The 134219-nt window shown below is 38.8% G+C and overlaps 1 protein-coding gene and 1 long non-coding RNA gene across 5 annotated transcripts; one reads left to right on the top strand and one right to left on the bottom strand.

Moving 5' to 3' along the window:
• Window positions 1-15699: 15699 nt before the first annotated feature.
• On the bottom strand, window positions 15700-87195 carry ZBTB44 (zinc finger and BTB domain containing 44). Of its 4 annotated transcripts, XM_070489915.1 has the most exons (7): window positions 86693-86740; window positions 58204-58371; window positions 41047-42120; window positions 25317-25401; window positions 22461-22624; window positions 20520-20820; window positions 15700-18027 (listed from the first exon to the last, which is right to left on the bottom strand). In XM_070489915.1, the coding sequence occupies exons 3-7, from the start codon at window positions 42062-42064 to the stop codon at window positions 17745-17747; spliced, it is 1851 nt and encodes a 616-aa protein (XP_070346016.1). In that variant the 5' UTR covers window positions 42065-42120; window positions 58204-58371; window positions 86693-86740; the 3' UTR covers window positions 15700-17744. The 4 variants fall into 4 exon arrangements, with proteins under 4 accessions (XP_070346016.1, XP_014714009.1, XP_044607575.1 ...); XM_014858523.3 differs by lacking the exon at window positions 58204-58371 and having other exon boundaries at window positions 20737-20820; window positions 86693-86920; XM_044751640.2 differs by lacking the exon at window positions 58204-58371 and having other exon boundaries at window positions 86693-86915.
• On the top strand, window positions 86276-113266 carry LOC106842160 (uncharacterized). The gene is made up of 3 exons (XR_011495604.1): window positions 86276-86422; window positions 111498-111578; window positions 112701-113266. It is a non-coding gene; the product is annotated as an uncharacterized lncRNA (long non-coding RNA).
• Window positions 113267-134219: the final 20953 nt, after the last annotated feature.

The following is a 134219-nucleotide window of genomic DNA, read 5'->3' as shown; positions in this document are numbered from 1 at the left end:
GATTCTCCAGGTAGCGCTGGAAAGTGGTGCTGATCACTTTTGTGGTCTGATGTGCCTGCCGTGATGACACCATTTTGAAGAAACTCTAATTTAGAATTTCACTTAGTTTCTCATCCTTTTCCTGGTTGCCTCCTATTCTCCTCAGAGGGGTGTATCCTCCAGGATCCGCCAGCCTGCGTGGGCAGCTTGGAGCCGTGGGTTTATCCCGAGCTTTCCCCTCACCTCCAATTGTTTCCTAAAGGGCGCTGTCCAGGGTGGTTCCGGGCGGAGGTGGCCTCAATCCCATTGTCTGTCTGTTCCGTTGTCTCAGAATCTCCCGACAGGAGGGCTGCCCGGGTGTGAAGTGAACGTTCCCTTTGCCTTGGCGCTCTGCTCTCCCACTGCCGATTCCTTCACCCCTTCACCGTGGAGCTTATCAGAGTTTTCCTCGCCCACGCCCCTGTGATCAGAACGCGGTCTCTGCCAGGCCCCTCCTCTGGAACTTCGAGTGGACTTGTTTAACTCAAAAAGGAAATTCTTCCATCCTGAGCCTGTGCTCTTTTTCCAAAGAGCCACAGGAACACAGGGTGTGGGTGGGGAGGGGGCAGGCTGGGGCCACCAGGTCCGGGAGAGAAGGGCAGAGAAGCCGCTCTCATTTAGTCACAGAATTACGTTCAGAGAACAGTTCCCAAAATAAATAGGGCATCGGATACCTCTTTGAATTTCATAATCTGAGTACTGTCCAAATACCTAATAGGACAGGGAAAATGTATAGAAACAGATTAGAAAAAATTTGAAATGTATATTTGAAACACTTGAGTGCTTATTTATATAAGCCAGAGGAAAAGAAGTCATTCATTAATTCAACAAGCTTTTGCCGAGGGCCACTCTGTGTCATTTGTGGCTGGGGAAAAGGGCAGTTGATGTGTGATGTGGGGCTGCTTCAGGTTCCTCTGGCCCCGGCCTAGGCGGACACTTAGGAAGCAGGACCTGAGCACGTCCAGGGCCTGGGGCTGTAGGTGTGAGGTCAGGGCTGGCTACCTGCCTGGGCCAGTGCAGGCGAAGGGGGCCTGTGCCTGGTGCCTTTTCAGGCTGTGCCAGGACTTTCCCATGATCCTCCAGTTGCTCAGTGGGAAGTATTTCCTGGGATAACAGCTGTGTGAGGGTCCCTTTTAGAACTGGAAAGAATATCACCATCAATCTCATTGTTGGCAAGGGTCTGAAACATCACGTAAGCCAACCCGCAGCCGAGCACTCTGCCTCCCCTCCTTAAGGATGTGAGAGCACAGACAGACTCCTAATGACGAGGACCTCACCGCACCTGCACACATCTCTGTACACCTGCCCTGCCAAATGGTGTTACAGTTATCTTGACATCTGTCTCTCCTACTGAGTATCTGCACTGGATAGGATCTGGCAGATCATCTGCTCCAGGAATTAAAAGAAGTGTCAGTAACAACTCGTGGCATGCGCTGAGTGCCTTACTTACATCATCTCATTGCATCCTAATCAGGGTCCTACGAGGTAGATTTTATCATCCCCATTTACAGGAGAGAAACCGAGGCCCGAGATGGCACTGTATCTTGCTCAGGTTTCCTTAGTAAGAGGCAAGATGCGAACCCCGTTGCTGGACTCCAAAACCAGTGCAGTTAGGCCTGTCCCAACTTCTGGGAGCAAGGTGCACTCCACCTGAAGCTGTGAGGTGCGGACCCAGGACCTCTCTTGCCAGGTAATAAACTCACTGGCTGAGGCACGTGTGGAAAAGGCCAAAAGGAACTTTCACGAGCTGAGCTCTGAAATGGCTCCTTCAGCATTTCAAAATCTTTCCCAGGCCCATTTCCTTGGCCACCCCCAGCAGCCCCTGGGCATTTCCCTCTCTCAGGGGCCAAACCATCTGCTTTCTCTTATTCCTCTGCCTGGGGCCAGTGTGGTCTGGAGGGAGACAATGTTTCCTTGAGGTCTTGGCTGTGGGCAGCAGAACAATGTGTTCTGACTTGTGATTCAGAAGGATCAACCTCTGCCCCTCACCTTCCTCCCTTGAGCCATTCATTTCTGCTAAAGGCTGTTTGGCCTTGGGAGAAGCTTCAGTAAAGGAAACAGAGGCCAAAAGCGATGGGGGTACTCAGCCTGGAGCACTGACTGGAAAAGGAGGGTTGATAACAATCCTGCTGGGGCCTGGGAGCGTGTACTGGGTCCCTCTGAGCCCAGAGAAATCCCTGTTGCTCAGATTTTCCAGTCTCAAAGAAGACCCACAAATTGAGCCTGTGTGGAGCATGGAGATATTTCTGGATCACCACTGACAACGATTTTCACTGGGACCAGGGAGAATGTAGCAACCAGAGCTGAAAAGACAATTTCATTTTGTTCTGGTTCAAAGGCTTTTGAAAAATAAATGAGTGGTTAACAGTTTGAACTGTCTCATTGGGTGTTTATTTTAAACAAAAGTCTTTTAATTTGGTTTAAAAAAATATTTTGTAAGTTTGGGTTAAGGGCAAAGAAAGATTTTGAGTCCTTGCCCTGGGACTCATCTAGGTGAGAGCAGTAGGGGGCGCTCATACACCGTGTTTCATCAGACCGTGGCTGAAGCCGCAGCAGTAGCAGTCCAGAAGGAAGTTCTAGGCAGCCCACCTCTCTCCACAACCCCCTCCTACCCAATTTATGGAACGCCTTGGCGAAGCACAAAGGTAGAGCCCCTGTGTTCCCATGGGGGGGAAACACCCGGTCTGGCCCTGTGGTGAAGGCGGCTCGCCAGTGGCTGTGCTGCCTGGCCTCCTCCCAACCCCTGACCTCAAGGTGTGAATACTCTAGGCAATGGCAGATTGCCAGTTGTTTTCGGCACACCGTGGGAGAACTCACTGTACTGTGGACAGGCTGGCAGGCGCTTCTAAGTCCCACAAGTATTTCCTGAACTCCTGAACCAGATGGCCGACCTCTGTACGTGGAGCAGGCCTCATTTATGTGAACTTGGAGCGTGTTAAGGGTTGGAATCACGCAAGAGTCCCTGGCAAATTCCGAGGCTGGACAGGTTTATGGGGGAGCTGAGGAAATCTGGGATCAGGGTCACTGCCATGGGGAACCGAACATACTCTTTTGTCTCTTCTTAGGGGTTTGGAGGGCCCCAAGCAGCTCTTCACATCACCTTTCCACAGCTGGATTTCATCCCATTTCATGTCTCTGGAAACATTTCACATCTCTAAGGCTTTCTTCTCCACGGTGAAATCCCGTTCGCCTCGTTAGGCTTTCTTCACTGCTGTGATGTTCGAGTTTTTCAGTCATGTTCACACCAAGTCCGAGGGCAGCTGAGGGAGAGCTGGCCTCTGTGAACAGCTCATCATTAGGTGTCTCTTCATTATCAGGAGGAAAAATGACAGAGGTAGGAAGTGTGTGGAGGTTCATATTATACTTGTTTTTTTTTAAATTAACTGTGACCTCAAGAGATTGCCATTACTATGGACCCATTTCCAGTGTGTACATTCACACCTCCTCGTTTATTCATTCAAAGGATATATACTGACTTCTTACCATGTGCTGGGCCTGTCCTAGGCAGTAGGGGTACAGTGAGGATCCCAAAAGAACTCAGGAGGAAAGTGAGGTTTAGGGGAAGTTGAATGACTTGCTCATGTGCTGGACTCCGAGTTTCCTGACTCTACACACAGTGCTCTCCCATCCTGTGCCATTTACCACAGGAAGGAAGAAAAGAACCTTAGAAAGGCAGGGAGTAGAACTGAGTGTTTCTTGAAAGACTTCATCAAAGCCCACTACTAAAAGATGAGTTTGTGGCTCTGGAAAACTAAGCATATTGTTACCACACGTACCTGTTACCCTAGATTATCTTTCTCTTAGACTAAGTCTGAATTACAGTCAGCCTTGACCTCCCCAGATACTTTTCATTTTTCTTGGGATTAGTGAGCCTCTTCTAGTTTGTGCTTATTCCTGCGACTGCCTTACAGATGACTTCTGGGAAGCGAGGACCAAACTTTCCTGTCAACATTGAAAACAGGTTATACAAATTCTTACTTAGCATATTTAGACATGGCCTCTTGGAATGATGCGTGGGGAGAACCGGGGAGGAGGCCCATGTTCCAAGGTTTAGGAACTCAGGTGCTGAGCATTGCACTGCTGGCTTGGCCCAGATGAGGTATCTGGTTCCCACTGGAGACTGGGGGTTGCTGGGCAAGACTGAGCTGCTCAGTTTTTCCTTTGCTCTTGGCTCTGCTCATCCCCTCCACCCTCTCCCCCAACCTACGCTTTATGGTGAGAGAGGAACTGGAAAGTCCGCTGATGCATGTAAAAGCTGGGATAAACCAGTGCCTGCGAGTAAAAGGGCCCTAGTGGGAAGGGAATCAGCACACTGGGAAAAATCCTTCCACACCTGGTGCCTGGAAATAGAGGCAAATACGGAGCTAGCATTTTTGTTTGGCTCTGAAATGGTGGTTGTTGCTGACAGCAAGGAGTGGGAGAAGGGAGTGTCAGGCTCGGGTGATAGCACACCCATTTCCACGGAGCAGGAAATGGCTTTTGGTCCCATGCACTTCAGGGATGGAGGCTCTGGGCCCCACAGCCCCACAACGGAGGGTCTGGGAGGTGTCCTGGAGATCAGGCACTTGGGCAGGCATGACCAATGGTTATCGCAGCGCTCCAATGACATGGGGAACAGTGGAGCTACAAATGTACCCCCTGACTGAAATAGAGATGCCCTCCTTTCTTCAGGTATCCCTACTTGTCATTGAGATAAGTTATATATATACGTGTGTGTGTGTGTGTGTGTGTTTTCTAGGGCACTTGTTACAATATGCAAGGCAAAATTAGAACTAACTTTTCCTCAAAGCAGATCTGTGCCAGTCTCTTTCTCCTAGAGCCACATGGAAATCCCGGCCATGTCTGACAGTAGATTTGAATTCTCATAGGTGTCATATACTGGTACGTGGGAGGCCTGGGATGCTGTGGACCCCAGCTCTGGACAGAAATTATGCACAAAGGTAGGTGGCACACCTTGGAGACCATGGGATAAGTCAGTGCTTCGTTTTTCCATGCAAACGCACATTTACCCCATTTAATTCTCACCCTTTAAATAGGCCTTCCTTGCTGCACCTCTTCAAAAGGTACTTCATACAGTTTTCCAGAGCAGTTATGCATATCTCCTCACCTGTTAGGAAGTTCTTGGAAGAGAAACTGTCCTATAGAAGCCGCGTCACATTTCCTGGGTGACTGTCGCGTAGCTGCTGACGGAGGTCATCTGCCTGTGTGTGCATGTCTAGGCTCTGCACATGTGGAGCATGTGTGTGGTGGGTCCCCTGTAGGAAAGGATGTGTCCAGGCATTTGACATATGCAGAGCTCTTTTAAATGGCATCTTAAAGTCACATAGAAGATGAAAATGAGCATGAGCTCAGCTATATAAAAACATCAAACCCACAACTGCCGCCAGTGCCTGGCCCTTAAGCTGCTCTAACTCAGAACAACCTGCCCCTTGTCCTGTGTTGGGGAGATAGGCTTCCTCTGAGTTTGTCCAGAAGACAGATATTAAACCTGGAAACAAACCTCTTTCTGTTTCACTTTTTTTATTATTTTCTTTTTCTGGGAAAGATTTTCCTTGAGCTAACGTCGTTGAAAATCTTCCTCTTTTTCTCTCCTCCCCATAGCCCCAGGACATAGTTATATATCCTAGTTGTAAGTCCTTCTAGTTTTTCTATGTGAGCCGCCACTGTAGCATGGCTACTGACAGGGAAGTGGTCAAGTTTTGCGCCCAGGAACCAAACCCAGGTCACCAAAGCAGTGTGTGCTGAACTTGAACCACTAGGCTATCAGGACTGGCTCATCTGTTTCACTCTGGCATTGCCTGTTCTGCTTTGGCTTCTTCCCACAGAGGCCTCAAAACAAAATACCTCTGGGCGGGGGTCCTGGCTCCCTGCTATTGAGAATGCCGGCAGGCGCAGGTCTCCCCAGGGCCCTTGCACTTGCTGCGCCCTCTGCCAGCAGTACTCTTCCCCTCACTTCCTTTGGACCTTTATCTACGTGTCATTCTCTCACCTTGGCCATCCTACCCACCACCACTCATCCGCCCACTGACACACTCCATTTATCTTGTTGTCAGTCATACCCCTGTCCCAATCCTTTCCCTGCCCACGAATAGAAACTCCATCAGGGTAAGATTCCTGCTCTTTCCGTGCTGTATTTGCAGTGCTTACAACAGTGTCTGGTGTAGCAGACACTCGATGTTGATTGAAGGGAAGCAGGGGAAACAATGCTAAGTAGTGGAGTGAATTAGGACATGAGAAATGTCTTTGGAACTTTCAACCCCACCAACCTGGTTTGGCAGTAGCTGAGTTCTGCTAGAAAGGGCCACCCAGCTAAAAAATTTGCTTGACTCTTCCTAGGGAAAAAAACTCTCCCCTCAGCCTAAATCTGAGCTCAACTCTGAAACCTGCCTAATTTTTACCCTATTTTCTCTAGAACACAGAGTTCCCTCTCAAAAACAAAGAGAGGTTGCGTAAGTATCTGACAAAGTCAAATCAGTAGTACCGATAGGCCTTGGAATAGAGCAGGTGGTACCCACTGTTCAGAGATGAGCCTTGGTCTTCAGACCGCAGGCCCACCTCTCACCAAGCCCCTCCACAACTCTTACACACTCCCCTCCTCTGGTTCCACTCCCCTTACCTGCTTTCGGGCTCTTCCCTGAACTACTGAAGTAATTCTTAAGTGATCCCTCTTAAGTCTGTACGCCTTCCCTCTAATCTATTTTATGCTTGTTCTTAATCTTTCTAGAGCAAGCTCTGATTTTGTTCCTCTGCCTGAAAACGTGTGACGGTTCTCTATTTCCTACCAGATTCAGATCAAATTCTCAAGGTCTTCTCTGATCTGGTCCCAGTCTACTTTGTAACATTTTCTTCCATTCTTCGCCTTCAGGGATCCTGTAATGCTCAGCAAATTAAACTACTTTCACTCCCTGGTCTCTACATCTGAGTCTCAGAGTTTTCCTCAGTAGTCTGCCTTCCTCTCATTTCTGCCTGTACCAGTCCTCGACCTCTTTTCCAGGAAGATTCAGCTCAAAGCTTGCCTCCTCCACGTACCTTCCCTGTTCCCTTCAGCCAGGTCTCTCCCTCCTTCAAATTTGCGAAGCACATTATTTGGTGTTTCTCTCATGGCAATCAGTTATTTCTATACTAGTTTTATTTGCATAATTCTTCTTTACTTTAGAAACCATAATCTCCCAAGGTCAGAGACTTCATTCATTCAGCCAACCCTGGGCTGGGGACACCTTGGTACAAGAGACAGTTGTGGTCCTTGTCCTAACGGAACTTAACCCAATGGAGTTTAGTCCAACTGATTTTAATTAGTGAATTACCATTGTAATAAAAATACAGGATGTTATGTGAACACAACCACCCAGTGTGGGAGGCTCTAGGAAAGCATCTTTAAGAAGTGATACTCAGGTATGGACTTGATGGAAGAGTAAACCAGATGAAAACAGGAAAATGGCAAAACCAGTGATTTGGGGAAATTTTGGCTAGGCTGATGGCAGTTGTTCTGAGGATTAGATTGAAAGTTAATACTCATAATCCCCTATAGCCTTGTATTTCAGACCCTCAATTAAAGATGAGTAAGATTTTGATATATATGGTGAAGAGTTGAGGCAAATCATCAGGTCACATGATGAAAATACTTCTAGGTGTTCTGCCCAAAATTTCCTTGGTAAGTCCTCTGAGCATTCTGGTAAATTGAGTTTATGACCATTTCTTGGCAACACTCATTTACTCATTCAACATTTTTTGAGTTCTATGTGTCGGGTACTACAGGGGATACAGAGATAAAAGACGCAGTCCCTGACAGCAAGCATTCAGTCAGGTGAGGGAGACATATTAGTAGCAAGGCTTACGAAGTGGTTACTATACACTAGGTGCTGGTCTAAGTATCTGACATATAATTTGTTTAATTCTCACAACTACCTCATGAGGCAGATTTACACGGCAGTGTGATTGAGAAGTGGTTTGGTGGAACTAAACAAAATCTGCCACGGAATAGACAGGAGGGACCCTTCACCCTAAACTGCTATGTGAGGTAGGCAGCAGGTGGGAGTGACGACTGAGGGGTGGGTTCCTAGAGGAGGTGAAGCCTGATCTGTGTCCTCAAAGTCTAACTGCAATGAGCCAGGCAGAGCAGGCTGGGGAGAGTATCCCAGGGAGAGAGGGGAAGATTTTAAGTAGGGCTGTGGCCTGATTAGAAAGAGGACTCTAGTAGCAATGTAAAGGATGGACTCAAGGAGGCCCAACTGGAGAGAGGGAAGAACAGTTAGGAGGCTGTTTATGTTAGCTCAGAAACAACAAAGGCTCGAATTAAGCTAGCAGCAATAGGGATGGAGAAAATGATGGGAAATGTTATGGGGGGGGGTGAGCGTGGGGCGGGGGTGGGGGGGGAGCGATAACTGAGTGGAGGTATTAAGTAGGTAAGAGCACATAAGGAAAAAACTGACCAGTCCACTTTAGAACAAGGTCATATGCAATTCTTTTCACATTATAAGAAAAAGTTAACCTCTGACTCTCCTTTAAGAGAACCAGATCCTGGCACGAAAGACATAAAAACATTCATCTGCATAATTTAATTCACATATTCCATCAGCATTACCTTCCCTTAAGGGTCTCCCAAAATGCTGGTGCCCACGCAAAAAGAATCACAATTGCTAGAACTGGCAGGATAGAAGTTCCTGGCTTCCGTTCCAATCATTGTGTACTGCGCCCACACAGATGCAGGCTCTACCCACTCAAGACCCCAGAGGTTCCAGCCCCGTTAGTGGCCTGGACATTTCAGAGTGGATCTAACGCCCTCCTAGAATTGGCAGGAAGGGCACTATCTAACTATGGGGACCATAGATTTGTTATTACTTTCCCTGCTATCTCTCTGGGTTTTTAAAGAGCAAATCACTAAAAGTGCTGGCATTTTATAAACTATGAAACATATTGAAAAGGAATTTTTACTAATCTTGTTGGTAGACTCATTTGCTTTCAATAAAGAATTCTGTTCCTGGACAAAAGTTATCACGTACACAGGTCCTACCATATGTATTATTGATGCTTGGATCGCCAGAGAGCATACCTGCCTTAACCCAATTTAAAACAGACTGCAAGAATTTTATTTGGTTGTCATCTTTTCTTCTTATGTTTGAATGCAACTCTCCCCACAGAGGTCTCTAGACAGCAAGAATCATGAGAGGCAATTCACTTGAGGCTAGCCCTTTACTGGGGGGTCTGTGTGTATGTGCTGCTGAGCCTGTCTAACTTTTCAGGTCTCTGTTCAATGAGACCTGCTCATTCACTAAATGACCTCCATCCAAGGCCACCAGAAATGTCAGCTGTGGAAAAAATTAGGCAGGGATAGAAGGAAGAGTGTGGGATTATGTGTGGAAGTCCTGCAAAATGATTCTAATGCCAACCCTGCCCATAGCCTCTGCAATGCCCTGTTCACTGGTCTATAAGGGTAATATAGAAATCTCAAATTTTTTTGGTAGGAAAATTCAAGTAAACCAATCAGAGTTTACAAAAACAACAAACAGCTTTCCCTTTGTCCCTAAGGCTGTTCAAACTCTAGTTCTAAATCAGTCTGCTGATGAGGAATTTCTCTCTAGATTGAATATGCCCTATCTTAGTCTTTCCATCTGTATAAAAGTTTATCCATATAAAAAATGATTTACATTAAACTTTGGGATTTGATGTTTATAAGCAAGTTCCCCCCACTTAAACTCTTGGTATATTCGTATATTTTATTCTTAATTTTCTCAGTTTAGTGCTTAGAGCAAACATTTCTGTTCAAAAGAGAAGGCCCAAACCATTTATTTCAACTCTATCAGTTGAGGAGATACACACCTTCGGTTAATATCTCTAGTATCATTTTTCTGGTATGTGATTTAATATGCAGATCAAACTGTAGGATATAATTATTTTAAATTCTACATTCTGCATTTACGTATGTCATCTGTGGCTGAGGCTACTGAGGACCCAACACAGTTTGCTGACCTTGAATGGTTTGGTGAACCATTGTTAAAACCACTCAATACATTCACTGAATGAAGAGGATGCTTCTTAAGGTTTACCCTCTTCCTCTCCGAACTTTGTTCTAAACTCATCCTGGTAGCTTGGGGTCAATGAAATAATTTTCTTTGCCTGTTATTCTACAGACTAGTTATTGTCAAAATCCACATAAAGATGAATCTAAAGTTACAAAGCCCTTCCTTGAGGTTCTCATAGACTCATTACCATATGCAATGAGCTGCTTTCCCCAGGTAAGTATCTATTTTCTACTCCCTGGTTGTAAGATATTATTGAAATGTCACCAATAGCTCTCTGATCAATAAAGCATAACTTCAGAAAGATTCAGAGCAACTTCTAAAGATGCAACTCACCACTCAGGAAGGAGATGTGCACAGGAACCTGGTTCAACAGCTCTAGGATTTGATGCCCGTCTCTAACCAGCCTCCTTTAGACCCGTTCCAATCTTAGGGATGGCGTTTGTGGAATCTTTGTACTCTCAGCTCTCATCTCACTTGCCCAGGAAGCTGACATGTGCTGTCGAACGTAACACTCTCTAGTCTGGACACACTCAATGGAGGTTTACTTAAGTCATGCATTATTCTGATGACTTCTTATCCACTGGACCTCAAACACCACCATGAATTTTTCCTTCCAGCCAACAACAAATAACAACAGCAGGAAGTTTTACTCCACAAAGCATTAATAAGATATTTTAATGAGGAAAAAAACCCAAATCTTAGTCTTACGTTTCTATTCAAAGACACTCAAAACTAGTTTTTCCCTGCCCATCCCTTCTAACTGCAACTTAATATGTGACCATGTAATAAAGGCCAGTCTAAAGATTTTTTTTAAAAAGTTTAAACTTTTTAAAAAAGATTAAACAACCAGGCTAGCAAAAAGGTACTCAATACATACTTTTCTTATATCAAACAAGCTAATATTTCAGTACAATGTAACTATACAGAATATATACAATACACATATGTTCACAAAGCAAACACTATAGGCTCAGAACAGATTCGAAAAAACATGATATTCACATTGATTACAATAACTCTAAAAATGATTGTAACGTTGAAACGGCACTTAGTTTACAAAAAAGTCACAAAAATATATAGATATATATATGTAATCACCAAGAACTATGGTTCCTGTAAAATACTAATAGCCAGATACTATTATATAAAATCTGAAGTTCTGACATTGTATACATTTTTAGGAACTAAAATCCAAAACCATTTTTGTTATTGTTGAAAGTCAAACATGCCAAATAACTTAGCTATGGCCACCGTCACCAAGTGAAGCCATACTTGAATGAGATGACAACTGGATACAAAGCTGGTGAATTGGGGACTGGCACAGTTAGAGTTGTACTGGTTCTAGGAGAGGGACAGAAGACACAGAAACACTCATCTACATAAGTTAATTCACATTTCTTCCCCAGCATTACCCTCCTCCCTTAAGGGTTTCACAAAATGCCAGTGCCCAAAAAGAATCATAAAGCCATAACTAGCAAGGTAAAAAAGTTTCCCCCAAACTTCCTTGATGTTGAGCTGTGGGCAAATATTACAGCATGCATCAGCTCAACAAAGCAGTCATCACCCATCTGGAGGACTGTGGTGCACAGCTTCCTCCTAGGCTGGTGGTACTAGAAAGTACTCCGTTTTTTAAATGGAGCCAGATTTATATGTTAGCTCTGTAAAACACCGAGCTACTATAGCAGCAAGTATGAAATAACAGAAAGAAAAACATTTTATTTAAAAATTCATTTCTGTTACATCAAAACAACTTTCTTCCTTCACATCTGTCTCCTTTAACCAGACATCAATTTCTTCTATCAATGAATTATGGTCTGTTATCTCAATGTGACTTTCTCATTATGCTGCTGTGGAAAAAGACAAGTCCTAATCCTGGAAAGTTTAACTTTACTCTTAAAAATGGGAATACAGAAATTTTAAAGTAAAAAAAAAAGTCTATTCTAAAAGTATCTCTCACAAATATATATATTTAAATATTAAAATAGGCTACCTAGGATTTTTATAAAATGGCTTTTGAAAAGATAGTAGAGGCACAAATAAGCCATATACTATTCTCCAATTAGACATAAGGTGCCACAAGGGTGCCCTACAAAGAGGCAGGCAATCTCTCTTTGATGCAACAGGAGGCAACAGTAACAAGAGAAAAATCAAACATATTATTGGGACTTGGATCAAAACCAAATTTTACTCTATTAGGGACTGTTGTTTTTTAAAAAATATCTTGAAATATAAGCATTAGAAGCCATCACACTGTACAAAGAAGAAAATGAATCAAGTTTATGATCTTACTCCTTCCAAATACCTGATGGCATTCATTTCAGGCACCTGAAAGATGAAAAGCAGTGCAACTTTCAATAATTTACTGGACTACTCTCAGTATGAGAGACTTTACGTAACATCTGTCAACTTGAAAATTAAATTGATAACTGAAATAAAAGAAAGCTCTGAGATTAAAACACACTTATAACCTAATCAAAGAAAAGGTTCTCTCTAGACAATAGGTGTTTCTAGGAACTGCACCAAAGGCTTCCCATCTTTAAATGAACACAGCTTCCACTAACACCAGGAGAAACGATGTGTGTTATGAGGAGATGACCCACTTCCTCTTAAAGGGAAGATTTATCCTTCCTCAGCAGGCGATGTACTTTGGTAACCTGAACATTCATTTACAGGATGACTTTTTAACTTATTTAATTGAATAATGAAATATGGAAAGGGTTAGATCAGCATTTGGGAAAACAAGCAGAATTTCATAAAAGTCATAACACTGTAGCCCCTCAAACCATGAAGCATCGATTTTATCAAAAAGTCATCACAATTGAGCCCACAGCTTTAAGCTTAATCAGAAAACTAGTAAATTTAAAAGAGAAAGGCAATAATCAAAGAATGTGATTTTATAAACCAGGCACTTCAAACTGAAATAAAAAATTTTGAAGTTTTTAAAAATTAAAAAAAAAATTTTTTTTTCTTCAATCAGTGGTCTGAACTCTTCACTTCTCTGTAAACTAGTATGTACACAGAAGCCGTGGTATAGTTGGAACTGGCCTGGGTCCTGTGCAGAGGGAGCTCACTCAACTGAAGCAGCACGAGCACTTTAAGACGTGATCACTTTTTGGACACTGCCAAAGTGAGGTTCCAATGACAGTGCCTGACATCTCTGCAGACACTATTTGTAAAGACATGGAACTAGTTTTTTTCTGTCATAAAAATATAATCACTACAATGTAGTGGAAACATTTAACTGTATTAGTTTAGTATGAGGTAAAAAAAAAAAAAAAGTACAACTCTGATGTCACTAATAGTCTTCAGCCCATAATCTCACATAGGCTTAACTCCTTATTAACCAATCGCAACATATTTATAATCTAAAATCGAAATATCCAGAGTGTGTCCCTTAGCTGAACCCAGAAATTGGTTCAATTCCACTTCATTGTTTAATCTGAACCATTATTGCTTTTGGCAAATTTGTCTTGCTGAGGACTTTCCAAATAAAAATATCCTACGTCATCACATACTGTCAAGCAAAAATGACACTGAAAGATAAAAACGGGTATAGGCCAAATAAGGAATAACTTAAATTTTGATGATTTTAGCTTAAAGCCTGTAGGAGTGTGCTTAGCTGAATATTCCTCATAGATGTGTTTACTATAACAGACCTTCCCCTCACTTCTGTTCCACTGATTCAGAAGAGAAAATCTAGACTCTAGGCATTCTTCTCTCAGTAACTTTTAAAATCTAAATATATTATAAATAAAATATGTCAATGACTTAGAGTGAAAACCACATTTATTACCTTTTAGCAACTTTGGGTCATTTCCAAATGTGAACTTTATTAATTTTTTTCCTCCAATTAATATTACCATCTAGAGAACTATTTATTCTTCCTCACATACACTGAAATGTGTATTTCAGAGTTATAACTTCACATTTTGCAGATGAGTGAAAATAGACTAAATGCCACAGGAAGTTTCTAATTCTTTTCTTCATGAAGTCCTCAAATCTCAAACTCCTTTCAGTTAAAATACCACAATTTTAGGATTATTCATTCATCAAGTAATAAGAGTAACTCTCTCCATGTGGTATACTCGTACAGAACAGCCATTACATTATACAGTAATGTATTTTTCAGGGACTACAAAGCTAAGAGACTAAAACATGATCTGAGAATCTTCAAAATAAAGCCACATTTAAAATAGATAATTTGCCTCCATTTAGATTAAGATAAGGACAGGATAAAATAAAAAGAAATAAAATAAGAGACTGAAAGAGTTAATACAGCTTCCAAAGCCTCCACTTATACAGAGGGAGAGTCTGGCTCAGTAGTTAGAAGGTAACAGAGTTACCAATAATATGTACATTAGATGTGCTGACCAGTCCATTCCATTTGGTAAAATATCTTAAGAAAATGGAAGTTTTTTTGTTCGTTTTAAAACCAATGGGCAAGCGTCATAATATGGAACCAAATTACTGTAAGCCAGAATGATTGCTGAAATATTAGAATGTAAGACTGAATGAAACTATTTAAACATTTTGGTATCATTTGTCTCACTGAAATTGAGAACTTTAAAAAGTGGCATTGTAACTAAATGCGTAACTAACTATATGAAATAAAAATCAAAAAGATTACTCGAAATTCAAATTAAGAAAAATCCATTTAAATATACTTGTGGGTGATAACCTCCATCTGCATCCATTTATAGAAAACTTAAAATTCAAAAAAATAAAAACCAGTATTAATCTGTTTGTTTCTGAATTAGGATAATCACTGAGATGCTAAATGCTTCCACCGTTAGAATACACCCTTAAAAATGAAAAAATGACTGCAGGAGCTGTACCATCCAGGACCATGGCAAACATCTTTGCTCATTTCTAAAGTTATGTCCCACCTGTTTGGTAGCTTAAAAACTGAAAGCAAATGCTTTTCTTGTATAAAATACTTGGTTTTAAAAGGCAATTTATCCTGCATCCTGAAATTTAAGCCCTTTAAATATCACAAAATTACCCTTTTGGCCCTTAGGAAAGGCAGCTGTACCTAAGTATTCAAACCTGGAAATTTTTACGTTCAGTTACACCAGTAATTTCTAATGGATGGGATGCTGTAACTGGCATTCATCTCTTTGCAATGTTTTCCATATATTCTGGTAAAAATTATACATCCATGTATCCTTCTCTTAAACGAATTTTAAATAAAACTAAATAACACTATATACAATTATATCCCTTGCAGCTTAGTTTCCTAAAACAGATTCATAAGCTAAATACCCTTAAATTGTGTATCAAGAAAAATGTAGAGTCTTAATGAAATAGAAAAAAGACAGCCTTGTTTATATCACTTTATGTCAAATACTAGTTACCTGTATTGATAAAATTTGGGGAATAGACAACTAACCAAGTATGCATTTTCACAGTACATTCAAATTTTTCATAAAACTTGGAAATCTGTGCAATTTATAATTACCAATGAAAATCTAAAGTTTCCATTTGGGAAACAATGGCCAGTGGTGGTAATCCTACACTCTGAGAACACAGAATACCTCAGAGCTGTCAAAACTGTACAGGCTCTCTTCACGTAGTGTTCTCAGGATAGGGGATATGTCACAACATTTTCAACCAACAAATCCCCAAACGATTCACACACATTTCTTTTCTTTATGCCTATTTCTTTCCTTCTTTTTTTTTCTTACTTACTCACTTTTAAAAAAAATAACTCTTAGAACTGAAGGCAACAATTGATTCCTGGTCGTAATTTTACCTATTCTTTGTCTTGCCCATATTAAGATTTTAACACTAACTTTGAGATTTACCTACTGGTAGGCATAACAGTTTTCAAAGAATATATATGACATCAAAAATAAAAATTTCTGACCTTTCCAGTTGAGACACAGCAGTACTAAGTATCACAGTCTGCTGCAGAAACTAATTCAACCCTATGAGTAAGGAAGCATAAATGATGGAAACCCATCATTAACCTGGGTATCTTGATCTTTATGAAGGTGAGACACCTATGTTTGAGAGCCAAGGGGGAAAAACAGGTTCACAACTGAGAGAAGAGATGGAAACAAGTTAAAGATAGAATATGGAAAGAGACAGAAAGAACTTTAACTTAAAAAAATCTTCAGTGAGTTTACTTTCCCTTCCTTTACATTCATGGGGAGAAATCAACTACAGAATTAGCCAATTAAAAAAAATGAAACAATTAAATCACTATAACTTAAAAATATATTTTTTTTATTAAGATCTAGCACTCAGACAAAATTCAGATCTTGTGTTTTGAATAAGAAATCACACTTTGCTTCTTTTTTCTAATCTAATCAGGTGCTTTTATAATTATTAAACTTTGGGCATATACATAGAAAAAAAGTTACTCAAAAGTTCATTGTTCATGGACTCATGAATATTTAAGATCAAGGTCAGTGATGCTTTAATGGTAGCAAATGAAAAGGATACTCCAGTCTAGAGTATCATATAAATTCCAACTTATATATAAACCAGGAAGTTTCATTTTTTTAGCAGCAAAAGAGGTGATATTCATTAATTTAAGGTTTTTGGCCTTAATTTTTTTCCCAAACAAATTTATGAGTCACAAGTCATCATTTTATAGCCTCTTCTTATCTTTTACATTATTGCTTACATTGTGTAAAAACTATACTAACTTGGCAATGTCTAAAAATATTTCAGAACAAGGACAATGTCTCACTGTTGTATGGAATTTTGTAAACAATTTTAGCTGGGTTAAGAATGTAGCCTTAACAGAGAATTCTTTATTTTCTCCAAAACAGTACAATAAAAATATCCCGAACAATACATAAACCTATATATAAAATATATAATATCTCCAATATTTTTCCTTTGTACGGCATCACTCCAGTATGTTCAAGAGAAAGACTGCTGATGGGGCAAGAGGAAAACTGATGTACACAATGACCTAATTAGCCAAGCATTAATATTCAAAGACCAGGTAAACAATTTTACTCAGAAAAGCAGTATATTAAAGAGTTCCTATGAAGCTGGGATTTACATACTACATTCTCCATTCCTGGTCATTTCATACACAGCTTGACTATTCTCAGTCATGGTTCTTTGTCTTCTATCACAGAAGACAGAAAGATTATTCGGAGGAGCAGTATTATAAAGGTACAGGGAAAGCCTATGCAAATTTTCACCATGAAAAATCATAATAGAAATGACAAAGCATAAAAAATAAAAAAAGAGTATGTTGGATTTCAGAAGTATTCACCCAATAAATTTTAAGAAAGCTTACCATAAATACTTGCAAAAACAACAGGCTTTACAAAATAGTGTACACTGTCCTGTGTATAGGAGTAAACATCTATGCAGGCCAGTTGTCATTGTTTAGTAATTTGTTTCATCTCAGGAAGGTCAATAATCATCTGATTTCTTCTTTAACTAATGATCTGCTGTCAGCCTATTTTCAACAGTGGAAGAAGAAAGTGATGGATGTTTTAAGTCAACTGGCGCTCTTTAAGTCTCATAGTTTCTACTGTATTTCAACATCACATTATTGTGTACTTACAAAAGCAATCTCTGAGTCATGAAAAAAATAAAACATCAGTTGCAGGGCTTACAAAGTAAAAAGAGAAATTCTTTCCCAAACCCTTTTTTGTTTAAAAAATTAAATTAAATTTAAATGTACAAGACCAAGCACAGGCACTTTCCAAAAACCAAAAATGAAGCCCAACCATGAAATTACTCAATAGTTATAGAAGACAGCTCTGATTTTGGGGGGTCATCTCTGGCTGGCTCAGCACAAGCACTGGTCTTTGGCTGCTCTGGCATTTCTTCCTCTTTTCCTGCCAGCCCACCAAGAGCCCCCAAGGGAAAGGTGCTTTCGCAATTCTGGGTCGAGGAGACCTGTGAAATTACAGGCATTTGAACAGAGGAGTTGCTTTCAAAACTGTGTTCTCCAAGATCATACTGAACAAGGGTCTCTTCCTGCTCCTGGTTTAAGTAGTCCGGTACTAGGAAATCACTAGATAAGAGGCAAAGGATGAAAAAGGGAGTTAATTTTCAAACCAGTAACAAATAAGACATAATAAAAAGACCTTATTTGTAAAATAAGATTGGGATTTTTCATTTCTCTAATTCTTTTTTTTTTTTTTTATTTTTTTTTTTATTTTTTATTTTTTTTTTACGTTTTTTTTTTTTATTTATTTTTTTATTAATGTTATGATAGATTACAACCTTTTGAGATTTCAGTTGTACATTTCATTTCTCTAATTCTTGAACGAAGATTTTTGAATGAAGATTATAACTCAGGAATTTTCAACTTGTAAACTTTCCTAAATATGAACCAAAGGCATCCATCAGAACCGAAGTATCTCAACTCTCCCTACCACCAACTGATGAGATGAACTGTCACTTTCAGCGTCACTCTGAAAGACTGACAAATACGATTAGCATGCCCACTTAAGGAAAGATCATTTGAATAACTTATGCTTAATCTTTCTTGGATTATACACTAATTAAGAGGTATATAAACTTAGCTGTTTAGTACTTCCTGGATATAAATTAGCTAAGAAAATAAATCCTTATGCATAAATGATCTTATACATTATCTATTATATAGAGAAATGTAAAACAAAAATTTATGTGTAACTTATTAGATTTGCTATATGAAAAGAGTTAATAAATTATCTTGAATCAGAATTTGGAAATGAATGCCATGAAACTGGTCACACGTTAGTCCTCAGAAAGAATTTACTGATATTGGAAATATTTAATATTCTATTAAATAAGTATTTAATTACTGGGTGTGGACAAGAAAACACACCAAAATTTTCACAACAGTGGAAATTATCTCTGAGTGGTGAGATCAAGAAAGACTTTTAATTTCTTATATTTTATACTTTTCCATATTTACTAAGTTTTCTACTATAAGCATTTTTTGTAGTTAAAACAATAAGCACTATGAAGCAAGTCTTACCTTAGATGCTTTAACTCTATTGTTGAACTAAAAAAGTTCATTATACTAGGAATGTCAATAACTAATACACTTAATAAGGTAATTTTATAATTTGATTGTCCACTATTAATAAAAAAATTAAAATCTGCTCATCTGCAGAGCAATTTACAATGTCCTATGTTATCCTTTCTAAAGAGTCTTCAGGTGTCAGACAAGAGCAGTAGAGGATAGAGGGCCCTGTATAGGGAAGAGACCGACAACAGGAGTCAACTGGGATCCTATTTTAGTCCTGAACAAACAATGTTTGATACGATACATCTAATCTAGGTTTAGTGATATGACAACCAGACGCTTAGCCATAAATGACGACATTAAACAAAATGAATGTCTGGTTTGAAGAGAAAAACAAAATATACACAGGAACAATTTGAATTTTTTTGGCGGGGAAAGATTCGCCTGAGCAAACATCTGTTGCCAATCTTCTTCTTTTCTCCTCCCCAAAGCCCCCATGCAGGGTTGTATATCCTAGGTGTAAATTCTTCTAGTCTTCTATGTGAGCTGCTGCCACAGCATGGCAACTGATAGACAGATGGTGTGGTTCTGTGAACGAGACACGAACCTGTGCAGCTGAAGTGGAGAGAGTACAGAACTTTAACCACTAGGCCATCAGGGCTGGCTCAGGAATCATTTGACATTTATCGAAAAATAAGATTTAAAAAAAAAGGTGGGTTAAAATGCAAAAATTTAGAAAGATTTCATAAGAAACTAAGGACTCATATAGATGTACAATTCTGATAAAGTATTAAAAAAAGACAACAGAATTTTACATGTAGAGGAGACCTTAGAAATCACCTTCAAGGCTTACATTTGATCTCTAAGTTTCAAGCTTCCTCATCTGTAAAGTGACACGTGTAATCCTAACAGCAGTTACTGGCTGAGTTAGAACGAGAATCTGATTTCCTTGGATATCCTATAAATCAGAAAGGGAACTCTATTATAAACTACTAACATTAAAAGCACTGAGCTCTAAACTGAAAGAAAAAAAGAAAACCTCACTTGATCCAAATAATCATATCCATTAGAATTGCTATTGAAGTTTCTCTCTTATTAGTAAATGTATATTCTTTTATATAGAATTCAAAAAAAAATGAGAGAAGTGGTGAAGAATTTTATTAATATCCAAAGGGTGTGAAGTAATCTAATATCACTAAATATCATCTGGCATGGTAAATTTTCCAGTAAGGTCTATTTTTAAGATCCACTACAGAATTAATTTAACCTCATATTATTAAAACAAACAAACAAACAAGAGGGTAAGTAGTCTACTTCTGTAGAAAAAGATTTCTAATACCAACTATAAAAATATTTATAATTGTACATACTTAGAAGATTCAACAAAAGTTTATCAGATCAAGAGATCAGAGTATGGATAGTGGGAATTTAAAAGGAATGTGACTGATTAGCTGGCAATCTGATAAAAACGCGGCAGGCTGCCCTGAAAGCAGGAGAAGAGAGTTCAGAAAGCAGTTTTCCTGGTTTGGCTTCGTTGTGCACCTCACCTGCTCTGGAAGTAGTTTGCTAGCTCTGACGCTTCATGGTTCAGACTCCTCAGGTGCACGATTAAATTCCCAGAGTTGGTGAACATGGCGCCACATGTTTTGCACTCGTAAATCCGAGGCTTGCGGATAATGTGCCGGGAAACCCTCATGTGGTGTTTATATTCCCCGAAGGAAGTGAAAGTGGCACTACATATCTGGCACCGGAAACAGCGTTTACCTTCATGCTTTAGGCGATGCATCTTTAGCGAGTAAGCCCTGGTGAACTTTTTCCCACAGCGGTCACACTGAAATGGTTTAATTCCTGTAAAATAAAGGAAAACAAAATATTATCTAAAAACAAAATAAACTAAAAGCTAATAAACCACACACATTTCTGAACATTCTGAATTTTGTAGCAATAGATAATATGAAGAGATAAAAATCACCAGCAAAAAATATTCCAATTCAATATCTCAGAAAAGGTAGAGAACATTTGAAAAGTCACTAGTGCTTTAAGAAAAGAAAGGCACGGGGAGGAGGGGGAAACTAGGTTATATATACCCAAGTTGATTTTTCTTTTTTGCTGAGGAAGATTCACCCTGAGCTAACATCTGTTACCAATCTTCCTCTTTTTACTTGAAGAAGATTTGTCCTGAGCTAAGATTTGTGCCAAGCCTCCTCTATCTTGTATGTGGGTTGCTACCATAGCATGGCCACCGATAAGTGGTGTAGGTCTGCCTGTGCCTGGGAACTGAACCTGGGCCACTGAAGCGGAGTGAACTGAACTTAACCACTAGGCCATAGGGCCAGCTCCCTAAGTTGATTTTTGAATACTGTCCTAAATCATCTATTTTACAGACTTTGAAACACAATTAAGCACAGTATTTAAACAGAACCCAAATCCCCATATAACACATTTACTATTTCATTTCACTAGTGAGGTTTACATTGAAAAGATGTGAAAATGATTAGTACCTACTCTTCATTCCCTATCTCAGAGAGAAATGAGAAGAAAAAAGGAAAATTCTAAGATTCCTGAACATAATTAATGATCATGATAGAATTAGCACTTGATAAACTGAGTTTTCAGGGATTTGATTTGTAGTAGTCCTAGAAAAAATATGTAGAAATTAATAATGTGAACTATAAAGTATATTAATGGTTTCCTCAAACTCATTTTCATAGCTTTGGTAAAAAAAAAAAAAACCTTCAAAATACAATCTGTTGATTTAACAAAGTCGTAGGGAACTGGTGTTAGCACAGGGACTATCAGACCTCTGTACAGGAGAGGAAAGTGAGATGGTTCCTGCTGAGAACAGAGCAAACTGCCTGCTCAGCAGAGGTCCCTGTTCAACCCACAAGAATTGTGTTGCCTTTAGGTGATCAGTGAACTTAAGTTTCAAATCTGTTTTATACATCATTTATCCCAAATCTCTTTTACACTAAAAAAAAAAAAATACTACAAAGCTGACTACAAAGCTGACTAATCAGGGCACAGAGAAATTTAGGATTGCAGAACTAAAATTAAATTATTGTTAGTAAATTTTTAAAAATACTTTTATTTGGAAATAATTTCAAACTTACAGAGAAGTTACAAGAATAGTACAAAGACCACCAATATATGCCCTTTTAACCCCATTTGCTTTACCATCTGTATTTGTACTTTTCTCACATATATGCACACACCTAATATATCCAATATCTTTTAAATTTACATACTTTACACGCCCCCCAAGTCTTAATCAGAATACTTATGCTGTGGTGGCAAATGTGTTTAGCAAACAGCTTTGTGACACTGCACCACTTCAGCAACAGATGTAGGCTTATCTGTTCTCATTTGACTTGCCAGAGATACCTTTTTTTTTTAAACTCGAAAACACCTGTTTACTATTTTTAACTGGGATTCCCAAATAAAATGTTTTAGAGTACTCATTTATGCAACAATAGGGAAAACGACATTACCTGAGTGGATGAGCATGTGCTGTTTCAGGTTCTGAATACGGGTGAATCGCACCCCACAAGTTGGACACTGAAAAGGTCTATCTGGACCATTTGGACTTGGTCGTTCTGTACTGCTGGTAGAGGGAGCAATGTAGAGTTGATAGGGATACTGAACATTTTCCAATCTAAAAAACAGACCAAAGAAGGCAACCAGGCTCTGAAGTTTAAGTTGAATAAATATTTCTGCATAACTTTAAATAAACAAAAGAAAAAACAAAGACTTCTTGAAACAGTTTAACTGTTAGATCACAAGTTCCATTTACAATTATATGAAAACAATGTTCCTGTCCAGCATGGTCAGCATCTTAAGAAAAGACATATGGCCACAGAACATAGAAACGACTTTCCCTTAGGGATCCTTAATCTCTCTAACCCTTTCCTTCCTATCACTGCTCTAATTTAGGCCCTCACCAACACAAGGCTGAATTCATAACTCCCACTCTTTACCCTGCATCCTTCTAATCCATCCTTCTTAGTTTCACAGCGATCTCTCTGATTAAATCAGCCACATGTTTAAAATCCTGTGATGGTTCACTGTTATCTTCAGAATAAAGTCTAAACTCCTTTGTAAGGCATACAAGGCTCCTTGTGATCTGGGTTCTGTGTACTTTACCACCTCATTTCTTGTCATACTCCCTAAACATATCCTCTACCAGGCAGTTCCTAATAGTTCTCTCTCAATGCTATGCTTTTGCACATTTAACTTGGCTACCTTCTTTGCCTAGATAATGCCTACTCATTTTATGAAATGTAGCTAAGAAGTCACCTCATCCTCCTGGAAGCCTTCTTTGATTTATCAGTGGCTTAGGTAGGTAGCCTCCTATCCAGAGCAACAGAACCCTCTGCAGATCACTCATGATTATCTGTCTACCTGTCTATCTTCAACCTCTCTCCATTCCCCAAAATTGGTTTGATGTCTGAGGGCAAGCACTGCACATTTCATGTCTACATCCCCACCATTTAGCACAGTATTTAGTATAGAACAGACAACTAATGTTTAAAATTAAAGAATTTAGGCACATTTGTTTGTTTATACCTTCACTAACTTATTTTTAAATGACTCTGGTTCATAATCTGCTCTACCAGGTTTAGCTATTCAAGAACAATAAACTTTAAGTTCTTTGAACCCTTCAATTTTTCAACAAATAGAGTTTTAAAGTCTGTCCTGGACACTCTATGAGGAGTTCATTCAGTGGAGTCTATATTCAGCTGTCAGAAACAGACAATAAATACTCAAGAAAATTATCAGAACAGACAATTAAAATAGGGTGATCCAATTGGTGCTGTTTTATTTTAGAGAGGTGATCAGGAAAAGTTTCCTTGAGAAATGACATTTAGACAGTGATCTGGAGGCCAAGAAGGAAAATGTGAAAATCAGGATAAAGTATTTCAGGCAGAATAAAGGCCCTAAAGTGGCAGAAAGACCCGAAAGCAGGGATACGGAATATTCTAGAAACTGAAAGAAGGTCAATATGGCTAGAAGGTAGCAAACAAGGAAAATGTCTGAAGGGAGTTACACAGAAGTCATATCATGTAGGGCTTTAAAAGGCATAGCAAGGAGTTTAGATTTTAAGAATGAATCTATTGGAGAATTTTAAGAATCTACTGCTTTAAAACAGCAACATAATTTGACAATTAAAACAAAGATCATTCTGGCCACCATGTGGCTAATGACTGGCATAGGGGGAGGATGAAATCAAGGGCCAGCTGAAGGCTACTGCAGTAGGCAAGGCAAAAGATGGTGGTAACCTGGGGCTGGCTCCGTGGCCGAGTGGTTAAGTTCGCGCACTCCGCTGCAGGCGGCCCAGTGTTTCGTCGGTTCGAATCCTGGGCGCGGACATGGCACTGCTCGTCAGACCACGCTGAGGCAGCGTCCCACATGCCACAACTAGAGGAACCCACAACGAAGAATACACAACTATGTACCGGGGGGCTTTGGGGACAAAAAGGAAAAAATAAAATCTTTAAAAAAAAAAAAAAAAAAAAAAAAAGATGGTGGTAACCTGAGCTCGGGTGACTGTAGTAGAGATGGATGAAAAGTAGACTGATGAGGGCATATTTTGCAGGTACAGTTGACAGAATTTGCCTAAAGATTAAATATGGGGAAGGGGAATGCAGAGTGGTGAGGGAAAGAAAGATCAAGAATAATTGCCAGAGATACAGCTTGAGAAATTAGGGGGATGCTGCTGCTGCTTACTGAGGTGGGAAAGACTGGAAGAACAGGCTTTGAAGGGAGTTAGAAGTCTAGATTCTGTCTTGGCCATGTTAAGTCTGAAATGCCCCTTATACATCCTTGTGGAAGTATCAAGCAGGGAGGCTCAATCTGACGATAATGACTTGGGAATTATGGGTACACAGATGAGGGTTTGGCAAACTTTTTCTGTAGCAGATAAGACAGTAAATATTTTTGGCTTTGCACACCACATGATCTCTAATTCAACCACTCTGTTCTGCCATCCTCAGGCAATATGTAATCAAATGAGCACGGCTGTGTTCCAATAAAATTCGACTTACAAATAAAGGTGGTGGACTGGAATTGGCCTGCAGTGCATAGTTTGTCAACCCCTGATACAGACACTATTTAAAGTAATGGGACTAGTTTCAGAAATGTCAAAAAACCTTGCATAGGTGGTCTAATTTAGACGTGATGATGCTACCTCATTACTCTGAAGTATACTAAATATATTAAATATACATATAAAATATACTAAAGTGAGGTCCTGATAAACTTCTTATATAATTCCTAGATAAAATGCTTGAATTCAGAGTTGCAAGCACAGCCCTTACAAGGAAACTACACACTCTCTTAATACTAACCGATCATCATCTTCTGCATGAGCATTAGTGCTAGAAGTGCTTTGAAGTGTAGGTAACCCTTCGGTGACGCCTTCATCTACTGAGCCTGTGAATAAAAGAAAGAAAAGAGGACAGCTGTTAACACTTTAGTATAAATAAGCCAAGATACAAGTTGCAAGCTGTATCTCTAAGCCTCTAAACACAGATTATCTAATGCATATATCCTGAATTACTAATCAAAAGTAGTAGTGTTCTATTTCACTTTTAATTAAATGTTTATGTGATTTAAAAAGAAATCACATATAAGATAATTGCCTTATATTACTACCTAAATTCCTTTAGGAGTATTTCTTTGATTTAAGTTTCAGAAACAAGTAGAGCAGTTCAAATGTAAACTAAACAAAAATTCACATACGATTAAATGTATAACAACTACTTAAGGAAACAGTGACCATTTTTATTTTTTAAAACTTATTTTATTGTGACATACAACTTATTGTACACACAAGTATTTAACTTTACATAGAATTAAAAAGATAGCTATAAAGTGAACACCTGTGCAACCTCCACACAAGTCCCACTAAAACACTGCCAGCATCCTAGAAGGCCCCATTTACTCTTCCCTGATCACAAACCTCTCCTGCCAAGAGATACTCATTATCCTGTCTTTTATGGTTATCATTTCCTTTTTTCCTTATCCCACCTTTAAAAGTAATTTTATCTCAAATCCATGTGCTCATAGATGAGGGACTGGTTCTTGCTGAAACATGGCCACATACTGTCTAGGGCTGCTTTCACACTGCAGTGGCCGAGTGGAGTGGTGGTGGTTGCCACAGAGACCATGTGGCAGTTAAGTCTAAGCTATTTACTACCATGCATGCCCTTTAGGGAAAAGTCCATACCCACATTATAAACAGTACAGTGTTGCCTGGTTGTAAAGTTTATATAAATTGAATCACAATCCACGTATTCTGTGTCTTCCCTCTTTCCTTCAATATTGTGGACTCATCCATATTGTTACATGTAAGTGAAGTTTAAATATTGTTGCATAATATTCCATAATCTATCCATTTCACTCTTGATGGACAGTTTCAGGCTACTGTAAAAAATGCTGTGAATATTCTTGTACAACTAACTTAGTGCATACATGCATGCTTTTTTCCTAGGGTACCTACACTTAGGAATAAAATTGCTGAGTCATAGTATACGTGTATCTGACTTTATTAGAAAATGCTAAACTCTTTTCCAAGTGATTGTATGTTACTACCCACAATATATGAGAGATTTGTTGCTCCACAGCCTCACCAACTTGGTATTGTTGGATTTTTAAAATTTTGCCAATCTGGTGGGTGTGTAGCAATATTTAATTGTGGTTTGAGTTTCATTTTCCTTATTACTAATGAGATTGAGCACCTTTTCATTTATTTATTGAAACCCCTCCTTTTGTGAAATGCCAGTTCAAGTCTTATTATCTTTTTTTTTGGTGAGGAAGATTGGCCCTGAGCTAACATTTGTTGCCAATCTTCCTCTTTTTTTTTTTTTCCCCAAAGCCCCAGTACATAGTTGTATATCCTAGTTGTAAGTCCTTCTAGTTCTCCAATGTGGGATGCTGCCATAGTGGGGCTTGTAGTTCTGTGCCCAGGATCTGAACAGGCGAACCCCTGGGCCACCGAAGCAGTGTGTGTGAACTCAACCACTATGCCACTGGGCCAGCCCCCCAAGCTGTCTGCTTTTTATTCTAAGAGTTCTTTTCATATTTTGGATACAAGCCCTTTGTCAGTGATACGTTACAAATATACTTCCCTCTTCCATGGCTTGCCTTTTTACTCTTTTTATGACCAAACGTTTTACATTTTAATTGAATTTATTAATCCTTTCCTTTCTGGGTATAGCTTTTTGGTATTGTTTTAAGAAATTCTTCTCTATCTTAAATTGTCTTATAGAAAGATCTAAGTTTTGCCTCTGACATTTAGGTCTTTTCTTTAATCCCCCTGGAGCTGATTTTGTGATAGAACACATTTATTGAAAAGTCTGACTTTTCTTCTCTGCTCTGTAGTGCCACCTCTGTCATATATCAAGTGTACATAAATGCTTGGGTCTGTTTCCAGGTTCTCTACTGGTTCCATCTGCTTGTTTGTACCTGTATTAATGCCAACCTTTAGTTACCATAGCTTTATGACCTTGATACCAGATAAAGCAAGTGCTCTCATACCTTGTTCATTTGCTTCCTGAACATCTTGGCTATTCTTGGCCCTTTGCATCCCCATCCCTGCCCCCCTCCCCATTAGTTTGGAAATCACTCGATCTTATCCTATTCTTTTTTACTCGTTAAAAACTAGATACATACTTACCTTATCAAAGTCTAAAAGTCAAACCAAACCTTTACTTCCTCCTGGATAATATGAGTCCTAGAGTACTTTAACTCCATTTCCCACACACACTCTTTCTGCAACTTACAGATTGTTGTCTGATATTTTACTTGTTTTGATAAAGCCCCACATTACTTTCATACAAGCAATGTTCACATTTGTTCACATATTTACATCTTTCTTGTTCTTCATTCCTTCTTGTATGTAAGACCTTCCATCTGTGCTCACTTTACTCCTGCTTGAAGTCCAATTTTAAGAATTTTCTTTAGTGATGATGTATTATGTTTTTGTTTCTTTGAAAATGCCTTTATTTCACCTTCATTCTTGAAAGATATTTTCATTGTGTGTAGACATCTAGATTTGGAGATATTTTCTTTCAGCACACTGAAGATGTCATTCTACTGCTTTCTGATGTTATTAAAAAGTCAGATATTCTTCTGAAAGTAATGTCATTTTTTTAATCTTCTGAATTTTCTCTATAATGTGTCTAGGACTGTGTTTCTTATTATTCCTTATTATTCCATTTGCTCTTCTCCTTTTAGGACTTCCACCAAAACCTATGTTTGTATCGTCCATAACCTTTATCCTTTTCTCCACTGTAGTCTCTACCATTGTCTCTGTAATGGTTAATTTTCTGTGTCAATTTAACTGGGCTAAAGGATGCCCATTATTTCTGAGTGCATGTGTGAGGGTGGTTCCGGAAGAGATTAGCATTTGAATTGGTAGACTGAGTAATAAAGATCCTCCTCACCAAAGTAGGTGGGTATCATCCAATTCAGTGGACTCCCGAATAGAACAAAAAGGTGGAAGAAAGGTGAATTTGTTCTCTCTGCTTGAGCTGGGATATCCATCTTCTCCTGCCCTTGAACATCAGTGCTCCCAGTTCTTGGGCCTTTGTACTTGGACTTATACTATCAGCCCCCCAGTTCTTGGCCTTGGGTTTGGACCAGAACTACCACTACCAGCTTTCCTAGGCCTCCAGCTGGCAGATGGCAGTTTGTGGGACTTCTCATCCTCCATAATCATGTGAGTGACTCTCTTCTAATAAATCTCTATATATCTCTATCTATCCCCTTGATTCTGTTTTCAGGGGAACCTAATATAGTCTCTCTCTGTGCAGCACTCAGGTGATTTCTTCTAACTTATCTTCTAATTCACCAATTCTTTTTTGCTAAGTCCAATCAGCTGCCAAAATGTTGACCTAGTTTCTAAATTTTGGTTATCTTTTTGTTTTCTAGAAATCCTATTTGTTTTTTTCTCAAATCTGTTACATCACTTTTTACAGTTTACTGTTCTCTGCATTTATTGTTCAAGCTTATTTCACTAAACATAGTAAGCATATTTGTTTTATATCTGTGTGTGAAAACTATGCCAATTGGTTATGCCAGTTGATTTCTCCTGCATGTTCTTTTTTCTTCCTGTTGGTTCTCTCTCTGCTGTCTGTGTGCCTGGTTGTTTCTGACAGTGGTTATTGCCCTTGAAAATGATTTGCAGGGGACTGTTTTGCTGAGGTTACGATGAATATGCCCTCTTCCAAAGAAGCTTTCTGTTTGCTTCTGCTAGGTTCCTGGAGGGCACTACCTAAACCATATTCACTGTTTGAGATTCCTTGGCCTACTGTGCAAGGAATAATCAGGATGTTAACCTGCAAGAGGGTTGGCTGGTGGCCACAACTTCTCAGGGATGTGTTTTCTCCTTTTTCCTTTTCATCTTCAAGTCTGCTCACTGCCAATGTGGCTGTTTCTATAGACCTCTAGAGTCTGGAGGAAGGGGAGCAGGTTTAGTTCTAGTGGTACAGTCCTTTGAGGTCCCTACTTAATGTGTGGACCAACTTCTCTAAGACTTCACAACTTTCACATGTTCTGGGCCTTGACTTCTGTTTCTCTTGCTCTTGGAGTTGATGAAGCAAAGCCCATTTGTGTTTTGGAAAATGTCTTATGGAAAAACTGGTTTTAGTGCTCTGGTATCTACTTACCTCTCTGCATAAGGCTTCCTCCCTAAATTTAACCCGGCAGTTCCCTATCTTTTCAAGTACTTTTAAGGTGACTTTTTAAAAATCATATTGTTGTTTTTAGTGGGAGGGTAGAGACAAACAATCTAGCCTATTCTCACCAGGTACTGAACTTTGCCAATGTCTTTACTGTATGCAAATCAGCTGTGCTGCACCAAATGAATAAATCTGAGCCACTGAAGTTGTGAACAGTAAGCAAGCTTTTGGTTGTAATATTTTAATGAAAGCTAAAATGTACTTAAAATTCAACAGTTTGCACAACATCATATACATATGAACATTTAATAAATAACACCTGTTAATAGACCCATAGGATGAAATTTCCTCCTGACAAAAATTTAGAATCCTATACTTCAGTTTTCCCCTTTGCAACACTTGAATCAGCCGACATTATTAGGGAATAAATACATTTTCCACTTAAGTAAAATTTTCCAAAAAACTAACCTAATCGCTTTTAAAGGTAACCAAACTTATTTTATTAAATCATTTGTGCTAGAAAATTTGTGACAGGGTTACATTTTGCCTTGACTTCTTAAATCAGAAATATTAATTTCTTTTTTGTTTCTTAATGACTCACGGCATCATCAAGAACACCAATTAGTCTACTATATTCTAATACACTGATAGAGGTTTTTGAAAGGAGACAGGACTGTGTGTGTTTGTATTCGTCTCCAACTGCACCCTCATTCTTCCTGGCCCCCTATCTCACCCTTACTGGTGTGTATTTAGCACTTCTGTACATGCCTTTTCTTGTTCTCTTTCCCTTACTATCAAAAGACATTTATGCTTTTCCTGTATATGCCTACTTATCCAACTTATTCCTGATCCTTCTTATTTGTTTTTAATCCAATGTGGGTTGGGAGACCAGATAATGCTGCATTTTGTCTAAGAAAGAACTGTTCACTTGTCAGTATCTTCCCATTCTCACTTTTTTACTTAAAGAAAGGCAAATAAACACTAACATTTCAATGTGTCCTGGGATAAAAACTGAAAAAGTCCCAATATTTGGACCTGGTCACCACGGACAGAAAAAAAATCTACTTTATAGCAGTATTCTGCAGTTATTCAGAATGCAGGCAACATTAAAGTTTATAGGCAAAGACTTGCAAAAAAGGCCTGGAGGTGTGATTAGGGAGGACCAGGAAGATTGATCTAACTGACATTTGCTCCTCACCATCAGGCAAGCTATACTACTTCTAGCAGGGGGCAGAGTCTTGCTGTGGTGGAAATAAAAACCACTCTGCTTTATACTGAAACTAGTATTATCAAGTTTCTTTAAAAAGACAACAAATAAAAAGTGTTGGCAAGGATGGAGAAAAGGGAACCCTCGTGCACTGTTGGTAGGAGTGTAAATTGGTGCAGCCACTATGGAAAACAGCATGGAGGTTCCTCAAAAAATTAAAAATAGAACTACCCTATAATCCAGCAATTCCACTTCTGGGTATTTACCAGAAGAAAACAAAAAACACTAACTTGAAGAGACATATACACTCGTATGCTCATTACAGCATTATTTACAATAGCCAAGATATGGAAGCAATGTGTCCATTGAGAGATGAATGAATAAAGATGAATGAATAAAGACAGACAGACAGACAGACAGACACACACACACACACACACACACACACACACACACACACACACTGGAATATTACTCACCCATAAAAAAGAATGAAATCTTGTCATTTCTATCAACATGAATGGACCTAAAGGGTATTATGCTAAGTGAAATAAGTCAGATAGGAAAAGACAAATACCATACGACTTGACTTATATGTGGAACCTAAAAAAACAAAACAAATAAAACAGAAACAGACTCACAGATACAGAATAAACTGGTGGTCGCCTGAGGGGAAGGTGGGTGGGGGTTGGATGAAACAGGTGAAGAGGATTAAGAGGTACAAACTTCCAGTTATAAAACAAATAAGTCATGGGGATGTAATATATAGCATAGGGAATACAGTCAATAATATTGTAATAACTTTGTAGGGTGACAGATGGTTACTAGACATTGTGGTGATCATTTCATAATGTATATAAATGTCAAATCACTGTGTTCTACATCTGCAACTAACACAAAACTGTATCAACTATACTTCAGTAAAAAAACCCTGATATAAAATAAAGCAGACTTAATAAAAAGCTAGTCAAAAAGAACTAAAATGGAGTTTAAGAAGCATCTAGTAGATGGTCCCCTTTTTTTTTTTTGAGGAAGATTAGCCCTGAGCTAACATCTGCTGCCAATCTTCCTTTTTTTTTTTTTTGCTGAGGAAGACTGGCCCTGAGCTAACATCTGTGCCCATCTTCCTCTACTTTTTATATGTGGGAAGCCTAACACAGCATGGTCTGCCAAGTGGTACCATGTCTGCACCTGGGATCTGAACCAGCGAACCCTGGGCCATTGAAGTGGAATGTGCACACTTAACCGCTGAGCCACTGGGCTGTCTCCCGGATGGTCCCTCTTAAAACAAATACATTTCCACATTTTAAAACAGCATATAGTCCTTGGCCTCTAGATCCCTAATTTGATGGACAGTGAGCATGGAAGGTAAAACAAAGGGCACTCGCTTCTCATCCATGGCTATTTTAACTGCACTGAAAGCTAAAAATAAAAACCACTCCAAGCTAAATTGAGTTAAAACATTAACACAGTGTATCACTTTTGTAACTATCAGCAAAAAACAATCATAAACTTTTTCCTGAGACAATGTTTTTTGCCAATGATAACACAAGTAATTATATGAATTGGAATTTTAATTGAACTAACTTAATATCAGGATATGCAAGCAATATTAATTTTCTGAGGCGACAGTGATGTTTCTTAAATTATTAAAATGAAGTTTCCTTTCTACATTATGGGGATTCTGCTCTCAGTGGTAATGAGGGCTAAGAATTCTAAACAGAACTCTCTCACCTTATGAAACAGCAAAGCTGATACAAGACAATCAACTTTATATAGGGAAGGTTACCTTATCAAGAGAGAATCTAGACACAACTAGAAGGGCCCACAACTAGAATATACAGCTATGTGCTGGCGGGATTTGGGGAGAAAAAGCAGAAGGAAAAAAAAAAAAAAAAAAAAAGAGAGTCTACTCTCTTTCACCAATAAGGAGTGCTGTAGGATAGCTTCTGTTGCATCAAACTGACTCCTGTTTTCTGTTATTGTTTAAGTACTCAAGACACAAAAACCCTTTTGGTGGTGACAAATAATTACCATACCCATCCACTACTGAGCATTTAGCACGTGCCAGCCACTGTTCTAAACATTTTAAATACAGCATCTCATTTCATACTTAAGAGAAAAGCAGTCCCTAGCATTCAGGAACTGGCCTGACACTGATGTGTAGGAGTGGGCCTGGTGTTCACAGCTAGGCCCTGGTGTTTTACTGTTGGACATAAACAATCTCACAGAATACCAACATCAGGTCACACTGGTCTGATACAAAACACCTAATTTCGTTTAAGCACTTACAAAAACAAGGTCACTGCACAACCACAAAAATATCAAATATCCCCCTCTCTAGGTAACGTCAGTCACTGCTGCTTTGGGGTCACTTTAGTCTGCATCACTAGGTATTCATTAAGATACGCAATCACAGAATTATCCCTGCTTTCTGACATCACCAGTTCTAAGCAAATCCCATTTCCTTGAATTCTCCCCGAAACCACCTAACACAAGCCCAAATTCTCTCATAAGTTCTTTCTAAAACCCTCTTACTAAGAAGCCCTAAAGACCCCATGGTGTATGATCTCCCATCTTGCAAACAAGCAATAAACTCAACTTGTTCAATTAAAGGTATGCTCCTGGTGGTCTCTGGCAACAGGGCATTGGCAGAAATGGAGGACCCACTGAGATTCAGCTGAAGTTCTTTTCCTTGCACTGGGAACCTTGATAAGAGAGTGTACATCTAAAATCCCTTTTGAGGTGCAATCTGCCCTTGGCTGGTAGGTAAGTTCATGCTGAACTGGGCTCAAATATTTCACTGAAGCTCTTCAGTGTTAGATTTATTTTGTTTTCCTAGAAAAAGGTCTTTTGGGAATACTTTGGTTATCCAATCAGATTTGTCATTGTTCCCTGGTGAAACTGTTTTCTAGCCTTCTAACACCCGCTCCTATGATCTGTCTGTCTAGTGTGTTGACTCTTATATACAAGAGGAATAGACTATGACGAGAGGATAGCCATCTGAACTGGCCCTAGAGGCTGAGTTCAGAAGTTCTCTGACTGGCAAAAATATTTCAAAACTTTACAAGGTATGACAAAGGTGAACCTTGAAAATATTATGGAATGACAGAAATCAGTCAGAAAAGACCACATATTGCATGAAATATCCACAATAGGCAAATCTACAAAGACAGTATATTAGTGGTTGCCTAGGGCTAGGGTTCAGACTAGGAGGGAACAGGCAGTCATCGCTAAGGGGTACAAGTTTTCCTTTTGGGGTGATGAAAATGTTATAAACTTAGATTGTGGGGATGGTCACACAACTCTGTGAATATACTAAAAACCACTAAACTATACACTTTAAATGGATAAATTTTATGATACGTAAGTTGTATTTCAATGAAGATGTTTGTTTAAAAAAAAACCTTATAAGGACTTTGTCAACTTTGTGTCCCGAAGAACTGCTTTACCTAGTTTCATAGGCCCAGAATCAGGAGGCTTTGTCTGGTATCTGATGGATGACAACTGGGCTCCTGCCAAGCCCAGGAAATCAAGCTACACAAGCATTACTCTTACAGACCGTTGCAGTCTTCATGGTTGTGTCAATCTACACCTATACCTCTTCCAGGCCAAACATCTGCTTCCTTCATGTTTTCTCTTTTTGCAGGGAAGGATTCACACTAAACATCTGTTGCCAATCTTCCTCTCTGTTCTCTCCCCAAAGCTCCAGTGCATGGGTTGTATATCCTAGCTCTAAGTCCTTCTAGTTCTTCTATGTGAGTCACTGCCACAGCATGGCAACTGACAGGCAGGTGGTGTGCTTCTGTGACCGGGCAATGAACCTGGGCTGCTGAAACAGTGAGAGTACCAAACTTTAACCACTAGGCCATCAGGGCTGGCTCTTCTTCCATGTTTTCTTACTGTAACACTAACTTGTATACATCTCTCAAGTGACTCAATTTTACCAAGGACAATTTGGCCACTGGCAAACTGGCAAGTGGACATTTTATGGGGAGCTTCTGACATGCACAAGATCATTTATTTAAGGTGCATCAATACTATACTAACATTGGAGTGGGGATTTTAAGAGGTACTGCCATGGAGCTTTGCAATGTGTGGCCTTCCTGTCAATGACATAATCTTAGTAGACAAGGATAGGAACCAAGTAGACCTCTGAATGAGCTATGAGTTTGTTTGGTTATTGTTTACTTTTAAAGTGGATTGAGGCTTTCTCATGCTAAGGAGCTGTGTTCTAATTGTGGGAAAAAAGTTCCTAGATTCTGTATTCCTGACTAAGGAAATTCCAATTTATTTCTCTGGTAACAGGACCTCATATTTCACTAATATGTTATTAAAGGACTCCATAAGCTTTATCTTTACTTATCTATTTTACGCTATGTTACCTTTTACAGACTCTATACTGTCCTTATCCACAAACTTCAAGAAAAATAAACAGATGGAATTCTAAAACTCTAATTATCAAGATGCTTAAAAATCCTCAAACTTCCTCAGCCTCAAGTACAGCTAAGACGCTTGATGGCAATAACATAAATCCTTTCTAGGACCCACAAGTTAACTCCTTATGAGCTAATAATGGGCTGCCTTTTAAACGTGGGAATTTTAATTTAAATCCTAAGTTCTACCCTATTACCAGCTGATACGATTGAATATTACAGGAGATTCATATAATGCCTCCAGATTTATCACAAACAGATATGAGCTGCATTTTGAAAACACTCACCAAAGCAGCTTCTGAATGATCTAAAGTCTGGAGTTTTGGTCTTCTGGAAAAGATGCCGTCAAAGAAAACTTGCAGTTGATTATCAATGGAAAGCACCTGACCAGATAGTGTTAACAACTGACTCAGCAGTAAAACTTCAAGGTGTTGTTCATTGGATTCATGTTTCCCAACTTAAATGACATACATTACATCCTTCTGACTACTGTGTACCGATTCCTTCTGAGGGAATCTCCAGAAGATACTGACATCAAAAGCGGACAGCTTCTATCCAAGATGATGAAGTCAGATTTTCTGATTCTTCAGTACTCCTTTCTGTCCCTTTACCACTCATCACACTAATTTTTCCTATTACAATTAATATGATCTCTCATCTTCATCCTATTGTTTTAGATCCTTAAGATCTCCTTCTGCCACTTAAGGAAAAACAAAACTCTTGTTATATTTTTTTTCCAGATCAGAGCTACCACTCTGAATTTAACAGATCACTGGGTCTATTCTCCTCCACCTGATCTGGCTGCCAAAAATTTAATAACTATTCCTTTAAATACTTCAGCAGGAGATTCCTTTTTATAGATCCCTCGCCTCATATGATATCTCAGCCCTCAGCCTTGCAAAAAAAGTGGACCTTGACCTCACATCATCAAAATGCTTCTGCTGAAGTCATTACAATGCTATCAGAAAACCTTATCCAATCAGAAAGATACTAATAGAGCCAGCCCTGATGGCCCAGCGGTTAAAGTTTGGGTACTCTCCCTACTTTGGTGGTCTGGGTTCGGTTCCTGGTTGCAGAACCACACCATTCCTCTGTTAATAGCCATGCTGTGGTGGTGGCTCCCATAGAAGAACTAGAAGGACTTACAACTAGAATATACAACTATGCATTGCGGCTTTAGGGTGGTGGGGAAAAAGACACTGATCTCGAGGCTATCCTGATTATGATAGTCTGCTTGTTCTCTTCAGAGACACTTCACCCTGGTTTGCAAGAACTGCTTAACTCCACTCAAGGAATATGTCCATTTTAAAGGACACAAAATTGGCTCACTTCTGTTGAAATGGCTGGTACTTACATTCCCAATACTCCCACCACTACAATACTACTACTTATGTGGATGTGAGGTTTACACGTGCCTGCTGCATACTAACTAATCCTGTGTACCTGAAGTAACTGTAAGAGATTTTCAGATATTTAAACTACCATCCCATTTGTCCAGCTACAGGTGTGCACATGGTGATCTTTTGCTGGAGGGCACTGACATACTTGATAGGATTACTATTCTTACTTTATAGTAATGGAAACTAAGTGAGGTTAAGTGACTTGCTCAAAGTCACACATCTACTAAGTGACAGAAGCTGATAGCAGAATCTAGATCCGTCTGATTCTAAGTCCTGAACTTTTAATCATTATTCTATACAGCTTCTCCATATGATAAATGTGGCAATTCCACCATTATTCTAGCTGTTCACACCTCAACAAGTTTATCTATTCACTACTGCTACTGAGAAAACTGTCAAATTATTTCTTACTATCTTAACTACCCCCATAGCAATCACTTTTCATTTAACAGCAGATTTTAGAGTCTATAGAAAAAATTGAATTCTTCTTTTTTTTTTTGAGGAAGATTAGCCCTGAGCTAACTGCTCCCAATTCTCCTCTTTTTGCTGAGGAAGACTGGCCCTCAGCTAACATCCACGCCCATCTTCCTCTACTTTATACGTGAGACGCCTACCACAGCATGGTTTTTGCCAAGTGGTGCCATGTCCGCACCCGGGATCTGAACCGGCGAAGCCCGGGCCGCCAAGAAGCAGAATATACGAACTTAACCACTGCGCCACTGGGCCGGCCCCAAATTCCTTTGGTAATACAGTAAACTGTGGATTATCTCAAACTATTTATATTTGTCTTTGGTGCATGAAGATAACCGAATATTGCAAGATAAATAATGAAGCCATATCATAAAGTTCTTCTCACTTACCAATTTTCCCTGAAACTATACCAGATAATGATAAGTCTTTTTTTTGAGTAACAAGAACCAATCTAAACTTGACAGTCTTTTTTCCTTTTTTAAATTTGCTGCATTTATTGCTTCTATTTGCCCTAAGTTGGGGGGGGGGGGGTGTCAGATTTTACAAGCTTTTGCTGGCCAACTGGCAATAAAGGGAATTTAAAAGAACAGGTAAAATGCTATTTGAATTAATTTCATGGATAATCAAGTTATTATTTTAGGATTTCATAACAATGAATAAATATATTCTCAGTCCCTAAGATGACAAACTACCTCTCAGCTATCTTCTTTAATAAATTAGTAAGTAAAATTAAGTACTATTTTGAAGTATTCTTCTGAAATATGAAAAAAAAAAGTACTATCTACATCATCCCTTCTCCTTCCCACATTTTTTGACCACCTACTATACTCCAGGAATTTAACTTTTTCCTATAAGGCTTTTTATTTTAGTGTATAGATTTTGAGTCAAAATAGGTTAGTTGAGAGTGATAAGTACATTTGCTATGAAGGCAAGGCAAAAAACACTTGCATTATTTGATAACATGATATTGAGATCAGAGTTGTTCACATGTCTATTTTATAACAGAATCCACATTTATAATAGCATATATTGGAAATAAATTATACAACTGAAAAGTTTATTCTACTTACGTCTCTAACTTCACTAATCATATTAATATGACAGTAAAGGCAAAATCTGAGCTAATTAGATATACTTGAGTGGTAAAATAAGACTATTTCACAGGCCTAGTTAGCAAGATATTCAGTTAGATTAATATTTGGTTTCTAAGTTTTTGAAAAAATGGTTAAAACAGTAATTATTCAGTAAACAGTTCGTGATTCAGAAGGTACCAAGGTGTTTTCAGGATTAAAGACTCCAGTAGTTTAAGCAAAAACTTGGTCATATCAACAAATAGCTATGATCTCCTGCCATCAAATACCTTATTGGATGTACGGTCACTTGACTTCTTCAAAAGCATCTTGACCGACATTCAGGAATACGACCTTTAGTTGGTGGTGTGGGCAGAACTATGTCCCCTCAAAAGATATATTCAAGTCTCAACTCCAGGTACCTGTGAATGTTATCTTATTTAGAAATAGGGTCTTTGCAGATGTAATCACGTTAAGTGAGGTCATACTGCAGCAGAGTGGGCCCTAATCCAATGACCGGTGTCCATGTTAAAAGGGGGAGATTTGGAGCTGGAGCTGAGACACAGGGAGGCCACATGCAGACTGAGGGAGAGATTGGAGAGATGACGCTACAAGTCAAGGAACATCAAGGAGTGTTAGTAACTGGCAAAAGCTAAGAAGAGACAAGAAAGAATCCTCCCCTACAGCCTTCAAAGGGAGCAAGGCAAGGCTGATACCATGATTTCAGACTCCTGGCCTCCAGGATAGTGAGAGAATAAGTTTCTGTTACTTTAAATCACCCAGTTTGTGGAAGTTTGTTGTAGCAGCATGGGAAACTCTTACAGTGGGTCAAAATTCAAAAAATGAACAAAGTTACTATGGCCTTCCTGATTCCCCAATCTTTTGGAGAAATCCTCGTTATTATTCTTTGTTGGCTTTTCTTCTCTCCTCGAGTGTAGATAATTCTCAAGGATCAGTCCTTTGGTTTTGGCTCTTATATATATATATTTCCTGTTGAGATTCAGTCAACAGACTTGCCTTTTTAACTGCTTTGTGGCATGATATTGCTTGGTGATTACTCAAGCATAATTCACACAGAACTGACCTTGTTGACCTACTCTTAAGACTGGGTTCCCACCTCCTTCCACTAATTTTCATATTGTAGTTATTACTGCATTTAATAGACTCCTATCCATAATGTGATTACCATCATTTTTTGTACCATAAAGAAACAAAAAGTAACTGTAAAAGATTATTAATTATAACACATCTGGATTCAGAGATGACAAAATGTGAAAGACTGTGACTCAATCAATGATTATAAAATGTTATCCTATTTTTCCAGTCATCCAGTCAACCCTGTGTCTCAGCTCCTATTTCCTCAATCCACATATTCAATATCATCAGGAGTAATGATTCTTCCTTTACAAAGTCTCTTAATATCCATTTTCTTTATAGGTTTACTCTAAGCATTCGTACAAAGCCAACTGTACTGTAACTGGCTTCTGAGACTGTCTCTGCCCAGCCAAACCCTCTGCATACCAATAACAAGTTAATTTTCCTAAAATATTTGTAAGCATTTTATTTTTTATTTCCTTTAAGTTAGACTCCTTATTACCACTAGAACAAAATCCAAGCTTACTTGGCCCAGCTGTGACAGACATTGCTAATTGCATACAATATCCATTCTTCTCTAATTTTGTTTGAGGCACTTACATACCCAACTAATATACATGTCTTCCCAGATTCCCCTGCAGCTGGGAAAGACCACGTGACATAATCTGGCAGAAGTTTTTAAAGGATTTTTGGGAACATTTGTACTTTCCTGATCCAAGCACTGTCCCTTTCGAGAATATGAAGCTAAATAAGATGAGGCAAGCATCTTCTAACTATGAAGCAATACGCACATGGATAAAATGGACAAACTAAGGATGATGGATTATAAATATACAAGGTGCCTAGGCCACTAATTACATTGTAGAGCCACTGTACTAGTCCTGGCCTTCCTATTTCTGAACAAGTTTATGTGATAAAAATAAAATCCTGTTTGGTTTAAGCCATACTGAAGGGATTCTGTTATATGCAGTTAAATGTGATCCTAACTGAAACTAGTGTTCAAGGCTCTTCATAACATGCTCTCAACGGCTCATTACGTCTTACCTCCCATTATTCCCCATACTAGTAGGCTTCCACATTTTATTCACATCATTCTGCACTGAATTCACTGCTTACCAAACATGCAATGCCCTTCCACACCTCCATGCTTTTATACATTTTTCAAAGAAATGTCATTCCTTCACCTGAGCAAACTCCTACTTACTGAGTAAGGTCCAGCTCAAATATAGAATGTTAACTTGCTCTTTCCTTTGTGAACCTGTAACATTTTGTTCTTACCTCTAGCCTAGCGTTAATTGTTGATTTACACATCTGCTTCCTCAATTAGACTGTTAACTCCTCAGATGCAGGGACTATGTCTTTTTCATTGCTTCCAGAATGTTTGGCACACAGTAAGTTTTCAATAAATATTTTAATAAAGAATAAAACACTAACTGGACTTCTTAAAACTGGTGTTTTTTGCATTGAAAGTAATTCACAATTTATATATCTATCTGCCTTTGACCCATCAAATACTGTTCAACTATTTTCTTTCTTCCCAAGTGCATAACTTGTAAAAAAAAAAATTACAGTATAATAGCATCTAAAAAAATCCAGTTATCATGTTTTATTCTTCTTAATATTTCCTACAGAACCCAGGCCGAAATTATCTAATAGGCACTTAGAAATGCTTGAATTGACTTTACAGCATCATGAAAAACACAGAAGACATTATACCTATGGAGGAAGACTGTGGACTAATCAGAAGGTCCTCTTGGACTTGTTCACTTCCTGGCACTGTCTGCTGATCACTCAGTGAACTCTGAGAAGCACTGACAGGCTGGGACACTTCCTCATGGACCTCCTCATCACTTAGCCTTTCTACTTTGACCCGGACATCTTCTTCAGTACCCAGAGGCAAGGTAGCTTTTGTGCTCTCACAAGTCACATAATCAGCCATTCTTCTACCTGTCTCAGATGGGCCAGGTAATTCTAAAGTCCGGGTATTTTCTGCCTGCTTAACCTTATCAGGCTGAATCCTTCGATCAATTCCAAAAGGAAAAGTCCAGGGAAAAGCTAAAGAAGAGTCAACTGGTTGACTTCTATTTTCTGAGTAGGAAGCTGAAGAATTCAATACCTGGGGAGAACTTGTTTGTGTGCCACACTTTACAGGACTTTCAGGAGACATAACAATGTAGCTTTTGCGCTTTCTCCGGGATTCTCGGCAGACAGGAGTGGTTCTTTCAACCACACTGCACTCTGAAGACACTGGGGAAATGCTTCCATCTCGAGAAGTAAAATTGCAGTTAGAGTTATTTTCTTGTCCAGCATCTAGACCCTTTTCCGGTTGGCTGTTGGGTGTATTCCATAAAATGCTTGATTTCATGAACTCTGAGCAGGTGCTAGCAACACTAAACATTTGCATATAGCTGGCTGCAGCCAGAACATCAATAATATTTTCTGTGTTAATTGACAGAGTGGCTGTGTAAGCATATTCCAAAAGGGGTATAAAGCCAGTCACTGTAACATGATGCAAATCCAACACATTCTTGTTCTCATCCTCTGCTTGGCTCACAAGTTTGGTGCGAAAGAAATCACTGCAAGCTGCTAGTACCACCTTATGTGCCCGGAAGATTTTGTCCTGGACACGAATAGTGATATCACAAAAATGTCCATCATTTCGCAGCATATTTAGCTTCCCAAGCATTTCCTGGCTGTGGGAAGAGGAGCTATGAGTAAATGTTTTCACACCCATCTTTTCCTTCCTCTTCTAGAGATGCTCTTCAAGGATGCAAATGAATCAGATATGTCCTAAAAAATACATAAAATAAGCATTAATTGATGGTTTAGTACTTGAAATAGAAGGTCATATAGATTGCTTTCATGTGGCCACTGGGCTAAATAAAAAAGCTGAAAGATGGCAGTGAGAAAGTTTAAGGTAGGTGATATATAAAAATACATTTCCCCTACTTGTCCTCTAAACTGTCCAATCAGTGGAGTCTGTGAGCTAATGTTTTAATGAGCTGCATAGTTTAAATAATAACAATTTGTAAATAATGACAATTGTAGAGTGCTTGCTATGTGCCAGACACTGTTCTAAATGACCCACATTTGGTCATTTATTTGACTGTCATGCTATCTGTCAGTAGGTACATTATTATCTCTGTTTAACAGAAAAGGGTTAACTACCTTGCCGAAGGTCGAAAAGTCATTGTGTGGCAGATCCAGGGTTCAAATCCAGGCAGGCTGCCTCCAGACCCTGTACTTTTAACCTTAGTGCTATCCACTGCCTCTTTAAGATATAAAGTGAGTAAATATGGGTGGTTAAGAGTGCAAGTTTTAGAAGGTGATTGGCCTGGATTCCTTCCTCAACAATTCTCCCAAGGTTGTCATAAGGACTAAAAGTAGCAAATGCTTATTAGCACAATATTTGGCACTTTGTGAATGCTCAACAAATGAAAGCAGTTATTTTTGTTTATATTACTAATACAATAAAACAATCTTTTTGGAAGTAAATTTATAATAATGATTAGTAATTGATCAACTGATTGAATTTTCCCTTAAAAAAAGATAGTTGGTTTGCCTTTATCAGATTTCTTACTAAAAGTATAAAAAACGGACACTTTCAAATACTTTTAATTTAGCAAATCTAATAATTCTTCCGTTGTTATAGTATGTTTCCTCTAATCTCTTTTTGCCCCTTTGATGTGAAGTCAGGGAGGCTTATATTAGCCCCTTGATAAAGATAAGAGAACTAATGCTCTGAGAAGTGACTAATCAATGGCAACCAAAGCCCGGTTGTGGGTCTTCTGACTCAGAGCACAGTACTCTCCCAATGCAAAAACACACAACTATGTACATCAATTATGTTATCTAAGATAAATAACTTTTTTTTTATAGTTACTACTGAAATAAACGCAAAACAAAGCAAATTTGGGGAAATGTTTTTTGTAAATTAGCCCTAGATAAAAAATATTTCAAATGCCTCAAATATACAGCTATCAATTTAAAATGTTAAAGATGATGAATATTTAATGGACCTGAAAAAATGTCTAGTTCTGAGTATTAAATGAATGCACAACTACTGACATACAGTGAACCCTCAGTAGTGGTGGTGATTTTTTTTCTTTTTTAATATTTCTTTTGGTGAGGAACAGTGGCCCTGAGCTAACATCTGTTGCCAATCTTCTTTTTTTTTTCTCCCCCAAAACCCCAGTACACAGTTGTATATCCTAGTTGTAAGTCATTCTAGTTCTTCTATGTGGGATGCCACCATAGCATGGCTTGATGGGAGGTAGGTAGATCTGCGCCCAGGATCCAAACCGGTGAACCCCAGGCCACCGAAGTGCAGTGTGCAAACTTAACTACTCGGCCACTAGGCCGGGCCCTAGTGGTGTTAATGTTTTGAAAAAAGGTAATGAAAGAGTATACAGACTATGATCCCATCTTTGTGAAATATATATATATGTATGTGTGTATATATTTTGTTTACAAGACAATATGAGGTTTTAACCAGAGATTCATGAATTCCCTGAGGGAGCCATGATCCTTCTAAAACTGCACACAGAATGATGTCTGTGTGTGTATATAATAGCTTTCATCACATTCAAGGGAATCATTGGTAGGAGTATGGGTGTTTATTCTCTTTTTGCTCCTTAAACATATTTTTTTCTTTTTAAAAAACAGCAAACTGCTGCAAAACCCTAGGGTTTCAGGTGCTCTTGGTTGGAACTCTAATCATACAGAGTAGGTCTATTTTTTCTTTCCCTGTGAAAAAGCCTTCAAAACCTGAAGATGGATATCACACCCCACCCTTCCCTAGGGTTTTTCTTCTTTAAACTACTCATCCCTACTCCCTTTAAGTGCTCCTCAAAATTTGATTAATGTCCTTACTATCCAGATTGCTCTGCTCTGAACAATCTCAATCCTCGATTTTCCTTTAAGATTGGTTCCCAGAATTGCACCCAATATGATAGGTATGGTAGGATAATAACTGAGCATAACTTTGCTATTTTTACCTCCCTTGTTCCAGGCACAAATATTAGTAAGACTAAATCAGGTAGTCTGAGTCAAATCATACCACTGACTGACTTTGTTTACATTATCAAAACCTTAACTCAGTAATTGACTTACCAGATGTGAGGTACTTTATTATGTGAATGGAAGAACACAAGTACAAATAAAACATTGTCCTTGGCCTCAATAAACTTAGAGTCCTTATGAAAGAAGACATATGTGCCTAACTAAGACTATAAGAGGTGTGCTGCAGTGTTATGTGAAAGCAAAGAACGGAATATTTAATTCTAAATGTGCAAGGTGGGAGAGACATCACAAAGGACAGGGCCTAACCAAAGCAGGATTTTGCCAGGTGCTTAAGCGGAAGGGAGTTCCAGGCTATCATGGGGATCACACACAATCTCAGGGAGTGCTCATCATCCCGATGTGTCTCCCCCGTACAATGTACGTACTGTATTGGCACACTTCTTAATGGACACTGTAAGATAGTCTAAATGTGAGCATGCAGAGGGCAATGTCAGTTCAAACTCAAACAATCCATTACATAAACATTACTTTGAATGTTCTAAGCAGGAAAATGTATATGTGAAGAGGAAAAGAAAAAAGAACACAAAAAAACCTAAAGATTTCCAGCTGAATAAATGCAAAAAGGTCACTGAACATTCTAATAAGCGAAGACAAAAAATCTGGGACTCCTCCCTGTCTGATAACACGATAGAAAGGATAAAAGGCACAAAGCCCTGTGCCAGGAGAGCCAGGTAAGGTCACTGAAATAATTATCTTGACCATAATCAGAGATAACAGTTCAAATATAAACCTGTGCCATATCCTCTTCCCAAAGACAAGTAATCACAGTAACACACTGGGCAGCTAGGACTGGTCTAAGTAAACCACCATTTAACATATTTGCTGATTTCTCTTTCACAGGAATGAGATGAAGAGGAGGAAAACAGGAGGGCTATACTCAAGTTTTTTGTTCATTTGCTGCACCCCAGTAAACTGGCTTCTTCTTTAAAAGCCTGGCCATCAAGAGTGCTTAGTTTGACTGGGATCATGTGGTTCAGGGAGGATACATGCCATCAGAGCAAGTGACATAGTCTTAATCCGAGGACCATCTGCATCAACACAGGTGTGAAGGCAAGAAATTAAACAGCGTATTTGGAGGACATGTGCAACTGGGTGTTAAAATGAAACCACTTCCGTCTTGGTTTGGGTGGAGACCCTAAACAACAGATACACATTCCAAAGTGAGGTGCAAGGGCACTTACGAAAGGAAGGAGTGGAGAACTATTTTTCAACCTTTAGTTACACTCACCTGCAATGTTCAGAGTTAAACAACAGAAAAGGATTTTTTCAGAGAGTGATCAGTGTTGTAGTCCAAATCCTATCCCGCTCCCTCCTACTCCCCTGCAAGGGAAAACGGATGAGGCATGTCTGCCCTTTGTCTCAGGTCTATGGAAAATGTACATCACACTTGAAAAAATCAAAAAGGTACGGATCTGATTTAAACTATGGCCAAGACCAGGAAGTATGTCTACTATCTCCCCACAGTATATAAAAGCGATACAGTGACGTGGCTGAGAGGAGACGTTGGAGCCAGAACACTGGCTTTCCATTTTGATTCAGCCATTTATAGCTGTGTGACCTGAGGCAAGTCACTAAATTGTACCTTAATTTCCTCAGCAGTAATATAGGGATAATAGAACCTATCTCAAAGAGTTCTGAGGATAAATTGGCCTAATACTTGTAAAATGCTTGTAACAGTACCTAGCACAAAATAAATGCTATATAAACATTAGTTGCCACTGCTGCTGCTACTGCAACTACTACTACTATTACAAACTTTCTCTTCTGACTCAACCCTTGCCTCTCCCAACTCTGGAGGTGCCAGAAACCAGTCAGCAAATGAAGAGCAGTAAAAGGACAAAGAGGGGAAAAACAGGAAGAAAAAGGAAGCCAAATAAATCTTATTTTTCACTACAGGCCTCTAGTAGGCCTGAGTGGGGAAAGGAGGGAAACCTTTAATTATGAATTAAGTTTATTAGTTCTTGAAAATAAAGTTTTCATCTCCTGAACGCAACCGGAAAAGTTATTAAGAGCTGTGCTTCATGGAGGTGGAGGGAGGACTAAGCTGACAGAATAACTATAAATGGACAGCGGAAGGCATGTTTGTCCAATGTGATGGTTACACACAGATGGTACAAAGTCTGATAGAGCTGGAGGTACGGGATAGACAAATCTTAGGGTTTGAATTCTGAGCCTTCCATTTACCAGGCTGGTATTAAATCTCAGTCAAGTTACTTCACTTCTCCATGCTTCAGTTTTCCCATGTGTAAAACAAGAATAACAGAAATTATACTTTTAAGATAGTCAAGAGAACTAAATTAGCACAATTCCTGGCAAAAAGTAAGCATTCAATAAATGTTAGTCACTAGTATTACTCTAGAAAAAGTGAACAAAAATGAAATGGAGACCAAATTTCACAATGTCTAATCTATTTCTTACATAGGACACAGACCACATCTTGAATATGTGTATTCTGATATACAGATTAGATGATGAAAATTATCAGAGGATTTGAGATTAAAATGGAGTAGTTCTTAGCATACAAAGTGAGGTGGCTGCCTAAGATGATTGAAATAAAGTAATGAGAGACTGCTAATCTTGAAAGTAATTTGGGGAATGAGAAAACTTGATATTTAATAAGAATTTCCATGTTTAAACATCCAGCCATATCTCAAAACTGGACGTTAACTTTCCAAATGATACTAATAAGGTTTTAATTATGCCAAAGCTGAACTGAGATCATTTCATTTCCACCCTATATTCTAATTAAAAAACCAATCAAGGACAGAAAAGAAGGTTCAGGAGAGGGACATATTGGGTTTAAGATGCCTCTAAGAGGAATATCCAGGTGGAAATTTATATATGAAGTTCTCTGTACTAGTTGACTGTCTACTGTGTAGCTAGGAGCTTTAGATATCTCTTACGAGGTAAGATGATGATATCCTGATTTTACAGAGGAAATTGAGACTTGGAATATTACTTTGTTTCAAGGCCACTTATGTTTACGCCATCCTAAGAAACTAGAACCTTATTCAGCAGGCATGGGTAGCCACTAGGGAGCTGTACAGTCATATCTACATTTTTAAAAGATATGTCCTGGTGGCAATACAGAGGGTAGATTTGAAGGTGGCTATTACAACAGTACAAGTATATGATAAAATAAAATTGAACTAAGACAGTGGCAGCGAGGATACAGAAAATACATCTAAGAAAATTTAGGAAGTAAAACCACCTGGGCATGATTTTGTATTGGGGGTGGAGTAGGGGAGTAGCTAGGAGAGAAGAATCTGATCCTAGATCTCTCACCTAGATGACTGAGTTGATGACGTTTTCACCAGACAAGACAGAGAATGAAAGAGGAAGAGCTGGGTTTGGCAGGGGTTAATGCTGAACGGAAAGTATAAATACTTTAGTTTTAGGCATACTGAATTCAAAATACTGCTGAGAGGAATATCCAAGTATAAATTCATCTATGTGGCTGCCCATTCTGGTCTGGAACTCAAGGGAGAGGTTAGACCTGGACCTAAGTACTGGATTTTACATAAGTCATGATAAGTTTCATTCTGTTGATTTGTTAGAGCTGAAGACATCCAAAGAAGATGTGGGGAAGAGGCGCAGAAAGCTAAATTGGGAGAAGCAAGGAGCAGGCAGAACAAAAGGATTCAGTAAAAACATTATATGGTGTCTAACTTATCTTTTGATCCTGTCCAGTATTTAACATAATACACACAAAAAGAGACACTGAAATATGTGAATGGATAAATATGTGTTATGAAATTTCTATTTCTGGTTTGGCTATATTAAGTGCCTATATCTACTCATTAAGAGTGGTTAAAAGGTGAAGAAAAAGTTGCAATATGAATTTACAGTCTTGAATTTGAACTAAAAGCACCAGTAAGAACTCATAATGTAGTTAATCTTCAGCAATGACTATCCCTAGCACCCAGACTGGCTTCCAAATTCCATTTCCCACTAAAAGGAACTATGGCTTCTTACAAAAATGACTGATTGCACTTCTGGGACAGTAAATGTCCACTTGGAACATCCTAGCAGGTAGCAAGAAAGCTATTGAAGATTAGTAGGGGTGTGTGAAAACTCAAGTCAACTGGAGGAGGTTCCCAATGGCCAAAACTGGAATAAACTGAAACACACGAAATATGTTTAAATTTATGAGTTGATATGACACTAGAAACAAAAATGAAGCTAATTCATCACCTTTAAAAGATGCTACTAAGACAATTATTTTGAAAACTGGTTTTAAAAAAGGGAAAAGAATAAGAAAGCATCTATCCTGCCTTTCCAATACAAACGGTATTTTTGGGTCAAATAGAATATGAAGGAGGTTTCTCTTTATAGAAATATTCCCACTAGTAAACGAAGAAGGAATATCAGAATTAGAAGATCACTATTTTGCACTCCCCCCTCAATGAAGAGGCACTGATCATTAATGGTTTATAACTTCACAAAAGGAGAGCAATAAGACATTGCAAAAAAGACTGAACAAAATCTGATCAAGTTTCTAGATCCAGCTACCAATTCACAGGAAATAAAAAAGTGACAGGAATATGTTAAGCTAAACCACTGTGATGCAAACAGCAAAATCCAGACTGTGAGAAACCCCATAGGACAAAAGACTTGGTTTTTTCAACTAATAAACAGTAAGGGGAAAAAAAGAGAGATAAAGGGAGATCTAAAACAGGAACTTACAGAGTAAAAGAAACAGAAGATTTTATGAACCAATCACACCGTGCCTATCTTATTTGAAACAAATTAACACAGAAAAATAAATTTATGAGATAATGGAAATTTGTTTTTATTGGGTATTGATAATGTCAAGGAATTACTGTTAATTTTTGATGTGATAATAACATCACTATATATTTTATAAAACAGCTTTATTGAGATATAATTCATATCCCACGCAGTTCATCCCTTTAAAGGGTACAATTCAAAGATTTAGTATTTTCACAGATATGTACAACAATCGCAACAGAGTCAATTTTAGGATATTTTCATCACCTCAAAAAGTAACTCTGTGTACATTAGCTATGACCCTCCACCCCTCTGCCAGCCCTAAGCAGCCACAAATCTACTTTCTGTCTCTCTATACTTCCCTATTCAGGACTTTCATATAAATGGAATCACATAATTCGTGAACTTCTGTGGCTGGTTTCATTCACTTAGTATAATGTTTCCAAGATTCATCTAAGCTGTGGCATGTATCAATGTGTCATTAATCTTTATGGCCGAATAATATTCCATTGTACGGATATAGCACATTTTGTCTATCCAATCATCAGTTGGTCATTTGTGTTGTTCCCACTTTTTGGGTATTATTAATAATGCTGCTATAAGCATTCATGTACAAGTTTTTGTGTAGACGTATGTTTTCAGTTTCCTTGAGTATACACCTATGGGTGGAAATGAGTCCTATGGTAACTCTTTAATTGTCTGAGAAACTGCCAGACTGTTTTTCAAGGTGGTTTCACCTTTACAGTCCCCCAGTGTATGAGGGTTCTGATTTTTCCACATCCTCACCAACACTTTTTATCATCTGACTTTCTGATCCTAAGCCACCCCAGTATCTGTGGAGTACCTCATTATGCTTTTGATTTGCATTTCCCTGCCAACTAATGATGTCAAGCAACTTCATGTGCTTATTGGCTATTTGGATACCATCTCTGGAAAAATGTCTATTCAGATGCTTTGGCTTTTTTCTTTTGGTAAGGAAGATAGTCCCTGAGCTAACATCTGTTGCCAATCTTCCTCTTTTTGCTTGAGGAAGATTGTCACTGAGCTAACATCTGTGCCAGTTTTCCTCTATCTTGTACGTGGCATGCCGCTGAGCAGTGTGTAGGTCCACACCTGGGATCTGAATCTGTGAACCCTGGGTCGCTGAAGTGGAGTGCACAAACATAACCACTATGCTACCAGGCTGGCCCCTAAGTGGGTTATTCATCTTTTCATCATTGAATTGAAAAAGTTCTTTATATAATCTAGATACAAGCTGCTTATCAGCTATATAGTTTACAAATATTTCCCCCCATCCTGTGGGTTTCACTTTCTTGAATGGTATCCTCTGAAGCACAAAAGCTTTTAATTTTGATGAATTCTAACTTACCTATTTTTCTTTTGTTGCTTGTGTCTTTGCCAAATTCAACTTCATGAGGATCCACCGCGATGTTTTCTTCTAGAAATTTTTTAGTTTTAGCTCTTAAATTTAGGGCTTTAATTCACTTTGAATTAGTTTTTATATATAATGGAGGTAAAGGTCTAATCTCATTCTTTTGCATATGGCTTTCCAGTTGTTCTAGCACTACTTGTTGAAAAGACTATTCTTCCCCTGATTGAATGGTCTTCGCAGCCTTGCTGAAAATCAGTTAAGCTTAGATGTATGGGTTTATATCTGTACTCTCATTCTATTCCACTGTTCTATGTGTCTATCCTTACGTCAGTACCACAATGCCTTGATCACTGCTGCTTTGGAGTAAGTTTGAAATCAGGAAGTGTGAGTTCTCTGAATTTGTTTTGGCTATTCTGGGTTCCCTGAAACTCCATATGAATATTAGAATCAGCTTGTCAATCTCTACAAAAAGTCAGTTGGGATTTTGATAGGGATTGTGCTCAATTTGTAGACTAGTTTGGGGAGTGCTGCCATCTTTAAAACATTAAGTCTTCCAATCCATGGACACAGGGTATTTTTTTTATTTATTTAGACCATCTTTAATTTTTCAACATGTTTTGTAGTGTTAAGTGTTTAAGTTTTATACTTTCTTTGTTAAATTTATTTCTAAATATTTTATTCTTTTTGATGCTGTGAATAGAATTGTACTCAATTTCATTTTTGACAGTTCATTGCTCATAGTATTCCTTTATAGTCTTTTTCTTTCTTTCCTCTGCTTGCTTTAAGTTTAGTTTGCTCTTCTTTTTCCAGTGTCTTAAAGGTGGAAGCTTATTAATTTGAGGTCTTTTTTCTTTCTTAACATAAGCACTTATAGCTATAAATTTCTATCTAAGCATGGCTATAGCTGCATACTGTAATTTTTAGTATGTTGTATCTTCATTTTTGTTTATCTCAGAATGTTTTCTGATTTCCTGTTTTCTTCTTTAACCCATTGGTTATGTAGGAGTGCGTTGTTTTATTTTCACATACTTGTGAGTTTCCCAAACTTCCCACTATTGATTTCTAATTGCATTCCACTTTGGTCTCAGAGCTTACTTTGCATTATTTCAACCTTTTAAAATTTATTGAGGTTTGTTTTAGGGCCTACATATGGTCTACACTGGAGAATGTTCCATGTATACTTGAGAACATATATTCTATTTTTGTCAGGTGGGGTGTTCTACAGATGTCTGCTAGGTCTAGCTGGTTTATAGTGTCTATTTCCTGTTGGTTTCCTGACTAGCTATTCTTTGCATTATTGAAAATAGTGAATTGAAGGCTATTTGTCTATTTCTCTCTTCATTTCTGTCCATTTTTGTTTCATGTAGTTTGGTAGTGCATTTATTAAGTGCATAAATGTTTATAATTGGTATATCTTCCTGATGAAATGATGCTTTTATCATTATAAAATGTCTCTAGTAACATTTTTTGTTAGTCTATTTTGTCTGCTATTAATACAACCACTCTGGCTTTCCTGTATTTGCTGTTTGCATGATAAATCTTTTTCTATCCTTTTAGTTTCAATCTATGTCTATCTATCTTTGAATCTAAAGTGTGTCTCCTGTAGATAGCATATAACTAGATCATGGGTTTTTTATTTTTAGCTCAGTTTGACAATCTCTGCTTTTTGATTGTTTAATCCATTCACATTTAATGCTATTAATGATATAGTTGGATTTATGCCTACCATTCTACTTTGTTTCTGTATGTCTCATGCTTTTTTGTTCCTCTGTTCTTCCTGTAGTGCTTTCTTTTGCACTAAGTGAATATTTTCTAATGTAGCATTTTAATTTGTTTAATGATTTTTCCACTATTTTTTTGAGTTACATTTTCAGTGGTTGTTCAAGAGTTTATCATATAAATATTATCAGAATCAGCTTCAGATTTTTATTAGCTTAATATCAGTGACAAACAGAAACATTACTCCTATATAGCTCTATTCTTTCCCCCTCTTTTATATTATGATACATATTATATTTACGTTACAAACACAACACATTATTATGACTACTACTTTACTATCTGTAGTCATTTGTGTAGCCCAATACAGCTTTGCTCCCACTTACCGTTTATGTGCTGTTATTGGCAAATATATTACAGATTCATTACATTTCTATGTGTTATAGGCCCAAGATTACATTATATACATATTTTATAACATGCTTTTTTAGTTATGAGAAGAAAGAAGAAAAAGATATTCATTTCTGTTTTTCATACTTAGACGTTTACCTATACCAGTGCTCTTTGTTTTTCTGTGTGCATTCAAATTACCATCTGGGGTTATTTGCTTTCAATCTTAAAAACTTCTTTTAGGATTTCTTGTAAGGTGGGTCTATTAGCAAGAAATCCAGTTTTTGTTGATCTGGAAAGTATTTTGCTTTCAATTTAGAAAGACAGTATAGGATTCTTGGTCAAGTTTTTTTCCTTTGAGCAATATGAATGTTATCCTACAGCCTTCTGGGCTCCAGTATTTCTGACAGGAAGTCATCTGTTAATCTTATTGTGGGTGGGAGGTGGTTCCACTGTAAGTGATGAGTTGTTTTTCTCTTGCTGTTTTCAAGATTTTCTTTGACTTTCAGCATTTTTACTATGAAGTGTCTGTCAATCTCTGCATTTTTCTTATTTGGAGTTCATAGAGCTTCCTGGATGTACAGGTTATTGTTCTTCAAGAAATCCAGGAAGTTTCCAGTCATTATTTCTTTGAATATTTTTTCTACTCCTATCTCTTCTCTCTCTCTCTCTCTCTCTCCTCCTTCTGGTATTTCCATTACACATGTTATTGCACTTGATGGTGTCCCACATTGTTCTGAGACTCTGTTAATTTTTCTTCATCCTCCTTTCTCTCTGTTCTTTGGTGTGCATAATCTCTACTAAGCTATGTTCAAGTTTGCTAAAGCTTTCCTTTGCCTGGTTGAGCCTACTGTTGAGCCCCTTTAGTGAATTTTTTATTTATTTCAGTTATTGTACTATTCAACTTCAGAATTTTCACTTGGTTCTTTTTGACAATTGCTATCTACTACTGATAGCCTCTATTTTATGCAAAATTGTCATACCTTCCTTTACTTCTTTAAACACAATTGCCTTCAGTTCTGTGAACATACTCATGATGGCTACCTTTAAGCCTTTTTAACCTGACATCTGGTCTCTCTCTCACAGGCAGTTTTTGTGTTGCCTTTTTTTCTGGTGTATGGGTCACACTTTCTTGTTTCTCTATATGCTTCATAATTTTTTGTTGGAAACTAGACATATTTGATAATATATTATAACAACTTCAGTTACTGTCCCCAAGCTCTACTTCCTGGTATTTGTTATTGATATTTGCATGCTTACTTTTTAGTGACTAGCTGAACTATTTTAAGTGAAGTCTATTATGCCTCCCTAATCCCCACAATGTCAAGTCTCCAACACTGTTCCTTAAGGAGGTGAATTTTTGAGTATGCCCACAGTTACCCTAGACTTCCAGTAATATTGGTAGAGCTCTCTTTCTTTCCCTTACCACACCAGGTATTAAATTCCACTACTACTCTACTGTTTTTCAACAATGCCCTGGGTCATAAATTGCTCTACAAATGAATCCAGTCAAACTGTGGCTTCTTTGAAGGAAAAGTTTCTGAGATCCCTGTTTGATATTTGTTCTGATCACACGAGGTCTCCTCCCAGCTGGTTCTCTCATGCAGACTAGCCAGCATATGGTCTAGGCTGTATATTCATTAAATCCAGAGTCTTCTCCCAATTGTCTTTCAACACAACTACGATTGTTCTTGAGAGCACCTGTAGCTTTAAAGTTCTACACACTGTGTTGCAAATGAACTTAGCTGTTGAGATTAGAAGTTATCTGTTTTACGGTATGCTTCTCCCTCCAGGAAGAATCTCTCAGACAGAGCTCTGGGAGCTGGGGGTGGAGATCATAGCAAGCTTTGCAATGAGTGACACCCCTGCTTTAGGAGCTTAGGCCCTGGTGGAGGTGAGACAGCAGCCAGAGTTCCTCTAGGCTTGACTTGTCTAGCATGGAACAACCACTTCACAAGATGGGCAAGGATGACTGGGGTCCCAGTATTCTCAGTGTGTTGTGCCCAAGGTTCCATAAGTGGAGGAAGGAAGCCCCATCTCTGAACTGCACTCATTGTTATATTCAACGTAAATGGCCTAAACACAACAATTAAAAGGTGTGGATTAAAAAAAAGAGAAAAAGAAAAAACCACAATCCAAATACATTGTGTCTAGAAGGAACTCACTTCAAATATATTTTAAATGGGTTAAAAGGAAAAGAGTGGAAAAAACATAAACCATTCAAACACTAATCAAAAAAAGCTGGAGTTGGTCAATTCATTCAATCGTAAAACAATTCTAAACATGTATGCACCTTAAAAGAGAGGTTCAAAATACATGAAACAAAAACTGACAGAAATGAAAGGAGAAATAGAGTTGTATTTGGAGACTTCAACACTCCTATCTCAGCCATTAATGGAACTAGCAGATAGAAACAGCAAAGATACAGAACTGAACACCATCAACCAATTGGATAAAACTGACATTTGTAGAACATTCTACCCAATAACAAAATACCCAATAACAAGAGAATACATATTGCTTCCAATGTGTGTTCTCTGATCCTACAAACAAAAAAACCCCTCAATAACAGAAAGATAAAAAAATCCCCAAACACTTGGAAATTAAACAACACACTTCTAAGTAATCCATGGATCAAAGAGCAAGACTTAAGGGAAGTCTGACAACATGCTGAACTGAACAAAAACTGAACACATGAAAATGTATGAGATATAGTTAAAACAGTGTTTAAAGGTGTGATACTGTGATTTGGAATACAAAGTATAAGTTGGTCTTTGGCCCTGTTTCTGGCCCTGTTCTCTTAAAACCCTTTAATTTCTTAAGTGATGAGAGTAGCAAAGGTGTCTCTTGTTATGTTTTAATGAGGTGACTTTGAGAATGCATCTTAGGATGGCGGCTGGTTGCCAGGAGAAGGAACCATGTGATTAGAGGCTTGGAACTTTCAGTCCGACCCCCTGACCTCCAGGGTGGGGAGAGGGGCTGGAGGGTTGAATTAACCATGGCTATATAATTAAGCCTCCATAAAAACCCAAAAGGACAGAGTTCAGAGAGCTTCTGGATTGTAAACAGGTGGAGATTTAAGGAGAGCTGTAAGCTCAGAGAGGACATGGAAGCTCCGTCCCCTTTCCCCATACCCTGCCCTACACATCTCTTCCACCTAGCTGTTCCTGAATTATATCTTTTTATGATAAACTGATCAAGTAAACATTTCTCTGAGTTCTGTGAGCCTCTTTAGTAAATTAATCAAACTCAAGGAGGGGATTGTTAGAACCTCCAATGCACAGCTGGTTGGTCAGAAGCACAGGTCATAACCTGTGTTTATAACTGGGGTGTGAAGCGGAGTGGCGCAGGGCAGCAGTCATATAGGACTGATTCCTTAACTGGTCGGATCTGACACTATCTCTGGGTAAATAGTGTTAGAATTGAGTTAAATTCTAGGACACCCAGCTGGTGTCAGATCACTGCTTATTGGTATAGGGACACTGTATGTCCCCCACATTGGAATTGGGTGCAGAACCCCCTAAGAGGGAAATTTATACCATTAAGAGTTTATATCAGAAAAGGAGTAAGGTCTCAAATCAGTAAGCCAGAGCTTCTACGTAAGAAGCTAGAAAGAACAAAATAAAACCAAAGCATGTAGAAGGAATTAATAAAGAGCAGAAATCAATACAATTGAAAATAAAAAGAAAAATCATCAAAACCAAATGCTTGTCCCTTAAAAAGACCAATAAAATTGATAAAGCTCTAGTAAGACAAAGAAAAAGAAGAAACAAATCACTGATATTAGAAACAAAAGAGAGGATATCAATTGTTAAAGCATCCAGACTAGGCCCAAGATGGAGTCGCTTATGCTAACCACAGCAAACTGGAACTTAACTAAGTTTCTATGCTCAGCTCTCCCAGAAAAGGAAGGCCTAGGTCAACCAATCAGGGCTTGCCTGCTCAGCACAAGTTACCTAACTAAGTTCCAAGACCTCCCTTTGCTCCATAAAAGGAAAGTAACCCTGCTTTAATCAATCAGCAAATGTCCAGTATAACTTCCTTGTTCCTACTCACTTTGGTCTATAAAACCCTCTGGCTTTGTACTGCTTTTTGGAGCTCTACTCTATCTCTAGACTGGATGCTGCCCTATTCATGAATCACTGAATAAAGCCAAGCACATCTTTCAAAATTTATGAGTGTTGAATTTTTCCTTTAACACACTACAGATATAAAAAGGATAGTAAGAGGGGGCTGGCCTGGTGGCGCAGCGGTTAAGTTTACACGTTCCACTTCTCGGCGGCCCAGGGTTTGCCGGTTCAGATCCTGGGTGTAGACATGGCACCGGTTGGCAAAAGCCATGCTGTGGTAGGTGTCCCACGTATAAAGTAGAGGAAGATGGGCGTGGATGTTAGCTGAGGGCCAGTCTTCCTCAGCAAAAAGAGGAGAATTGGGAGCAGTTAGCTCAGGGCTAATCTTCCTCAAAAAAAAAAAAAAAGAACAGTAAGAGAATGCTATGAACAACTGTATACACCAATTTCTGAGATAAACACAAACAAAATTCAACCAAGATGAAACAGCTAACCTGAACAATCTTGCAACTGTTACAGAAATTGAATTCATAATTAAAATCCTCCTCTTAAAGAAGAAATCTTCAGGCCCAGATGGTTTCACCAGAGAATTCTATCAAACATTTAAAGACGTTAACACCCATCATACAATCTCCTTCAGAAAATGAGAGAACACTTCTCATTTTATGAAGCCAGTACCACTCTGATACCAAAGACAAAGTCTGTACAAAAAAAACTACAGAATAATATCTTTTGTGAACAGAGATGTAAAAATCCTCAACAAAATATCGGCAAATCAAATGTAGCAATGCAAAAAAAAAAAAAAAAAAAAAAGAAAAAGAAAAAGAAAAAAGAAAAGAAAAAGAATAATATCACCATCAAGTGGGGTTTATCCTGGTATTAAAAGGCTGGTCAATACTTTAAAAAATCAATTTAATCCACCATAGTCATAGTCTAAAGAAGAAATATCACATGATGATTTCAATTGATGCAGAAAAAGCATTTGAAAAAACTCAATATCCCTTCATGATAAACTCTTAGGAAACTAGGAACAGAAGGGAACTTCTTCAACCTGATAAAGGGCAACTAGAAAAAAGCTAGCATACTTATTGGTTAAAGACTAGATGCTTTCCCCCTAAGATCAGGAAAAAGGTCAGGAAAAGAAACAAAAAGTATACACATACACACAGACACACACACACACACACACACACACATATATGAAAGGAAAAAGAATAAAACTATTTCTATTCAGACATGATTATCTTACCCAAGGAATCTTAAAAAAAAACCAAAAAACCCTCCCACAACTAATAAGTGACAGGATATAAGGTCAGCGTAAAGAAGTCAACTGTATTTTTATATAATAGTAATGAAAAACAGGAAACCTAAATTTAAAAAAACCTCAACACCATTACAGTAGCTCCAGAAAAAACCTGAAATACTTAAATATAAATCTAACAAAACATGTATAGGATCTACATGCTGAAAAGTATAAAACACAGATAAAAGAAATCAAGGAAAACCTACCTAAATGGAGAGACATATTATGTTAGTGGATTGGAAGACTCAACACAGTAAAGATGTCAGTTCTCCTCAAACTGATCCACAGCTTTATCATTACAATTACAGCAGAATTTTTCTTTTTTGTAGATAGAGACGAACTGATTCTAAAATTTATGTAGAAAGGCAAAGAAACTGGAACAGACAAAACAATTTTGAAAAAGAAAAATAAAGTTAGAGCAATCACACTAAGTTAAAGACTTGCCATAAAGTTAGTAATCCAGACAGAGTGGTATTTGCTAAAGGACAGACATAGAGATCAACGGAACAGAACAGAGTCCAAAAATATATCCATGCAAATATGGCTGATTTTTGATAATGGTGAAAAAGCAGTTCAATGGAGAAAAGATAGGCATTTCAATAAATGTTGCAACAAGTGAATATCCATACACAAAAAATTAATAAATGAACCTTGTCTGAAACCTCACACCTTACCCCAAAATTAACTCAAAATGGGTCATAAATCTAAATGTAAAGCTAAACCTTTAAGACATTTATAAGATAGGAGAAAATCTTAATGATCAAGTGTTAGGCAAAAAGTTCTTAGATGTTAAACCAAATGTACAATCAAAAGAAAAAAATGAGAAATTGCACTTTATCAAAATCAAAAATCTTGCTGCGTGAAAAACACTACATTAAGGGAACAAAAGACAAGCTATAGCCTGGGAGAATTATTTGCAAACTACACATCTGTCAAAAACTTGTATCCAGAATATATAAAGAATTCTTACAACTCAATGGTAAGAAAACAAACGAACCAATGAAAAAATGGGCAAGAGACTCAACTTTTGATTCTGGGCCAAGGTGAAACAGACGCACTTCTCCCTATTCTTACAGTAGTACAGTTAAGCACTGTGTACATTATATATAAAATAAACTTAAGAAAACTTTGAAAGGTGGAAACAAAGTAGACTAGCTAGAGACTTTGAGACACAAACAATGACAGTAGTGAGTTCCCTGAGTTTTCTAATTGCCTGCTATATCCAGGACTAGGTGATATAGAAGCTGGCAAACCAAACAATGCTGGGGGTGCAAACAAAAAAATATGTCCCATGAGAAGCCTGCTCTTCATAGCCAGAGGACCAGGCAAGGGGCAGCCTAGTAAGAAAGAAAATGTTTAAGACAGTAATCGCTCCACTCAGCTAAAGACCACAGAAAAAACTGTGACCCCACCCCCAACAAAGGCCAAATGAGAAGCTGAGAAATCCACCTTCCCCCAGTCATAATGAGGCACTCCTGCCCCGTTAGTCTGTGTCAGAGAAGGCCAAGCGAGGAGCTGGGGATAAAAGCCCCAGTCTCAGTAAAAAAGACAAAATACAATATCTGCAATAAGATACTTCATGCCCACTAGGATGGCTAGAATCAAAAAAGGGAGAAAATGACAAGTGTTGGTGAGGATACAGAGAAACAGAAAACTTCACACACTGCTGGCAGGAATATAAAATGGTACAGCCATTTGGAAAACAGTCTTGGAAGTTCCTCAAAAAGTTATACAAAGAGTTACCATATGATCCAGCTACTCTACCTACAGGTATATGCCCAAGAGATTTGAAAACATGTCCACATAGAAACATGTACAGTACAGCAACATTATTCCTAATACTCAAAAAGTGGAAACAACCCAAATGTCCATAACTGATGACTGGACAAATAAAATGTGGTATACCCTTAAAATGGAGTATTACTTGGCAATGAAAAAGAAATGAAATATTGATACACGCTACGACATGGATGAAATTTGAAAACATTATGCTAAGTGAAAAACTCAGTTACAAAGGACCACATATTGTATGATTCCGTTTATACGAAATGTCCAGAATATGGAAATCTACACAGACAGAAAGTAGATTAGTGGCTGCCTAGGGTTGGGGGATGGGGGAAATTTGGGGGTGACAGCTAAGGGGTTCAGGGTTTTTTGGGGTAATGAAAATGTTCTAAAATTGACTGTGGTAATGGATGCACAAATTAGTGAGTATAGTAAAAGCAGTACTAAAAGGGAAATTTATAGGAATACAGGCCTACTTCAACAAACAAGAAAAATCTCAAATAAGTAATCTTAAACTATACCTAAGAGAACTAGAAAAAGAACAAACAAAGCCCAAAGTCAGCAGGAGAAAAATAACAAAAATTAGAGTAGAAATAAATGAAATAGAGAGGGAAAAAAACAGAAAGGATTAATGAAACTAAGAGCTGGTTCTTTGAGAAGACAGACAAAATTGACAAACTCTTAGCAAGACTCACTAAGAAAAAAAGAGAGAAGGCTCAAATAAATAAAATTAAAAATGAAAGAGGAGAAATTACAACAAATAACACATAAATACAAAGGATTATGAGCATACTACGAAAAACTATATGCCAACAAATGAGACAACCTAGAAGAAAATGGATAAATTCTTAGATTCATATAACCTCCCAAAACTGAATCGAGAAGAAATAGAGAATCCGAATAGATCAATCACAAGTAAAGACAAGGAAACAGTAATCAAAAACTTCCCCAAAACAAAAGTCCAGGACTAGGTGGCTACTCTGGAGAATTCTACCAAACATTCAAAGATGATTTAATACCTATCCTTCTTAAACTATTCTGAAAAACTGAAGAAGATGGACCGTTTCCTATTCTATTCATTCTGTGAGGCCAACATTACCCTGATAGCAAAACCAGACAAAGACAACACAAATATCACAACACGCCAATATCACTGATGAACTTAGATCCAAAAATCCTCAACAAAATATTGGCAAGTCGAATATAGCAATACCTTTAAAGGTCCATTGACCATGATCAAGTGGGATTTAAACCAGGGTGGTTAAACTTGGGTGGTTCAACATCCACAAATCAATCAATGTGATCCACTATATTAACAAAATGAGGAATAAAAAATCACACGGCCATCTCAATAAATGCATGGAAAGCATCTGACAAGATCCAACATCCATTTATAATAAAAACTCTCAACAAAATGGGTAAAGAAGGAAAGTACCTCAACATAATAAAGGCCATACATGACAAACCCACTGCCAACATACTCAATGAGGAAAAACTGAAAGCCATCCCTGAGAACCGGAATAGGACAAAGGTGCCCACTCTCACCACTCCTATTCAACATAGTACTGGAGGTTTTGGTTAGAGCAATTAGGCAAGAAAAAGAAATAAAAGGGATCCAAACTGGAAAGGAAGAAGTGAAACTTGTGCTGTTTGTGGACGACATGCTTCCATATATAAGGAAAACTCTAGACTCCATCGGAAAACTATGAGAAATAATCAACAACTATAGCAAAGTTGCAGGGTACAAAATCAACTTGCAAAAATCAGCTGCATTTCTATACACTAATAATGAAGTAGCAGAAAGAGAAGTCAAGAATACAATCCCATTTACAATCACAACAAAAAGAATAAAATATCTATGAATAAATTTAACCAAGGAAGTGAAAGACCTACACACTGAAAATTAGAAGACATTATTGAAAGAAATTGAAGAAGAAATAAAGAAATGTAAAAGATATTCCATGCTCAGGGATTGGAAGAACAATGTCCATATTACCTAAAGCAATCTACAGATTCAGTGCAATCCCAATCAGAATTCCAATGACATTCTTCACAGAAATAGAACAAAGAATCCTAAACTTTATATGGAACAACAAAAGACTCTGAACAGCCAAGAACAAAGCTGGAGGTATCACAAACTCTGATTTCAAAATATACTACAAACTATACTAATAAAAACAGCCTGGCACTGGCACAAAAACAGACACAGAGATCAATGGAAGAAACTGAAAGCCCAGAAATAACACTACACGTCTACTGACAGCTAATCTTCAACAAAGAAGCCTAGAACACACAAGGGGAAAGGAGTTTCTTCAATAAACAGTGTTGGCAAAATTGGACAGCCACATGCAAAAGAATGAAAGCAGACCATTATCTCCCATCATACACAAAAATTAACTCAAAATGGATTAAAGACTTGAATGTAAGACCTGAAACCATAAAATTCCTAGATGAAAATATAGACAGTACACTCTTTGACATCAGTCTTAGCAGCATCTTTTTGAATACCATGCCTACTCAGGCAAGGGAAACAAAAGAAAAATTAAGCAAATGGGACTACATCAGACTAAAGAGCTTTTGCAAGGCAAAGGAAATCATCAACAAAACGAAAAGACAGATCACAAACTGGGAGAAAATATTTGCAAATCACATATATGACAATGGGTTAATTTCCAAAATATCTAAAGAACTTTTACAACTCAACAACAAAAAAACCCAATAAAAAAATGGGCAAAGGATATGAACAGACATTTTTCCAAAAAAGATATACAGATGACCAACAGACACATGAAAAGATGTTCAATGTCATTAATTATTAGGGAAATGTAAATCAAAACTACAATGAGATATTACACCCATCAGAATGGCTATATTTAACAAGAGAAAAAACAGCAAATGTTGGAGAGGATGTGGAGAAAAGAGAACCTTCATACACTGCTGCAGGTAATGCAAACTGGTACAGCCACTATGGAAAACAGTATGGAGATTTCTCAAAAAATTAAAAATACAAATACTATATGACCCAGCTATCCCACTACTGGGTATTTATCCAAAGAACATGAAATCAACAATTCAAAGAGATTTATGCACCCCTATGTTCACTGCAGTATTATTCACCATAGCCAAGACATGGAAGCCCTAAGCAACCTAAGAGCCCATTAACGGATGAAGGGATAAAGATGTGGTATATACATACATACATACATACATACACACACACACACACACACACACACACACCCCCCACACAAATGGAATACTACTCATCCATAAAAAAGACAAAATTGTGCAATCTGAAACAACATGGATGGACCTTAAGGGCATTATGTTAAGTGAAATAAGCTAGACAAAGACAAACATTGTATGATTTCACTCACATGTGGAAGACAAACACATGGACCAAGAGAACAGGTTAGTGGCTATCAGAGGGAAAGGAGATACAGGCTGGGCAAAAGAGGTGAGCACTAAGCAATCTATAAAGAAACTGATATATAATAATATACACCTGAAATTATACAATGTTATAAACCAATATGATCTCAATAAAATCATTAAAAAAAAACAACTCAAGAGACAAGTTCAACAGGAGAATGGAAAGGATAGGGGAAAGAATCAGCACACTTGATGATAAAAGATCAGAAATTACTCAATTTGAACAACAGAGAGAAAATAGACTGAAAAAAGATAGAGAGAGCCTCAGGGGCCTAAGGAACTATAAAAAAAAGATCTAACATTCATATCCTCAGAGTCCTGAAGGGAGAGGGAGAGAGGGTGGGGCTTAAAAAGTATCCAAAAAAATAATGGTTGATGGGGCTGGCCCCGTGGCCCAGTGGTTAAGTTTGCGGGCTCGGCTGCAGGCGGCCCAGTGTTTCGTTGGTTTGAATCCTGGGCGCGGACATGGCACTGCTCATCAAACCACGCTGAGGCAGCATCCCACATGCCACAACTAGAAAGACCCACAACAAAGAATATACAACTATGTACTGGGGGGCTTTGGGGAGAAAAAGGAAAAAAACAAAATCTTTAAAAAAAAAAATGTTTAAAAAAAAATGGTTGAAATCTTCCCAAATTTAGCAAAAACCCTAAATGTAGAGATTTGAGCAGCTCAGCAAACCTGAGCAGGATAAATCTAAAGAAATTAACGCCCAGACACACCATAATCAAACTTTTGGACACTAAAGACAGGAAGAATTTTGAAAGCAGCAAGAGAGGAATGACTCCTCACTTACAAGGACGAAATCAATTCAAACAACTCAAATTTCTCATCAGAAACCATGAGGCCAGAAGGAAGTGGCACAACACTCTTTAAGCACTCAAAGAAGAGAAGTATCAACAAGAGTTCTATATCCAGCAAAAATATCCTTCAGAAATAGAGGGGAAATTAAAACATCCTCAGATGAATGAAAACTAGAGAATCTGTTGTCAGCAGATCCACCCAAAAAGAAATGGCTATGGATATAATTCTTGAAATGGAAGAAAGAACAAAGGAAAAAATAAAAGTATAGGCAATAGTTTTTCCTTCTCTGACTTTCCTAAATTATATTTGATATAATTGAAGGAAAAATTGTAAAGACTGTTTGATGTACTTTTCAAACTAAGTAGAGGAAATATTTAAGACGTATATTATAAATGGGAGGGTAAAGGGACTTTAAAGGAAGGTAAGCCTCCTATACTGCACTCAAACTAGCAAGATGTTGACATCAGTAGACTGTGTTATTTATGTATAATGTCATAACTAGAGCAAATTCAAAATAATCTATACAAAGAGAGACCTTCAAAACACTATGGATAAATCAAAATGGAATTCTCAGAAAGGTACAAGTAACACAGAGGAAGGGAGGAAAAACAAAACAGAAAAAAAGAACAGAGGGAACAAATAAAAATGTCAGACTTAAGTCTCAACATACCAATAATTTCATTGAAATGTAAATAGTCCAAATAAAACCAATTAAAAAATATAGATTGGTAGAGTGAATGTTAAAAAAATGAGCCAACTACATACATCCATAAGAATCTCACTTGAAATATAATGATATAGGTAGGTTCAAAGTAAAAAAAAAATGAAGAAAACATAGAACTATACTGTTCAATGAAGTAGTTACTAGCCACATGAGGTTATTTCAATTTAAATTAATTAAAGTTAAATAAAACTAAAAATTCAGTTCCTCAGTTGCATTAGCCACATGTCAAGTAGTATAGCAAAAAGCAGTCTTACTGTATTGGTAATGTGCCTACATCACTTTATTAAAAAAAGCTCTCCAAAATTCTGTTAACTAAAATGCCTATATCATCTAAGTTAATTAAATAATTAACAGCAGTTAACTGAGGTCTTTTTTAATTGTGGCAAAATATATACAACATAAAATTTACCATTTTAAGTGGACAGTTCAGAGGCATTAAGTACGTTCACACTGTTGTTTAACTGTCATCACTCTGCATCTCTAGAACTTTTTCATCATCCCACACTGAAACTCAGTATTCATTAAACAATAACTCCTCATCTCCTCCAACCCCAAGCCCCTGGTAACCACCCTCTTACTTATGTCTCTATGAATTTTACTCTCTAGGTAGTAAATTCACCTCAAAGAAGTGGAATCATCCAATATTTGTCCTTTTGTGACTGGCTTCTCTTACTCAGCATAAAGACTTCAAGGTTCAGCCATGTTGGAGCATGTATCAGAATTTCCCTCCTTTTTAAAGGCTGCAAAATATTCCATTGTATGTAAATAGTACATTTTGTTTATTCATCTATTGATAGGCATTTGGGTTGTTTCCACAGGTTTTAAATCCCCTATTTAACCAACAAAAGCAAGGTTTATTCACAAATTCAAAGAATCTCCAGGTAGAGAGGAATCTTGGAAGTCATGTAGTTCCACATCCTTCTAATTCCTAAGTCATTTGATGGAAGTTATTGCAATCATAAAATTCTGGTATTTCATAGTATCATCTTGAGTGAGGGTGGTCACTACTTTAAATTGTCCACATTTCTCTTTTCCAACTTAGCAATTATTATCAGTATTTTAATTAATTTATTTAGCCATGACACATGACAGATGACGTTCATATGTGTGATACACCTCCACAGGCAAGGCCAGATTTAAAAAAAATTGCATAAAATATAGATAACATAAAAGTTGCTATTCGAACCATTTCTAAGCATACAGTTTAGTGGCATTAACTACATTTACATTGCTGTGCAAACAGCACCATTACTTATTTCCAAAACTTTTTCATAGGCATGGTCAGATTTTGACAACACTCAAAAGTACAGGAAACAAAGTAAAGAGCATCACAGACTTTATTTTGGCATAATATTCCCAAAAGGATTTTAAAAGGTGTGAAAGAAATAAGCTCATCCATTTAAATGTATCAAAAAACTTTTGCTTTTATGTAAAGAAAATAAATATGTTCAATCTCACCTTTAAAATTTAAACTTTATTTGAAAAGAAGGAATTTTGACTTTTTTTTCTGATTCTCTACTTCACAGATAATATTAAAAAGGCACGCAAATATGTAGTTAAAATTTATAGAATCACATTTAATGTTATGTTACTACAAGATTTTTCATTGTATCATTCTTCCTTACAGGCAATATGGATATACAACTAACACTCTGCTTACTCATCCTTCTCGTTAAAAATTTATTCATGGATATAAAAAATGTGAAGCAACTGTAATAATCACAAACACTTCAATAATTCATAATTGCCACAACTTTCTTTTTAAAATTATTTATTTACTTTTTGAGGAAGATTAGCCCTGAGTTAACTGCTGTCAACCCTCCTCTTTTTGCTGAGGAAGACTGGCCCTGAGCTAACATCTGTGCCCATCTTCCTCTACTTTATATGTGGGATGCCTGCCACAGCAAGGTGTGCCAAGCAGTGCCACGTTCGCACCCAGGATCAGAACTGGCGAACCCCAGGCCGCTGAAGAGGAACGTGTGCACTTAACCACTGTGCCACCAGGCTGGCCCCTGCCACAACTATTAATGGTAGTGTACATTAGTAATTGTTCCTTACAAAACCTCTGGTAAGATCTGCTCCTTTGAGGACCATGACTAAAGTTGGTCAAGAACAGTACTTCTGACAGTAACTCTGGAAATTACCTGTCTTTGTAGAGACAGACAACTATGGAAAACATTGTGTTTTGACACAGTCAACACTATATTAAGTGTCTCCAGGAGACCCAAATGCTAGAGGGTGAGGTATGACTCTGGGACTGATGGTGTCCATTCTCTTGTACTACAGATATTACTATGCATGGCTTGAACATTACCTTAGAGGTTAAAGAGATAAAGGATGGAGAAACAGATTAAAAAGAGGCATCTTTTTCCCCTCAGCTGGAAAAAAAACTCAGAATGAATTTTGAATAGAATAGAAAGGAATTTGAATTTTGAAGCTGAAAGGGATTTAGGAAATTATTTTTAAGAAAAGTAGTTTATTTCAACAAACATTATTAAGTGATAGATATTGTGCTAAAAAGCCCAGAAAGGTTAAGCAAGTCAGTAACTCAACGGAAGATGGGAGTGGAGTGAAGATCACTTGATTCTTAGAGTCCACCGCTTTGTACAAAAATCACAGTTAAAAACAGGACCTGGAGCCAGTACTCCTAAATTACAAGTACTCTCTCTATTAATTTGATAATAGTGTAAGAATAACTGTGTTTCCATATAGGTACAATTGTTCTTATTAGAACAAAATTTTCCACTTTTACTTATAGAACTCATAGTCAATCTGTTCAAACTAGTAATCTACTATCCTGAAAGTGACAAACTGCTTTTATACAATTAAAACCTGACTGAGGTAGCCTGAAGAAGGTAAGGCTTGTTACAGTAAATACCTTTCTAAATTGTCAAACTGACAGAAAGGCAAATTCTATAACAAAAAGATGTTTGAAACAAAAGAAACTTCTATTGGGCCAGAATTTTAAAAGCTGTCTTAGTTGCAGCATTTGCTGCAAAACAATTTGGAGAAAATAAGTGACTGTGAAAATACCAAACATTAGCCTTTTCTGATTATCCAAATGTCCCAGAAAAATACATGTTTACAGTTACAACTTTTCAATCTATAAATATAAAAATCTTCAGTAAGAAAAAGTCTTTTTAAACCACCTATTAATTTGCATTTTCTTAGAAACTTACTAACTGAAATCTTCCCAGTGAAGAAGATTTCATATATCTCACATCATAACTCCTAAGTTCCTATTAAGGTTTTTAATTCTAGATACGACACAGATACTCTTACTATCCCTGTCCCTTTGAACTACAGAAGACTGCTATAAGGATAAACACATTGAGTCTTTTGACACAGTAGTATACATTAATTAAAAGAATTATGGTTTTTTCATATTACCCAAACCCAGTAACAGATTTCTCCACCTCATCTACAATTAGGCTTTATTTATTTCACATACTTAATTCAATTATCAATAAATACATTAATGTTGCCCAGAGACAGTGTATATACTGGAAAGAGCAATGTCTTTGTAGTTCAGACAGACTTGCGTCTTAATCATGGCTATATCACTGAACTTGCTGGATAAACTTAAATAAGTTTACTGTTGTAAGGGTTAGATGAGAGTAAATGAATATATAGAAAGCAACCAGTGCCTAGCAAATAGTGTATATACAAGAACGTGACACTGCACTGAGTAACAGATGAGGTATACTTACTGATAGATCTCTGACTCTATCACCTCTGGCTGAATTAACCTCAAATTTCTAACCCCATTACCCTTTCTGAACTTCAATTCTGGGCCTCTAATGACCAGCTAGAGTGCTACACAATTCCATCTGAATGTGTCTGCCATCTTTCAAATTCACCATCTGAAACTAAACTCAAATTCTTTCTCCTCAATTGACACGCCACTGCAGATTTTCTAATCTGTTAGTGATGGATGCTTTCAATTGCCCTGTCACCCAGAGCCTAAAATCTAGTACTCATTTTTGATTCACCACTCTCATCCCCCACCTCCTGACAAAACCTGGAAATCTTCCTGGAGCTACTCCCCCTTCACAGGCAAATTTAGGAAAATTATAGATACTCCCCTACTTATGAATGTTTACTGACAAGTCACAATCATTCTCCAGAGCAAGTATTATCTATGCCCACTCCCAAGAGATGATAATAATGGTCCTTAAGTCTTTGCTCTCTAGTCTTCATTAGTTTGCTCTCTGCTTAGTTTTGCTGTAGTTTTGGATATTTTTAAGTCCAGCATGGTCAATAAGCACAAAACCTGAAAAAGTTAATAAACAGGGGTATGTGATTATGGTGCAAATAAAATGCAGACCTAAACATACCAATAAAGAGTGAGAAAGCATGCCACCCCCATGAATGGGATAAATTATTGAACATTATGAATGACTGTGAAGTTCAACAAATCCTGCACCATACAAAGATGAGAGCTATATCCACATGATAACTGATAACAATTTACAAGGGACAAGGAAAAATTATTGGAGAAATGGGAAAAATTTGGTGTATGTGGTTAGAGTAGCATCAACACTAGATGGTAAGATTTCAAACTCCTTATAAAGTCTTAGGACCCCTTTACACTTAAAATTTACTGAGAATTCCAAAGAGCTTTTGTTTACGTGAACTATATCTACTAACATTTACCATATTATAAAACTTAGAAATGTAAAAGATTAATTACTGATTCATTTAAAAATAATAAGCCCATTATATGTTAACACATGTTTTTCAAAAAACTACATTTTCTCAAACCAAAAAAGAAAAAGCAAGAGTGGCACTGATTTTTGCTCTCTCTTAAAGTCTGGTTTATTAGATCAGCTAAATTCTCATATCTGCATCTGCATTTAGTCTGTTGTGCTATCACATTTCAAGTAGCCTCTGGAAAACTCCACTGTACATCGTGAGAATAAGAATGAAAATAACAAATAATATTACAATACTGTTAGGAAAATGTTTTGACCTTGTAGACCTTTGGAAGGTTCTGGGATCCCCAGGAGAGCGCCCACACCATACTAACCACTGCCTTAATTCTTAGTGCTAAATCAAGAGATGGCTAGGAATTTGTAGACGAGATCTTAAGCCAAGCAAGGTGAATGGGGCTGCTGTTGAAACTTCTAACCCAAGTTAAGAGGAAGATGATTCCTATCTTTAAATTTGCACATCACAGAGTAGTAAAATCCAGTTGTCACTTAAGATATCATAAACAAGGAGTGTCCAGAGTGTGTGTTTGTATGTGTGTCTGTTGGCGGGGGGGGGGGGGGGGGGGGGGGGGGGACGGGACGGGACGGGACCCATCTCCACAAATTTGCAATGTAAATACAATAGGTGAAAGATAGTCAAGAAAATGTTTAAAATGTTTATCTGGCCAGGAGGAATAGAGTCTGTTAGGGAGGTTCACGGGTTAGGTTAGGTCTCTGCTGATTTAAAAAAGAAACCCACACAAAACAGGTCAGCTAGGTATTTTCATCTCTGGATTTAAGGCCTAGAATTGTGGGGGGCCATCTTGGAACCCTAAGGAGAGCTGGCCTAAGGAGGCAGAGCAAAAAATTGTAAATTTAGGTCCTTGATAATGTCATTGAATTGCTGAATAACCAACTCTGAAGCTGCCTTAGCCCAGGATTTGTTGTTTTTTGTGTGAAATAATAAACATCCTTAGCGTTTAAGCCACTTGATTCAAGGTTTTCTAATACACAAAATGAGTATCCACATACAGATGTGCCATAGGTACTTCAACAGATCCAACTGAATTCATCATCATTTCTCACAAATGACTCTTCCTCTCGAAATTCTCTGGCCAATGATACCAGCATTCCAAAAAGCAAAAAACCTGGAAGTCACCTTTGACTTTCGTGGTAGACTAAAAAAGGTCCCTTCCCCAAAATATGTCCATGTCCTAATCCCTGAAATTTGCAAATGTTATTTTTATGGCAAAGACTTTGCAAGTGCAATTATGTTAAATATCCTGCGACAGGGAGAGTAGCCTGGACTGTCCAGGTGAGCCCTAAATATAATGATCAGCATCCTTATCAGAAAGGTAGGAGGAGATTTGACACACACATCAAAGAGGGTGATGTGAAGACAGGGGCAGACACTGGAGTGATGTGGCCACAGCCACAGAAAGCCTGCAGCCACCAGAAACTGAAAGAGGCAAGAAACGAATTCTCCCCCAGAGCCTCCCAAGTGAGTGGGTGCACGCCAACACCTTGATTTCAATCCAGTGATACTGATTTTGAATCGGCCTCCAGAACTGTGAGAAAAATGTTGTTTTAAGCCTTCCATTTTGTGATAATTTATTACAACAGCCACAGCAAATGAATACAACTTCTATTTTTCCCTTTTCCTTCCAACACATACTTGGTCACTAAGACTTGTCTCAAATACATCCTTTCCTTTTTCCGTTAACCACTGACTTGGACTACAGTCATGTGTCGTTCTGAGAAATGTGTCATTAGCTGGTTTCATCATTGTGTCAACATCACAGTGTACTTATACAAATCTAGATGGTACAGACTACTACACATCTAGGACGTATGGTGCTAACCTTATGGGACTACTGTCGTATATGCGGTCACTCACTGACCAAAACATCGTTATGTGGGCATGACTGTACTTAAACATCATCATGATTGGTCTCCTTGTCTTTAATCTCACCAACCTCGAAACAATCCTCCACCATTATTCAAATATTCTCTAAAATACAATCATCTGAGTCCAGCACTTATCACCTTATGCCTTAGTCATCACATTGACCAACTTTTAACAGCACTTCATTCTTTTCAGCACTTTCATATGTATTTGATAGTTTTTTGTTTTTTTTTTGAGGAAGATAAGCCCTGAGCTAACATCTGCTGCAATTTCTCCTCTTTTTTTTGCTGAGGAAGACTGGCCCTGAGCTAACATCCGTGCCCATCCTCCTCTACTTTATATGTGGGATGCCTACCACAGCATGGCTAGCCAAGTGGTGCCATGTCCGTGCCCAGGATCCAAACTGGCAAATCCTGGGCCACTGAAGTGGAATGTGGCCCTTAATTGCTGCACCACCGGCCCAGCTCCCAGATACAGACTGATTTTAATATATAAAATCCTTGAGATAAGGCAGACTATCATGCTCCCACTATATTGATGAGGAAATTGACACTCAGAGTAAATCACTTACCCAAGGTCATAGGGCTAGTAAACAGCAATTTACACCCTGATCCTAAGCTTTTTCACTATATATCTCATATTCTGTCTGCTCTATTATGCTTTCGGGCGCTGTAGGCTGCTATCTTTCTCTCCCTACTCTCCAGCATGAACTCTTGTTCCAAACTGATTTTGACTCACTCTCCAAACATACACATATTTCTGCCTCCTCACCTCTGGTCCCTTTTTGGAACTACTCCTTTATTGCTCTCATCAGGTCAAAAGCTACTCTATTTTGTTTCTCCTTCCACCCTAGATGTCAGCAATACCTTCCATTTGTATGTCTTTTTTCAGATTACAATGTGTTTTAAAATATATTTTCTTTAGATCTTAAAAATCTTATGAAGTAGATGAGGAAACTCTTTAAAGATCAAGGAAAGTAAAGATCAGAGAAAATAAGTGGCCTAAAAGGGGCTCAAAATCAGGAACTTACTTAAATCCTGTCCTCATTTTATATTAAACTATGCTGCCTTTCCCTCCACTGAACTCTTATAGTATCTTCTGTCTTGACCATTGATCTGGCATTTGATATAGTATCAATTTAGGTAACCAAGGTATATGTCCTGTTTCTCCAAGGATAATTCCAATATATTTACAGAATCAATCATACCTGTGTTCTTTAAAAATCATTTTATAACTACTTGAGATATAACTGACATACAATAAACAGTACATATTTAAAGAGTACCATTTGATCAATTTTGACATACATATCATCACCACAATCAAGATAAGGAACATTTTCATGACTCCTGTAAGTTTCTTTGTACCTCTTCAAAATCTCTCCTTCCTTCCCCTCCCTAGGAACCACTGATTTGCTTTTCATTTTAGATTAGCTACATTTTCCAGAATTTTATGTAAGAGAAACCATACAGTATATATTTTCTTACTCATCTGGCTTCTTTCACTGGATCTAATTATTTTGAGATTCATCCATGTTGTTGGGCTCAAGAATTTTTTGTTCCTTTTTATTGCTGAGTACTATTCCATTGTGTGGATGTACCATAACCTATTTATCATTTAACTGTTGATAGGTTTTTGAGTTGTTTCCAGTTTGGGGTTATTACAAATAAAGCTGCTATTAACACTTGTGTACAAGTCTTCGTGTGGACACATCAGCAGAGGTTCTTAACCATTTCTGTTTCTAGACCATTTACATGGGTTATACTCTTACCAATAACACTGCTTATTATAGTGCAGTGATTCTCAACTGGGCATCCCTTTATGGCCACAAAAGGATCACTGCTCTATTACTCAGAAGAGCAGTTTATGTATACTAGGTAATCAATTACTAGTTCTTTACAGATCTTGCTCTCCGACAGATCTGTATGCTACTATGAGGGAAGAGGCTGAGCCTGTGTGTATTCTACAATGGCCTAACACAGAGGGCATTTAAAAAATCTTGAATAGGGCTGGCCTGGTGGTGTAGTGGTTAAGTTCATGTGCTCCACTTCAGCGGCCCAAGGTTTGCAGGTTTGCATCCCAGGTGCAGACCTAGCACCGCCTGTCAAGCCATGCTATGGCAACATTCCACACAAAATAGAGAAAGACTGGCACCAGATGTTAGCTCAGGGCGAATTTTCCTCTCTCTCTCTCTCACACACACACAGTGTCGAATAAATGTCTGTGGTTTATGGTGCCTGTTTTTGGAATAAGCATATCCTTTTATGTTGAATCACAACATTAATAAAAGTATAATTGCAAATGATAAACAAAATAAAACTTGAGACAAAATATATGAAATAAATATTTCTAAAGAGTTTAACATATACAACATGCAAACATTTTATAGAAAACTTGTTAATACAGCTGGTTTAAGAATGGAAGAGCTGTGACTCAAAGTAAAATCTTCATGCCAAAATTTCACAGAAAATTTCTGAGTGAAAATTACAACTCCTACAATTTCCTTCTCCAGAAAGTTATTAAGTTAAAATGAGATGCTTTCCACTTTTATTTTCTTTAGAATCAAGTTGTTTTTTCTTCACAAATGTTACAGTACCTCATATTTTAAATTTTGTTCTAAGAAAACTTATCACTCTGTTGTTAGTCTAAGCAAAAACAACTATCTGTATTTTTCCATGAAGGAAACGACACTGTTTAGAATGGATTCACATGAGTACTCACATTTGAGAACATGCTTTTACTCTTTCTCTGAATAAATACACTAATAAAAGTGTATGCGATCTTTATTTGATGATGCTTTATTTCCCAAAGGTCTTCCTTATGTGTTTATTAAGTTTTCAGGAAGAATTCCAAATGGATTACTGTATCTCAGTTTCAAAAAAAAATCGTTTAACTTTTGTAACTAGACATTTCTTTTATTTTATTATTTTTTTTGAGGAAGACTAGCCCTGAGCTAACTACTGCCAATCCTCCTCCTCTTTTTGCTGAGGAAGACTGGCCCTGAGCTAACATCCATGCCCATCTTCCTCTACTTTATACGTGGGAGGCTTACCACAGGATGGCTTTTGCCAAGCAGTGCCATGTCTGCACCCAGGATCCGAACTGGCGTCGAGAAACGGAACCTGCAAACTTAACTGCTGTGCCACTGGGTCAGCCCAACTAGACATTTTTTAATCAACTAAAGATTTCAATCATTTTACTACATAAAGAAGTCTTTTCTTCATAATTAGAAGGACCTGCAACTAAGATATACAACTATGTGGGGGGAGAGGGGGTATGCTTTGGGAAATAAAGCAGGAAAAAAAGGAAAAAAAAAAGATTGGCAACAGTTGTTAGCCCAGGTGCCAATCCTTAAAAAAAAAAAAAAAAAGAAAAAAGAAAGAAAAAGAAGTCCTTTCTAGAGCCAGCCCTGATGGCCTAGTGGTTAAAGTTCAGCGCTTTCACCACTTTGGCAGCCCAGGTTTGTTTCCTGGTTGTGGGATCACACCACCTGTCAGTCAGTTGCCATGCTGTGGCAGTGGCTCACATAGAAGAACTAGAAGGACTTATAACTACGATATATAACTATGCACTGGGGCTTTGGGGAGGAAAAAAAAAAAAGAGGAAGACTGGCAACAGATGTTAGCTCAGGGTGAATCTTTCCCTGCAAAACAAGACAAAACAAAACAAAACAAAAAGTCCGTTCTAGTTCAGAGCTTTGAGAAAGAGAGATTTGAGATTCACCTGGAGTTAAACAATAAATCAACTAAACCGGTTACATTAAACTATTAGAATTTCCTCTCATTGCTGGTAGCTACAGAGTCATGCTGAGCGTTAATTTCTACATCAAGGGAAGTTAATATATATTGAGTAATGCCCACCAAATGTCTTTATCTCATTCTGGACTCACAATTCTGAGAAAAGGATTTTAAAAATCCAGTTATAAATGAGGAAAACAGAAAGTTAAATTAACTTGCCCATAGTCCTATAAATACTAAGTAATAAAACTAGGATTTGAACAGGTCTGACTAAAAAATTCAAATTTCCAGTCCCTTCTCCCCACCCCATGTTGCTGTTTACAAGAATTCAATCATAGTACTTAAGGGATATCAGCTATTAACATCAAATCATTATTACTAGAAAGCTAGCTTGAAGAAAGGGTATATCTTACCCACTCTTTTGGATCCTTACATGAGCAAGTCAAATTCAAGTTAGTTTTACTCAATTAGCATTTAAAGACCTCTTTTTTTCCCATGAAGAGTTTTTAAGTGTTCAAATCAAGTAACTAAGAGTTCCACTGCACATCTTTTAAAAGATGTACACAAGTGCAGTGGCATTACCCAACACGCCTTCGCACTGTTGCCAATCTTAAATGTGTTTTGTTATGGACTGAACCGTCTCCCCCTGCATCCCTCAAAATATGTTGAAGTTCTAACCCCCAGTACCTGAGAATGTTACCTTCTTGAAGACAGGTTATTTACAAAGGCAATCAAGTTAAAATGTGGTAATTATGATGCCCTTATAGAAAGGGAAAATTCGCAGACACTTAGGGAGAATGCCACATGCAGACTGGAGTTATGCTGCCACAAACCAAGGCATTAGCAGAAGCAAAGAGAGAGGCATAGAACAGATCCTTCCCTCACAGGTTCTTTCACTCAGAAGGAATCAACCCTGCCGACACCCTGATTTCAGACTCCCAGCCTCCAGAACAGTCACACAAAAATTTCTCTTGAAGCCACCCAGTTTGTGGTACTTTGTTACAGCAGCCCTAGCAAACTAATACACGTCTGCTTTTCAAAATAATGTAAAATTTAACTTCATTGAATTTTAATGGACTAAACATTCAACTGAAAGGCAGACACTGGGATTAAAAAAGCAAACCCAACTATATGCTCTTCATAAGAAACCCACTTTAAATAAAAAGACATGGATAGGTAAAGATATACTTATTACTATATTAAAAGATATACTGTGCAAACCATAAACATAAGAAGGCTGGAGTTTTCTATATTTAATACCAAATAAAGGAAACTTCAAGACAAAAAAATATCACGAGATACAGAGTTGTATAACAATAAAAAATGTGGGGTCAGGGGCCAGCCTCGTGGCCAAGTGGTTGGGTTTGCACGCTCTGCTTCAGCGGCCCAGGGTTTTGCTGGTTTGGATCCTGGGCACAGACATGGCACTGCTCATCAAGCCATGTTGAGGCGGCATCCTGCATGCCACAACTGGAAGGACTCACAACCAAAAATATGCAACTATGTACCAGGGGGCTTTGGGGAGAAAAAGGAAAAATAAAATCTTTAAAAAAAAAAATGTGGGGCCAGCTAAGTGGCATAGTGGTTAAGTTCATGCACTCTGCTTTGGTGACCTGGGGTTTGCCGGTTCGGATCCCGGTTGCAAACGTATGCACTGCTAATTAAGCCATGCTGTGGCAGGCGTCCTACATACAAAGTTGAGGAAGACAGGCACAGATGTTAGCTCTGGGTCAATCTTCCTCAGCAGAAAAAGAGGAGAATTGGCAGCGGGTTAGCTCAGGGCTAATATTCCACACACGTACACACAAAAAAACAACAAAAAAAGCCCCAATAAAAAATGTGTATGCACCTAATAACAATGCTTCAAAATACAAGATGTAAATACTGACAGAATTAAGGAGAAAGAAAATCCACAATAACAGTTGGAAATTTTAATACCTTCCCAGTAATTGGTAGAACTGGGCAAAATAAATATAAATCAGTAAAGACATAAAAGATTTGAACAATACCATCAACCACCTTGACCTAATTGATATTTATAGTGCAGAATATACATTCTTTTCCAGTGCAACACAGTATGTTCATCAAGACCATATGGTGGGCCATAAAGCAAAACTTACCGAATTATAAAGGAATGAATGTACACAGAGTTATCTCATCACAAAAAAATTAGAAATCAATGAGTTATCAAGAAAACCTCAAATATTTGGAAATAAAACAACACACTTCCAAATAATCCATAGGCTGACCAAGGGAAATCACCAAGGGAAATTGGAAAGTATTTTTAACTGAGTAATACTGAAAATACATCATTATCGACATTTGTATGATACAGCTAAAGCAGCACCTAGAGTAAAATTTATAGCTTTAAACATATATATTAGAAAGGAAACTCTAAAAATCAATGGCCTACCACCACACACCCTACCACTTCACATCCATTAGTACAGCTACTATAAAAAACAGAAAATAACAAGTGTTGACAAGGACGTGCAGAAATGGAACCCTTCTGCACTGCCAGTAGGAGCATAAGTGTAGTCACTGTGGAAAACAGTATGGCAGTTCCTCAAAAATTAAAAATAGAATTACCATATAATCCAGGGTATATACCCAAAAGAATTGAAAGCAGGGACATGAACATATATATATATATATATATATATTCAGACACAAATGTTCCTAAGAGTATTATTTTCAATAGCCAAATGTCCATTGACAGATAAATGGATAAACAAAATGTGGTATATACATACAATGGAATATTATTTAGCCTTTAAAAGGAAAGAAACTCCAAAAATTGCTATGAAATTCTGATACATCCATTCATATGGATGAATATTGAGAACATTACGCTAAGTGAAAAAGACCAGTCACAAGAGGATAAAGATTGCCTGGTTCTAATTATATGAGGTCCCTAGAGTAGTCAAATTCATAGAGAAAGAATGTAGAAGGGTAGATGCCAGGGGGTGGAGGGAGAGGGGAATTGGAAGTTATTGTTTAATGTGTACAGAGTTACAGTGCTGCAAGACGAAAAGAGTTCTGGAGATGGATGGTGGTGATGGTGGCATTAACGATGTGAATTTACTTCATGCTATTGAACTGTACACTTAAAAATGGTTAAGGTGGTAAATTTTTTACACATATTTCATTATAATTAAAAAAAATAAACGGTCTAGGCTTCTATACTAAGAAGCTAGAAAAAGAGTAAGACAAACCCAAAACAAATACAAGGAAACAGAGCAGGCATAAATCAAACAAAAAATAGACAAACTACAGCCAAAACTTGGTTCTCTGAAGAGTTAAGCAAAACTGATAAACCTTTAGCTAGACGGATAAAGGAAGAAAAGGGGGGCAGTAGAAGGAAAACCTGGGAAACAGATAAATAGAATGACCAGGACGGTACAATGTTTCAGAAATCAAGGGTGTAGAATATTTCAAGGAGTAGTGATTGACAGTGTCAAATGCTGCTGATAAGTCAAATAAGATACAGACCAAAGCCTACTCAATTGAGCCACAAGGCGTCACTGATGGTCTTATAATAGCACATAAGGGAGAGGTAGTAGGGTCAGATGTTAAATTGTAATAGACAAAGATAAAGAGTATACAGAAATGCGGAAGTGAAAACTGTGAACACAGACAATTCAATTAGAAGAAGTTTGGTTCTAAAGATAGAGCAAGCAGGTTAGCTGGAGGGAAATAAAGGCTAAAGGGAGGATATTGGCATTTTTAGAGAATGAGAGAAACTAGAGAATGCTTTTTCCCCCCAGATATATATTTTTTATTGTGGTAAAATATATAGAGAATGCTTTTTGTTTTTTTCTCTGCTTTATCTTCCCAAACCCCCCTGTACATAGTTGTATATCTTAGTTGCAGGTCCTTCTAGTTGTGGGATGTGGGACACCGCCTCAACGTAGCCTGATGAGAGGTGCCATGTCCGTGCCCAGGATCCGAACCCTGGGCCGCTGCAGCGGAGCGCCCGCACTTAACTACTCGGCCAACGGAGCCGGCCCCGAGAATGTTTTGACTGTTGTTAGAAAAGACTCAGAGAAGAAGAAAAGTTAAAGATAGAGCAAACAGGTGATAACAGATAGCATAAGTTCCCTATATAGGTAGAAAGAAACTGGATTTAGTCCATGAGTGAAAGAATTAGCTTAAATAGGAAACCCAGTGACAGGAAAAAAGAGGAAAGGAAGGGTGCAGTTACAGTTACATTTATAGGGGGTGGTGAGAAGTAGTGGGAGTTCTTGTCTAATAGCTTTGGCTTTTATTTCTCTTTGAAGTTACAAGTAGACTGCTGAGAAGAGAGGAGATAAAGCAGAATTCTGAGGAAAATGAAATATGAGAAATGTGTGTGGAAATAAACCCAAAACAAAACAGAAGGATGGGTAGGAGGTACTGAAGATCCAAGTGAAAATGGAGACCACAAATTTGTAGTGGCAATAATCTACGGCTTTTGAATTATATTTCAATAGCTGTTAAAAATAATCAATGGCTTTGAACAAGTTGTTAAAAAAATAATAGCAATAATCATTAGTTATACTTACATAGTACTCAGTATGTACCAAGCACTGTTCTAAGTACTTTTTACAAATTAAATAATTTAATTTTCACACCACCTTTTCAGAGAGGTCTCACTTGGTATCTTCATTTTACCAGTAAGGAAAATGAAACACAGGGAAATTAAGGAACTAGCCCAAGGCCACACCATTAGTATCAGAGTCAAGATTTGAACCCAGGTAGTATGTTCAGTTTTGCTTTTGACACTATGCAGTATTGCCTCGCACAGTAAAGCAAAGTAAACCTAGTTGAAAAAAGTAGAAAGGAGGAAGAAACAGAATCAGGTGGGCCAAAAAACAAAGAGGCAGTGATTCCTATAAATAGAAATAATTCTCATAGAAGTATGGATTGTATGGTTTTATATGGAACGTAAAAGGAACCAAAGATAAAATAAACTGTCCTCATACAGTAATGAAAAGTCACAAAAAGGAAATGGTCAGTGTTGGAATATCCAAAGCAGAAAGGGAGAAAAGCAAAGAGCCAAGGAAAAAGTAAGACCCAGGTAGTCAAAATGTAAAAGAGTGAAAAAGGTAAAAGTGGAAGAAACACATAGACAGGTGCATGAGCATGCGTGCACACACACACCAGTAAACAACATGAGTTAAGAGAGAAAAATGTAACAGAAGCAAAGCAAGTATACTTGAGTCCCTGAAAACTCTTATTTTCTTTGTTTGGACTGAAGAATTTCCCAATTTTATCAAAGAGCACAAATAGAATATTTAATAGAGGGTAGTAATGAATATGCTTGCTTGCTAAAAGTAGGTGAGAAACAGATATTTAGCAGGTTCAGATCTGAATTCAGAGGAAATCATTTAAATTTTTTTTCCCCTAAAGACTGGCACCTGAGCTAAGAACTGTTGCCAATCTTCTTTTTTTTCTTCTTCTCCTCCCCAAAGCCCCCCAGTACGTAGCTGTATATTCTAGTTGTGAGTGCCTCTGGTTGCGCTAAGTGGGATGCCGCCTCAGCATAGCCTGATGAGCAGTGCCAAGTCCACGTCTAGGATCCGAACCGGCAAAACCCTGGGCCGCCAAGTGTGAGAACTTAACTATTTGCCCACATGACCAGCCCCTAGAGGAAATTATTTAAAAAAGGAATTATCTAAAGTTGTTTCAGAAACCAGAGGTAGTAGTTCCACAAAATCCTGATTCCAGAGATTCAGTCTTGGTTATATGCTACCCCAAGATGTCTGTATACTTATGCTGAATGTATCAAAAAGTATCAAAACCAGATGAATAGCAAATCACGTCAACATAAAGAAATAAATACATCTAATACCTATAGAAGGATAGCAATACAATATACTAAAGCTGCAAATTGGGTACCAAACACTTGTAATTTTAAGATTTTTTAAAAAGCCATACAAGAAAATTATTAAAATAGAACACCATTCAATGTAGAGACAAGGAAGATGCTGTTTGCCAAGAGTGAGACATCAATAATAAGTTTTATCCACCAATTTTCACTCTAAGGCAGAGTTATCAATGTGAAATACCATGATGATACAAATCAGTGATTTACTTCAGGACCAGTTATGGAAAAATTTGCTGGCTACGTAAAACTGTCACCCTTGGCACTAATAATGATGTTACTAAAGAAAGTTAACATAATACTTAATGTACCCTTCAAGCAGGAGTATAGTATAAATCTACCGTATCTTTATATTTTTAAAGGCACTTATACAATCACTACTTTAGATCTTGTAACTAAGCATCTAGAGATTTTCAGCTCTTGGCCTAAAATGGGGTGAAGTATTTCTAATATTAAAAAATAAAAAAAAACTAAGGTGGCTTTCAGCTTAACAGGAGAAATTTCAAACAATCATTCTGAAGTAGATGGAGAATTATCTGTTTCAGTGGTGAATGTGGTGGCATTTAAAGTAAAAACAACCCATAAAGCTTATAAAAATAGAGTATGCTCAATAGCAGTCTACGAAATATCAGGAAACTACAGGGAAATATATATATTCAATATATGTAATATTTACCAAGATAATAAAAAATCATAGTTGGAAGGAGCCTAATTAATTAGGAGCCTCCTAACTAATAAAGGAAATCCCTTTACAATAGTCTTTGATACTTGACCATTTTTAGTGACAAGAGTGTTTTATCCCTTAAAAGTTTAAGAGGACCACCGTAGACACAGAGGATAGAGATTATTATTGGTTTAACACAGCTGTCAATAATGTATAAGAAGAATGTATAGTCAACATTTTACTATGAAAAACTCCAGGTATAGCAAAATTTAAAGAATTTTACAGGTGAATGCCATTAAAATTCTAGTAAACTTGTTTTATCACATTTCTCCATCCATCAATCCATCTTGATTGCTGATGCTCTACAATTTAAATGCCTATTAAAATACCTAAACATAGTTTCCTTTTTTAAAAAAGACTGGTCCTGAGCTAACATCTGTTGCCAATCTTTTTTTCTTCTTCTTCTTCTTTCCCCAAAGCCCAGCAGTACACAGTTGTATATCCTAGTTGCAGGTCCTTCTAGTTCTGTGATGTGGGATGCTGCCTCAGCATGGCTTGATGTGTGGCGCTAGATCTGTGTCCAGGATCTGAACTGGTGAAACCCTGGGCCACTGAAGCAGAGTGTGCAAACAACCACTTGGCCATGGGGCTGGCCCCTAAATGTAGTTTCTGAAGCAAGGTCTGATATACTAAGGATGTGTAACAAACATGACAAGCACATGGGGCGCTTGGCATGCAACCTTCAGTGTTGCTATAGGACAAACATCAGTCATGTAGTTCCTTTAACACACAGTGAGTGAAAATATATTCAATTTTATTACATGTTATATTTAGTGTTACATTTAGGTGTAGCAAAGTAGTTTTTAAATGCTAACTCTGAAGACAGACCTGAGTTTGAAACCAGGATATCAGTTTCCCTACTTACAAAATAAGATAGTAGCAGCAATATCAAAGGGTTAATGTGAGATTTAAATGAGATGATGTATAAATGTTTAGCACAGTGCTGGCTTTTTGAAAGGGATCAACAAATGTTAGCAATTATCATCATCACTGTATTAGTCCATTCAGCCTACCACAATAGGCTCTAGCTGCTATGTGGTTATACACACCTAAGCTACTGTTTGTGGTATTCTTTTCATCACTTTGTGTTCTAATAATCTTAGGCAGTCTATTTTACTGAGATTAAAGACAGAACCAAGGTGAATGAGGCCAAAGCATATGCATTCTCCATTTTCCCACTCCACTCCCTGAAGGAAATAGAGGTTCTACTCTGTTACCCAAATCAGTAGTGGTGTACACTGAGGAAAACACACTGCGGGCACATCTTTTGCTTTTCGGCACCTGGGTGAGCGGCAGCTGATAAATTGCCTAACTGTGCTCTGCATACTTTTAGACAACCATTGCTCCCTCTTAAACCCTCATTTGGCGGCGGGCCCAGTGGCGCAGCAGTTAAGTTCGCACTTTTCACTTCTCGGCGGCCCGGGGTTCGCCGGTTTGGATCCCGGGTGCAGACGTGGCACTGCTTGGCAAAAGCCATGCTGTGGTAGGTGTCACACGTATAAAGTAGAGGAAGATGGGTGTGGGATGTTAGCTCAGGGCTAATTTTCCTCAAAAAAAAAAACAAACAAAAAAAACCCCTCATCTGAACACACAATTATCATTTCTACCAAATTTTGCCCAATTCAAACAAAATGTGCTGGCTTCACTGATCACATGTCCAAATGTCTTTTATATTTGCAGATGGCATATGCATGTCAGTTTTGTTGTGTGGCATATAAGTAGACGGATTCACAAAACTTCCACTAACTACGTGCCTCTTTAAAAATGCGATTTTCAAGTAAAGCTTGCAAAAGCAAGCTTGAAATCTACTTTTCTGCTCACCTCTGAAGATTAGTCTTAGTGCTTTCTCTTTGCCAGAGGAATCAGAATCAAATTGCAAAATTTAAAAGTACTCCCCTACTGCTTCAAGTAAGTAACATACTTTGTCTACTGCTAATCCTTCTGCAGTTAAGATATATAAGAATATATTAGATATTAAAAGGTATGGCAAAGGTAAAAAATACTTCATCTTAAAAACTAATCTGGGTGAGGCTTCTTTAAACATACTTTTAAAACATTATTTTCACTTTTGAACCATGTATATATTTTACAAATTCAAAAAATAAAAATTTAAAAAGAAAACTCTAAAATAAAAAATGAAGCCAATGAACCATATCAAATTGGTAGCATAACCAAACAGAGAAAAGTATTTCAAGTGACTTTTGAACACAGTAAGTACTCTGATTATACATCTTTCATATAATATATTCTAAGGACAAAAATAAATGCAAAGAAATTTTGAACTTTCAAAAGTTTATGATAGTAATATTGGTAAGGTAATTTTGAAACAATTTTATGTATACATAGTAGGATAAAGCAAGTAAATACATTAATTTTATTGGGCACCAAGATTTTCACTTAAGACAAAAGAGACAAATATAGAATCAAAGAAGTTAAGGAAAAGTCTGCTAAGTTATGTTTGAACTGGAAACGATTACGCAAACAAGCAAAAAACTATTTTTTGGTTTTCTCCTTGGAAAGGGCCTAGAGCAGCGACAGTCCAGCAGCAATGAATATGTCAAACATCCAGATCTTGCTTTCTATACACCACTTCTCACCAGAAAAGAACTACGACTCCTTGGATAAACAGCCCATTCCAGATCTGGAGGGAAGAGAGTAACAAGGCAAGCCTGGCATATCTTGTGCCAGAAAGTACTTCAAGACTAATGGCGAGCAGAAGTGTTAAAGACACAGAAGCCAGCTTGAAAGGGTTCCTACTGTCCAAATTTGGGACAGTTTGATCACCAAAAAGAAAAAGAATTGTAATGGTTATTAAAAAAAAAAGGAACAAATTAAAACCCATGAGTCCACAGTGGTATGCCCACAAAAAAGAAAAAAACCCCTCATTTGCCACCATTGGGGGGAGACTATTTCCCCAGCTCTTTACTCTGAAAATTGGTAATTAAAGGGAAGGAATTAAGCATTTACTCTGTATTTTTAGGAGAAACTTTAGTTCACCCCTAGTTAATGAAGGAAATCTTCCTTACAGAAAATCTCTAATAAAATAACTGATTTAAGCAAGACTCACTATCAATGGGTGCTAAAATTACTAAGCAAAATGTAGTCAGAAACAGGATATTTGCCTGATGTCAAAGTATTACCCCAAGATTACACACAAATCACAAACAGGCAAACCACACCTTCATAACAGGTCTGGTAGTCACTTCAATCAAATGGTCACATCTAACATCACTAACAGTGTGGCAAACTGACATTATGTACCTCCTATATGACACAATATGAACTACATAGCATCACCTATTAAATATTTTTGCCAAAGAAAGTTTCATTTTAAGCTAATCAAGCTTTTCTTTAGAACTACCTTCCACTAACAGGAAATTCAGGGAGATAGAAGGATGAATTAAATGACACAATGAGGAAACAGCTAAGTTCAGAATGTGGGAGCACTCTCTAAGACTGGTTTGGTCAGTTAAGTATCAGAAAAAAAGGAAATGGGTACTATTCTTTTTAAAAACAAACTACAGGCATAATCACCAAACACAACGCATGAATCTTGATTGAATATAGCTGGGGGAAAAACTCCCAAAGAGACTTTGGAACACTGAGGAAATGTGCATATGAATTATTTCAGACAGGTGCCAATAATGATACTGGGGTTAGAGAATGTCCTTATTTTTAGGAAATGCATGCAGAAATATTTGAGTGTCACAACCTTTGCAACTTACTTTCCATTGGTTACACACAGAGAGACGCAAACAGAAAGGAGAGAAGAGAGGAGGAAACAATAAATGATAATCATGGAACCTAGGTAGTGTAGTATTCACTGTTATTTTTTTTCTCATCTTCCATAAGATTGAAATTTTTCATAAGGTTTAAAAAAAGGGTATCTGTACTGAGAGGTACAGCAGAAAATACACCTGAGCTGGAAATATATCTGGGTACAAACCTTACCTCTTTTCTTTCTAGTTGTGGTGCCTAAAGCAAGTTACTTAATATCACTAAGTTTCCGTCTCATCTATAAAAGTCAAGTAATAATATCTAAGTCATTAGGTTGTTCTAAGAATTAAATAAGATCACATATGTAAAATGCCTCGCAGTGCTGCACAAAATAAGTCTGGTTTTCATAATTAAAGAATGTAATCATCCTGAAATATAGGAAAACATGCCTGTCATTATTTTCACATTCTATGATAAGGAAACTACATTAGGTAAAATTAAATAATATTAATTCATTGACAGTCAACATGAAGTAACAGAGGAAATGAAGATTTATATTTTATTAAATCCAGTAATTCCAACTGAAATCTTCAGCAAAAGGAAACCATAAAAATCTTTACCTATCCAAACTATTTGCCATCTATCAAATTGTGAAGCTTGTTTTGGTACTGGCCTATACCCGAACAAAACAGGAAATAAGCGAAAGTTAGAGGATTTTTTCCTGACCACAGGTAATCTGCTCATATGTTGAAAAGAATGTAAGTTTTCGTCTTCCTTTCTGACGGTTCCGTAGAGCACACCACCTCGGGCTTTCTGCTAAACGCCGGCGAAGCCTCGGGGCTCGCACGGACGCAGTCCCTGCCCGAGCGCCAACGTGCTGTCATCTCCCTCGCAGGTGACCCGTTTCTGGTTAGGCCAGCAGAAAAGACGCGACGCAGAAGGATCCTCAGGTAGGGAGCACAGGACGCGCTCTGTTCCGCGGCTTCTGAGGAGTGCCCCCTTCCCCCGCGCCGCAGACCGCGCGGCCCGGCCCGCCAGGTGAGGGGCGCCCGCCGGGGGAGGGGCGGCGCGCGAACCCCGGCCCCGGGAGCCCGGCTCGTCCCTCCCCAACTGCGCGGCCCAGGCCACTCGCCTCCCTGAAGGATTAGGCGCCACTGAGGGGACCCTGTGGGGTGTCTCCCGGAGCGGACGGGGGCGACAAGACCAGGCTTCCCTCCCGTCCAGCGCCCAGACGGGGAGCGCACCGCGAGGGCCCGGGCGGCGACCGCGGCCGGCGGCTGCCCCAACCCGCCCTCCCGTCCCCGTTACCTGAGGGCGGCGCGCCGGGGCCCGGAGGCCTGGTGCTGCTCCTCCTCCCCGCCAGGCTGAGGCTGAGGCGGCGGCGTCGGCGGCGGCGGCGACAGCCCGGGGGGAGGGGGCGGAGCGCGCGGCTCGCCGCCTCTCTCCTCCCCCGGGAGGCTGGGGACCCTATCTCGGGCCGCCGCGCCCAGGCCCGTGGACAGCCTGCGGCCGGGGCATGGCGGCGCAGCCCGCGGCGTGCCCGCGAGGCGGGAGAGGGCGAAGCGGCGGGCGGGAAGCCCCCGCGGCGCGCGGAGCGGCCTGAGGGGAGGAGCGAGGGCGCCGGGGCGCCGCGCGCGGGCGGCCGTTGGGGGCGGGCAGCCGAGGGCAGGCAGCGGTTTGCGGAGCGCGGCGACGGCTCGCGTTTTCCCGGCGGGGCGGGGTGGGGAAGGGGAAAGGGAGTGAGGGGAGGGGAGGGGGAAGGTTGGGAGGGAGCCGCCGCCGCGCGCGTGCGGGCCGGCGCCGCCGCCGTCGCCGCTCCGCTCACTCCTGCCTGTTTTGGGGGCACTTTGTTTGTGTCCCACAATGCTCTGCGCGGGCGGCCGGGCTGGGGAAGGGGAGGGAAATTGGGCGGGACGACGCGAGCTCGGGGGCGGGGCGCGGAAGGGGTGGGGTGGGGAAACGCGGTTATTGCGCAAGCGCAGAAGAGTCAGCTCCAGGTCGTCGGAACTTGAACTGTGAGCGACTCAGTCCGCTTACACAGCGTGGGTCTTGGTGTCGGTTCCTCTTGGCGTGTGTGCACGCGTGCGGATTTACATTCATAGGCTGCATGAGCACTCACCAATTTGTCCTTCCTCTAGCCGACCTCTCAGCCAGCTCCCCGCTTACAATGACAAAAGCATTTCTGGGCATGCTTCACGCTTCTTGCATTTTTTCCCCTCCTTTGAACTAAAAACGAAAGAAAGTCCTCTATTTTCTCGAGTGGTTTCTGTAGCGGCGCTGAACCGGAACACCCCAGCCCCTTTTCTCGGTGAGGCAGGTTAGCTGTAGTCTGCCCATTTTTCACACTCCGAGACTGAGGCCTGCGAAGAGGTGTCCCCCTCCCCCAAGACAGGTGGGCAACGTGGAGAGCCGGCGAGCTCCGCGCCCGCTTCCTCTGCAGCGGCCGACCCCCGGCCGGGTATCCCTGATTCCCTACCGCCTTCGCACCGCCTGGCATCCTCTCAGTACCCTAGAATTGTTGTAGCATTTCCCTGGGCGACCTGGCGGGACGTGCGGTTCTGAAACGACGGGAGAAGTGCACACCCAAGTCCGTCTCTTCCCCCCAACACGGGACCACCTACAGCTGTTCCCCTAGAATAGGCTTATTCCTTCCACAGCTTCGACTGTCATTTTATGACACCATCACTAACCCAGCTTTCCGGGTAGGGAGTGTGCTGGCACCCTGAAGTGACCGGCCCTGCCTGGGGGTGAGGACGGGGGTTAGAGTTCTCCGTCAACAGCGAAATCGTCAATGTTGAACTCCAGGGACCCTAAGTCCCAGCTTCCCCTGGCCGGGCGGGCGTGCGCTCGGGCCGAGAGCCGGCGGGTGGGAGGGAGCCCCGGGGGAAGCCGGTCTGCGGGCCAGGAGGCCCTGGGCGCCGCTGGCGCTCTGCGTTTGAGTACTTTGTTTTCCCACGCCTCCAGCTTTTAAACCGAAAGACTTCTCTCCAAAGGACTTTGCGCAAGGTAGCATCTCGCTTGAAGCAGAGTGGATTTTTCTTCTGAAACATTTGGCAATATCTTACATTAATCCTCTCCCTGAGAGACAAGCAGCCGAGCACTCTAGTGCCCTAATTCTAACAACTGAAATCTACTTTAGAAATAACGGGAATAAAAATAACTCCTAATATTCTAGTCCTTTCCAATTTCCAACAAATTTTCAACGATGTACAACGTTGAACCCTCATAGCAATTGTAATACATAGGTTTTACTATTATTCCTACCATCATTTTTATTATTCCCATTTCGGAGATGAGGAAAATAAAAAAGATGTGAATTAGGCCCAGAAAGTTTTGTGCAAGATTTGAAGAAGGGAAAGAAAGAGAAGGCGGAATACTTACCCTGGGAGACAAACGGCACGAAAGAGGAAGGCTCAGGAAGGGGCAGCAGCTTGAAGTCCTGGTGGGGCGTGTGTCCAAGTGTCTGTACAAGGTAAAGACTGGAGAAGAATCAAGGTGGGAGTTCAGTAGTCAAACAAATCCAGTCTGCCTCTCCTAGGCATTTAAAAGGACAGTCAAAGATGGTTAGGCAAGTCTTTACTAAGAGTTTCTCAAGGGACTGAGGGGGCAGCTCCTTTTTACTGCCAGACTAGCAGCGCTGACACAAAATATGGCTTTACTTAGATTATTCTCTTGTCTTCTCTCCCTTTCCTTCCCTTTTGTGCTTTTCTGTTTTTCACTTTACATTTTAAAATTTTATCATCCTCTCAACCCAACCCCACCCCAGATCTGGATGATCAATTAACCAACAAGTGGCTGTTGGGCCCTAAGGGCACAGTGCTAGATACTTGGAGAGGGTGTGAGAAAAAATACAAAGATCAACTTTGTAGGAGCCCTCTTCTCTGTTTTTTGCTTTGGGCAAGGTCAGTTTCTGTGGCTTCTGCAGCCTCCCACCTTTTTCTTTCTGGGCTAGTAGAGACTTGTCTGTGGATTGGTGGAATACATACACCTTTTTTTGACACCAGGTTAAATAATACTGCTGGGAGGATTTTATGAAACCAGAATCCTGCACACAGGTGAAACAAACAAATGTAGACAGTATGGGGAGCCTTTAATTATTAACCTGGTGTAGATGATTCTGAGGAATTCAAATTCCAGGCACACAGGGTTTCATTTCAGCTGTGAGCTGTTTGGGGGGACCAAATTCTGGCAAAAATGGCATTTTCCTGTGGTAGGCCATTAGAGCTGAGTGGGAACTTAGTTATTTAGTTCACAACTTATTTCAGAGCAAGAATACCTGATGCTCAACAGAAAGATCTTTAGTCTGACTTGAATAATTCCGGAGGAGGAGAACTTGCCTCTGCACAAATCATCCTTGCTCCCTTATTAGATCCTTCCAATCAGGTTAAACAAAATGTCTTGCTCCCCACCCTGAAACTTGCACCTCATCTAGCATTCCCATTTCACCGTCCACCCAGGTGAGCAAGTCAGCTTCCCTACTTCACTACTGTCCTACATCTCCAACAAGTCCTCCAACAAGTCCTGCTGAACTTGTCCATTCCTATTGCCACCTTCCTGATCTGAGACATCAATAGCATGTGCCTGGAGAATTGTAATACCACTTATCTGGTTTCCCAAATACACTCTCCCTTCTCTTCGTTCTCTATGTGGTAGCCAGAGTTATAATGCATAGTGATCATATCACCCAACAGTGGCTTCCTATTTTTCTTAGGATAAAGTCTCAAACCTTTGGCATGGCTTTCACAACACTATGCTTGTGGGCTTGTTTAATATCTTCAGCTTCATCTCTCATTATACTCTTTCAAGGAACATGTCAGCCGCAGAATGTTTTTTTCACATCTTCTGAAATGCCGCACTCTTTCCTCCAATGCACACATTATTCTCTCTGTGTAGAAATACTTCATTCCTTAGCTAATTCCTCTCAATCATCAGATCTCTTTCTCTCTCTGAACTTTATTGAGATATAATTCACATAGCATACAATTCACCCATTTAAAGTGAACAATTTCATGGTTGTTAGTATGTTCACAGAGTTGTGCAAACAACAGTACCATCAATTTTTGAACAGTCTCATCACCCTAAAAAGAAACTCATACCCATTAGCAGTCACGCCCCTTTTCCCTGGGCTGTTTTTCTTCTACTTCACAGGATTCACAGCCAAACTTCTCAAAACTATTATCTGCTCTCACTGTTCTTTGTTTTTCCACCCCTTCTTTACTTCTCATCCCCTCTGATTTGATTTTCCCTTCACTCTACCAAGATATATCTCCTTAATGTCACCAATTATTTCTTTTCTTTTTTTTAAAGATTTTATTTTTTTTCCTTTTTCTCCCCAAATCCCCCCAGTACATAGTTGTATATTCTTCGTTGTGGGTCCTCCTAGTTGTGGCATGTGGGATGCTGCCTCAGCGTGGTTTGATGAGCAGTGCCATGTCTGCGCCCAGGATTCGAACCAACGAAACACTGGGCCGCCTGCAGCGGAGCGCGCAAGCTTAACCACTCGGCCACAGGGCCAGCCCCTCACCAATTATTTCTATGTTGCTAATCTGAAGAAAATTTTTCACCCTCACGTTAGTGGACTTTTGAGCAGCATTGGTCTTTTTGAGCGCTCCTCCCAACTCAAAACACTCTCTTTCTTGTCTTTGCTGACATTCTCAATGTGCGTCTGATATCAAACTCTTAATCTCAAATTCATGTGCTAGATGCGCAAAGCCAATCACTGAGACACTTGGAGATGGAGAAAGGTTTATCTGAATTGGCCAAAATGAGAAGGTGGGAGGATAGGTTCTCTCAAAGCTACCTTAATGAAAGAAGAAAGCAGGGGCTCTTTATAGAGCAAAGGGGCTTACAAGGAAGAATTTCAGAGAAACAAAGGGAAATCCCCTATTTCTTTCACTCCAGATAAGCCCCTGGGCAACTAGAGTTCTAGGTGTCAACACTTCTAGGGGCTGGTTATTTGGTGGTCATAACTTCCTTAAAGGCATTCTTCAGCAAAACATGCTCATAAGTCCTTGTGACCCTTGAATCACTCCTCATGTTAAACAGGAAAACAGCAAATTAACAAGATTAACTTCTTTTCATCTCTGTCTGTGTTGAGAACAAGGTCAAGGGTAATCATGTTCTTATTGAATATTTACAGTAACCCTCAGATACCCAGCTTCACATCCAAGGTTGAGAACTAGTGTTTATAATGTCTTCCTAGGCCAGTGGCTCTCAAAATGGGGTCCCCAGACTTACAGCATGAGCATCACTTGTCATTTTGTTAGAAATGGAAATTCTTAAATCATACCTAGACCTGCTGAATCAGAAGCTCTGAGGTTGGGCCCCAGTGATGTGTGTTTGAATGAACTCTCCAGGTAATTTGGATCCATGCTCAAGTTTGAGAACCAATGAAGAAAGCCTCACATAAACTCTATGAGCCATTGATTCTTAAATGTATACCACTAGCCCAGATCTCTCTACCCAGCTCCATATCTGCCTATCTAACTGCCTACTGGTTCTACTTTGCTTGGTTGTCTCAGACACCTCAGATTCAACATGTCCAAAACAGATTAATGGCCTTCTTCTGTGAACATGGTTCTTGCTCATTGTTTTCTTTTCTTTCTTTCTTTTTTTTTAATGAGGAAGATTGGCCCTGAGCTATCATCTGTTGCCAATCTTCCTCTTTTTTTTTTTGGCTTGAGGAATGGTCCCTGAGCTAACATCCGTGCCAATCTTCCTCTACTTTATATGTGGGATGCCGCCACAGCATGGCTTGATGTGCGGTGTGTAAGTCCATGCCTGACATTTGAACCTGCAAACACCAGGCCATCCAAGCAGAGCATGCGAACTTAACCACTATGCCATTGGGCCAGCCTGTTGCTCATTGTTTTCTAAATCACTGAAGGGCACCACTTTAGGTCCAAATACAAAAATCAGAAACCTAGTATCACCCCTGACACCTCCCTCGCACTCTTCCTAGCTAAATATCCAATTTATCATTAACATGTCAATTTTGCTTTCCAAATTTCTTTAAAAATAAACACTTTTTAAAAAATTTTTTACTGTGGAGAATGTGAAACATATAAAAAAATAGAAAGAAGAGTTAAAAAATATATAAACTTGTACTTATCACCCAAGCCCCCAAATCCAATGAAAGGCCAATGCTACCGCTCCCATGCCTTCATCCATTTTCCCCTTTGGAAGCAAATCCCGGATATCATAAGATTTTCCATGTAAATATTTTAGTCTATATCTCTAAAAGAGATAGACTTAAAAAAAAACTCTCAATGCCATTATCATAATTTAAAAATAACGATTTCTTAATATCATAAAGTATCCAGTTTTTAGTCACATTTCCAACAGACTCATGAACATTATAGGATTTTTTTTCAATTGTTTTATAAGAAGCTATACTGTATTTGGATGGTATATCTTTTAAGTCTTCTGTATTTTTTCTCTCTGTTTTCCCAGTAATTTTTTTTTAAACTTAAGGGAGTAGGTTGTTTGCCCTGTAGTTTTTTGTCACGATCTGGATTTTGTCATTGCATACTCATGGTATACTTTAGGTGTTCCCTTGTCCTCTGTATTTTCTGTAAATTGGTAGTAGGATCTAGATGTTTTATCAGATTCAAGTTTAATATTTTGGCAAGATATCGTCATAGGTGGCAGTGTATTTTTCCATTAGGAGACACAAAATGTAAGCTTGTCTTTCTTTTTGTAATGTTAACAGTTGTTAATCAATAATACCGGATCAATTCATTCATTAGGGATTTTAAAATGGTGATATAATTCCATCATTCTTTATTTATTAGCTGCAATATTCCTACAAAGGCAAATCACCTCTCTTCTATTATTTGATTACCCAGTGGTGCAGTTTATGTAAGAAAGCAGAATAAATGCTTGATTCTATCCTTTTTACTAAATATCTCTTAACCCTGGCTACTCTCATTTTCAACCGCTACCGTCCTGATCAAAAATCCTTAACCTAACCTCCAAGATCTTGAATCTTCAGTATCCTACTCATCTAACAAGGTCCTGGACGATCTGGTCCCTACCTATTTCTCCAGCCTCATTTCATGCCACTTTCTTCCTCCTTTTCTCACTAAATCCAACCCACAAAAGGCCTTTGCATAAGACCCCTCTAGCTGGAAAGCTTTCTCCAACTTCCTCTTCCCTGATGAACTCTTACACTGCTTTCTTAAGGAAGACTAGATTGGTATTCTAGTTATAACCTCTCATACTACCTTCTACTTGTCCTTTGTAGCACATCTTATAGTTTGTATTATGACTCTTTACGTGATTATTTGTTCAATATTTGCCTTTCCCACTAAACTATAAGTTCCATGAAGGCGTGGGCCATGTCTATTTTGGCACCATTTTTTCTCCTAAGCGTGACTTAATGCTTAGAATATAGTAGATGCACAAAAAATAAATGTTGAATTGAATAACATTGAATTGAGGTCAGATTTGGGAAAAATAAAATACTTTGTCTCGATTTGTAAAGAGTAAAGATAAATAACATTTAATGAGTACAAGGTATGGTTCTAAGATCCTCTAATAGTCACTATAACCTTATGAATTAGATATTATAATTATCTCTACTTGACAGATAAGGAAACTGAAGAGAGATTAAGCCATTTGCCCAAGCTCATGTAGATAGTAAATGTCAGGATCAGGATTCAAATCTAAGCAACCTGGCTCTAGAACCCAAGTTATCCAGTTAAAATCCTGACATACTGCAATCTATACACCACATAAATGTCAACAATGAAGAGTAACAGACCTCAATTCTTTGAGTCCTAAATTCAAAAATCCCAGAGAAGGGGTTTATTGGCTTAGCTCAGGTCAGGTACTCATCTCTAAACCAGTCAGCCGAAGTCAAGGCAATGGGCACTGTAAGAACATATAGCTTCCATGCCAGATATGTGGAAGCTGAATGGCAGTTTGCCGGAGAAGGGGGCGTGAGGGACAGACAATCTCATAGTACAGTACACGTATATTTCTTCCCATACATCCAATTTCATCAATTCCCTTGTCTAACATAATGCGGTTTCCCCACATAGAGCAACAGATACCTCGCCTCCTTAATGAGAAACTTTTCAAAGACATGACAGTTCATCTCTGATCCCCAGAATCTCTGTTGATCAGGTCTAGATATGGTTGCACACAGTTTTGTAACCTATACACTGAGTGACAAATTTAACAGCCCTCAAAACAGTAGAGTCATAATCATTTGCAAAGGTTCTAAAGTCAGCTCCTGCCATGCGAGAAATTACCTTAGGGCAATGGTAGCCTCCAAGACCCTTATTAAGCAAAGCCATCACAGAGGCTACAGAAAAGAAGAGTTCACAGACCAACCTAAGAAGCTCAAATCACACAGTTTATTAAAAAAATTTAAAACACACAATGAGAAGTAAGGTGAAAGAGGTGGAGTAGATTAACACATTTTGGTTAAGTTACAAGCAGAGTGGGGGCCGGCCCAGTGGGGCAGCAGTTAAGTTCGCACTTGTCACTTCTCGGCGGCCCGGGGTTCGCCAGTTTGGTTCCCGGGTGCAGACATGGCACCACTTGGCAAAAGCCATGCTGTGGTAGGCATCCCACGTATAAAGTAGAGGAAGATAGGCATGGTTGTTAGCTCAGGGCCAGTCTTCCTCAGCAAAAAGAGGAGGATTGGCAGTAGTTAGCTCAGGGCTAATCTTCCTCAAAAAAAAAAAAAAGTTACAAGCAGGGTGGAAGAAACATACTACCTAAATCTGGATTATACAGTGTCCATCTTCTTGTTTTTTCCCTGCTGTGTCAACTTTCCTCTCTGATGGTGGGGTTATGAGGATCAGAGTTGAAGTTTGAGCAAAGGATTCCAACAGACTCAAGGTGCATGGAGCCAACACACACACTTGTCCGTTGTAAAGACTCAAGGGCAAGTGTGCCTGGCACATACCTATACCTCATCAATTAGCCCAATGAGTAGCTATGGTTTTCATCTACATTTCTTGGGCAGAGGACCAGTGGGGCAAGAATAGTATCATCTATGGGTAGCTGATTTAAGACCTCATAAATGTCAAATGCTTATGTGCCTCATGTATATTTAGTGGATCATGAATATTTGGTACGTCTTGGTCCTTCCTTCCCTTTCTGTCTAGTTCAGTACATGTATACTCTACTTATTTTTATCTTTCCAACATACCTCACTTGCCATTTGCTTCTATACTCAGTTTCATCTAGCCTCCTTATTTTTTGTTTTTTCTTACTTTCTATAGCAAAATAGAAAATTCTTAAGTAATACAACAAATACGTTACACATTTTAAAATCATGTATGGTCAAAATTATCTTTGAAAATCTCTTAAATCACCCATCAAGCAGAGTATGTTGTATTTATGAGCCATGTTGGAGGCTGACATGCTGTCTCTCAATAAGTCCAACCCATTGGATTTTCCCTCCAGTGTTGGAACAGATTGCTCACTCTTCTGTTGAGCACCAGAGGAAGTCATTGGCTTCTGTTTAGAGACTGTAGAATTGCACTCAAACTGTAAATGTCCACACCAGGAGAGGCGCCCAGAAACTGAAAGCGACTGAAGAAATGACAGATTCATGCCTTTTGTCTCCTGCTTACTCAGAGCAGTCACTTGCTGTGTGAAATGATCCTTATGCTTCTCTCTCTCAAGCTCACTGGAATCCACATGAATTAAATGTGTCTATGTTGTTCTCCTAGAGTACAACAAATATAAGATGATGAAAGACAAACAAGATATCACTAAGTTAAAAAGAGCCTTTAGAAAGGAAGAAAGCAACATATAGTGGTCACTGATACAGGTCTTATATCAGTGGAGGAGGTGAGTAAAGCAGATTGTAGGACCAGCACATATCACAGGCTTCCGTTTGTTAACTCACCTCCTTATTAATGGAATAATTTCAATGCATCTCTCCCAGGTTCTTTCTGCTGGGAGAATTTTCCTTGTTGGTATCTCACAGCGCCATCCCTGAGAAAGAGCTTGAGGGGAGATTTGGTTAAAGAGGACTCCACTATTTTAGCGGTGTACAGTCATGCACTACATAATGATGTTTTCTTCAATGATAGACTGCATATATGACAGTGGCCCCATAAGATTAGTACCATATAGCCTAGGTGTGTATAGGCTCTACCATCTAGGTTTGTGTAAGTACATTCTATGATGTTCGCACAATGATGAAATTGCCTAGCTATGCATTTCTCAGAATGTATCTTTGCCGTTAAGAAACGTGTGACCCTGGTCTCTATTGGTGAATACATTTGGGCTGGGGCTTGTCTTAAGGCTTGAGCTATAATCACAGCTCACTCTGCAAGGATTGGATTTTTGTTGTCAGTTCTTAAGACTTTGGTTAACTGCCTATTGCTTTCATTTTGAGGGACAGTGTTTGTTAATAACCCAATCCAGAAATCATTTGTGGTTAGGAGTGTTATATAATGATTTGCCAAACTTGTAACAGATGATCGTCTTTGGACCAATGAAACATTGCTCGATGACGGGTAATGAAAAAATAACGCTTGCACAGTAGCCATCTAGACTGGGGAAAAAGGTCTTCCCAATTCCCTTAAGTGTGTTAAGTGTGTTTTTAATGCTGGCTGGTAATCATACTGCAATTTTGCTGGTCAGTTCATTCTTTTGCTTTCCTACATAACTATTTGCTAACGTCTCCTCTTCTGTCAAACCTCCAATACCTTCTTCTCTACTCTCACTCACAATTGATGACTGCCGTAATGTTAATTACTACAAATATGGTAAAAATGGCACAAATTTATTATCTTACAGTTCTGTAGGTCAAAAATTTGACACAGGTCTCACTTGGTTAAAATCAAGGTGTAGGCAGGGCTGTGTCCCCTTTTGGAAGCTCAAGGGCTTCCAAATCTGTTTCCTTGCCTTTTCCACTTTCTAGAGGCCACCTGCATTCCTTGTCTCATGGTCTCCTGTCTGTAAAGTCAGCAATTCTCTGACCTTTTTCCATTGTCACATGATACTCTAATCCAACCTTCTGTTTCCCTCCTCCACTTTTTTCCCTTAGTAACAGATTTATTGAAGATCTAATTCACATACCATACAATTTACCCACTTAAAGTGTAAAATTCAGTAGTTTTAGTATATTCACAGAATTGTGCGTCTTTCACCACAAGCAATTATAGAACAGTTTTCATCATACCCCCAAAAGAAACACTGTACCCTGTACCTTTATTCTTCTCACCCCCAAACACTGGCAACCACCATTCTACTTTCTGTCTCTATGGATTTGCCTATTCTGGACATTTCATGTAATTTAAATCATACAACATGTACTCTTGTGCCTGGCTTCTTTCACTTAGCATGCTTTCAAGTTTCATTCATGTTGTAGCATGTATGAGTATTTCAGTCCCTTCTTCCGCTTCTAAGGACTCATGCCATTGATTGGACCTACTCAGATAATCCAGCATAGTCTTCCCATCTTAAGGTCCTTACCCTTAATCACATCTGCAAACGCCCTTTGGTTGTGTAAGGTAACATATTCCAGGTTCCACGGGTTAGGATGTGGACATCTTTGGGGAACCATTACTCTGACTACCATAATGGCCATCCTTCCTGTTATTTCAGAGAGAAAAGAAAAGCAGTCAAGAAAGAATGAGGAGATTCTTTATCACCACATCTACTCCCTGCCCCCACACCCCCCACAGCGTGTGGATCCAGATACTCCGCCTTCCCTCCTGTTAGTGTAGTTGAAACTCTCATGCTCCCAGCACTTCCCTTCAGGGACTACCCCGTCCTTTGCTGCTAGCAAAGGCCACACTGCCACTTGGCACCAGCCCCTGATCCTCTTGCTCACTCAGTGACACTGTTGGAGCTATTCTCCCCTCTGTCTTCTGCCTTATCATTTTTTTCCTCTCTCCAGGATCGTTCCAACTGGCAGGAAAATAGCTTGTAATTTCTCCTTTCTTAAAAACAAAGTCCTTTCTTGACCCCTCTTCCCTCTCCTGCGACTGCCACATTTCTTTTCTCCCTTGTACAAGAAAACTTCCTGATAGATTTGTTTGTATTGTTTCGAGTTCCTCTCTTTCAATTCTTTTTTTGTTTTGCATGTTAAATATACATAATATAAAACTTACTGTTTTTACAATTTCTGAGAGAACAATTCAGTGGCACTAAGTACATTTACAATGTTGTGCAACCATCACCACGTTGAGAACTTTTCTAGAACTTTCTAGAACGTTTCTAGAACTTTAAACTGTTTCATCCCTAACAGAAACTCAGTACCCATTAGATAATAACTCTCATTGCAACTCCCCCTCTGCCACTGGTAACCACCATTTACTTTCTGTTTCTATGAATTTGACGATTGGTATGTCATATAAGTGGAATCATCCAATATTTGTCCTTTTTTTGGTCTAGTTTACTTCACGTAGTATAATGTTTTCAAGGTTCATTCATCTTATACCATGTCTCAGAATCTCCTTCCTTTTTAAGGCTGAATAATATTCCATTGTATGTATATACTGCATTGTGTTTATCCATTCTTCTGTTGATGGACATTGGGTTGTTTCCACCTTTTGGCTATCATGAATAATGCTATTATGAACATTGGCATACAAGTATCTGTTAGTGTTAGGCTTTCACTCCCACTGCTCTACCCAAACTGCTTATGTCAAGGTCACCGATGACCTCCAGATTGCTATAGCCAATGGTCAATTCTCCATCATCATCTTACTTAGTGCCATTTGACTGAGTTGATCATTGCCTCCTCCTTGAAATGTTTTCTTCGTCTGACTTCCAGGACACCATCACACACTCCCAGTTTTCCTCCCTCCTGACCAGCTACTCTTTCTTAGTCTCCTTTGATAATCACCCTCGCTGACTCCCTCCTCAGTCATGGGGACCTTCTCTCTTTTCTGTTTGCACTTACTCCCTTGGTGGATGACATCATTCAGTCTTATGGCTTTCAATAGGCTGACAACTTCCACATTGATATCTCCAGCCTGGAAATCTCTCTTGAACATCAAACTCCAAAGATCTACTTGGCATCTCCATTTGGCTATCAAGTGGGCATCTTAGATTTAACATGTCTAAGATTAAATTCCTGACCATCCTTATTCCTCCCTATCAAAACCCAGTCCTCTCAGTTTCTCAACTGATTTGATGGATCTCTATCCTTCTAGTTGCTGAGGTAAAAATCTTGGAATCACCCTTGATTTCTCTATTTCTCTCCCACTCCACATCCAGTCCATTAACACATACTGTTGGTGCTTTCTTCAAAATAAACAGAAATTTGACCATTTATCACTCCCTTCACTGCTACTACCTTTATACAAGTCACCAACATCTCTTGCCTGGATTATTTCTATAGCCTCCTAATTAATCTGCTCTTACCTCTCTTCAGTCCGTTGTCAACATAGCAGCAAAATGATGCCATTAAAATATAAGAATCTCATGTCATCCCTCTACTCAAAATCCTCCAAAGTCTTTCTATCTAACTCAAAGTGAAATTCAATGTCCTGGTAATGACGTACAAGTCCCTACGCAATCTGGCCCCTCATTAATTCTCCAGCCTTGCCTCCTACAGTTCTCTACCTACTCACTTCTCTTTAGCCATCCTGGCCTCATTGCTCTTCCCAAACACCAGCCATGTCCACACCTCAGGGCCCTGCACTTCCTTTTTTTTTCTTCTTCTTCTCCCCAAAGGCCCCCAGTACATAGTTGTACATTCTAGTTGTAGGTCCTTCTGGTTGTGCTATGTGGGACAACGCCTCAGCGTGGCCTGGTGAGTAGTGCCATGTCTGCATCAAGGATCCAAACTGGCAAAGCCTGGGCTACCAAAGTGGAGCCTGTGAACCTAACCACTTGGCCACGGGGCTGGCCCCTTTTTGTTTGTTTGTTTGTGAAGAAGATTTGCCCTGAGCTAGCATCTGTTGCCAGTTCTCTTTCTTTTTGCTTGAGGAAGCTAACATCTGTGCCAGTCTTCCTCTACTTTGTATGTGGGATGCCTCCACAGCATGGCTGATGAGTGGAGTGGGTTTATGCACAGGATCCAAACCTGTGAACCCGGCCACTGAAGCTGAGTGTGGGAAACCTTAACCCCTTGGCCTCGGGGCCAGCCCTGGCCCTGCACTTTCTATTTCCTCACTCCCTCACCATGTTTATTCAGATGCCACTTTTCAGTGAGGGCTTTCCTGATGACCCTATTTAAAATTGCAGCTCTGCCAGCATTTTGCTCTCCTTCATTGCTCTTATCACTTTCTAAGATACAGTATAATTTACTTACTTATTTTGTTTATCACTTTCTCTTCCCAGTAGAATGTAAACTACATAGGGCAGGGATTTTTTTTCTTTTGTTCATTGATATATCCATAGGACCTAGAACACTGCCTGGCACACAGCATGTACTCAAAAAATTTTTCTGAGATGAAAGACCAAATTTGATGCATCACACATGAGGGCAGTAAGATTGATTGCTCTCATTGATTGCCTGAGTTGTGGTGAAGGCACCTGATACTCTCAATGTTTTCATTGAAACAGGAATTAGTTACCCTCTGGGAGCAGGGTCAGAGTTGTGATACTTGGCTTGAAGAGAATGTGACAGATTTGCAAAAACAGTTGTGGGAAGTGGGAAAGGCAGCACATAAAAGCTTCCTAAGCCTCACAGAGGGTCTTGCTGAGGTTGAAGAAAATGTGTTTTTGAGGTATCAATCTGGAGATTTTCTCCAGAACTTAATAATAGCTACCATTTATTGAAAGTGTCAGGAGCTGTACTGAATGCTTTACCTTCACTGTTTTATTTTATCCTCACAATAACTCTGAGATAAATATTATTATTTACATTTTACTGGAGAGAAAATGGAGGCTTAGGTAAGCTAAATAACTTGCCCATGGTTACCTAGTTAGTAAATGGCAGAGCTTGGATTCAAATTTAGCTGTTTTACCCCAAAGTCCATGCTTGCACTGTGCACTATGCTTGTCATGAGTGTGGTATAAGAACGGGCATGTTCAGATAGATCCAATATTGAATGTTTGTGAGGTGGGTGAGGCAGAATAAAAGAGGTCTACAATGTTAGGTTGCAGGAAGTAGAGTGGTTGAATGGTATACTGTGGATTCTAGGCTGGATAGGGATGGCATGATAGCCATGAATGGAGTAAGGTTCCCAGAAGCAAATGGAGAAACAGAGGAATTAGAGATATGAATAAACTAGTAATGAAGGGGGACTGCCAGTCTTTGCATTATGGCAGAATGAGGCAATGAGGATCTCTGCTACCCCTTCTCCACTGTGAAGACATAGAAATGGTGTTCTTGGATGACAAAAGTGAAAGAGGAAATGAAATCTAAACCTGATGCATCAGCCAGGGAAATAACAAAACAGTTTGTATACACAGGAGGCTGGATTCTGGGCTTCTAACACCTGCATAAGGATAGGAGATATGGCCTTAAGAAAGAACAAGGCAGGAAGCTGGAACTGAGATCTCTAAATCAAGCCTGGACTCTAGTAAAGAGTTACCCGTCAGTGAAAGTGGTAACTAGAAACTTTCCAGAAAAGTAACAAGAAAATGTATTTCTGCCCCATGTTCAGATTTTGCATCTGAATTTACCCTATTCTCATTAATGAGAATCCTGAAGAAGAGATACTGGAAAAAAAGCTGATTGTGGACAGCTTGTTATCCTGGATGGTAAAATCCTTTTTTTTTGTGCCTGGAAGATGCAACTATAAAGCCACTGTGTAGTTCACTTCCATAATCCAGGAGACTGACATGGGAAAACTAATCCCTGTTGAAGTTGAGCTCTTAGTTGAAATTCCAGACCACGTGGGAAAAGATCCATTATGCAAAGATTTATCAGATACTGTAGAATTAGAACTCTAAAACCTTGTTTTTATAGAACAGTTTTGAAAAGATTAGAAAATAAATAGTTTGAAAATGATTAAAGAGAAGAAAGAAGATATAGAAATCATAAGGAAAGGACAGGACTCTGTGAAAATAGACCAGGTAGATCTGAAAAAGAACCAAATAGAATTTCTAGAAATGAAAAACATTTTTATTGAAATTAAAACTGAATAAGTGAGTTAAACTATGGGTTAACACATTAGTTAATGACTAGTGAACTAGGACATAGCTATAAGGTAACTATCCAGAAGACTGCATAAAGAGAAGAGATGGAGAATATGAAGGAAATGTTGAGATATGGACAATAGTATCCAACATACATCTAATAGCAGTTCCCAGGAAAAGAAAGTAGAAATAATGGGGGAAAGGCAATACCGAAAAGACGGGGCTGAGAATTTTCCAAGAATTATAAAAGACTGGATTGCTCAAATTGAAGAAAGATGACTGATGAGTAAAATAAATCAATAGCAGTCTTTATGTAAACACATTATAGAAAAACTACAGGATACCAGAGACAAAGGCACAGGTCACTTACAGAGGAAAAAGCATTGGTATCTCATCAACTGGAACGGAAGCCAGAAAACACTGGAATAGTATCTTTAGAGTTCTGAGAGGAAATAACCGGTACACGAGAATTACATACCCAGCTAAACCATCACACAGTACTGAGGATAGGATAAAAACATTTTCAGACAGTTGAAAGACAGAATTTATCACTCAGTGACTCTTTCTGAAAGCATTGTTAAAGGTAGTAGTTCAATAAGGAGAAAATTGGAAGCAGAAGAAATAAATGGAATGCAAGAAGAAGTGGTGCTCAAGTAAGCAAAGAAGGTCTGCTGGGGAAAAAGGGCGTGAACCAGCTGGAGGTTTAACAAGTATGGTCAGGGATTGGTATACTGAGGCTTAATATTTCAGAGGTGAAGAGTCCTGTGTCTTGGTAAGTTCCCCATAACCTTGAAACTGATTGACTAGAGTGAGTAGAATGAAGATCATTTGATCCCAGAAAGTTAAGAAGTTTTGAAGCTAAGACATTGGAGGGATATTATGCTCATTATTCTCCTCCACTGCATCCCAGATAGATTCTCTAATTTTCTCCCAGTGCTGCCTCGGAGAAGGGAGTCAGACCCCTTTGTGTCATTCAGGTTTCCTTGCTAGCTGGCTTCATGTTAAGTTTGGCCAATTGGAGTCACCGGCCAAAAATCAGAGTGGGAGAGAGAGAAATCAGATTTCCTTTCCCACTCTCTCCCTGCTTCAGCATTGCTTTTCTAGTAGCAGCTGTCTTTCTGTGACCGAAGTTCTTACTTTCCCATGGCTTCAGCTCTCATGGGGCTCAGATAACTCTATTTCTTCTTGCGTTTTGGACTTATGAATAACAGGTTTTTACCACCACTGGTTTCTAGGTACTATCAGGAGATAATTCTCTGTGAGTCTCTCGTGTATTTGCACATCTTGTGAACAAGGTGCTAACTGCCCTTTGTTTCTGATTGTCTTTTCAAGGATGTTTGTATACTGAATAGCCTTAGAAAGTAAATGTCTCCCTCTAGAGCAAAATGCAGTCATAATTACTATCCAGTATAATAAAGATAATGTCTCCCTCTGAAGCAAAGGGCACACATACTTAGTGCCCATCAGAAAAGATTTAGTTTCCTAAGCTCAGGGTTTCCTGTCCTGTAACTCAGCCCGTTACTTGTGCAGATGTTATCTAGCCCTCTTCATGTCATTCTGTGAGAACTGGGACTTGGGAAACCAGAAGAAAAATGCTGATGCTCTAGCTTCTCTTATTCCTATGAGTAATAAACTGTCCTTCATCTTTGACCCAGGAGTATCATGTCTTCTCTCAGAACCCGTGAAACTGTAACAGGCTATCTTGTTAGCTTTCAAATGGGGTGAAATCTCAGATCCGTCACAGTTCTTGATCTTGGCATCTGTTGTTTGTTTCCTTAAACCTGATGATACCCCTAAGGGTAGTCCCTTCACAAAATCCATCTCATCGAATTCTGTTTCCTGCTGGGCCCCTGCCTGATATATCTAGACAGTCCAAACTCTCAAGGGATATGTGATGATTAATTTTGTGTGTCAACTTGGCTAAGCTATGGTGCCCAGATGTTTGGTCAAACATCGGTCTAGATGTTGCTGTGAAGATATTTTTTAGATGTGATTAACATTTACCGTATATGTGTATTTAGAGACTTTGACTAAAGGAGATTACCCCCTGTAATGGGGGTGGGCCTCATCAAGTCAATTGAAGGCCTTAAGACCAAAGACTGAGGTTTCTCAAAAAAGAGGCAATTCTGTCTCAAAACTGCAACATAGAAACCCTGCCTGAGTTTCCTGCCTGCTGGCCTGCCCTACATATTTTGGATTTGCCAGCCTTCACAACTGTGTGAGCTACTTCCTTAAAATAAATCGCTCTCTCTGAAAATATATATCCTATTGGTTCTGTTTCTCTGGAGAACCCTGAGTAATACAGGATGCTACAGAATTTAGAGAGGAGCCTATGAACACAATGTCAAAGTCCCCAGATAATGAGTGAGAATTTCCAAGGTAAAGAGTAGGAGACAGCAATAGTATGAAAACGTGTTATTTACCCAAAAGAGTAGTATTTCTTGAGTCTAAATGGAGAGAGGAAGATGCTTCAGTGGTGCCTCCAGGCAACGAAGAAGGCAGAATGTGCGTGATGTGGCCCCTGCCTATGTGGCAAGTCTTATCACCTCTTTCTATCACTCACATTCCCACCCTATTTTCCAGCTGTAAAAAATGACTTGAAGCTCCTAGAACCCAACTTTTTACTGTCTAGTGCCTCCCTGACTTTGGTCTTGTATTCCTTCTACTAGGAATCCTCCAACTCTCTTTTCCCGTCTCTCCAGGGCTCTTTAATCTCTCATACTTCTTACCACCTTTCCTACCTGGCAAACACATTTTCCTCCTTCAAGTCTCAGTAAAGCTTTCCTAAAAAGCAGAGTTAGGTGCACCAACTTCCCCAATTCTCTAGGAATTACAGTGTTCTATAATTCTGTGTTTGTATGTCTGCCTCCTTACTGGTTTATGAACAAAAACGATGCATTTTTAGCTCAGTATTAGATGTACATAGTGCAGGACTTTTATCACAGACTTACACAGGACTATGCATTGCTGCATGAATGAATGAGTGAATAAGTAAATTTGTCCATGATCACGTAATAGTGAAATGGGATTCAAACTCAGGATTTTCTCACTTCAAAGCCCAGTCTTCTTCTCCATGTATGATGTGATCCAGTTCCTTAGGAATTCTGCAGATAGAATCTTCTGCTGGGAAGAAGAATTTCTGTCAGCAGTGGAAGGAAAGAAGAACAGATAGGGGAAAAATTGATGAATGTCCATTAAAAAAAAGAATAGCGCACACTAACACTTGTTTTATTTTGTTTGTTAGCTTCTATTTTCTGGTTGTAGACAAGATTCCCAAAGGATCGATCTCAAATATAAAAAGAGATTTAGGATTTTGATTTGCCATAGGCAAGATATATATTAGAAGTCCCTTTTTGCTTCAAAACAAACAGCAGTTTGGAAAGCTTCCAGGTTTATCAGTAATTGGTTTATTCTCATAAGCCTTATTACAGACAAGGTGGAGTGGGCAACTGATTTTGATGTCATATGGAGGAGCTGCTTCATTCTTTAAATTACCCTCTGGTGGGAGGAGTATACCTACTTTTATACTGGGATTGTACATTTAGACACCAATTCCTTTGACTTAAGGCAAATTATCCTTTCTATTCAGTAGGCTTTCCAATCTGTATCCGTACATCAAACGTTTTTCCTAACTCCACACCTAAATAGCTGTGTGTTTCTGTCCCTCAATCATCTCAAATGCAATATTTCCAAAGAGAGATGATCTCTCTTGCCCCAGACCTATTTCTTCATCTGAGTTTCTCATTTTGGTGAATTGTACTACCATTCACCAAATTTCCCAAGCTAGAAACCTGAGAGTCTTCCTCTCACCCATATCCAACCAGTAGCTAGTCTTCTGAGTCATTATCATGCGCATTTCTAGACTCTGTCTACTAGTCTCCATGCCAATCCCAGTGCCCTAGTTCAGGCCCTTCGTCAGTTCTCACTTGTATGGTTAGAGTCAAGCCCTCCTCTGTCCGTTCTCCACATATAGCCAGGGAGGTCTATTCCAAAGACAGAGCTGACCACGTGATTCCTCTTTCTGAAATCTTATACAATGGCTACTTATTGCCCTTAGGATAAAGTACAAACTCCCATATTATATAAGATATCCATTTTCTGAACCTTGTCAGCTCTCCAATATTCATCTTCCTCTCTTCACCCCATCCCCAACAATTTCATTTAATATATTATCATATCTTCCCAATCTGCTCATATTCTCTTTACTGTGTCTTTTATATATTGCTCTTCTTGCCTGAGAAGTCCTTTTCCATTTTCCCCTGGCTGACTCACACATGTTGAGACTCAGCTCAGTTACTAATATCCTTTGGAAAGTGTTTCCAGATATTTCCTGTCTGAGCTAAATGCTCCTTCCTATAGGCTTCCTAAATTCCCTATATTTACCAATAGCATGGTACTTATCACATGCTTTTGTCTGTTAATTTTACCTTCATGCCTTTCCAAGCAGATTATAAAATATTTTATTACAGAGACTATTTTGTGTATCTTTGAAAGCTGAGGACCTACTAGAGAGCTGACATTTGGTTAGCATTCCATAAATTTTAGTTGAATAAAGGGAAGCAAATGACGCTTAATGGGTGTTTGAGATGGCTATGAAAACACATTTATCTTCAATATAGTTAAAAATTTTTTTATTGTGATAAAATATACATAACATAAAATTGACCATTTTAACCATTTTTAAGTGTACAATTAAGTCACACTAAATACATTCAAATTGTTGTGCAAGGATTACCACTAACTCTTTCCAGAACTTTTTCATTATCTCAAACAGAATGTTTGTAACTGGTAAACAACACCCCCATTTCACCCTCCCCACAGCCCTTGGTAATTTCTATTCTACTTTCTGTTCCTATGAATTTACCTATTCTTGGTAAGTCAAATAAGTAGGATCATACAATATTTGTCTTTTTGTGACTGGTTTATTTCACTTAGCATAATGCTTTCAAGGCTCATCTATGTGTAGCATATACCAGAATTTCATTCATTTTTAAGGCTAAAAAAATATTCCATTGTGTGTATATACTACATTTTGCTTATCCATTCATCTGTTGATGGACACTCAGATTGCCTCCACCCTTTGGCTGTTGTGAATGACGCTGCTATGAATCTTGGTGTACAGGTATCTGAGTCCCTGCTTTCAATTCTTTTGGATATATACCTAGAAGTGGAATTGCTGGTCGTATGGTAATTCTGTGTTTACCTTTTTGAGGAACCACCATACCATTTTCCACAGTGGCTGTACCATTTTACATTCCCACCAGCAATGAACAGGGGTTCCAATTTCTCCACATCCTCACCAACACTTTTTTCTTTTTCTTTTTTGATAACAGCTATCCTTTTGCGTATGAAGTGCTATCTCCTTGTGGTTTCAATTTACATTCCCCAAATGGCTAGAGATGTTTCTCATCTTTTCACATGCTTTTTGGCCACTTGAATATTTTCTTTGGGGAAATTTCTTTTCAAGTCTTTTGCCTCAATTTTCAAGTTGTGTTGCTTGTTGTTGTTGTTGAGTTGTAGGAGTTCCTTATTTATTCTGGATACAAGACATATGCTTAGCAAATATTTTCTCCCTTTTTATGGGTTGCCTTTTCACTCTCTTGATAGTGTCTTTTGATCCACAAAAGTTTTTTTTTTCCCCTGAGGAAGATTTGCCCTGTGCTAACATCTGCTGCCAATCTTCATGGTTTTTTTTGCTTGAGGAAGATTAGACCTCAGCTAAAATTCTTTGCCAGATTTCCTTCACTTTATATGTGGGTCACTGCCACAGCATGGCTGATGAGTCGTGTAGGTCTACACCTGGCATCTGAACCCAGGAACCTAGGCTGCCAAAGCAGAGTGTGCCAAACTTAACCATCACTATGCCATGGGGCCAGCCCCCCACAAAAGTTTTCAATTTTAATGAAGTCCTATTTATGTATTTTTGCTTTTGGTTTTTCTTTTTTGACTTTGTTTTTGGTATCATATCCAAGAAATTATTGCCAAATCCAATATCATGATTTTTTGGATTTTTTTCTAAGAGTTTATAGGGTCAACTCTTATGTTTAGGTATTTAATCCATTTTAAGTTAATTTTTACGTATGATGTAAGATAAGGGTCCAACTTCATTCTTTTGCATATGGATATCCAGTTTTCCCAACACCATTTGTTGAAAGACTGTCCTTTCCCCATTGAATAGTCTTGGCACCACTGTTGAAAGTCACTTGCTCACATATGTGAGGGCTTATTTCTGATGTCTCTATTTTATTCCATTGGTCTACATGTTTGTCTTTATGCCAATACCACACAGTTTTGATTACTGTGGCTTTGTAGTAAGTTTTGAAATCAAGAAGTGTGAGTCCTCCAATGTTTTGTTTTTCCTTTTCAAGATTGTTTTGGCTATTTGGGGTCCCTGGAGATTCCATATGAATTTTAGAATGAATTTTTCTATTTATGCAAAAAGTGTCTTTGGGATTTTGATAGGAATAGCATTGAATCTATAGATTGCTTTGAGTAGTATTGATGTCTTAACAATCTTAAGTCTTCCAATCCATGAACACGGGATGTTTTTCCATTTGTTTCTGTCTTCAGTTTCTTTCAGAAACATTTTATAGTTGACAGTGCACAATTCTTGCTCCTTCTTGATTAAGTTCATTCCTAAATATTTTATTATTTTTGATGCTGTTGTAAATGGAATTTTCTTAATTTCCTTTGGATTTTTGGTTATTATTGTATAAAAATGCACTATTTTTGAGTGTTTATTTTGTATCCTGCAAGTTTTCTGAATTCATTTAGTGGTTCTAACAGTTTTTGTGTGGAATCTTTAGGATATCTCTATATAAGATCATTTTGTCTGTGAACACAGATAATTTTACTTCTTTTTCCCCCAATTTGGATAATTTTTATTAATAGAATTAATAGAATAAAGGGGAAAACATAATTGATACAGAAAAAGCATTTGACAAAATTCAACACCTTTTAATGATAAAAACAACTAATAAACTAGAAATAGAAAGAAATTTCCTCTTGATAAAGTCTATATATGAAAAATATACAGCTAACATCATGTTTAATGCTGAAAACATTGAACGGTTTTCCTCTAAGAGGAAGAGCAAGACAAGGATGCCCACTTTTGCCACTTCTATGCAAAGTAGTATTGGAAGTTCTAGCCAGAGAAACTAGGGGAAAAAAAGGGGACAAAAATATCCCAAATTTGATAATACATAAATCTACAACTCCAAGAAGTCCAATGAACTCCAAGGAGGCTAAAGTCAAAAAGATTTATCAGAGACTCATTTGGACAATCAAATGTCCAAAGTTAAGGAGAGAATCTTGAAAGCAGCAAGAGAAAAGTGAATCCTCATGTACTAGGGATCCTCAATAAGCATATCATCCAATTTCTCACCAGAAACTCACCAGGCCAGAAGGATGTGGGATGAAATGTTTAAAGTACTTAAAGATAAAAACTTTCAACTAAGAACACTATATGCAGTAAAACTTTTCTTCAAAAATAAGAGAGACATTACCATGGGACCTGCCCTGCAAGAAATGCTAAAGGGAGTCCTTCAGGCTAAAATGAAATGATGCTAGACAGTAACTTGAAGCTGCATGAAGAAATAAAGATCTCTGGTAAAGAATTTAAGAGACAAATGCATAAAAAATAATTATAAAGTCATGTTATTTGGGCACTGTTTCGGGTTAAATTTCATCAAATTTGGGATTTTTTTTGCGATTATTTCCTCAATTAATCTTTTTTCCCTTTACTCTCATCTCCTAGGACTCCCATAATGTGTATGTTGGTCTGCTTCATGGTGTCCCACAGGTTCCTTAGGCTCTGTTCACGTTTCTTCATTCTTTTTGTTTCTGCTGCTCAGACTCCATAATTTCAATTATCTTATCCCCAAGTTTGCCGATTCTTTCTTCTGCTTGCTCAAATCTGCTGTTGAAACCCTCAAGTGAATTTTTCATTTCAACTATTGTCATTTTCAACTCCAGAACTTTGTTTGACTTCTTTTTATAGTGTCTATCTCTTTGTTGATATTTCATTTTGTTCATATACAATTTTCCTGATTTCCTTTAGTTTTTATTCATGTTTTCCTTTAACTATTTGAGCATATTTAAGTTTTCTCTAGTAAGTCTGGTGTCTGTGCTTCCTCAGGAGTGGTTTCTGTGGATTTATTTTGTTCCTTTGAAAAGGCCATGTTTTTCTGTTTCTTTCTATGCCTTGTGATTTTTTTACTGAGAATTGGACATTTAACTATTGTAACGTGGTGACCCTGGAAATCATATTCACTTCCTTCTCCAGGGCTTGCTGTTTTTTTCTTTTTTTCAGAGACTCTTACATGTCATGTATGATCACTGAAGCCTGCTCCTTTAGCCTGTGTTCAGCTGATGTTTTCACAGAGATGTCCTTGAGTGTCAGGAACTTTCCTAGTGTTTGCAGGTTGGCTCCGTGCTAAGGTGTCCCTTTGACACTTAGCTAGGCTTGTTCTGAGGCTAGCAGTCAGCCCAAGGTGAAAGCCTAAGATCATCTCAGGTCTTTTTTTTTTGAGGAAGATTAGCCCTGAGCTAACTGCTGCCCATCCTCCTATTTTTGCTTAGGAAGACTGGCCCTGAGCTAACATCCATGCCCATCTTCCTCTACTTTATATGTAGGACGCCTACCACAGCATGGCTTGACAAGCGGTGCCACATCTGCACCTGGGATCTGAACCGGCGAACCCTGGGCCGCTGAAGCAGAACATGTGCACTTAACCACTGCGCAACCGGGCTGGTCCCTCAGGTCTTTTCTGAGCATACATTTTGCCTGCATGTGCGTGGAGCTTCCCAAGTTTCCTCCATATATGGGGCTGCTTTTGAATGTCCTAATTTCCCTGCCTCACCTCAACTTTTCCTCTGGGCCTGAGATAGTCTGTTGTATGTGTCCGCCTGTAATCTCTTGACCCAGAAGTCTGTGTCTGTACTCATCTTGCAAGTTTTATAAGTAGCACCCACCACTTTCCCCACCTAAGTTCTGAGTTAGACATAACAGACAAGCTCCTTGCATCAGCCCTTCAGGTATCCACCAGACAGTTTAGAAAGATGTATACAATAATTTGCAAACAAAGTCTGCTTCTCCTAGTTCGAGGGATGGTACTGGGAACCAGGCTGCCACCACTTCAAGACCAAAACCACTGCCATGCTGGGGTAGGGTAGAGTAAAGGTGAGTAAAAATGCCACAAAACTTATCTACCATTTTGAGGATGGCTTTTTTCTGATGGGGTATTTGCTTTTTGGCTGTTAACCTTTGACTGTTTTCCAGAGCTCCAGTAAGGTTGGGTCAGACATTTTCTGCCTTTTAAAAAAATTTTTCTGTGGGGGAAATAAAAGCTTGGAGTTCCTAGTCTGACATTTTGCTGGTATCTTCTTCAGCATGGTTTTGCCTTCACTTGGACTTTCACCAAAGGGCATCAGAGGACTTGGCATGTAACCAAAATGAAGATGTGTACAGTCACAAAAAAAAATGATGGGAACAAAGACACTGTTAGTCACTGTAAAGACACTTGGAATAAGAACTTGTTTGTGGAATTAAAATTTCATAGATGAGGAATACACAAGGATATTGGATGACAGTGGAGAACAGATAAGCTTATGAAATGAAGTTCTGTCCAGGTAGAAATTGCTGAGGGAGCTGGTGCTGGCTGACAGTACGGGACAGCTGCAGTTACATGCTACGAATGGTTGGGTCTGATTTCTGGACGCAAATTAATTCCACCTCATGAAGGGGCTTAAGCAATGCCAAAAATGACCAAGTAGAAGAATATGTGAAAGGAGTGAGATGGCTGGTTCTGGCACTAAATTAGAGCCTCCCCTCAGGGCTTAGAGAATCTGTCTAATTCACTTCATTCCTAATGGAAGCTGTTGTATCAGCTTGCTCTGGCCTTCACTGTGCTTCACAGCTGTAACTCAGAAGTGACTTGGGGAGGTAAACCTTTAGTAATTGTCTCCATCTCTCCATTTCTGCACTCTTTCCCCCATCAGTAGTAACCCCTACCTCTCCTCTCAGTTTTCTTCTCTGACTATTTATCCTCCTTTGCCTCCTTTTCCCTGAGTGAAAATATGCTCCAAAGAAATAACCTGCTAAATGAATTCACATTAAGGTGCACGTGGCCAAAAAGACTTGAGTGTAAACCCTCCCAGGGACTATTTGCATTTTAACAGAAGTTTATATTTCAAGCTAAAAGAATAAAATTCTAGTTGTGAAGCTCTAAGTGTTACTTGTTCCACAGGAAAGAGAATTTTTAGAGGACCTGGTTCCAACTCAGAATATTTTGCTGTTTTCCAGGTATACTCTACTCCAGATGGTATGAAGAAATTCCAAATTATAAAAGGGCTTTAGAAAACCAAATTTCTTCTCTCAATATGAAAAGAAGCTCTGGAGCTGATTTGAGTGTGACATCATTGGAGAATGGCCATTTACACCTTTCCAGCCAAAGACACCCGGGATAAAGCCAAGACCTTGACCATATTGAGAAGTCAGATCAGGGAGATTTTCACCTTGCTACAGGAAAAGAAGGGCTGACGAGCAGGAAGAGAATAGATCTAATTTAGAGTCTTGATTCTTTTAGAGGTTAAAAAGCAGCCTTCAAACCTCTATGTGGCCTTTCTTCCTAGTCATCTTTGGAGAATCTTCTTTGGGATACAGTACACAAAGTGGGGAGCTGCCAGTGCTAGAAAGATGGGTACCAGAAAGTAAGAGCTAAGAGTGGGAAACACATTATCACTGTAATTGAGTTTAACCTCTCTCAGCCTGCCTCTTCTTCTACAATGGGAAACAGTAATATCTATTGAAGAGAGTTGGAATTCTTTTGATTGAAAATTACAAGAAGCCATATTGAAATAGGTTAGGTTAAAAAAAAAAAAAAAAGGAAAAAAGGAATTTATAGGCTTTCATTTCTGGATGTCCAAGGGGCATTTGTTTTTGGGCAAGGCTGGATCCAGAGACCCAAAGGAAACTTTCAGAACTTTCCAGTTCTCCATTTCTTGGCTCTGCTTGTTTTTGTTTGTTTTTATCCTTAGACAATTTTAATTTGTATATAAGTTAAGAAGATTTAAAAAACTTGTCTCCCAGATTAACAATTCCAACAGAAAATCTTGTTCAAATATCACTCCCAGGGAAGATTATATTGCCTTGCTCAGGTCGGATGTCTGAACCCTAGCCAATCACTGTGTGGTGGGATGTTTTGGTTGGCTAGCCTAGGTCACATGTATAACCCGGTGACTTGGCCAGTAAACCATAACTGACGGCCTTTCCAGGATCACATTGCATGGAAGGAGAAGTCCCTGAAGGATTCAGGAGGCAGAGGATGGGAAAGTATGTTGGACATAAAAATATTATAAGTATTGTAATCTACCAAACCTACCACTGCAGGTTAAAGAATCAAAGGAGTGGACACAGGGAAGCCGTTATGAACTATGATCATAAATAAAACTTATCATTCAAATAATGATAAATACCATGATCATTAAAATCAAGAATGCTGCATCATATAAAGATGGCTTTACAAATCAGTGGGAAAAGATGGACTATTCAACAGCTAGCATGGGAAAACTGCATAACTGGATAGGCCCCTGGGAAAAAGTGAAAGTAGGAGCCCCAGCTCCCACCATACACTAGGATGTACTCCAAATGGATTAAAGAGTTAAATGTAAACATGAAACCATAAAAGAATTAGAAGGAAATGTGAGAAAACTCTTGGAATGGGGAAGGTCTTGCTAATCATTATTCAATATTCTGAACTCATAAAGAGTATTACTGATGGATAAAACTACATCAAAATCAAACTTCTGTATGGTGAAAAGCATAATTTGAAAAAAGTCAAAAGGCAAAAAACAAATGGAATAAAAGGCAGTGGAGTGTTGGAGCTGGCCTGCACTGGCTCACAGGAAATGATTATTAAGTTTTCAGGAATTTTGCAAGCTCGTTGTCAAACACAGCCATTATTTAAAATTGTTATATAAACTTATAGTTAAAATATGTTACAAGCAAAGATAATAAATACTCAAAATTCATCTAATTGTTTAACTACATTTTACTATCATCCATGCTCTTGGGGTGATTTATGCCTACCGTGTCTGTATCACGGAGACATCCTATAAAGGTCAGTTGCTGCACATCTCTTACCAGCTCCACATTGAGTGATGTCATATTGGTAGCTTGAAATAGGCTGTGATGGGGCTATTTACATCATGGAACTTGGCAAATGCTATAAACCAGGGTTTGTTTTCCCCAGAGGCCATTGTTAAAAGTTAACCAACACACCACTGGAAAGAAATTTCTGCAACTCACATTACAGAGAAAGGGCTAATGTCCCTATATATAATGTGCTCCTATAAGCCAAGTGTAGAAAGACTATTAACCTAATAGAAACATAAGAAATGTATGAGGTATCCATTCATAGAAATAAGAGGTGCTCTGTGTCACAAGAGAAATACAAATCAAAACCATACTATTATTTTTTAGCTATTAGATTAGCAAACATTCAAGTTTGATAATAGTCTGTTGGTGAGACTGTGAGGGAAACAGGTATTCTTATACATTTTTGGTGAGGATATAAATTTGTATAACCCTATGGAAGGCAATTTGGCAATATATCTGCAAAATTACCATAACATAGACTGATCTAGCAGTCCTGTCTCTGGGAATTTTCCTGTCATGTGGTATGGAGCGCTTTTGTTTTTTAAAAGTGAAAGATTGGAAAAAACACAAATGTCTACCCATGTGGGCTGGTTTAATGAACTACAGAACATTCATACAATGGAATTGACTGGAACTATAAAAAAAATTGAAGACACTCTCTGTGTTGAATATGGAAGAATCTCCAAGTTATACTCCCCCCCATTTTTATTGAGACATAATTGACATATAACATTGTATTAGTTTAAGGTGTACAACATACTGATTTGATATATGTACACATTGCAAAATGATCACCACAATAGGTTTAGTTAGCATTCATCACCTTGTCTAGTTACAAATTTCTTTTTCTTGTGATAAGAGCTTTTAAGATTTACCCTCTTGGCAACTTTCAAATATACAATACAGTATTGTTAACTATAGTCATCATGCTGTTCATTAGAGCCCCAGAACTTACTTTTCTTATAACTGGAAGTTTGTACCTTTTGACCCCCTTCATCCATTTCCCCCACCCCCTACACCTCGTCTCTGGCAATCACTAATCTATTCTTTGCTTTTATGAATTCAATTTTTTTAGATTCTACATATAAGTGAGATCATATGGTATTTGTCTGTCTTATCTCACCTTAGCGTAATGCCCTCAAGGTTAATCTGTGTTGTTGCAAATGGTAGAATTTCCTTCTTTTTAATGGCTGAATAATATTCCATTGTGTAGGAATATATATATATATACATATATACACACCACATTTTCTTTATGCATTCATCAACTTACATTATTAAATGAAAAAAAGCAAGGTCAATATCAGAGTGTATAGTATGTTATCTTTTGCATAATAAAATGCAAATATTGTTGTATTTGATTTGCATAAACAACACCTGGAAGGATAAATAAGAAACTAAGAAAAATGGTTATGGGGGAGGTAGCTGTGCAGGATGTGGGAAGTGGATAGGTAGGGAATGGGGTGAGATTAAGACTATGCATTATCTTTTTACACTGAAATAAATATTGAACTGTGTCATCATACTAACTTTTTATGAAATTAAATGAAAAGAAATAGAAGAAAACTTCATTAAGGAGCACTTGATTGTTTAATTCACTAGACATTCAATAAATAGTTACTGAGCATCTATCATGTGGCAGACACTGTTCTGGGAACTGCACCCAGAAGATAGCACCAGGTCAGGGAAGTTGTGATCTAAAGCTAAAGAATCTGTGATTGTCTTCAGTCACATAAACCACTCTTCAAATGCCACATCTTCCATTATGCTTGTCTAACAATTTTCTCTCACCCCATCTGGTTTCATATTCATGACCTCAACGTGGTAAAAATATCCCCCAGGCCATTCACATCTAGTAACAATTTAATGTTTGTATTCTTCTCTGTGGATGCTGTCTGTATATATTTTCACATCTTGGTTGTCTTTCTTTTTGAGTGTGTTGTTCAAAGTGGTTGGAAGAATATGATATTAAAAGTTCAAGGCTTATGGACAGTGAGAAAAATAGACAACAATCTCAGTGAGTTTACATTCTAGAGGTGGTCAGGGAAAGGCATTTTAAGGAGGTGATATTTGAGCACAGACATGAAAGATGTGAGGGAGTGTGCCTTGTCGGTATCTGGGGTTATGCTTATAGGTTCATAGTAATCATTATTCTGCAGCCTTCAAAAAGATTGTGAAACATTACACATGTACACACACTCACACACACACACATACTTTTACGCTTATTTATGAATATGATACCACTGCCAAATGGCTGTGTCCTATTGCTGGCATATCTGGTAATGATGACAGGTTTGAGTGGAGCAAACCGTCTATGGTCTCCTTGCTCTGATCCCCCATAACCGGGGACACAATAGACATTCGCTCGGCCTTTGGCTCAGATTAATGGGTAAACCGCTGATCATGGGGGCTTTATTCTCCTTTCAAATGAAGCTAAATGGTACATCAAATTAAAGCCCTCAACTTTTAACATCCTATTCTACCAACAAGATTAAATAACACACTAAAAAAGAAAGACAACCAAGATGGGAAAACATACAGAGAACATCCATGGAGAAGAACATAACATTAAATTACTACTAGAACTGAATGGTCTGGGGAATGTTTTTACCATGTTGAGGTCATGGATTTAAGACTGGAGTGGAGGAGAGAAAACTGTCGGGTGGCATTTGAAGAGTGGTTGACATGTTTGAAGATACAAACTCTCTAGCTTTAGATCACGACTCACATGCTCTGGTGCCTGTGTCCTGGGCTCCTCCAGCACCTGTGCTCTCTTTTATCCCTGCTCGGACTGCATTTTTCCTTTTTTGTAATTGTTTACTAGGTGGTGAGCTCCTTTGAGGGAAGTACCGTACAGATTTTCTCAATATCTCTAGCACCAAGCACAGTCCTGAAATTTAGAAGGCTCTTAATAAGTGTTTGTTGAAAGACTGATAGAGACATGCCCTGTGAAGCAAGAAACCAGGTAACACTGTAGATATCTCTGTGGTTTGGGGGATTTGGAGTCCAAAGAACAAGCTTTGTTTTCCAGTTAGGTGGGCCTATGGACTGCTGTGTATTTTCTGTAACTGTTAAGATTTCCTTCTCCCAGTTAGCCTGCACTCTGCATGCACACACAAGGCAGCTGGCTCAGCACACCCAACTGTTCCCTGTCAACTTTAGGCTCACCCATCAGTCTGTCCCAGTTGCCCACACCCTGCGATCTGACAGTAATCCAATCTCCTTCCTTAGATTTCTCTGATCGCCTGCCCTGTGTTCTCCTCACCTCTGTCCCTTGCTGTCTGAGCTACTCAGACTTCAGCAGCCATGTGGGACTAAAGCAAAAGTGAGTTCATCCGCAGAGCATCTGCCTAGGCAGCCAAGTTCTCCAGGTCTGAATAAAATGACCCAATCTATTTGGTATTCGCTGGGCAGTCACACAGGGACATGTCCATTCTGGGACGTTCCTCACAGGGCAGATGCTGCCTCAGCCAGATTTACTAAATGTCCTTGAATGGGGCTCCTGGTGGGAGGCATGGGCAGTCAAAGTCCACCTTCCACACCCCCCCCCCCACAACCCCTCATGCTACTAACCACTAGTTTTGCCTTAATAATGAATTCCAACAGGAATTTCTATTCTCAATTCCATTTGGATTCTTTGCAAATTGAAATTCTTCACCTGGTCTATAGCTGCAAATTTAAAAGACTCAAAATTGTGGCTTTCACAGACAACGGACTATTTTATTTCTAGGGGGTAAAGAATTGGCACCGGCTAATGAGTTATATTCCAAAGCACAATGCCCTCTGATTGTGTATTATATATTAGCACTCTGGGCCTGAAAGAGACAATTGTGTAATGTTTGCCCATTAATTGAGAATAATCATCTCAGCTGTACAGTATTGCATACCAGCCAAGCTTGTCATTCTCATATCCAACAGCTTTTAATTGTTGTGTTGCCCTTTAATGGCAACCTTTCTCAGAGTTTGGAGAACAAAAACAGAGACCTACCTAAATATCAGCTCCTTCCCACCCTGAGAGAAAAGAAGCCATTTAGATGGAAAGGATTTGAGTTTTCTAATCCCCAGAGAGTGATCATGCCTTAGCAATTTCCATTATCCATCAAGACTAAATGCTACAGCCATGGGATTGCTTCTTCCTAATAAAGTTAGACAAGAAAAGGGCTTGCATAATTATACAGTGAACTGGAGACTAAACGAGAAGAAATGCCTTTAAAATCATTTTCAGGACCCTTGTGAATGCAAGAGATAGAAAATCTGACTCAAACTCTCTTAAGCAAAAATTTTCATTGGCTCACATAACTGAAACGTCCTGGAATGGAATTGCTTCAGCATGTCTAGAATCCAGGTCTCCAAAATATCTTCACGATTTCGTCCCAGGCTCTTCACATCTTGGCTCTTTCCTTTATTGCTGCATTCTCGGGAGAGCCCCCTTCTTCTCTACCAAGATGGCAGCCAGCAGCTCAGCTCTAAGATCACTGCTCTAGTGGAAGTCCCAAGATTAAATCTCATTGGACCAACTTGGGTCATGGTCCTCATTCTGAACCAATCATGATGGCCAAGAGGAATGGCGTATGCTGATTGGCCAGGCTTTGATCATGCTCACCCCGGAGATGAAAGGCAGAGTCAAATTCATCTGCCAGAACCACGTGAACTAGCAGTAGAAGGTGGTAGTGAAGCCCTAAGGAAAAACGGGCAGTGTTACCAGAAGAATGGGACTGGATGCTGAACGAGAACAGCTGAGGTACTGTACTTTCATCTCAACTTCAAGAATGAATGTCTTTGTAGGTTGGTAATTTAAACCTCATATTTTCTCCTAGAACCCTGTCTGTAATAAAGACGACCATTTACCGAGTGCCAGACCTTGTGCGGAGTGTTTTACACATATCCTCTCGTTTAATCATTATGACTACCCTAACAGGAAGGTTTGGTTTGCCCCCTTACAAATAAAGGAATGGAGGCACAGGGAGATTAAGTGACATGCTATAAGCCACACAGCTATTGAGGAGTGAGTCATTATTCAACCCTGGCCTAACTCCAAAGCCCATGCTTATTCTCCTTTTATGTGTTTCCCAAACTTGCCCGTTTATAAGACTTGCTGGAGTGATTATTAAAAATACAGGTTCTCAAGCTCCCGCTCCCCCCAAGATTCTGATTCAATAAGTCTAGGCTAAAGTCTGAGAATCTCTGTTAGCACGCATGCTCAGTGATTCTTATGATCAGACTAGTTTGAAAATGCACAATATTGTGCTGTCTTCCACGGGTTAAACTGTGCCAATGGCCAGTGTACAATGCTGGTCCCTTTTCCTGTCCTCTCCCTTTCCCCACAGAGGGTCTGAGGGAGTTGCTTTAGCTGCTGAGCATGCTCAATCCGCTCTCTAGAGCAATTGTCTCCAAAGATGGGGTGTGTAAGAGGTTCCACTGGTGTATGGGGAGGTGACATTTTTTTCTTTTTTTTCCATTTCCAATTAATTTTTATCTTAAAAAAAAAGAAATGCAGCTTTACTAAAATTTGATATCCAAATTGACGCTGGCATTCTCCCTCAACTGTGAGCCCTGGGCCATCTATGGTAACTGAGGTGTCCTAAGAAGGGAGTGAGTGTCCCACAATGTAGAGGGAGAATGGTACCCCAATCCTTTGCTAGCTTCCAGGCAATCGAGACCTTGTCTGTACTTAAGTGGAATTATAGATTATATCCAGTCTCCTGTGCCCCAAAGTCACCGGGCTCAGATGGTTTTAGAGACAAGTTTCAAAATCATCAACAAACATACAATCCTTATATTATGTAGCTGTTTCAGATGATATAAAAGGAGGAAAGCTACCCAGATCTGTTAATGAAGTTAGTATAACTTTGATACCAAAGCAGATGAGGACAAAACAAGAAAATTTTCTATCACCCTGAAGAATGTAGACACAAGGTACCTAAATAAAGTAATAGCAAATTTAATTCAACAGTATATTAAAAATAACAAGTACTTCAAATAAATAGGATCCAGGGGATATAGTCATGAAGTTTCATTATTTTCCTCTTGCTATTGTCCTTGTAAGGTGAATTGTAGGGCTAGTTCTTTCTTGCCCTTGAATAAATGAAAAATCTTTGACTTTTCTGGCTAATCCAAGTAAAAAGTCCTCTGGCCATGACAAATAGTCTCAGTTTATGAAATAAGATGCACAGTCCCACATAGCTTACCATCATCCCCAACCTGAGTCTGCACAAGGTGGAAAGCTTGCAATGGGTGTGGCCAGCATAGTATTTATCTTATTCATCTCTTTCCCTCGGCTAGATTTTCTCCTCCTCATGCACTGATTAGGTGATCTCCCATTCCTGTGGGATTGAAGCAGGGGAAGGGAGAGAGGGCAATAGGAAAGATCCTACATGCTCAGCACTGTTATGAGTTGGCATCAGAATACCCTGGGCTGGGCAGAAGTTTAAAGCTGACTTTTTCTATCATGGAGCTCTTCTGTGGGCCTTTTTTAAGACCTCCTATTTCTGGGCATCTCTCGCTTGCAATTTTGTTCATGTAGGAGAACGCATTTTTCTACCTGGTTACTTAGATTCCTCCCATAGCAACTCTTGTTCTTTATAGAAGCTAGCCCTCTTAAGTGGATTTAAAGTTATCCCACAAAGGCAAATACTCTCTTTCTTATGGCCCACAACTGGCCCATGGGAAATATCTCCATACTTTGCTCAAATAAATTCTGGGAATGTGGGATCTTCCTAATGTGTCCCTTTGCTCTGCCATCAGAACAGCTACCAGCCAGTGACCATCATTTAGATTTCTCAGGTATTAGACACAGTCTACACTGTCCTGCAAGCTCTATGATACTCTACGGAAAAGCAAGGGGCCAAGAACCCAGATTCCATTTTAAAAAAAGAAGATGGTGGGACTTCTTCTATCAGATGTGAAGACATTTTAAAATGTCTTAGAAATTATTAAATAGTGGGATGGTGCAAGAATTGGAAAATAAATCAATGGAACAGGATAGGAAGCCCAGAAACACACTTTTATATATCTGGACACTCAATATGTGATAAAGATAGAATTACAAATCAATAGCAAAATAATGACTGTTTATTTGATAAATGGTGCTTGAAAAGTAATTATCCATATGGAAAAAAACAAAATTGGATCTTTCTCTTGCATCACAGGTGGGTTGAAATCTTACTCAAAAACTCACTTTATAAAGTTAGAAGAAAATATAGGTCTTTATGACCTTGTGTATAGAAAGATTTCTTAGACTTTATACCAAAACCCCAAACTACATAGGAAAAATAAGGATAAATTTTTATTACAATATGTGAACATTAAATTTTCTGCAATGACAAAAGACACCATAAACAAAGTAAAAAAACAAATTACAGACATTTGGGAAAATATATTTACAATGCAAAATCTGATGAAGAAATATTATCCAGAATATAGAAAGAACCCCTACAAGCCAATGATGATGATGATGATAATAATAATAGCCAGGTACTATCCTAAGCATTTGAGATATGTTAACTCATTTAATCTTTACTATGTCCCTGTGAGATAAGTATTTATTATCCTCATTTTACAGATGAAGAAACAGGCACAGAAAGGGGTAGATAACTTGCTTATAGTTGCATAGCTAGTGTGGTGGAGCTGAGTTTGAGCCTAAGAGTCTGGCTCCAGTTCCTGTGGTCTTAACCACTGTGTTTGCTCTCAAACTCAATAGAACAACCATCCCAAGAAGCCAACACACATTTAAGAAGAATCTCAATCTCACTAGCAATCAGGGAAGTGCAAATTAAAATACCAAGGAGAAATCACCTCACACCGATAAGTTGGACAAAATAGTAAGTCTGAAATTACCAAGTTTGAGTGAGGATATAGGAAGAAAATGGGACCTTGTGTACACTGCTGGTGGAAGTATAAATCTGCACAACCATTTTGGAGAGCAATTTGGCAAAAGCTGGTACATTTGAAGGTGCTCATACCATATGACCCAGCAGTTTCATATTTAGAAATATATCCTAGAGAAATTCTCATACTGTGCACAGGAAAATGTGTTCAAGGATACTCATTGTGGTATTGTTTGTAATAGCAAAATTTGAAAACCTAAGTATTGTCAACAGGAGAAAAGATTGTGGATGGAATAACATGCAGTCGTTAAGATGAACCAGCAATATATCTACCAATATGAGTAAATATAAAAAATATAGTATTGTGTGGGGAAAAAAAACTGGTGGAAATAAGATACACAGAGTGTAATACCATTCTATAAATTTAAACATCTGCAAAACAATACCATTTAATATGCATGCATACAAAAAATATAGTAAAAGAATGAAAACTTGAACAAGAATGATAAATAATATATTCATAGTAGTGTTTACCTCAAACAGAAAAAGAAGGGCAATGAGGTCAGGGAGATGTCCACACAGGAAGTCTCAATTATGTTTGCAATGCTTAATTAAAAAAAATCCTGAGGCAGGTCTCTAAATACCACTTCCCTTGGTGAAATGGCTGATTCCAAGTCTGAGGCAAGAAATCTATATGATGAGCCATGGACAACTTGTTTTGCAAGGAAACTGTCCCAGACTATTTGAGGTCATGTCAACACAATACAGGAACCACTTTGAAGGGGCTCCCACTGGCCAAAGAGGGGTAATTTCTGCATAAAAAACAATAATAATTACAATGGATTAAAATCTGTCAAAAATATAAAAACCAAGAGTTCATTATGATACCTAAAAACAAACAAAACAAAACAAAAACCTAACCTAATAGCTTTGCCATTGGATGCTAGGGTAATAATTTATTATTCTGAAAATGAATAAATAGTGAGACAGTTTATTTTAACTTTCCTATGCCAACTATATTTCAGGATAACTAAATATTTGATAAAAATACTCTATAGAGAAGAATTTCAACTAATAAATGCAGAAGGAACGATACAATTTAAAAAATGCATCATTTTCAATAGGTTTGGAAGATGGTGGCTTAGGAGAACTCTGAACTCACCTCCTCTCATGGACACAACAAATTTACAACTACCCTTGGAACAATTACCCCCAAGAGAGAACAGGAAACTGGATAAAAGGAACCCTCACAACAAGGGACAGCTCTAACTGAGGTGGAAGAGGCAGAAATACCTTTCTGGAGAAGAAAAAGCCACATTCTAGCCATGTTGCTTCATGGCTGGAAGCAATCTTAAGGTAGGAAGCTTTTCCTGGAGGAGTGAGGGATTGAGAGGGAGAGCTTTGCTACAGTAAGTGGCTTTTGAACTCAGCACAACTGAGATGAGTGTCATAATATCTGGCTTTGCTGGCTATTAATAACAATAGGGAAAGCCCCAGAAAAGCTATGGAACATAAGAGAAAGAAAAGCCTACTCTTAAAGGGCCCATGCACAAATTCACCCATTCTGGCATGCAACACAAAATCACCAGAAAGAAAGATGTACAGTCCTTTGGTGAAAGAGACTCACTTGATAGGCTCTGGTTGCTTCTCAGGGAAGCAGAAGGTGGCTGGGACCACCTCCCCAGGGACTGAGACATTGGCAGCAGCCATTACTGTGACCTAGTACAGGGATGCTGACACAGATGCTGGCAGACGCCATTGGAGTTCTTCCCCTGGCCTCTTAGCTCAGGGATCTGTCCCACCCACTAGAGTACCAATTTAATCCAGCTCAATCAGGGCAGGCAGCCCACCCTAGGGACTGGTCCCTCCCACCACCAAGCCCTTGGGCAACTTGTGGGCCTGCATAGATGGGGTGTGTGGGACCTCTGCAGTTGGGTGAGTGGGTATGCTTCAGCAGGGTGGGGTGTACATACAGGGCAGGATTGTGTTGACCATGTGTGTGGGCCTGTGGGTGGTAGGGCCTGTCAGTTGTAGCAGACTTGTGCTTCTCAAACAGCCACATAGGGGATCTGCCCACCTTCCAATGCCTGAAACATTTGTGTGCTGCCCTGCCTGAGGCCAGCTGCACCCAGCTGCACTTCTGAGAGAGCTCATAACAGCCTTGCAGGACAGAGGCCTAAAGCAATTGTGAGCCCCCGAGCCTAACAACCAGCCATGCTGGGGGCCTACTCACTTAACAGAAAACAGCAGCAGATGTGTGCTATTAGACCTTGCAGCCAACCATGCTGGGGCTTCTCCCACCCAATAAAGTGACAAAAAGGGACCACAGTAGCCATATGCAGCTGAGCCTTACAACCAACCAGCCATGGGGACAGCCTAGCCTTCCTGTGTACCTGCAGCAAGAGCAACCCTGCCACAACAGAAGGACACACATAGCCCCCACAGGGGACACTACTGGAACATTTGGAACTGGTGATGAGAAGGAAGCACATTGCTGGGCCTCATAAGGCATCTCTTACATAAGGCCACTTCCCCAAATTGGGAGATGTAGCTGTTCTACCTAATACATAGACATAAACACAGAGAAATAGGCAAAGTGAGGAGACAAAGGAATATGTTCCAAATAAGGAACAGGATAAATCCCTGAAAAGAGCTAAACAAAACAGAGGTAGACAATCTACCTGATAAAGAGTACAAACTAATAGTAATAAGGATACTCACTGGTCTTGGGAGAAGAATAGATGAACTCAGTGAGAACAACAACAGTGAGAACTTCAACAAAGAATTGAAAATATAAAAAAGAACCAAGCAGAACTGAAGAATACAATAATAGAAATGAAAAAATCCGCTAGAGGGACTCAATAGCAGAGTAGATGATACAGAAGAATGGATCAGTGAACTGAAGAAAAAGGTAGAGGAAATCACTAAGCAGAACAGAAAAAAGAAAAAAGAATTAAAATGAACGAGGACAGCCTAAGAGACCTCTGGGACAACATCAAGCATATTAACATCTGTGTTATATGTGTCCCAGAAGGAGAAGAGAGAGATAAAGGGGCAGAGAATCTATTTGAAAAAATCATAGTTGAAAACTTTCCTAACATAATGAAGGAAACAGATATCCAGGTACAGGAAGCTCAGGGATCACTAAACAAGATAAGCCCAAAGAGGCCCACACCAAGGCACATTATAATTAAAATGTCCAAAATTAAAGAAAAAGAGAAATCCTAAAAACTGCAAGAGAAAGGCAACAAGTGACATACAAAGGAAACCGCATAAGGCTATCAGCTGACTTCTCAGCAGAAACCTTACAGGCTACAAGGGAGTGGCCTGATATATTCAAAGTGCTCACAGGAAAAAACCTACAGCCAAGAATACTCTACCCAGCAAGGTCATCATTCAGAATAGAAGCAGAGATAAAAGTTTCCCAGACAAGCAAAAACTAAATAAGTTTATCACCAATAAACCAGCCTTACAAAAAATGTTAAAGGGATTTATTTAAATAGAAAGAAAAGACGACAAATAGGAGTAAGAAAATTATCAAAAGAAAATAAAATCACTGGTAAAGGCAAACATACAGTAAAGGTAGCAGGTCAACCACCTGTGAAACTAATACGAAAGTCAAAAGCCAAAAGTGCTAAAATTATCTATTTCCATGATAAGAGGTTAACAGATACATACACACACAAAAGAGGTTAAATGTGATGTCAAAAACATAAAATTCAGGGAGAGGGGAGTAAAAGAGTAGGGCTTTTAGCAAGAGGTCAAACTTAAGAGACCGTCAACTTAATATAGATTGCTATTTACATGGGTTATTATATATGAACCTCATAGTAATCACAAAACAAAGACCTATAATAAATACACAAAAAATTAAGAGAAAGGAACCCAAACATAATACTAAAGAAAGCAATCCAACCACAAGGGAAGAGAGCAAGAGAAGAAGAAAGGAACAGAGAAGAACTACTAAAACATCCAGAAAAAAGTAAGAAAATGGCAATAAGTACATTCTTATCACTAGCTACTTTAAATGTCACTGGACTAAATGTGCCAGTCAAAAGACATAGGGTGGCCAAAAAAACAAGGCCCATTTATATGCTGCATACAAGAGACACATTTCAGACCTGAAGACACTCACAAACTGAAAGTGAAGGGATGGAAAAAGATACTCCATGCAAATGGCAATGAAAAGAAAGCTGGGGCAGCAATACTTATATCAGACAAAGTAGACTTTAAAACAGAAACTGTAACAAGAGATAAGGGAATAATGATAAAGGGAACAATCCAACAAGAGGACATAGCACTTGTAAATATCTATGCACCCAACATAGGAGCACTTAAACATGTGAAGCATTAACAGACATGAAAGGAGAAATAGACAGCAACACCATAATGGTAGGGGACTTTAACACTCCACTTACACCAATGGACAGATCATCCAAACAGAAGATCAATAAGGAAACATTGACCATAAGTGACACATTAGACCAGATGGACTTAGTAGGTATATACAGAACATTCCATCCAAAATCCACAGAATACAAATTCTTTTTGAATGCACATGGAACATTCTCCAGGATGGATCACATATTAGACCACTAAACAATTCTCAGTAAATTTAAGAATATTGAAATAATACCAAGCATCTTTTCTGACCACAACTAGAAACTAGAAATCAACTACAAGAAGAAAGCTGGAAAAGCTACAAATATGTGGAGATTAAACAAAATGCTACTGAACAACTATTGGGTCAATGAATAAATGAAAGGAGAAATGAAAGAATACCTGGAGACAAGTGAAAATGAAAATACAACATGTCAAAATTTATGGGAAACAGCAAAGGCAATACTAAGAGGGAAGGTTATAGCAACACAGGCCTACCTCAACAAACAAGAAAAATCCCAAATAAACAATCCAACAGTGCACCTAACGTAACTGGAAAAAGAAGAACAAACAAAGCCCACAATCAGTAGAAGGAAGGAAATAATAAAAATCAGCGTGGAAATAAATGAAATAGAGACTAAAAAAAAAAGTAGAAAAAAATTAATGAAACTAAGACCTGGTTCTTTGATAAAGTAAACAAAATTGACAAACTTTTAGCTAGACTCAGCAAGCGAAAAAGAGAGAAGCCTCAAATATGTAAAATCAGAAATGAAAGAGGAGAAATTACAATGGACACCTCACAAATACAAAAGATTACAAAAGAATACTATGAAAAGCTATATGCCAACAAATTACATAATCTAGAAGAAATGGATAAATTCTTATAATCATACAACCTTCCAAAACTGAATCAAGAAGAAATAGAGAATTTGAATAGATTAATCACCAGTAAGAAGATTGAAACAGTAATCAAAAACCTCTTCCAAAATAAAAGTCCAGGACCAGATGACTTCTGTGGTGAATTCTACCAAACATTCAAAGAACATTTAATACCTATCCTTCTCAAACTCTTCCAAAAAATTCAAGAGGAGGGAAAACTTCCTAACTCATTCTACGAGGTCAACATTACCCTGATACCAAAACCAGACAAGGATGAGACAAAAAAAGAAAATTACAGCCCAATATCACTGATGAACGTTCACGCAAAAATCCTTAACAAAATACTAGCAAATAAAATGGGATAATACATTAAAAAGATCATACACTATGATCAAGTAGGATTTATTCCAGGGATGCAGGGATGGCTCAACATCCACAAATCAGTGAACATGATACAAGATGAACATTAGCCAAGTGAAGAATAAAAATCACATGATCATCTCAACAGATGCAAGGAAAGCATTTGACAAGATACAGCATCCATTTATGATAAAAACCCTGAATAAAAAGGGGTTTGGAAGGAAAATACCTCAACATAATTAAGGCTATATATGACAAACACACAGCTAATATTATTCTCCGCAGAGAAAAACTGAAAGCTATCCATTTAAGAACAGGAACCAGACAAGGATGCCCACTCTCACCACTCTTATTTAACATAGTATTGGAAGTCGTAGCCAGAGCAATCAGGCAAGAAAATTGATAAAAGGAATTCAAATTGGAAGGGAAGAAGTAAAACTGTCACTATGTGCAGATGACATGATTTCATGTAAAGAAAATCCTAAGAATCCACCAAAACGTATTAGAAATAATAATTGAATACAGTAAAGTTGCAGGACACAAAATCAACACACAAAAATCAGTTTCATTTCTTTTTTTTTTTTAAAGATTGGCACCTGAGCTAACAACTGTTGCCAATCTTCTTCTTTTTTTTTCTGCTTTTTTTCTCTCCCCAACCCCCCCAGTACATAGTTGTACATTTTTCTTTTTTCAGTTGTGGGTCTCAGTTCCATTTCTATATGCTAACAATGAAGTAGCAGAAAGAGAAATTAAGAATACAATCCCATGTATAATTACAACAAAAAGAATAAAATACCTAGGAATAAATTTAACTGAGGAGGTGAAAGAACTGTACACTGAAAACAGTAAACATTGTGGAAAGAAATTAAAGAAGACACAAATAAATGGATAGATATTCCATGCTCTTGGATTGGAAGAATTAAGATAGTTAAAATGTCCATACTTCCTAAAGCAATCTACAGATTCAATGCAAGCCCTATCAAAGTTCCAATGATGTTTTTCCAAGAAATAGAACAAAGAATCCTAAAATTTATTTGGAACAATGAAAGACCCTGAATAGCCAAAGGAATCCTGAGAAAAAAGAACAAAGCTTTAGGTATCACATTCTCTGATTTCAAAATATACTGCAAAGCTATAGTAACCAAAACAGCATCGTGTTGGCACAAAAACAGACACACAGATCAATGAAACAGAATCAAGCCCAGAAATAAACCCACGCATCTCTGGACAGCTAATTTTCAACAAGAGAGCCCAGAACATACGATGGAGAAAGGAAAGTCTCTTCAATAAATGGTGTTGGGAAACCTGGACAGCCACATGCAAAAGAATGAAAGTAGACCATTATATTACGCTAAGCACAAAAATTAACTAAAAATGGATTAAAGACTTGAATGTAGGACCTGAAACCATAAAAATTCTAGAAGAAAACACAGGCAGTACAGTCTTTGACATTGGTCTTGGCAGTATATTTTCAAATACCATGTCTACTCAGACAAGGGAAACAAAAGAAAAAATAAACAAATGGGACCACATCAAACTAAAAATCTTCTGCACAGCAAAGGAAACCATCAACAAAATGAAAAGACAACCTAACAATTGAGAAGATATTTACAAACCATATATCTGATAAGGGGTTAATATCCAAAATATATAAAGAACTCAAACATCTCAACAACAAAAAACAAACAACCCAGTTAAAAAATGGCCAAAAGATTGGGGCTGGCCTCGTGGGCGAGTGGTTGAGTTTGTGTGCTCTGCTTTGGCGACCCAGCCTTTCGCCGGTTCAGGTCCTGGGTGCAGATATGGCACTGCTCATCGGGGGGTGCTGGGGCGGCACCCCACATGCCACAGCTAGAAGGACCCACAACTAAAAATATGCAACTATGTGCTGGGGGGCTTTGGGGAGAAAAGGAAAAATAAAATCTTTAAAAAAAAAAATGGCCAAAAGATCTGAACAGACCTTTCTCCAAAGAAGATAGACAGATAGCCAACAGGCACATGAAAAGATGTTCAACATCACTAATTATTAGGGAAATGCAAGTCAAAACTACAATGAGATATCACCTCACTCCCATCAGAATGGCTATAATTAACAAGACAAGAAATAACAAGTGTTGGAGAGGATGTGGAGAAAAGGGAACTCTCAAATACTGCTGGTGGAAATGTAAACTAGTGCAGCCACTATGGAAAACAGTATGGAGATTCCTCAAAAAATTAAGAATAGAACTACCGTGTGATCCAGCTATTCTGCTGCTGGGTATTTATCCAAAGAACATGAAAACACTAATGAGGAAAGATATATGCACCCCTATGTTCATTGCTGCATTAGTCACAATAGCCAAGACTTGGAAACAACCTAAGTGCCCACCGAGGGACAAATGGATAAAGAAATTATGGTATATCATCCCTGGATTTTGGCACCAAAGAATAAAAAAAAAGAAGACGTGGTATATATACACAATGGAATACTACTCAGCTATAGAAAAAGATGAAATCTCGCCATTTGTGACAAATGGATGGACCTTTATGATATTATGGTAAATGAAATAAGTCAGACGGAGAAAGTCAAATACCATATGATCTCACTCCTAAATCAAAGATAAAAATAACAACAACAACAACAACAACAAACACATAGATACATAGATTAGATTGGTGGTTACCAGAGGGGAAGGTTACCAGAAGAACGGAGGGTGAAAAGGGTGACTAGGCACATGTGCATGTTAGTAGATGGTAATTAGTCTCTGGGTGGGGAACATGATATAATCTACACAGAAATCGAAATATAATGATGTACATCTGAAATTTATATAATGTTACATACCAATGTTACAAAAACATAAAATGCATCATTTGCAACGTCTAATGAAATAATTGATCTAGGCAACATTAATTAATGAGGCTAAAACTATTAAGCTGAAATTTTGATGGGGAACATTGTAATGAAAGGGTCAGGCTGACACCACCTATGCTGTGTGATTAACCTTAGCCTTCCTAAAAGCGGGACGGCCCAGACATGTGCCTTTTATAATGTTTCTGGCCTAAACATCTTTTATGATGTTTCTTTCCTAAAAAGTGGAACCCAATTCTAATCAAATCTTTAGAACTGCTACTAGTTTGTAGGAAAGATGAGGGATGGAAGAACTAATGAAATGACAAGGATACAATTGGCTAAATCCGAAAGGTGGTACATTCTCTAGGAAAAACGACCCAGTTTCTCCAACACATGGGCATTATGCTCCAATAAAAATGGCACTAGAGAAAAAGGGAGGATGAGTTATTACAGGATAAAATAAACTGAGAAGAGATATCAACCAAATGCATTGTGAGGCTCTTGTTTGGATCCCGATTTGAACAAGTCCACAATAAAAAGATGTATTTGAGAAAGTCAAGGAAATATGCATAGGGATTGGTAGGCAAGGACATTAAGGAATTATTGTTATTTTTGTTAAGTGTGATGAAGTCATGGTGATTATGTTTAAAAATGTTCTTAACATTACGATAAGGACACTCTAGAGGAGTGTAGCACGGTGCAATTTGAGTGGTCTTTTCCTCCAATTCTGCAAGGAAGTTTAACGAACTGCAGAGACCACCAGATACTCCCCTCCAGGGTCTGTGTGATATGAGAGCCTGAGAACGTGGTCCACTCTGAGAGCAGCGGATTCCTGCCCTCGGTGAGGCGAGGGTTGGAGGGGAGCATGAGAGCACCCCGCCAGTGTGCCACACCTGTGTTTGTGGGGCCGGCGCCACCCCTCAGCCCAGAGTAGGGGCACCAGCGGGGTCAGTGCAGCCAGGGGAAGGGCACAGTGTCCTGCAGGCATTGGGCAAGTGGTGGGAGCTGCCCAGAGGAAGCAGGGTGAGGAGGTCTCCTTTCACTGGAGAGAACTGATCCTAGACCAGCTGTCCTGTCAGGCTTCTCACTCCGGGCTGATGTGGCTTGAGGACCTTTGGCCTATACTCACAGAGTGTAGATTCAGTGTTTTACGAACAAGCACCATAGTCCTAGCCCAGGAGCAACCCCATTTTACAGTTAGGGAAACAGAGACACAAAACCATTTAGCTTCTTATCTCTTCAAAAGGCCAGCCAAGAACCACCTCCTGATCCCAGGCTGCCGCTCTCGCCCACACCTGCCTGGGAACTGTCTGATTTTCTGTGCATGTTTGTCTGATGCGCAGAAAGACTGTCAAAGACTTGCAGGCCTCAGCCCAAGGGTGTTAATAGCTACTATCTTGTTTCTGCACTTTTCTCAGGAAGTGCTGTTCTCTCAGATCAAACTGTGAGAACATTTGCCAGAGATTTCCCAGGAGCAGGCTTCGCTCTTCCTGCTATATGGGATTCAGCCTCTTTAGCGGTCTTCACACTTCTTGGAGCCTGGGGCCACTACCAAGCCGGGCCCCTTCTGTCTCTGGAAGCTGGTGCTCTGCTCTTTTGATTTGATGCCTGCCTCCACTGGGACCCAGGGGGTGGCATGTTTCTGTGGCAGTTTGCCAGCAGCAAGAAGACTGAGCCTACCCTAAGAATTCCCATTCGGGGCTCTGGATCAAGACCAGGGAGCCATCCACCAAGGAGATCGTGGTGGTGTTGTGGCTAGGGGAGCTGGGAACATGTGCAGACAGCTGTTTCCCTGACCCTGCCTGCTGATGAGGCACCTGTGATTGACTGATTTCTCACATTCTGCACAGTTAGACTGCTGCTTTTGATGAAAGTTCTCCCCTCGCCACGTCCTTAGCTCTAATCTGGGAATTACTTTTGATCTTGAAAGGCTTTTGCTTTTTGGACTCACTGAGACCATGTCTACCTTGTTGATAATGACTAGGACGTGTTCCTGTTATAAGTAAGTGTTCATCTGTACCCCCTACGAAGGCTTGGACTAAGAAAGGGTTAATGAGAACAGAATGAAAAGAACAGGGTATCTTTTCTGGTCTACTTGAAGATAATCTCATGACATATGTGCCAGATATTGAAACAACAGAGACTAACATAGGACAATAGAGAGTTGTCCTGATAAAAACAAAGCAGTATGGTATAGAATACTGTACACTGGGCAGTATGATTTTTATAAGGCAAGTAGTCTATGTTGGCCTTGGTTGCCTCTTCTGTAAAATGAGGCTAATAATAACTAAACTAAGTAAAGGCAAGAGGTTAAACCTGATAAATATCTGCAGTGACTTTCCTTTTCCGTAATTCTGGGAAATACTTGACAATCTATCTCATTCATTCAATTAGTATTTACTATTGCTTTATATCCTCATTCATTCATACATTCCTTCACTCAATAAATATTCATTGAGGACATATTATATGAAATTAACAATGCATGATGCTATGGGAAATAAGGTAAAAGTTTCTGTCCTCAGGAATTTCCCTTTTAATTGGAGAGAGAAGACATGTGGAAAACTGTAATATAGAGTGTGCTAAATACAGTAAGAAAGGTGCCAAGTGTTACAAGAGTTCGGAAAAAGAGAAATTCCTTCCAGGAGGGAATTTCAGGGAAGACTCAACGAAGGATGAAGCAGTTGAACTGAGTTTTGAAGAATAAATAAAATTTGGAACAGAAACCTGGAGATGGGAATGTGTGGGATATGTTTGGGAAACTATACATCATCTGGAAAAAAATTGGAAACTTCTAAGCTATTTGAGTGGAAGACCAATTAGGAGACAACTGCCACCGTTCAAGGGACAGTTAGGGAGCATCTGAACTCAGGGGTGGGGGAGAAAAGGGGTGTAAGGACTGGCCTGGGCAAGTATGACTAAGGCGATGAAAAGGAAGGGCTGGAGGTGAGGGAAGCTGGAGGGCAGAATCCTCACATGGACTTCTTTCCTGAAGGTTGGCAGTCGCTTCCCCAAGGCCTGACTGCCCCTCCGTGTTCGTATTTGAATAGCACTGATTTTAGTACCCAATCATCCGTTGAAGGCAAGTCAGAGTTTGGCCAAACAGCAATACTGTTTGCATCATGATTTCATTTTGGGCCATATTTATGTTTTGCTTGTGTGTGATACTTTGCTCTAAAAGTCAATGAATGAATCAGCAACGTTTCTTCAAGACCCATTGAGACTTCAGATTTTGTATATATTTTCAATAAGAGTTTATTGAATATCTCTAATGTTTAAGATAATGTGGGGGAGGAGGGACATTCTACCTCTTTTTCCGAGTTTTATTGTGGTGTAATTGACATACAGCACTGTATAAGTTTAAGGTATACAGCGTAACAACTT

The sequence above is a fragment of the Equus asinus genome, chromosome 20, assembly GCF_041296235.1.
Source record: "Equus asinus isolate D_3611 breed Donkey chromosome 20, EquAss-T2T_v2, whole genome shotgun sequence".
NCBI classification, from domain to species: domain Eukaryota; kingdom Metazoa; phylum Chordata; class Mammalia; order Perissodactyla; family Equidae; genus Equus; species Equus asinus.
The sequence above is the reverse complement of the archived record's forward strand: the minus strand, read 5'-3'. Positions and strand labels throughout refer to the sequence as shown.

What these genes read in the sequence shown, in the direction of transcription:
- ZBTB44 (XM_044751640.2), bottom strand. Translation starts at nt 42,064, where the DNA reads ATGGGTGTGAAAACATTTACTCATAGCTCCTCTTCCCACAGCCAGGAA. An exon ending in TCCACAGTCTTCCTCCATAG is followed by an intron (nt 25,402 to 41,046) that starts GTATAATGTCTT and finishes TTTTATTCACAG; the next exon opens with GCTCAGTAGATGAAGGCGTC. An exon ending in GCAAACTACTTCCAGAGCAG is followed by an intron (nt 18,028 to 20,519) that starts GTGAGGTGCACA and finishes CCTCTTATCTAG; the next exon opens with TGATTTCCTAGTACCGGACT.